General features: G+C 40.3%; 6 protein-coding genes across 18 annotated transcripts in view; 2 read left to right on the top strand and 4 right to left on the bottom strand.

Moving 5' to 3' along the window:
- Positions 1-3,102: 3,102 nt before the first annotated feature.
- On the bottom strand, positions 3,103-47,243 carry LOC125883916 (endophilin-A1-like). The gene is made up of 9 exons (XM_049568552.1): positions 46,952-47,243; positions 13,532-13,600; positions 13,331-13,403; positions 13,101-13,244; positions 11,997-12,130; positions 11,745-11,903; positions 9,718-9,821; positions 9,486-9,616; positions 3,103-8,926 (listed from the first exon to the last, which is right to left on the bottom strand). Exons 1-9 carry the CDS (start codon positions 46,994-46,996, stop codon positions 8,730-8,732), a joined length of 1,056 nt encoding a protein of 351 aa, XP_049424509.1. The 5' UTR covers positions 46,997-47,243; the 3' UTR covers positions 3,103-8,729.
- Positions 47,244-51,635: 4,392 nt separating this feature from the next.
- On the bottom strand, positions 51,636-57,056 carry LOC125883822 (basement membrane-specific heparan sulfate proteoglycan core protein-like). 2 transcript variants are annotated; one of them, XM_049568404.1, is made up of 6 exons: positions 56,995-57,056; positions 55,850-55,891; positions 53,759-54,016; positions 53,241-53,489; positions 52,098-52,241; positions 51,636-52,021 (listed from the first exon to the last, which is right to left on the bottom strand). In XM_049568404.1, exons 1-6 carry the CDS (start codon positions 57,023-57,025, stop codon positions 51,966-51,968), a joined length of 780 nt encoding a protein of 259 aa, XP_049424361.1. In that variant the 5' UTR covers positions 57,026-57,056; the 3' UTR covers positions 51,636-51,965. The 2 variants fall into 2 exon arrangements, with proteins under 2 accessions (XP_049424361.1, XP_049424362.1); XM_049568405.1 differs by having other exon boundaries at positions 52,098-52,235.
- A 6,648-nt stretch (positions 57,057-63,704) lies between these two features.
- On the top strand, positions 63,705-69,410 carry LOC125884411 (V-set domain-containing T-cell activation inhibitor 1-like). The gene is made up of 6 exons (XM_049569346.1): positions 63,705-63,808; positions 63,977-64,312; positions 65,647-65,922; positions 68,008-68,124; positions 68,207-68,245; positions 68,387-69,410. Exons 1-6 carry the CDS (start codon positions 63,739-63,741, stop codon positions 68,566-68,568), a joined length of 1,020 nt encoding a protein of 339 aa, XP_049425303.1. The 5' UTR covers positions 63,705-63,738; the 3' UTR covers positions 68,569-69,410.
- Positions 69,411-72,612: 3,202 nt separating this feature from the next.
- On the bottom strand, positions 72,613-88,648 carry LOC125884183 (myelin-oligodendrocyte glycoprotein-like). The gene is made up of 6 exons (XM_049569028.1): positions 88,637-88,648; positions 79,674-79,864; positions 77,647-78,024; positions 77,414-77,488; positions 77,162-77,274; positions 72,613-77,063 (listed from the first exon to the last, which is right to left on the bottom strand). Exons 2-6 carry the CDS (start codon positions 79,765-79,767, stop codon positions 77,019-77,021), a joined length of 705 nt encoding a protein of 234 aa, XP_049424985.1. The 5' UTR covers positions 79,768-79,864; positions 88,637-88,648; the 3' UTR covers positions 72,613-77,018.
- On the top strand, positions 81,020-91,138 carry LOC125884181 (uncharacterized). 6 transcript variants are annotated; one of them, XR_007448658.1, is made up of 6 exons: positions 81,020-82,289; positions 83,268-83,525; positions 84,549-84,794; positions 84,930-85,052; positions 88,418-90,648; positions 90,773-91,138. XR_007448658.1 is itself a non-coding variant. In XM_049569021.1 (6 exons), the coding sequence occupies exons 1-6, from the start codon at positions 82,259-82,261 to the stop codon at positions 90,823-90,825; spliced, it is 783 nt and encodes a 260-aa protein (XP_049424978.1). In that variant the 5' UTR covers positions 81,020-82,258; the 3' UTR covers positions 90,826-91,114. The 6 variants fall into 6 exon arrangements, 3 of the variants coding, with proteins under 3 accessions (XP_049424978.1, XP_049424977.1, XP_049424980.1); XR_007448657.1 differs by having other exon boundaries at positions 88,418-90,544; positions 90,773-91,135; XR_007448659.1 differs by having other exon boundaries at positions 88,398-90,544; positions 90,773-91,135.
- An 8,931-nt stretch (positions 91,139-100,069) lies between these two features.
- LOC125884165 (gastrula zinc finger protein XlCGF57.1-like) overlaps positions 100,070-112,221 on the bottom strand; it is an 85,996-nt gene continuing 73,844 nt past the window's right edge. For 5 of the 7 annotated variants that reach the window (XM_049568993.1, XM_049568994.1, XM_049568995.1 and 2 more), the window contains one exon: positions 100,070-101,877. In XM_049568993.1, the coding sequence (XP_049424950.1) occupies positions 100,079-101,877 (1,799 nt within the window). In that variant the 3' untranslated portion in view covers positions 100,070-100,078. Of the gene's footprint in view, positions 101,878-109,004; positions 109,241-112,221 lie in introns of all 7 variants that reach the window. The other 2 variants (XM_049568996.1, XM_049568998.1) reach the window with 2 other exon arrangements.

Raw genomic sequence — 112,221 nt, 5'->3', positions numbered from 1 at the left:
TCTCACCTTCGCGCTTGATTTAGCGCGAAAAGTCTTAATCTGCCACTGTGGAGATATAAAATTGGAGTATTTGTGGAGTGCCTGAACGCACCATATATTGATTTGTAAAAGGAGGGAAACGGCAGCAGGGGGAACACACATATATCCACCGCGCCTCCAGCGGCCATTTTGGCTCATCACACGAACAAAAACAGTTGATGGCTGCGTTCAATAACATCCAAGTGTTCAGACTAAAGAGCCCCGCAGCTACTGACACAGTTTAGGTAGTATTCCGTACTTATTATATCCTTATGTAATATTTGATTTTCATCCAAAAAAACAACATTACATGTACAAACAAACTAAGAAACATACTCGTTCCACATACATAAAGAAAAACAAGAAAAAAATAAAAATAAATGAATAGTTTGAGTCTCCCAAAGTGAAACTTACGGCCCAGGGGCCAGAACCGGCCCACCAAAGGGTCCAGTCCAGCCCTTTAGATGACTTTGCACAGCTAAAGTTGATGCACATGTGACGGCTGAGATTTAAACAGTGAGCAGCATGTGGCCCCTGAGCTAAAATGAGTTTGCCACCCCTGATCTGGAGAAACAGAGAGCACTGGTAGCCTTCCATTCCCTTAGAATAATCCACATTGCTGCTAACATGCGAACCATCAGGGACTTCTGTGCAGTAACTGGCAGAGCAAGAGAAGCTTCGGAACAGCCAAACAGGGCGAGCAGCAGGTCAAGATCAGTCCAAATGTCCAGAGAGATCCTGTCAAAAGGAACAATCTTAGGACAAAACCAGGAAGTATGACTGAGAGTACCTTTTGTGAAGTAACATCTGTCACAGATAGCAGATACATTAGGACATATTTTGTCAATCTTTTCTTTGGAATGATGTAATGTATGCAGATTTAAAATGGTTTGAAGAAACAACAGTCACATTAGAAAACAAGGACACAGATTATAAGACAAGATGTTTAGAGCCAAGATGTTGTTTCATCAAAACAAAAAAAAAGCTCAGTGAAAGATGCACAATGATTATTTATGGACAGATGTGCGATGGTTGTCAGACCTTTATCCTTCCACAAACTAAAGGCTTGGTCAGACTGTGATGGGGTAAAATTATGACTAAAACAAATAGGAGAATATGCAGAGAATTTAGGAGCTTGAAGAACACTTGTGATGTGCTTTAACAATTTGACAAAACTATCTTCAGACTGATGCACTGGATAATCCATGGTGGAAGACAACAGAGCTGAAAGAGAACCGTTTCTCATAACATGTGAGTCCAGGTGCAGCCACTTGGGGGCATCAGAGTGCTCACATGACTGAGGAAACTGATCTTGCCAATGAATTAAATGCAAAATAACAGTGTTGTTGTTTTTTACCAGTTCAAATCACCTTCCGTCCGTTTGTTCTGGAGAGGAAGATTCCAAGTAAAAACCTCTTTAATGTCTGCATCTCAAGTTATCAGAGACAAAAGGTGAGCACACATTAGCAGGTGATGGGTCAACGGACCGCCTCAGACATGCATAACAGCATAGGAGAAACACTGATCCGTAACATGACACTGCTTTCTTAAGTGTGTTTACCGGTTTAATCACGTGGGCCATTTGTTTTTGGGAGGAGGAGACCTTAGCGGATAATTTGGCTCCCTGTAAAAACCTGAACGATAAACACTTAATAAATTCTAACTGGGAGAAGTTTCAGCTGGTTAAAATCTGCAATCTTCTCCACTAGATGCCACTAAATCTGAGCATCACAGAGTGTTGTTCCTGTGGGCTACAGCAACACTAAACCCCTGAGCTTGCCTGAGAAGGACTAAATGCACAAAGCTGCTGTTTTTAAATATCCCATGGAGAGAGACTCTCACTGCAGCCTGTTGTATTTTGTTCTGAAAATGTCGGCGTGCAGCCTCGTTCTGTGGACGATAAACGAGGAGCAGGAGCAGAATGCAGTGAGTGCTGGACGGAGCAGTGAGTGACAACAACCCCGCCCACATTTAAGAGGACTGTTTGCAGTGGAAACGCTAGGGTCTGGGTACCATGTCTGAAGGGTTACTGTTGGTTCCAAAGGTACCATACCGAAAGTGTTTGGTGCAAACAGAGCTTCAGTCTTACACACTGTTCCTTTAAGTATTAAGTCACTGTACATGCTTGCTAAATATAGAGTTCATGTGAGGTGCGATCTACCGATGAAGGACAGATTGGAGTCTGGTTGTCTGCAGTGTCATCATAGTGTTAATTCTTTATTGTCATTACATTGTAGATCATCTTCACGACAAGCAGTTATACATACAGTGGTCTTAGATTATATCACCGTCCAATACGAGGAGAGCAACAGTTAGAGTTAGTATCACAGCTAGGTTTTTCCACTGACCACGCCCCCCCCACCCCCAAATATCCCCTTGTCACCCCCTCCTCCACATCATACACCAATGTATTGACAATCGTCAAATACGCCACAGGTGCCGAACCAATAAATAGGACACAGGAATAAATAAATAAATACATACATTACATAAATAAATAAATAGCAACGAGGTGTGTGTATATACTCACATACACACGTGTAGCTCACCAGAAGACACCAGGTTCCATAGGCATAGGGGGCTATTTTACAGCCACAAGGCATACAGTATAATGTCACACAGCCACAGGCCAGACCAAGGCCACGTTAGCAACCTGCAGACTGCAAAGCAGCTACGACAGCAGGAGAAATCCCATTGGTTCAGTTAAATCTTGGTGGGTGGGGCCTAAAGAAAGGCGCAAAAGTTAGCTAAACTAGCTAAACAGATAACTCAATAAGATACCTGACGAATGAGAATTGCTTTTTTATGTTAACAAATTATTTTATCTCTTGAATGTTCATTTAAGTTTTTAACCTCAAGACAGATGCAGGCCAGCTGTAACTTACTTGTAAATCACATTTTTTTGATTTTTTTTTTAAATCTCAATTTTACACTAGTGGATTTCAATTCAACACACACTGAGTTTTTTTTTATTTGTGGGATTTATTTGTGTATTTGCAGATCTGTTTTATATTTGCAAAATATTTTTGTGAGTTGATTTGTCTGAGCTGTTTTATATTTACAGTTTACACATTTACACAAGGGTTGTCGATGTGCTCACGCGAATAATACTGAGACAAATCTACCTCCATACCTTCGAAAGTTTAGCTAAACCAGTTGGAATATTTCTATTTTCAGAGCTGCTTTACTTCTGAGGAAAGTCTGGACGGCTGAAGCTTCAGTCTGCAGGTTTGGTTTGGATTTATTTTGCTTGATCTGACAATCTGAGAGCAATGCTGAAATTAAAACCGAGGCAGGTAACGTGGCCGAGGTCCAACTCTCATCAAGGTGAAAAGGGAAAATGGAGCGTAACACTGTACAAGTCCCTCATTGAGGTTAGAATACATGTCGCCATAGAGGGCAAATCAGCACAAAAGAAAAAGAGAAAATACAAATAAAAGAGGAGAAGACCAGAAAAAAAACTGTTTGGAGAAGGTGCAAAATAAATAAACACATTAAATTCAAAAGGCCTTAAAGCACTTTGTAATCGGAGAGGAGTGCTATACAAATATAGCTCAAGCAAGTCAAAAGATAAAAAATAAATACTGAACAACAGAAAATAAGGAGTATCAGTTCACACAGGCTCCAGCAGGACAAATATCTCCCCATTCTGTTTTGTTTTCTTGTTATTTTTTTGGAAAACCATCTCAAACAGCCGTAAAGACGTAAAGCAGTTCAGTTGCATGCAGCTCACAGACTTTCCACAGGCGGACTCAAGAAAATCAAGTTTCAGACTTGGAACAAACAGACAAAGAAAATCAAAAGTAAAAACACTGAACACAGTTGTGCTCCAAACCCCCGTCTTTTACAACAACCTGGAACAGTTAGAGAGAAGCCGGCATGTGGCAGAAAGCGAGTAAGTTACCGAGTGTTAGTTTGATTGTGTTGTTGCTGTCACATACTGTGTGCTTTGGCAATGCAAGAGATGTCTAAGTGGTGCAGCTCCAGAGATAAATCCACAGTTTTCCCTCAGAGCCATCTCTTCCTTTTATTAAAACATTAGATTTTATTGTTAGATCATCATTATTGCCTTTGTATTCAATAATTATTGACTGCTGATAGATTATATTTAATCTACGGTTAAAAATGCAGTTTTTTTGTTTTTCTTTGTTATTATTTGTGTCGAAACACCATTATAGCTTTCAAGAGGAACTCTGAAACTTGCCCATGCTCAAACATATTTTCTTCTCTGCGGCAAACCTGATAAATTATTACTGTCGTCAGCTAACTTGTGAAAAACCGGCACGATCAGCCTATTTTATGGCTATTGGATAATGGACTGTCTCGACTTGCTGTAATGCAATGTTCAGAATACACCTTCCGAACACAAAATAAGAACTATCTGTACATCTTTAAACACCAAAAGGTTCTTAATAAATTCTATGAATACTTTGATACCTCATACCCATATGCTGAAAGTGAGATGAGATGTCTTGTTTTGAAACAAGCTACATTTTTCTCCAGTGTGCATCACGCAGTGGTGGATTTTGGGTTTGGAAAAAAGTGACAACATACCAAGTAAAATCAGGGGGTTAATTTTTGAATTAAAACAAAGCGTCATTATCACTGACATAAGTAAATATTAGGTTTTGGTTGAAGCAAAGTTTGGTCCGGTCCATGCTCATAAAGCCCTTGCTAACAGAAATTAGCATGGCTGTTATTGTGATACATCACAGTAATACTTAAATATATGTCAGCGATTTTTCACAGTAAGGAAAAGGAAGAAAATGTGACAAAAATTATGCAAAGCACAACCATTTTACATATAAACCGTCCTTTAGACGATGGATGCCAAATTAATTTTAAATATGTGACATTTCTCTGTATTTTAACAGACTCTTACATTTAGGATGAGATATTCAGGCACTAAATACTTTTACTTTTAAGTATTCTGCTCAACACTGCATCACCAAAACACAAGTACGGGAATGTGAAGCGAAATGCTGGTTAGCCGCATCTGGCACATTAGCATTAGCCGTGCTAGCACACACTCCTGCCGTTGTTTGACGAATTAATAAATAATGCCTGAACAGAAAAACCCTAGGCTTTTTAATTTAACAACACAGTCTACGTGTTAAATATCAAATATAATATTCATTAAATGTCAGTTTTTATTTTTAGAAATGTTAGCATGGTAAATGAGAACAAACATCAAGGTGATTAGCTTTAGCTTCCTGTGTACACCAGAGCAGAGAAGTTCTGAGTACGGCAGACCTCCAGTCTTTGACACTATTCAGATGTTTTATGTACAATGGAGTCGATATAAACCCAGCACCACTCTGAATGTCCTCTCATCAAGTCATGAATGTAATACAAAGTTCTTAAGTCCTTTGTTTGATTTTAACAGACCAACAAAACATAAGTACGGAAGAATACAATTAAACAGATCTCTTAACATTGCTGGAACATTTCCATTGACTCAAATGGAGTCATCTCTCTTAATTGTAAGACTTGTCGGCTTGTCTTGTAGCTACCAACAGTTGACAACTGCCAAAGCTTCAAGGTTCAACATGAGACAAAAAACAGTAACATCCAAATGTTAAAAATGTTCTGCTGCTATCAAAGGTAAAACACGAGCTGATGGTTTCCACTGCCATTAAAAGGTCAATCTGATTAATGTGAAATCAGTGATAAATAGTTGAATTACGAGACAGCCTTTCACAATAAATGACCTTTTTCACAAGGTCTTTCTCAGAGTATTATTAGTACTATTTAATACTGCCTTATGATGAACACTTCTGAGACATACAAACGTGTACAGTAGGTAGCTCTTCAGTTACAGCCACCAAGGAAGTCCTGCTTTTCTCTGTATGTGACGCTTCCTCCAGGGAACTAGCATGGCTAACAGGAAACACCAATACCAACTGCTAAACTGTTTAGAATATTCTTGTCTTAAGGGTTCTACGATGTTCTGATTATGCCTGAAAATATGAGAACACTCCAGGATGTAAACAAATTATAGAAATATTCTTATACACTTCAAAATGTTACCAAGGAACTGTTAAGTTCAAAAGTTTCTTAAGTATAACAGGGCGTTCTTGAACGCTGTCGAGACTCTGGAGTGACAAAACATTTCTAGATCATTGTGTGGGCAAGAACGCTGTCAAGGTTCTTGAATGTTTCCATTACTGCTGACTATATGAGAACACTCCAGGATGTTTACAGAGTCTAGAAACATTCGTATACAGTTCAAAATTTCACCAGGGACCTATATACCTCAAAAGTTAAATGTAATGCAATGTTCTTTAACGTTATCGAGATTCCAGAATGATAAAACATTTCTATATCATTCTAGCGAGAAGAACGCTGTCGAGGATCTAGAATGTTCTGATTACGCCGCAACATATATGAACAGTCCAGGATGTTTATGAGATCTAGAGACATTCATATACAGATCAAAATGTCACCAAGAAACTATAAAGTTCAAAAGTTTCTTGAAGGTAACAGGGTGCTCAAGAACATTATCAAGATTCCAGAATGATGAATCATTTCTAGATCATTCTGAGGGCGAGAACGCTGCCAAGTTTTGACGCTCGAAAATGTTCATGAAGTCCAGAAACATTCTTATTTAGTTCAAAAGTTTCTTGAATGTTATCAAGATTCTGCAGTGATAACACATTTCTAGATTATTCCGAGGGCAAATATTTTGTCAAGGTTCTAAAATGTTCCCTAAGGTCAAGTTACCGTTGTTGTAGTCTCAATATACAGACTCTACATTCAGTGAAGGTAGAGTCTGTAGGCAAACCCCGGAGATCTTGCCTCCGGAAGAAGAGCGGAAGAGCCCTGGTTTCTGGTTGTAGGCTGTTTGTAGACTGCGTGATATTGACCAATCACGTTTGAGCCGGCTGCAGTTGTTGCCAGGTTAAACGGTCCGTGCGGTGAACTAACGAGGCGGAACATAATTGGCATCACTGCAAACTCTGAATCCATTGCAATGGTTCAGCATATTTACTTAATAAACGGAAGTCGGAAACGAAAATTCGCCTCCTCCGCCCAAATCAAACCGGAATGCCAAAAAATCGGGGGTCTGCCCCCAGAGGCTGTATCGCCATCTGCTGGAAGTCAGACGCTGAATACAGCCGATGGGTTCCGAGAATGCCATTGTTGAAATACTCAGGTTGAAGAATTTTACAAAGACCCAGATAATGTTCTGCGAAGTGTAGAATGTTGCTGAGATTCTAGAATTTGAAAGATGCTAAGAGCCGTCTGAAGGTTCTCGAATTTTGTCAGCATTCTGGAATTTAATGTCTTATTAATGTAATATTAATGACATTCTGTTTTCTTAAGGGGCCACTGAGCAGCAGCCTTCCTCCAGATAACTGCAGAAAGAGGACTAAAACTGGTGATTTTAGAACGGCTACCACTGATCACACAGTCCTGCATGCAAGAGCCACACATAAGACAAGTTAACAAGCATTTACTCCCCACAGTACACACAAAACACCGTGAATGGGTGACTGAGAGCAGTACACGGAGAAAAAACAAGTATCTTTTCCTCTATGTATACTGGAGGAACCAACCTGGTGAAAAAGTTATGTTCAATACAACTGGCCTGTCCTGGATTGTGTTAACATGTCGCTGCTGTCTGGTAAATCATGAGAGAGAGCTTTCCTTTTCAGCTCTGGAGCTGACAAGTTTAATGATGTGTTGAATGACTCCTCCGATCCTCACACCTTTAAAACCTTATCTGATAAATGGCTTTCAGAACAAGTGATCAAGTATTCTCTTTTTCATTCTGGAAAAATCTACTTATTGCAGTTATACGGCTTTGTTGCAAAGGTACTCTCCCGAAAACTACATCTCATGTAGCGTCTTACCACTCAAATTTCTGATTTGGCTGGTTCATGCATACAGCCACTGAGCTGAGACTCTGTGCAGACTCTGAGGAAGGCAGAGTATGTTACAAGAGTACGAGAGATACTTAAACAAAAGTAGAAGGGTCTGGTGACCTAATGTAGCTCTGGAACATGGGTTAGAGGCCTGCATACAGTATGGAGCCATGCTGAAAGGCAGTGCTAGCCAAGGAGGGAAGAGAGAAAGAAAGAAAGACAGAAAGTGGGAAAGACTGTGACAGTTGCTGAGAAATCTAGGGCTGAAGAAGAGCACAGGAAGGCAAGTCAAGGTAGAAAAGACAGAAGTACTCTGAGAGAAAAACAGCAAGAAACTTAAGAAGAGAAGAAGAAGAAGACAGCATCACAAAAAAAGCTGTCAAGCAGGACTTTGTGCTGGCTCGGTCATAATAGAGTAAGAACAGGTCGAAACGCACATACAGACACATACATGCACGTACATTTACACCGTGCCTTAAGTCTCCAAAGCCTCATTGGTTTCCAGTGTTGCCCGGCTGAGCGGAGCACGACTGAGTGAGCGCTGTAAAAGATCATCATCTCTTCGTCCTCTCGTCCCTCTCAATCCCTCTCTTCTACCTCTCTTCTGCATCTCTCACGCTAAAATCCTCCTCCCCCTTTCTTCTTCACTGTCCTACTGCCTCGTCTCATCCACCCTGTCTTCGTCTCAGTCATTTCAGTCCGTTTTGTGAAAGCAGAATCGCACAGAAGCACAGAAGAAGAAGTAGAAGGAGGGCGTGGTTTGTTTTTTTTATGCAAATACAGGCTGTTTTCAGGGGTGTCTGGATTGGTCGAAGGGGTTAAGGGCCAGATCACTGGCGGGACCTAATGAGGGAGCGGCACCAGGATATCCACGTAGTTGATGGGGAAGAAGCCCGACTGGCCGTTGATCATGCCCTCGTACCAGTTGTCATCGATCTGATTGGTCAAGGTGATGACATCGCCCTCTTTGAAGCCCAGCTCGCCTTCGTTCTCTGGTTCGAAATCGTAGAGCGCTCGGCAGCAGGGCTGGTCCATGGGGGCTGTGGGGGGACAGACACAAACAGCATAAGAATTGTGAATGGAGTGCGACGACCTCTAGTGGTCATATGAGCTGAGCTGACACGTTTCAAGCCCTTTGTGGGCAGTGGTGCCCCCCAGAAATTTGTCATAGGGGTGGCCAGAGGGGGTGACTAAAAATCTTGAAGTGGCTCACCAAACCCAAAAGCCATGACTGAATTTCAAGAATTTGATTATGATGTTGAAGTACATGTCATATGTCAATATCCTCCTGAGACTCTGCGTCCCCATATGAGGACATCACATTGTGGGTTTACTGCACCTTATACTTCATTCTGCTTAACGTAGACCTGTTGTCCTCGTTCGTGGACTCTTCTGGGGCAAAAAACACACATCGACACAGCTCTAATGGTAAATACAGACTTGCTGTGATTATGTCTGCCTGATTCTAGCAGAAGGCTGTTTGACTAAAAAGCAGATGTGATGAGTCTAAAAGTCAACAACCGTTGTAGAAATAAGACAAATGTCTCTGATGTGGTCAAACTCTCATTCTCCCACCCAGACTGCTCTCCCACCCTGTACCTGGTGATCTTCCTGGCGATTTGGCCGAGTGTATCCCTCCGTTGTGGCTCTCGCTGGGGGGCAGCAGCTCCAGGGTCATTCGGGGTTTCGGAGTATACTCCTTCCTCGGTTTATTGGACACCTCTTTTATCCTGGGTAAAGGCCAGACACGGTTTAAAAAGAGGTTCGTCTCACCACGTGAATCTTCTTTTATTGGGTTATTTTTATCACAGGTGGGCAGAGGGATCAATACCTGTCCTCCATCTTACTGGAGAGCTGTTGGAGGATTTCGGCAGAGCGAGTGTGGTACTCCAACTGAGCCTGAACCAATGCTGCCAGCTGGCTCACCTGCTCTATCTGCAACACACACACACACACACACACACACACACACGCATATTTTTTTTTTTACTGCAGCACATCCTGTTCTGTGCCCATGCTGGGCCGGGGTCTGCTGCAACACAGCACGGCACGGCGCAGGATCGCTGCCCTTTGTTTTCCAGTAGTTGTAACCATAGCAACAGAAAAAACAATGTCAACCACAATCATCACAGTGAATATTTGATTATATTGAGTCATTTTCTAATATGATTTCCACGTTTGTTGTTTTCATGATTCAATGCGGTTTAAAAATGATGTTTCCCCTCAGGGAATTAATCCGATTAGATTTCTGTTTGCACTTGATTTTTTGTCATTGTTTTTCCAAATCAATTAGCTGTTTCTTCTGCAGTAAACGTCCACTGTCATCACTCATTGGAGCAGAGACATTTACTGGACTTTCAACGCAGTTTAATGTTGGCGTCATTGGACAAAAATCTCATAATAAACTTTGAGCATGGTACAATTGTGGTTTGAGGAAAAACTAGACTTCTGCACCTCCTCTTGGCTCCGTTTTCAGGCTTCAGAAAATCTATCCTATGATGGGAGATGGGAGCCAATCACACATCATTTCAGAGAGAGAGCGTTCCTGTTGGCTGTTCTACAAATGCAGATGATTCCTTCAGATGGTGAAAGCCTGACTCAGTGGCGGAGAATCCTGTGGAAAAAGTTGTTGTCCCAGCATTGGACACAGCTGCCTACACTGCAGAGCAACTCTTTGAACCCAGCAGTAGATATGGTCTGCCAGAACCTACATTGGTACTTTTGCTTATTGTGATGTCATTTGTTAGAGTATCTTCAAATGCGTCACATCCCTAAACTCTATACATCCTAACCTAAAATGTTACACAAGTCAATAAACCGTACTAATTTATAAAAGTATTGACACTGTGTCATGACAAAAACAATCCAAAAGATTTTTAAAATGAGGAACATAAACAAAATATTTCTAAACACCCCATACGTTATTTGAACTATGTACATTAGTATTTGAAATATGCTCATTTTTATGAGCAGAGCTCAAAGGCCTAGTGATGGTTTCATCGTTCATTTGGGGTTTGCACCACACGTGACGTTGTGCAATGGTGTCACTACGAGCATTAACATGACGACATGGCAGACAGAAGTCTTTGCTTTCTGCTGCTAAAAGACTGAATGCTTTAGCTATTATGGTTCTTATTTTAAATCTGTTTAAACAGGATCATGCCAACAATGATCTCTCGTGGCCGTCCACGTGTTTAAAGGTCCATTTTTAAAGGGCTAACATTAAGTCTGACAATAAACGATGAAAACACGTGTCAATATTGGCGAAGCCTCTTAAAGATAGAGAGAAAATGTTGCTTATACTTTAGCCTTCTGCTAACCAGAGCTAAAGGCTCACGGCTGTGGCTTTATATGGCTAACATTAGCTAGAGCCATGAATCACAGTAGGTTCTCCGCCTCACTCCCTGCCACTACAGACCACCCCACTGGGAGGAGAGTGGGCAGCAGCTCTGGAAACACACCCTGAGTCAGCGGCTGCAGCAACCTGAATCCAACCAGCGCAAACTCCCCACTGGATCAGCAAACTTTCTGTTGCTGCCGACACGAAGGTTAGACCCGGTGCTGCCTCTGGCCATCAGCGCATTTTGACACCCGGCGCTAGGGGGTTTGAGCTGGTAGAATTCAAGCCACCCAAGCTTCCAAGCTTCTGCCCACTCAACTCCCAGAGAAGTGGGCCACAGCAGCTGGCTAGCTAATTCTTGTCTTATTTGTGGTCAAATGAACAGAGAACAGTGAAATCAGATCATGTGGGCGATATGCCCACGGGTGTCTGGTGGGAGGGGCTTAGGACAGAAAATAATTGGCAGATCAATCGATGATGAAAACATAAATTAAAATGAAACATGAGAGCACCCTTACATCGCTCTCCAGCAGGTTAAACATGCTCTGCTCTGCGATCTCTTTACTCTCGTCGAACTTCTCCAGCGCCTGTTTGATTTCATCGTCCTGGACTTTCCCCTGACGCTTCTTCTTGTAGTCAAAGTCCAGGCGGCGGCCCTCCATCTTCTTCAGATGGTGCTGCGGTGGAGGGGAAACAAGGCAGGAGAGGAAAATGAAAATCAATTCAAAGGACATGTCCGATTCATTAAGATAAACAGGTGTTTTATTCACCTGTATCTCTTTGAGGTCTTTGTCGTGGAGGTTCTGCAGCGGGTCGATGAAGTTCTGTTTGACCTCCATGTCCAGAGCGTCCTTTACCTCCCCGAGCTCCTTCATCGCCTCGCTGGCATCGATCAGCGCTAAACCTGGAAGGCAGGGATGAAGAGAATGGGACAGAGTAAAAAACACATACTAATTTTTTCATAGACATCTTTACATGACTTCTGCTTGGGTCAGCTTGAAACTCTTGTATGGAAGACTAAAGATGCCATTATGAGATGAAATAAATAAAAACAGAAATGAATGTAGACAGAAACAATAAATTAAGACATGATTAAAATAAAGTTCTATTAAAAGTGCCACCATTGTATGGAGGACTAATAATACCATTATAATGAAGGGGAAATAAATAGAAATATAAAATGAGCTTAAACAGAAAAGAATAAATAAAGAAATGATGAAAAATTATTCTGTGCACAATTGAAGTATGGAGGACTACAGATGCCATTGTAATGAAGATGAAATAAATAGAAACAGAAATAAATGTACACAGAAAAGAATAAATTTGAAATTTATTCATTAAAAATCAAATTATCAGATGACAAAATGAGTAAAAACAGAAATAAACGTAGATAGAAAAGAATTAATTAGTCAGTTTTAAAACAAAATTTCGTTTTGTGTGCCACTTCTGTATGGAGGACTAAAGATGCCATTATAATGAAGAAGAAATAGTAAAAACTGAAATAAATGTAAACAGAAAAGAACAAATTAGTAAATTAGGAAAATTAATGAATACAAAAACAGGTATTTTATCAAGTAAATATATTGTATTCATTTATGTTCTATTTCCGTGCATATATATTAATTTCTATTTAATTTTTTTCATTATTATCATTATTATTATTATTATTATCATTTTACTCAGTCATGTATCTATTTATGTGTTATAATGGCAGCTTTGTTCCCTCCTGAGGTTGGGCAGGAGCTACAAATTAAAAAAAGAAAAAAGGCAAATCACTGTATTTCTGTTGTAATAAGTTGCAGTAATAAACCAGTTGTACTAACAGTCCTCTGCAGACATCTTACCACCATAAATTTATGCACCCTCCCACTTACCAAAGCTTGACTCCTCCCCTAACTCCCGTCCAAACTTCAACATGGCATCTCCGAGGACAGACTCAGCCTGAGGGTAACCGGGTCCCTTGTCCTGGCCGCGGATCTTTGACATGGTGTTGATCATACTCAGCTTGGCTCTGGATGCTGCGGGGTGGCGAGGGTCACATCATGAGTCACAGGTGTGTTGTTTCAGGCTGCATGTTGTGTCAGTTTCACTGTGCGTTTCCTACCTGGGTTAGGTTGGAGGTACTCTGTGGTTTTGGTCATGATGTCCAACACTGCTCTGCTGGTGACGTCCACCTTCTGCAGGACCAAAAAAATCAGGAGTATTGTGAGAGACAAGCACACAAACCTGCTGAGGAGATGATTGGTTAATTGGTGACTCTAAATTGTCCGTAGGTGTGAATGTGAGTGTGAATGAATAAATCTACCTTTTCCATTTCTTTGAAGTCATCATCTAGCTTGGTTCCTTCCGCCCCTCCAACCTTCTCACTGACTTTCTGTAAACAGGAAACACAAAGAAAAACAAAGACTGCTTCAAAGTCGTTGATGAGAGCAAACTTTGATTCCTGCTTCGACATGAAAGCAAGCGTAGAGCTGCTGAAGAGGAGGAAAGGCAGAGAGAGATGGTAGCAGCTGAGGACAGAGTGGTGACATTGGCTTCATAGACGACAAAATGAACGATGGAAAACGAGGAGTGTTTGGTGTGACCTTTAATTCCTCTGTGTTATTGTTCATGCTCCGCGTGGAGTCTCTGCCAGCCTTGTCCTCCTCCTATAATAAAAAACTCTTTCAACAAGTGCGATCCTTTAATGGCTTTCACATTAAAAGCCAGTGAAGAGTTCATGGAGACATTATCTGAATCTGCATTCAGCGTTCAAACTCATCAGACGTCTCAATGAACCGAAACATTGGTTTGGCTCAGTTTGTCATCGTTTCTTATGAATTAATGATTTTTTTTTTATTTTACTGCTGCAGATGTTTAAGGTTGTGCTCATTTTAATCCTTGCATATACTGTTGTGTAGTTTAACCTACAGCAACGCATCATATTCCATCAGATCATCACATGTCTGTAGCGTCTTTGTCCTGCTGGGTCTGTCACTGTGACCGCAGGAAGAGCAGCAGAGTGACACCTCTTGTTTTCTAATCGCCTCAGGTTGCAGAAGAAAGGAGGAGGGGCAAGGAGGAGAGTGGGATTTTCCACAATCGTGACTCACATCACCCACCCACGCATTAGTGGACACACACACACACACTAATGCAGCATATATAGTATATACCCATAACTGCATTCATCTGAGGTACATAGAGCGCCAACAGGAGAGATCTGCAGAGACGGAGAAATTCACACAAAAATGTTCACTATATAAAGTAGCTGTGAGAACAACACACTGTACATTCTGCTGCTATTACTACTACTACTAATTATAATAATAATAACTAGTCCATACTCATTGGTAGCTTTGTCACCTTCTACCTATGCCAGTCCTCAATGCCTATGTGCAGTTTCACATAGATTGACCACGTCAGTGAGGAGAAAAACGTGGGACAGACAGAATGACTGACTGACAGTTTCCGTGATTATGCACAGCATACCATACCATGACTTAGTCAAACCAAAAATTACAAAAAAACCCTCAACATTGGTCCACAGGGGGAGCCACAGCGATCGGTTGCATTTTAGCCATTTTGAAGCATTTTTCTGTTGTTATAGCGCCACCCAGTTGCCAATTAGAGTTAAATTTCTCCAGTCACCTTGAGGCGTCCTGTTCTACATATCTACCAAGTTTAGTAAAAATCCATATGGCGGTTAGGCCTAGATAAGAAATGAGCTCTCTAGCGCCCCCATTTTGTTTGATGGGGTCAATAATGGAGGGGTCCCCTCAGATTATGTGTGGTCATATGCCTACAAAGTTGCGTGGTGATGGGTGAAACCCTTGAGATGTTCTACACCTTTATGTGATGAGCCACGCCCTCCGCAATATTCATTGCCTTATAGAAGCTCAGTTTTAGGAAGTTTTCCAACTTTTGCCAAGAGGGAACTTTAGATATTGGTCCCTAGATTATGTTCATCCAGTTTCATGCAGATCGCTCAAACTTCCTAGGAAGAGATCCATTTGAAGTGTTTTTCAAAAAATTCAAAATGGCGGAAAATGTATATAAGCGGAAGTTATGGGTTCTTGAGGCAAATGTGTTCCTCATGAGGAGAGGCATCTCTGTGCAAAGTTTCATGTCTCTACGACATACGGGGCATGAGATATGCCCATTCAAAGTTTGACATTTCAATGGGTTGCTATAGCGCCCCCCTTTGGCCAATTGATGTAATATTGCTTCATTGGCATCCTCCCATGACCTTCTACCACTGTGCCAAATTTCACATGGATTGACCAAGTCAGTGAGGAGAAAAACATGGAACAGACACACACACACACAGAGTTTTCATCATTACATAGTAAGATATAGTGAGATAACAATATTAATGAATATTAAGTTGGCAAATGAACATATAAAACATACTTTAAAAACAGAATACTATTTCCGATGCAAGCGTAAAACGCTGCCAGAAAATCTCTGTTTCTGCCGCTTTCTCCTTCTTCTCCACTACATTTTACTTGAAAATATTTACTCCACTACATGTATCTAAAATAAAACTAGAGGCAAGAGAAAAAAGATAGGAGAAAAATTTTGTCAAATGCACAAAAAAATTTCAGCACTCAACTGCTCCAGGTCTCACAATCATGCTTCAGTATTAATGTCACATGTGATAATCTATCAGTCCCAGTGGGAACATTTTCTGCAAAATGAGCACTTTTGATAGTTTCAGTAAATTCAGGTCATCATCTTAGTCTTGAACTCCGGCCTTGCACTTGCAAATGAGTAGTTTTATGTATTAGTTTAATTAGTTTAATTTAAGTAGCTGAATATTTCTGTCACTGCTCTCACATTCAAGCTCATGCAAACATATCAAAATGACATGCAGTTTGTTGACTGGGCTGCTAAAGCTGCGTGTGTGTGTGTGTGTGTGTGTGTGTGTGTGTGTGTGTGTGTGTGTGTGTGTGTGTGTGAAGCAGATGTCACACGTCTTCCTCATCAAACTAACAAACCATGCAAACATAAAGGTAGAAACGTATAACCGCTGACACACCTGAGCACCTCATGCCTGTGTGCATGAGTGTGTGTGTGTGTGTGTGTGTTACAGAGGACATGATTTAATCAAAGAGAGACAGATGGATGTGTGTGTGCGCGTGTGTCTGTGTGTGTCTGTGTGTGTGTGTGTGTGTGTGTGTGAGAGAGAGAGAGAGAGAGAGAGAGAGAGAGAGGCAAAAACAGTGATAAAAAAAGTGCATTATGAAATATAAAAACAATACAAAACCATAGCAGGAAAGAAAGTGAGAAGGACAGACAGATGAGGAGGAAGATGCAGTTGCCATGGAGACAGGGATCTGACTGGGTCCTCTCATGTTTCCAAGAACCACACACACACACACACACACACACACACACACACACACACACACACACACACCAGCGGTCGTCCACTTGTCTGTAAGGAACACTCAGTCTGGTTGCGGAGAGGTGTACTGACACACTGTTGCGTAACTCTCTCAGCACTGTCAGTATCTTCCACCGTCTCACTGTCTCTTCACGCTGTATTTAGCATCAGCTTATTTTTGTTTGACCGGCTTTTAACATTCAGGAGCAGCGCTGACATTTATTACACTTCCCATGATGTCCAATCTAAGGCTCCTGCACTTTCTGAGAAGTACCCACATGCTTGAATACACTTATTGTGAGGTGCTCTGGAAAAAAGCATCAGCTAAATAAATGTAATGTACAGCATGATCTCACAGAGCTGTTAACACCGCGGTACATGGTGGGGGCAGCTAATGTGTTAAAGTTATGTGACAGCACCATGGAAACAATGCTAATGGAAAATAACAAATTCTCTGGTTCTTCAACATCACACCATGGGCGGTGATTAAAGATCTTATGACCACATCGATAATTGATACTCAATTCGCTGCCTGCAAGAGTGCTGGGTGGCCCACTGACTATTTCAATTGATTCACAACAGGATGTTTTTGTCCTTTTGATGTAAATAAGGTGTCAGAGTGCATGACAGCATCAATATAGAGTTTGTTTATCAAGAAAAAGTGCCAGGGGAGGATCAGCCTGGACTCCTGGCAGAGGTCCGGGCTAATTATTCACATATTAAATACAATATTTATTCATTTAATGGCCCCTGGCCTTCTGTCATGATGCAAAAGTGGCCCCTGGGCAAAGCAAGCTGCGTATACCTGCCATAGGTTCGAAAAGAGCAAGAAAGTTTGTGTTGGAAAGATGTCAAACAAACACCGGACTTTCACCCAGGAGAGTCGTATTTGTGTCTCTTATGGATCTAAAAGTAATCGCTGACATCTTTTATCTTCACATCCTATATGTAATAACGTTTATGATGCAATTTCGTCCCATCCGTAATGAACTTTGTTATTTTAACCGAAAACACAATCTAAATCTAAAGCTAACTAAGTAGTTTTGGGGCCTAAATCTAACCGTGCGATCTTGTGCGTAACAAACATAGTTATTTTTAATGGAAACATGATGTTTTTCTAAACATAACAAAGTTGTTTAGGCCTAAACCCAACCGTGCCAGCCTGTACGTAACAGACATAGTTATTTCTAATGGAAGCAAAATCTTTTTCTAAACCCTACCAAGTAATTTTGGTGCCTATAAAGTTAACCGTGTTGCCAGCATGTAATTTAACACATTACCTGCCACCACACGTAGAGCAGTGTTGAGAGGTCGTGGTCATGTCATGTCCTCGTGTCTGTGAAATCACGTCGGTAATGTCATAATCCAGTTTAGTTCATACAAAGTTACAAAAACATGACGGGTTTAACAATTAAGCTAAGGACAGCTATGTTAGCAGCTAAATGCTACCTAGCTAGCTTTCTGTTTTTCAGTCCATGTAGTGCTAAACTTGGAAGATTTAAAATAAAATCTTTGCCTGTCAACAAAGTTGTTTTGAAACAAATCTACAGCCGTGCTTGTCATCCAGTGATGCATGCATGCTAACATGCTGACAGTGACAATGCTAACATGCTAATGTTTATCAGCTATAATGCTAACCATGTTCACTGCTTTAGTTTAGCATCTGGGGATGTTACAGATAGCTAACTGTTGCTACGTCAGTTAGCAATGGGTTGCACCTTAACCTGTTTTATGCTAGCTTACATTTGTTTACATCTAGCTAATCTGCTCCATCAAAAGTATGCCGAATTAGCCATTAGCAGGTCCTGTTTGCGATGTATCCACAGATGTACAGACAGCTACAAACGTGAGGATTCTCAGACAAGTTCTCTATAACTAAAGTTCCTTCACTATGATTTCTCAGCGGACATAGGGACATTTACTTTATTATCATTATTATTATTCATAATTACACACTCGAGAAGCTAAAGTCATACTCAGTCTAAAAAACACATATGTATTATGTCTCTGTGTTCATTCAGGGGATACAAACAGGAAATACAATGTTGCTATGTCAACCACAACTTCAATCTGTTTGTTTTAATAGCCTATATTTGTTTACCATTTAGTACTGGCACCATTAGAAGTATGCTGAACTAGCTAGTAGCCTCCCCTGGTTGTACTGTAGCTACTCATGGAGATACAGATAAGTATCATTAGAGTACTTTGATGCAGAAGAAAACCTAAAAACGTGATGATTCTTGGGCAACGTCTGAAGATAAAAGATGATTATTTTTTTCCTATAGTTTCTAAGCAGATATATGGACATTTATTCTGAATGGACATCAGCGGACAAGAGGTCACACTGAATCTAAAAGTGTGTATATTATGTGTTTGTGTTCAGATTTGACTCAGGTACATATTTTCCTTGCAGGCCTAGTTTTAGTTGTATTTTCCCTTCCCACAGAAAAGTTTGCAAAAGCATTAAAGTTTTGGTGGCAGTTATCACAGGAAAAAAACAAAAAAGGGACCCATGGGTGCTGGCAGTGTAAGTCATTTCACACCCACCAACCCGCCTAAATGCACACACACACAGAAAGTAGAGCTAACCACCTTTCAGACCAGTGAGGCAGTAACAAACCCCATCTGCTCTGCATCGCTCTCCTCCTCCACAGTTGCCTGTTAGCACTTTCTCTCTTTTGTTTTGGCGACTCCTACTTCTTCAGCTATATTTTCTCCAACCTCCTCCATCTCTTGCTCACTTGTCTTCAATCCTTCCTTCCATCTCTCATCTCTCTTTGTGCATTTTACATCAAGGCCCATTTTGTGCTGAATAATTCCCGATGAGTTCTACAGAAAAATAACTGCAAGCTCGTCACTACAGGTGGCTGACAGCGAGCAGGTCAAAAGTCAGAGGTCATGGTGTCCTGACAGCAGATGGAGTAGATATCCATCCTCCTATCCAGCTGACATTAATCCTGTGTGAAAGAGAATTAGCCAATCAGGGGTTAGAAATAAGAACCAGGGAGGAGAGCTTTGGCAGCCGGAGTCGGCTCATCTATCAGTCTGAACGGCTGCCAAAACACTCAGACGCCATCTTGGACTGTAGATAGATAAAAGGCTGGATTTATGGCCAGCTCAGGCTATTTATCCAGAATGTAATATGCTCAAACCAATTTCATTATTCCATTAATATTTATAAAACTGAAAAATGTTTTAGTGGCATGAAAATGAATAGTTTAAGGGAGGACTATTATGCTCATTTTGAGTGTCACACTTGTATTTTGGGTTTCTACTGGAACACATTTGCATGCTTTATTGTTAAAAAAAAAAACACTTTATTTTCCTCATACTGTCTGAACTGAAATACCACATCTGTCTGAAACACTCCATTTCAGTGCCTGTTTTTTTTTTTAAGCCCTTCTTCATGAAAAAGCCCAGTCTGCTCTGATTGGTCAGTGTCTCCAGGTTTCTACAGTGAAAAATCACCAATAAAAGCTTAGAAACACAACTGGACACGTTTCAGCAGGAATATGATCCAAAATCAGGAAAATAACAACATTTGCAACCATGACTACATGTTTCCCTGAAATTAGCATGTAGCCACACAGCAGTGTATTATTGTACTAGCAGCAACAAAGTATAGCGGCACTTTCTACTGTGAAGAATCACAAATAAAAGCTTCAAAACAAAACCCAACATGTACCAGCAGGAATATGACCTGAACTGGGGAGACATTTTTCACATCGGGAACCAAAATTCCATGTTTCCCTGACATTAGCATGTAGCTACATGTATGTTAGCGATGTACTACCTGCCAGGGAATGACTGTAAAGAAGAATAACAGCACTTTCAACCATAAGAAATCACCAATTGAAGCTTCCTTTGAATATGATCCAAAAGGGGGAGAAAAGTTTCAACATCTGCAACCAAAATGACGTTTCCCTGACATTAGCATGTAGCTGTTAGCAGTGTGCCAAGAAATGACTGTCAAGAAGAATAGCAGCACTTTCTACCATGCACCGACAAAAGCTTCTAAACACAGCCAGACATGTTCCAATAGGAATATGATCTGAAATCGGGGACAAAGTTTCAACATCGGTAACCAAAATTCCATGTTTCCCTGATGTTAGCATGTAGCTACATGTATGTTAGCAGTGTACTGGCAGCCGAGGAAATACTGTAAAGAAGAATAACAGCACTTTCTACCATGCAAAATCACCAATAAAAGCTTCTTTTGGCAGGAATATGATCCAAAACCGAGGAGAAGTTAACAATATCAGCAACCAAGTTTGCATGTTTTTCTAGCATTAGCATGTAGCTACATGTAGCTGGGAAAGAACTGTAACAGCGACACTTTCTACCATGCAAAATTACCAATAAAGGTACTAAACACAACCGTACGTGTCAGCAGGAATATGATCTAAAATGTGCAACATGAGCAACCAAGTTTGCATGTTTTCCTAACCTTAGCAGGTAGCTAAATGTCTATTAGCAGTACACTTGTAGCCAGGGAATGACTGCAACAGTGACTAGTGGCACTTTTTACTGTGAAAAATCACCAATAAAAGCTTCTAAACATAATTGGACACATGATCCGCAATATGACCTGAAATTGGTGAGAAATCAATAATGTTATGTTTCCCTGACATTAGCATGTAGCTACATGTAGCAGTGTAGACTATGTAATGTAAAGACTTGCACTAGTGTGCCTGAGGCAAATGACCATATTAGGAAATCCATCACAATCCGACATCAGCTTGTCACTAAAGTATAAAAAAAGTGTTGTAAACAGAGTATTGAGAGCAGTCTGAAGCCTGAGGTTTTGGCTTACTATTTGAAACTCTAACCATGTTAAATATCAACATCCAACATTACATTATATGACAGAAAATAACAAAAAGCATAATGCCCCCTCTGAAGCTTCTTAGCCAGAAATTATCATAAGTTTCAAGCGCGTTAAGTTAGAAATTCTTAGTTTGCGGTTCATATTTCCTACTTTTGGTGCGTTCGAGTGCTCAAACAGAAACGCTGCAGCACTTCAAAGTCTTAAAAAAAGAATAAATTCATATGAAGCTAAACAGAAGCCGTAGGGTAGGGTAGTATGTGGACAGACTTTTACACATATTTTCGTGTACTTTGGTTTTTCCAGGTTTGTGCTGGGCATAGTAGTTTCAATGGGAGTGGTAAGTTACAGCTTACAATAACTGTGTGTCCATCCACCTGCTTTTATGCACATTTTTAATCTGTGTATAAAAAACATGACATTTATGGAAAAAAATTGAAACAGTTGCAACAACAAAAAAAATATGCCTGGCTGCAGCGGAAAAGTGATAAAATGTGATAAAGTGCAACATAAACAGTCTTTGAACATAAAGTTACAAGGATATGTCCAATGTCTGACGTTCAAAATGATCAGTCAGTTGTGTTTTTCAGAACAGGAAGTCTGAATTTCTTAGTTTTCAATATGTCTGGACAAAGTGAAAGAAAGGAGGAGCTCCCTCTTCCTCTTCCTTTAGGAGACTTTAACTTGTAAAAGCTGACTTTTCTGACTGTTTATTTTGAGAAAGCAGAATCAACATATTGTGGGAAAGAGGTGGAGAAGCTCAGCTGTCAGTGATGCTGCTGTTGCTTGTTGGTTTCATCACCTGCTGTGTGAGAGCTGAATTTAATCAAGACAAACCAGGGAGGATCCACAGGGCTGCAGAGACCTGATGTCCTGTGCAGCTTTAACACGATTCAGAACCTCCAACAATAACATTTGCTTCCCAGCCGGCGAGGATTTTATAACATAAAGTGTCAAACGTTTGTCTCTGAGCCAGGTTTCTGCACATGGTCCATTTATTTTAACAGCGGCGGGGAGGGTTATATCATCAGATGCAGAGGATTGGTAAATGTTGAGGAAAACGACGCAAGCTTTCGTCGACAGAGAAACACAACATCTATTATTTCTTACTGCTTCATATATTTGAGGAATTACGATTCCTCAAATCATCACAAGTTTCTCATCAGTGAGAAAATATGAGACGCAGCAGCCATTTAATTACCACAGAGAGAGGGGGAGGTTTAACCCGGCAGTAAATCACAGTGAAACACAGAAAGCCAAAAAAGGAGAAGACGGTGATAGTTTTAATGACATGTAGCGCTACAAATCAGCTTGAAGAGATGAAAATACATTTACAGAGACAGACAGGTTTTGAGCACTACTTATTGTTATTTTGTTTTGTTTTTTGCCGGGCAGCTGAGATAGCAGGAATGGGCCAAAATTGGTAAAGCTGCTGTTCCACCAAAGAAAAGACTCAAAACAGCTACAGAGATGCAAAATGACTTTAAAGAGACTGAAAGCAACTACAAACAGACTCAAAACAACGACCAAAAGACTGAAAATGACCACAAAAATAGACAAAATGATCTCAGAGATGCAAAATGACCAAAAAAGAGATTCAAAACGACACCAAAGAGACAGAAAGCGACTACAAAGAGATGCAATACACCTGCAAAGAGACAAAAAGACTCACAGAAACCAGAAAAAGGCAAAAACAACTATACAAATTACTACAAAGAGATGCAAAGCAACTGTAAAGAAACTCAAAATAAATACGGAGATGCAAAATGGCTTCAAGGAGACAAAAAGCGACTACAAAGACACTTAAAATGACCACATAGAGAGACAAAATGATTTTAAAGAGATGCAAAATGCCTACAAAGGACTTGAATGGTGTCATAGAAACAGAAAACAACCACAGGGAGATGCAAAACGACAACAAAGAGATTTAAATAGACTTCAAAGACACAAAAAGCAACTACAAACAGACTCAAAACACCTACAAAGAGACTCAAAATAACCACCAAGAGATGCAAAATTACTTCAAGGAGACAAAAAGCAACTACAAAGAAACTTAAAATGACCACAGAGAGAGTCAAAACGATGTCAGAGAGACAGAAAACAACCACAGGGGGATGCAAAACGACAACAAAGAGATTAAAATAGACTTCAAAGACACAGAGAGCAACTACAAAGAGACTTAAAACATGAAAGAGATGTGTAATGACTACAAAGAGACTCAAAACAACCACAAAAAGAGGTTTAGAAACTATGACGTGTGTCTTCGTCTTATGGAGGAGAGGTGGTGCATGGGGCCCCTATTCATGTCTGTGCCCGGGGCCCATTGTTTTATAATCTGTCCATGCTGACGGGAAGTTGAGGAGGAAAGGAGACGAGCGGGGAGTTCTCCATCCAGGGGCTTTTTTTTTTTTTTTTTTTTTTTTAAAAATACCACAGATAAGTTAATGTCCATACAGTTTAATGCTGCACCCTCATGTCCAGAGTCAATCGCCTGTTCTTAGCTGGATCTCCTGCTTTTTAAAAAAAACCTGCATATACAGGCTTTTTGTTGGCAAAGCGTCTGTTTGTTCCTGAGCAGGCAGGGCGCAGCGGCTTTTTGCTGCAAACCAGTGACACCTTTTAATCTGCATTAATTCACTCCCACAGGTCTCCCGATCCAGGTGAGATATTAACACCCGGAGGAAATGAGGCCTGTAATTGGGATTTCAGATGCATCGCTTGCTTTTTGAACCACAGAATCACTGATTCTGGTCCAGATTTTTTAACCTCTTGTGCCATTTTGTAGTGAAAACGCCTAAAATGACATACCCAAATTAAAATGACTGTAGCGTCTGAACCACTCTGACTACATGCATGCATGAGGTCTTGCCAGAAAGAAAACTCCCTGAAGTTTCTTGTGAAAGTGTCAGAGACACTCTAGGTGATACGGAGACAGAGTAATGGGCCTCTGAAGTCAGTAAAAAGTTGAAGATTTTGCCTAAGATAAAATAAAAAATGTATTTCAGGATGAATAACTGTCTGTGGCTTCATCTGAGCAGGTAAATGACACTGTGGGGCTGTAGGCACACCATCAATGAACATTTGTTTCAAATTTGTAGAAGATTGCTCAAAGTATGACCATTCTACAGTGTTTTTTCCATGAAAAGATCCACACGGAGCTCCAAATGACAAGATAGCTACGTGCCTGCTAACAGCTCCACATAAGATCGTGAGTAATCCTTTAACTTTTCCTGTCGAAAAACAGCACAACATGACTTGTCACCACTCATCGTGATTTTGGACTATGTGTGTTTAGGCTGCTCTGGTGCAAAATACATAGTAAATAAAGAAAAACGATGTTATTTTTGAAAAGTCGAGAGCCTCCTGAATCCAGCAGTACCAAACATCACATGGTTTGATGACGTAGTGCACCTGGGAGATACCATTTAACAAAGGGGGGGGGGGGGGGGGGGGAGGACGCCAGCGTCCTGGCAGAGTTAGAGAGGTTTAAAGTTGTAACTAGATTTGCTTCTAACATTTTGACTCGTCTCTCCTGAGCTACTGCAGTCACTTAAATAAAGGAATCTGTTCATCACAACAGTTCATCACATGACTTCAGATGCACGTTAAGATCTTCTGTCTTCTGTTTTAGGGACATACTAGTCCATATCCACTGAGTGCACAGTTGCCAATGTACAGTGTCACATGGTGTGTGTTTGGGATACAGGTCATAGGAAACTGCAGATTAAATAGTCAACTGAACCCATTAAGAAGAGCAATGTGTTCAGACAGAGTGTTTGTGAATTTGATAGTACGATTCCTTTATTGAAAGTACAGTAGTACCATTGCCAATAGTGGGATAGTTAGTGGGCTAAAGCTGTACATTAGCAGTTGAGGTAGCACGTTGAAAGGCAGATAGTTAAAGTGTTTATATGTTGTATTGACTTAAAAGTGGGGCGCACTGCTAGTTCACATGGGATAGCCCTTGTTGCAGCAGCATACCATACCATGACTTAGTCATACCAAAAATTAGAAGAAAAAAACCTCAACATTGGTCCACAGGGGGAGCCACAGCGATCGGTCTCATTTTGAAGCATTTTTCTGTTCTTATAGCGCCACCCAGTTGCCAATTAGAGTTAAATTTCTCCAGTCACCTTGAGGCGTCCTGTTCTACATATCTACCAAGTTTAGTAAAAATCCATATGGCGGTTAGGCCTAGATAAGAAATGAGCTCTCTAGCGCCCCCATTTTGTTTGATGGGGTCAATAATGGAGGGGTCCTCTCAGATTATGTGTGCTCATATGCCTACAAAGTTGTGGTGATGGGTGAAACCCTTGAGATGTTATACACCTTTATGTGATGAGCCACGCCTCTGCAATATTCATTGCCTTATAGAAGCTCAGTTTTAGTAAGTTTTCCAACTTTTGCCAAGAGGGAACTTTAGATATTGCTCCCTAGATTATGTTCACCCAGTTTCATGCAGATCGCTCAAACTTCCTAGGAAGAGATCCATTTGAAGTGTTTTTCAAATAATTCAAAATGGCGGAAAATCTATATAAGCGGAAGTTATGGGTTCTTGAGGCAAATGTGTTCCTCATGAGGAGAGGCATCTCTGTGCAAAGTTTCATGTCTCTACGACATACGGGGCATGAGATATGCCCATTCAAAGTTTGACATTTCAATCAGTTGCTATAGCGCCCCCCTTTGGCCAATTGATGTAATATTGCTTCATTGGCATCCTCCCATGATCCTCTACCACTGTGCCAAATTTCACATGGATTGACCAAGTCAGTGAGGAGAAAAACGTGAAACAGACACACACACAGAGTTTTCATCATTACATAGTAAGGTAAATGTTTAACTGCATGTCAGCGTGTCCCCTTCTTTTCTCCCAGTGTAAAGCTACTTTAAAAAGCTTGCCGTGCTTTTACGACACCGACTCATCCTTCTTTTAAAGGCCCGAAACAGAAAAAAGAGACAGAGAGAAAGCATGAGACAGGAATGAAAGGGATGCAAGAAAAACACCAGAAGCATCAGCAATTCTTTTTGAGACAACAAAGCTTCAAGAGAGCGAGACTCCAGTCAGACGTCTGTTTAACCCTTAAGGGCAGGAGGACGCTTAGATGGGCAGAGTTTATCCTCCGGAGGTCCTCTGTGGACATTCAGCTCTGTTTGTTTCTGTTACCCAGCTCACAAAATCTGATCCTGAAATGTCTCTGAGCTGCGATGAGGATCTGCGCTGCCTTTGAGTGGATCAAACAGATTGATCTGAGAGTGAGTCTGAGACAAGACGGGAGAGATCGGATCAGGAGTCTGATGGCGGGGAGGACAAAGAGACAGAGGAGAGGAGGGGAGGGGAATCTAAGAGATAAAACAGGAGAAAAGATAATTAGAGGAAAAGGATGAGAGAACATTTGAAACAGAGGGAGGAGAGGGAAACAAAGAGTGTAAAGCTCTCTGGGTGTAAACAGCTCCATGTGTTGCATCACAATCGCTGCAGGTTTCTGCAGGTGCATATTAATTGTCGGGGAGGCGATGGTTAGATTCCTGCAGGAGGCCTCTGACCAGCTGCAGTGCAACACAAACACCAACACTCATGCATTATTAACAACAACAGCAGCAGCAGCAGAGGAAGAGGAAGAGGAAGAGGAAGTCGTCGCAGCTTCATTCAGAGGCACGGCTCACACTTGAAAGAAAGAAAGAAAGAAAGAAATGGCGGGCAGTGAGGAGGGCCGTTTCATTTCTTGTCAGCCCTTGAGCTGCTCCTCTGGGAGTCATTTTAATGCACAATCAATTCCTGATCAATAACTGGTCGATATGTGGCACAGATCCATAACTACTCCTGTTTATGAGGACGCACACTCTGGATCGATACAGCAGGGAGCGGAGAAGAGGCTGGAGGATGATACGTTTCCTTTGCAGTTAAATTAAAACCAGCTGTTTGGAATGTGTGTGTGGCCTCGTCTGCTGAGCTGCTCAGCGTGACGGGTGAAGACGCAACGTCTCGTGTCGTCGTGACATCGTGACATCATGACACTTCGCAATTATTACTGTAGCGAATGAGACCATGTGGACACAAACTGTCGCTGTCTGGATGCTAAAGGTGGGAATCACCAGGATACGATGTGATCATGATGCTCAGGTCACAACACAACATTATTGCGTGGGTTGTTGTTGTTTTTTGTGATGACAACCATAACAATATATTGTGATCTACTACCTCTTTCAAATGTACATTATGTCCTGATTTATCTAAAAGGATAAAATTGTCTGTCTATTCATTTTACTTTTACTGTATTCTATCTTTTTTGTCTAATTTTTTTTATGTTTTTTGATGTATTTTATGTTTTTTCAATTCCATTTCATCTGTTTTATTGTGTTTTGACTATTTCTGACTTTTACCTAGTATTTAATCTTTTTAAATTAAATTTTATCTATTTTATTGTATTCTATTTTGATGTCTTTTATCTGTTTTATTGTTTTTTTATCTTTATTTATTGTATTTTATAATTTTTTATTTAATTTTGTCTATTTTAGTGTATTCTGTTTGGTGGTATTCTATTGTCTTTAATCTTTATTTATTGTATTTGATCTTTTTAAAATTTAATTGTATCTATTTTACTGCATTCGATGTTGTTGTCTTTTATCTATTTTATTGTTTTTATCTGTACTTATTGCTTTTTTTATCAGTTTTATTGCATTTTATCTTTTTTCAGTTAAATGTATCTATTTTATTGTCTTTCATTTTTATTTCTTGTTTTTTTTTATCAGTTTTATTGTATTTTATCTACTTCACTGGCTTTTATGTATTGTCTTGTATTTTATCTATTCTTTTGTTTCTTAACAATTTTGCTATCTTGTTGTATTCTATTTGATCATCTCTTAAATTATCTTTTATATTTTATTGTATTTAAAGTCTTCTTAAAAATAGTATTTTATGTGTCCTACTGTCCTTGCAATCATTTGCAACTTTAATCTTTTTATTGCTTTATTGTGCAATTTTAATTATGTTTTATTGTATTTCTGTACACATATATCTATCCATGCATTCATTTAAAATAAAGTGTTTTTATTTCCTATGATGTATTTTATTATCTTTTTCCTTTTTTATTGTATTACATATATATTTCACTGCCTTTTATCTATTTCATTTATTCCTAGTCTTATTTCTTTTGTAGTTTTATTTCTTGTGTCCATTAGTCTCAAAAGTTTGTACTGTTTATACTTTATACCATGTTATTAACAGCTGTGAGCGTGTTAGCATGCTGACATCAGCATTTAGCTCTCACTGTCACATTTCATGAGCAGCCACTCTTCAAAATAAATTGCCCTTTTATGTCAGGGTTCATTAAGAATATCTCATCATCATCATCATCATCATCATTATAATAATACTATAACTCATATAACTCCGTGCCAGTGATGTTGCAGTGTCTCCAGATCTCTGCAGCACACGAGTACGTGAAACATTACAAAATAAGAGTCTTTCTTTAAACTGAGTGCATCTTGACACTGTTAACAGGCTTCGTAGTTTTTAATCGCGCCGTGTGTGTGTGTGTGTGTGTGTGTGTGTGTGTGTGTGTGTGTGTGTGTTGATGAGTTATATAACAGTGGTCACTTGCTACTACTGTAACACACACACACAGAAAGGATGTGACATTACACTCAGTGACTCAGTGGTGGGAGAGAGTGTGAAGAAACGGCGAGAAAGAGTGACAAAGAAGATAAATGGCAAAGGAGAGTTGAAGAAACTCAGAGTACAGCGTCTGTGACTCTCATATCTCTCCATTCATTTGTATTCACATCATAACGCCGACATAACGTACACCGCAGCAGCTCTGTTCATCAGTGTGGAGCTGCAGGTAGTCACAGACTGTGAAATGACCGTGTGCGTGTTTGACGGGGTTTGAGGGAATATTCCCGTCACGCTGGTGAAAATAACAGATGAGCTGCACCGTAATGTGCGACACAATGATATGGTTTCATAAACTAAACTGGAGCCTTCTGGGAAACTTCCCTCAGGGAGGAATAACCACAGATCACTTCTTAAAGGAATAATCTGCCACTTTTTCCTCTGAGTAAACTGGTTTTCTTCAGCCTCTTCACTGCTCATTACGTTGCTTTAAAAGAGGTGGAAATTAACATTCAGTTTATTATCACTTATGACAAAGGAAAGCTTCTCGTATTTAAGAAGCATGAAACCAGCAGACGTTTGGCTTTTTGCTTCAACAAATGACTAAAACGATTATTTAATTATCAGAATAGCTGCCAGTTAATTTTCTGTCAATCAGCTAATTGCTTAACTGACTAATCGCTGCAGCTCTAATTAGCAGAGCCTGGTTTAATGAATATACATGTCTCTCATGTCAAGTTGTCAGACTGTGTTTTAGGGCCAATGTCGGGAAAAAGCTGCTCTCTGAGATTAATGTCCCAAATTTACGAGAAGAAAATTGTGTTTTCTTGTTATGGAAACAAATGGCTTCACTTTGCAAGGCTGAACTGCATCACACAACAGACGCCACCGCAGTCATGCTTTCTTTCACACAACACTAATAAGACATAATATACAATTCACAATACAATACATAAATTCGTAACTTTATTCTTGTTTTTTTGTTTGTTGTTTGTTTAATAGTAAAATTGTGACTCTCAAATTTTTTTACTTTAAACTCAGAATTAAAAAAAACAATATGTCAAATCTGGGGCATTGGTAGCGTAGTGGATAGTGCCGGCAGCGCCCCGTGTACAGAGGCGATGCCTCGCTGCAGTGGTCGCAGGTTCAACTCCGGCTTGCGACCCTTTGCTGCATGTCGACCCCCACTCTCTCTCTCTCACCCCATTTCAATCTGTCCTGTCCATTAAAGGCAAAAAGCCCAAAAAACTAATCTTAAAAAAAAAAATACTAGCAAATTTATGACTTTATAATTTCAGAATATTCACTCTTTTTTATTGTAAATTGTAAATTTATGAATTTAATCTTGAAAATTAAATTCACAGTTGTGAAGGGGTTTTTTTCATTGAAAATTATGACTTTATGAATATCTGAGTTTTGAGTTTTAATCATAAATCACAAATTTCCGACTTAAAGCTTGGAAATTATGAAGATTTGTTTCAGCTTGTTAGGACCTATATTTGTAAAATTGTGACTCTTGATTCTTGATTTTTTTGTGCTCGCAAATTTATGACGTAGACGTAGAATTTATCAGTTTCTTGTTTCGCATAACTGTAAATTTATGACTTTAATTTTGGAAAATTGTGAGTGTTTTTTTTCCTACAATGGCCTATTAGGACCTTTGCAAGAAACATTGTGACTCTCGTAAATTTTTGTGTTTAAACTCAGAGAAATTCTGTTTTTTTTTTACACAAATTTATGACTTTATAATCTCAGAATATTCATGTTTTTTATTGTAAATTGTAAATTTATGTTTGTGACTTTAATCTTAGAGAATTTCGTAGAGGTTTTTTTTCTTGCAAAATTATGACCTTATAATCTCGGAGAATGTTTGAGTTTTAATGAGTTTGAGTTTTAATCATAAATCGTAAATTTTCTACTTTAATCTTGGAAATTATGAGGATTTGTTTCGGCCTGTTAGGACCTACATGTAAAATTGTGACTCTCACAAATTTATGACTTTATTATCTTTTGAGTATATTCAAGTTGGGTTGTTTTTATGTAAACTGTTGTTTTTTTTCATTTATGACTTTAATTTTGGAAAATTATGAGTGTTTCTTTTCCTACAATGACCTATTAGGACCACAATAAAACTGTGACTCACATAAATTTGTGACTTTAATCCCAGAGAAATTTTGTTCTCACAAATTTTTGAGTTTTAATCTCATAGAATATTCAAGGTTTTTCTTATCTTAAATCAGAAATGTATTACTTCCATCTATGAAATTGTGACTTTTGTAGATTTAGGACTTTAATTTCAGAGAAATTTTGATTTTGTCCACACAAATTTCTGACTTTATAATCTCAGAGAATGCTCAGTTTTTTTCTTTCTCTCTCTCTTTTTGAAATCGTAAGTCATAAATTTATTACTTTAATCTTGGAAACTGTGACTTTTTATTTATTTATTTTTATCTGCAATGGCCTATGCTATAAGTAAAACTCTGACTCTTGTAGATCTAGGACGTTAATGTCTGAGAAATTCCTTGTATATTTCATATAACTTTATCGTAACTGTACATTTATAGTGCCTACAATCTCTTACATAATTCTTTTAAATGCCTGCTCACAGGCGCGGCATCTGGATATATTTATTACATTTAAAACATACTTCTGTTCTTATTTATCTAAAAACATTTACAAAACCAAAAACATTACTCACACTGACCATTTAAAATGAAGGAGCTGAGACGCTGTGTGAGCGCTCAGCCCTCAAACACTCGACCACATTAGAAGACGCCTCCATTCAGAATATGAGGGAGCTGCTGGAGCCCTGCAGGGTGGCCACGGCGTTCTAGCTCTTTAGAGAGCCGCTCAGGATTGATGAGGCAATAAAATCGCCCAGCAAAGAGACACATACTGTTACAGCAGGCAGCTGTAATATAGACAATTACTGTGAATTGGGTTTCTGAGGGTTGGAAAGAGCAGCAGAGGGAGAGATGGTGTGGGAGTGGAGGCTATGAGAAAGAGACAGATTGATGGTGATAACATTAGTATGCATGGACGCCCGGCAATGTGTTTACTATATACGTCTCAATATATGTGACAGAAAACACAAACATGTTTATGAGGACGGAGAAAAACAAAGATAAAGAATGGAAGAAAGAAAAATAAATCTGTGGCTTCGTCTCTTCTGCCGAGGATCGATTTTCTTGTTCTAGAAGATGAATAGTTTACAACCACTGCAAACAGTTTGTTCTCAGGCCATACACACACACACACACACACTGCGACCTCTCTGATATCTTACAGGCGTCCAGGCTATCGCTGTTGTCAATGTGTCACTTTAGCTGCCAGAGAGTGCTTTTATTTTGAAAGGGGAGCAGAAGGTCGGAGCTTTGGGAGGAGAACCATTAACATGCAGAGGGAGCTCCCGTTTTCTGTGCAGATGTAAATAAAGCTGACCTGAAACAACACAAACGTCCTTAACGTCCTTCCTCAAGACATTTTGAGCATCAAACACTTTATTTCCTGCATTTTGGTGATTTTTTTGCACCATTTTCTGCATCATCTATGGTGGAAATGTCTGGGACTGACACGAGTGCCCAGTTTGGTCTCCAAAATAGCTGAAATCCGGTGCTTGAGCAGTGATTTGTGGCATCAGAAACCAACAAAAAAGGCATCCTTTAACATCTGCATGATACGCAGCCGGTTGCCATTATAGCTTAGCAGGGCCTGGCGACATCAGGGGGAAACAAGACGGAACAAGGACGAAAGTTAAGGTGGCGGGAATCCGACTGGGGCAGCTGGGAGGGGTGGTGGATGTGTCCAATACACACTGACTTTCACCTGAGAGAGCGGTGTCCGCATCCCTAAACCTAACCACGTGTTTTTGCTGTCAAAGGAAAAAAACATCAATTTGCAGTCGTACCTTCGTAGTGCTTTTATTTTGAAAGACACTGTATGTAAACTGTAAATTTCCTGTGAAAACAGAAGTGTATTTTGAAAGAACACAATGCATGTAACAGGCAGAACTTGACACGGTGTCCCAGAACGTCAACAACCAACACACCCAGGGTACCTTGCACGTCGTATGTGGATGTGGAAAGTCCATGACCAAATGCCGATATGTGACGAGGTCGGAGTGAGAATGTGTTGCAGCGCCACAATGAGGCGTGTAGACGGGGGAAGCACTTCCTCATGATATCACTAATCCTTCAGTTTATTCTGCCTGCTGCTTCGCTATTGGCTTTTCTTGGCAAGACCCGCCCTACTCCGCCTCTGATTCGCCCATAGAACGGTGGACAGTAGAGAAGTAGACACAACAAGGGCGGAGAGAAGAGCTGAGAGACAGAGGACAGTATGAAGAAGGAGAGGGGACAGACTGATGTCACGAGTAATTTGCAGGACATGTTCATACGACTTTAGCTCAATGATAATTAGCTATACTTAGCTAGTGTGCCACAACAGCTGCGTTATGATAGCTCCGTCCCATGAAGCATAACACTGCAGCATTTATTACCATGATGTTGTAACGTAGGATCAGACGATGTCTACTGAAGTGGCCTATGATGATGATGTCTGCAGCGATGTCCTGAAAATGCACGTTAGCACAAACTGGACCCAACGTGCACACTGCCAACTTTTTGCAGGACAGCAGCACAACTGTCCAGACGGAGGACAGAGACAATGAGAACTGAGCACTGCGGCACTCTGCAAGGTGTGTGTTATTTGAGAGACAGAGAGAGGGGAAGAGAAGGACTGCAATGTCTCATAACTTACTCAGACTGCTGCTTGGTCACTTTGACCTCAGAGTCTTCAGTCCTAGTGAACCTTTGAGTGAAATTTAGAGAAATTCCTTCACTAATAATGTTCTCTTTCTGTGTTCGTTTTCTCGTCCGTTTTTCCTTATTTCTTTGCAATTTGCAGGACAATTCTTGTCAAATTGCTCGTTGCCTTTGCTCCTATGTTTTCAGAGAAACCAAACCAATTTGCTGAGTTTTAAAAAGTTTAAATGCTTGTGAGACATGTCTTAACGCACCACAACAACATTAATGACGATCCAGGTTTCAAAGGGTTAAGCTAGTCTCAGTTCAGTGAAAGAGAGAAACTGGGATTGAGAAGGTGTACAGTTGCATTCCTTGACATTTAGTGAGTTTATATCATGTTCCCAATAATTGATTTTAAGCATTTTGTGATTCTAAACTGACAAACTTTTAACCCGACTAAAATAAAATCACATTTTGTCTGATGCATCACGATGGAAAAACCAAGCGGTGGTGCCGTATACACCAAAAGTTGAGATGAACTGTAATGCACACATGTACACGACATCATTTGAGTCATTGCCAATATAAAGAATATTGCAACCTGATTATGGCCACACTGCTCAGCCTCACTCTCCCACATCCAACACTCATGGCTCCGCCCCCCGCTGTTTAAACCGACCAGTTGGCGTGTTTCTGCCTCAGTGAACAAAAACTAAAATCTTCCAGCTCTCATTGATTTTTGTGAGGGAGGGTGTGAACTCCTTCATTGCCTGAAGGCTGCAGCTACATCCCCAACACAACAAGCAGCTGATGGTGAGGAGGTCAGAGGTCAAAGGTCACAGAGGAGCAGGGACGACAGCATCCGATAAACACGCCTGAAACCAAAAGGTGAGAACACAGGAAGCTCCGGCTCTCCCTGTGCTCCTCCGCCACGTGCAAAGACCTCAAGGTTGATCAATTATTGAGTGAGCGGACCAGAGCACAGTGTGTGTGTGTGTGTGTGCGTGTGTGTGTATCACGCCTGCTTTCTCTTCACATGTGTGTGGTTGCCACGACAACATGGCGGCGAGGGTTTGGTGTGTTTGATCAGGAACAGAGAGATACAGGCTGATTCAGAGTCTTCATTAACACTTCCACAATAATCCCAAACTGAAGCATTAATGGCACTACTTTATATCCTTGTTTCTGCTTTGATTGATTTCATTATCATTAGGCTGACCCCTAAAAGTCGACCAAACGTTAGTCAACGAGAAAGGTCATTAGTCGGCAAGATTTCAATCGTCGCTTAGTTGCAGAAAAAAAGTGTGAAACTCTATCAGGAGCTGCGCCTTGTCAAAATAAATCTATATGACTGGACCATGTGTGAATTTAATTTGAAAGGACAGACACAGGAAGTGTATTTCTCTGTAATGTAGCACAGTGTTAACACTATCTTTAATTACATTCTCCTCATTTGTCCTCTCTCTCTGCTTAATCTGTTCATCCACAGCATATATGCAGTACATTAGTACAGTATAAGTATTCGCCTGGGTGTGTATATTTATGTTGCTGCACCTTGTTTACCACCTTGCTTTTTTATTGTTATACTTTCTAATGATTTATTTTGCACAGCTCTGTTTTTTATTGTTTGTACTTTTGCTTCATTAATCTGTCTTTATTTCCTTGTGGAGCACACTGTAACATTTGTTTTGAAAAGTGCTATATAAATCAAATGTATCATCTTCTACTATTTCTGTCTTCTTTCTAGCTTCTCCTTTATTTCCTCTCCCCTCCTTCGGTCATCGTCTTTTTCAGTTCTATTTTAGTTCTACCTATTTCTCTCCCTCTCTTTTCTCCCTCTATGAATGATCCAATAAAAGCCAGTATTTAAAAAGCGCTCTCAAAAATCATCTCTAAAATGTCCATGTCAACACAAACAGAGGCCAGTCCATATAAAAAGCCTAAAAAATAAACAGAGGTGAAAGCAGCTGCACTCTGACCACTCATACTGTTTGGTGATTTCACTCTATTGTTCCCACACTTATAACTGCATACATAAAATCATCAGAGTCATATCAGACTCTCTTATGTTGATGAACCTAAGATTGATGTCAACATGGACAAGACGTTCTCAAAGTGAGAGTTAGCAAGCGTTATGTTGCCTCACAGTTCTGTGTAAAAGGTACGATCGTGGGATGGGGGACCGAGCTGTCTCGCTTTTAAGCCGGCAGTGGACATAGAAACAGTGACAAAACCACGTTTGTGTAAAAAGCGCAGCCAGAGGAACGGGATCGTGGGAGGCACGGGTGTAATGTTTTGACCAAGTCTTATGTGTGTGACCCACAGCAGAAGATCTAAAAAGCAGCTGGTAGCAGCTAGCAGCTAACTCAAAGAAGATGAACAGCAGCCGAAAGTATCCGCAAATTCAGACATTCAAACACTGAGGCCCAGGAGCTCCTTATCATCTGAGCAGAGGATATCATCAGCTGCCATATAACGGAGACGGTAAATGATTGTTATTGACATGTTTTGCTATTGTTATTGCGTGTAAAGTGCTGGAGGCTGATGCTGTTGTGTCACATGCCATGCCGGTCACGCCTCTTTCTGTTGCGCAATGCTGGCATGCTGTTTAAAATCACACACTGAAGCAACATGATGTCATTGTTGTTTGGTACTGGGTTAAAATGCAAAGGCACTGTAAAGAATGGACTTCATAGTGAGAAACATAAGGCAGGCTAATGATCTGGTGTTGTCAACATAACAACATAATGACCTTGATATCACAATAACAAAGCAAAAACCTAAAACATCAGGAAATAATTTGATTACACAGAAAACAATAAAATGTGCCCCGCAGACTGTAGACCTCTGCAAATGAGGTGCATTGAACCTAATCGTCCACTAATCGGAAGATCTACAGTTCCATCCCTGGCTCCTCCAGTTGAGTAGTAGGTGGCACATGCACGGTAGCCTCAGTCTCATGTGTGCGAGCTAGCCAAAGACTAAAAAGGCTCAAAACAAGTGCAGTCAGTTTACCATTTAGTTTGTGTTCAGACTACTAAAAAGCAACCAAGACATTTAGAAAATGGTGGAACGAAACAAATCGGTAATATATTAAAAACAATTCCCCGTCCACATGTCTCAATGATGTCACCGGCCTCACAGACCACTGCCTTCTACTGTATGCCACTGCCTTCATTTAAAGGTACGGTATTACAAACTCCTCCACCGTCACCTAGTTGGTTGTCGTGTGAAATTTTTGACTCCACCCTCTAGTGCCATCTAGTGGATGTGTTGTGGTGGCAAAAAGGCCTAGTAACACTTGACTCTTAAGGTCAAATTAGAAGCAAAACATGTTTACTAAAATTGAGCAAATCCCAATGGTTTCACTCTGGGGAGAAGTCTTAGAGCAGAGTGACTTGGCAAACATTGTGATGGAGAAACATTGTGATGGGGAAACACTGTGATGGAGAAACATTGCTATGGAGAAACATTGTGATGGGGAAACATTGTGATGGAGAAACACTGTGATGGAGATACATTGTGATGGGGAAACACTGTAATGGGGAAACACTGTAATGGAGAAACACTGTGATGGGGAAATACATGTCGCTGACAGAACAAATTGTGGTAGAACGCCAAGTATTAAAATGAAGATAAGCGCGAGTTCTGGAAACGGCAGGAAATCTCTCTCACACACACACACACACACACACACACACATAAAGTTCGGTATTATGTTTATCTGAGGAGGAGTATAAGAATGTTCAGTGAACTGCTCTATGGAGCTGTCTCATTGTGGCCGTGTTTGAAGCTGTACATTGTGTCTGCAGTAAGCCCGCTCAGGCTGTAAGATCGTCCCCGAGTCAAACAAGTCTTTTTTCAACAGTGTAGGAGCCAATTAAGTTTTTCACTCAGCAGACGTGAATTGTATTTAACATTTACATACACTGGGTGGTACTGCATTGATATTTTTAGTATCAGGGTATAAAGGTAAGAACAACATTGTTGCCATCAGGTGTTGAAGCTGCACCAACAACATGAGCTCCTCGGAGGAGGTAAAGAGGTCAACATGGACGTTTTTGCATCCACAACAAAATAAAACAGGAGCAGAATACAGGAAGTCCTCTTCCTAAAATATGACGAAATATTGAGCCATTATTTGAGAAGTTTACTGTATTTCTGCCCTCAGTCATGCTCCCCCTTATACTGTCTCCCCCTGATGTACATTTCATCATTGATCTCTCTCTCTCTCTCTCATGTTTTATTCAGCCAGGTGAGACCGAGGTGTCCCGTTTCCTGCCTGCTGGCAGCGGTGGCAGCGGCAGCCATCTTGGTCGAGGGCACCCTGACTTTGGCTTCACACTGCCATCACTTGCTCAGCTCTGGTTTTCATCATCCATCTGTGAAAACACGAGAGCCACATGTATGAAAACACACACACACACACACACACACACACACACACACACACACACACACACACACGCTGAGATGTGTCCTACATTCAGGTCTCAGCGGACGGGAAGTCAGCATTCAAATCAAGTTTTAATGTTCCCTCAGATCCTCACACCTGATTGGCTGAGTCACCATCAACAGCCAATAAGCACACACCTGAGACCACAGGCGCAATCAGCCCTGATCAGAAAGCGAGAGCGCTCACTCCCACCGACTTTCATCCTCCAGAATATTCCAAAAAAAGCAGCTGAGAGTGGAATTTTGACTGAAATAAATAAATGAAGAGGCTCTGTGAGAAGTGAAATATGTGGGTCAGTCCTGTTATATGCAGCAACATTTCTGTTCCCATGAAATACTTCCTCATATTTTCTTAAAAATGTGTCAAATATTTATAAAAAAAATGGCTTAAATGATTGATTAAGGTCTTCTTTATCACAAACATAGAATAATGCATTTAGATATATATATTTTTTAACTATACTGAGCTTTTTTTGGTACATGTGCTTGATTTGTTTTTCCTGTGCAACGTAATCAACTTCGACAACAACTAAAAGGCATAAAATCATAAAGTACTCAAATTATTTTAGAGGACATAATAACTGATTATATACTGCACATATATATGAGGAAGAACTGGACATTTTTAATTACCATTTTCATCATTTACTGTGTCACTGAAGTCATTTTTCACCCTGTTAGTTTGTAGTTTCTCGCCTGCAATTCCACTGAGACCATTTTCATGAAGTGACCCAATTTTTTGGGAGAACTCAAAGGACAAAGGAGAAAAGTAGGATAAGAAGAAACTTTTTTTTTTTTTAATGTTTTATGATGTTAACCTGTCACAACACGTTTTCACTCACATCTGCGTTACATAGCGACGCTTTGTCAGCGACACATCAAACTACAGCCCGATTTCCACTAAGCAGTGTGGTACGGTACAATTCGGTACGCTTTTTTTTACAATTCCTGTGGATGGTACCAATGGAACCATTGTGTACCATCCCCATGTTTGGTCCCCCCTCTGTTGGGGAACCTAGCACACAGATGTGCTACTAAAAGGTGGAGCTGTGAACACTGCAGTCTGATTGGTCAGTAGAGGACGGTCACTCTGCTCAGGGCTGAGTTGTGTCTGGTTTTGAGGCTCATGTAACCACTGTTCATACTGTGGAGAGTTTTATTAGTAAACTGTAACTATAAAATGAAAGGATGTTTTGCTGCCTCTCACAGCAGCTGGAGTCTGAGAAAAAATAACTTCATTCACTGGGCCGACTGCCGGAGACTTTTAAGGTGGTTTTTATATAACAGACACTTTTAGTAATGAGTGAATCTTCAAGTGTTATAAACTATACATTCATTTCAACTGGATGTAATCCTCAGCATCATGGAGCATCGTTCCTGTGGGCTCCGGCAACACTAAACCCCTGTCCTGGTGGATAAATACATTTAGCTGCAGCCCTGTCCACAGCAGTACACTGCTTAGCTTCAGTATTTGGTAGACCTGGTATATCAAAGATGAGAGCAAAGCAACAAAGTACATAAAATAAGCACAGCACAAACAGTGTGGTCCAGAAAGGTCTCACCACCATTTTAAACTATATGTCTTTAAACGTTACAGTTATGACTGAAAATGACGACAAAAATCAACAAGTTTGCCGATGATATACCTCTCTGCAACTGAAATCAGTTAACAGTGGGGCAATATGACCTCAGATAAATATCACGAGTAACTGAACATTTTATCAAGTAACGTTCAGTTTGTTTGTTTGTTTTGCCCTCATAGGTCACTGACGAGGTTTGAAATATGCACAATGGGATTTTCTTTCTAATGAAAGAGTGCATATCTTATCTTGTGATTTTAAAGTGTCGTCGTCATGAAAGCCAAAATGTGTCCAAACGACATACTTGGCATTTCTCTTTGGTACAGGCTGCTTAAGTTGTTTGAATTCTCCTCCATGTTGCTTCAAGGTTGTGGACCGGACGGGGCAGAGTCACCTAACTACACACAGTATAATTTTTTTAAGGGGACAAAATATGAAACCACACAGTGGGAAAGTAAGAACAGGAAAAAAACTGACATGGGCAAAATTACGTCAGTTAGAGGTTCTCAATGTTTGGTTTCAATTAATTGCCCAGCCCTGATTAACAGTTCTGGATCTGTTCTTGCTAGCACGACGTCATGGTGATTCGGTCTTAATACAGTATGTCCCTGACAGGTAAATAAGTGCTGTTCTTATATAATGCACGAAAACTCAATTTTTTTACACAAGAATGATCCGTTTTTTTTATTAGTAGTAAATTGTAAGTATAGTCAAATTTATTTTTTAACACACTTAAAGTTATGATCCATGAAAGTCTAGCCTTTCTGTTCATTGTTTGTTTACATGTTTGTTTGTTTGCGATTTTTAGCTCCACAGCGTCTCCTGTCACGACTGTCCAGCGTTTGTTATGTGACAGAATTTTAATGTGAAACTAAACGTCCAGGATTTGGAGGGAAATCTGCTGAAGCACAAAACAGGAAAAGGGCACTGAGGGTGGAGGAGGTTGAGAAGGAACCCCCCCCCCCCCCCGCATGATCTTATTGTTTTGTTGACATTACACCAACACGTGTCTTAAATTTATAATAATACACTCTGCCTTTAAATCCGCAGGGTTGTGACTTTCCTCAGTGGTTTTTTTTTCACACCGAGTGACATTTTTTGAACCTGCAATTACTCTGAAATGCAGGAAAGATGTTTTGTGTCAGCGCTGCATATAATCAGCTGTAATTATCCATCATCTCCCCTGAACAACATCCACCCTGTTGCCCCCGGTTACAGGTCCGTCTGATGTGTGTTTATGTGTGTGTTCCACTGTGCTCGGCTTTGCCATGAATAAACCATGATGATGAACTAGATCACAGCGGCCGGTGATAATCAACACCAGAGAGAGACGACAAACCAGGTTCAAATCACACTAACAGATTAGATTAGGATATTGATATAAATAGATGAATAGACTCTCTCCTGGTTTCCAGAGTTACCGCTCTGTGACGTCTCGTGCCACCCCTGCTCTTTCCGTTAACGTCTGCTGTTGATTCACAGATCTATTTTGGGCCTCGTTCCCCGCCTGCTTGCCATCACACTGTTGACATCTCACCTCGAAAAGACGCTGCCGCTGCAGATCAACCATGTGACTCCTGTGACAGGGAGTTTCTCATGTGACACAGATCGGCTGTTTTTAGCTCATTATTACAAAAGATCCATATGATTCACACCTGTCTCTGTATTAACAGATACAAGAGGTGATATTCTGGGATGGTCGATAGCGTGGTCATCACCTAGGAACCTGATCATCTCGATACAGTGCAACATTCTCCTTGGAAACCTTTGGTCCTGACATGTTCCATCCACCCAAACACCGTTACAGACCAAGTACCCCACTCGTGGCAACAAAACTTTCTTGATGGCAGTTGCGCCACATCATAAAAACTGCTCAGGAATGTGACAAAAACTCAAGGCGTCAACCTGGCCTCCAAATTCCCCAGATCCCAATCTGATGGAGCATCTGTGGAACATGGCAGTACCCCAGAGGCCCTGGTTCTGTGCCTCGACAGATCAGAGCAAACTCCGATCCATGGTGGATCCTCTGACTTGTAGAGGCATGAACACAGGACCTTTAAAGGAACCGTGGCGTTGGCGGTGAACCCTTTGAGTCCTGCAGGTTATGAGGTGGATTGATTGATTGGTTTGTAAAAGTAGGTGATAAGTGTTCGTCACAGTGACCCAAAGTGACCTTCGCACCGTTACCTTTGTCCAAACCTCAACATCATTAGAACAAGTACCTCCTGTTTGGACTTTTGTACAGCACTCGAGTAGTTTCCACCATGTGTTTGATGTCTGAGCCTTCAGGACGCTCTCTGTCTGCTGCTGCTGTACTTTTTTATTTGTATTTCCTGTTCTGTTCTGCTGCAGTGACCCAGTTTCCCCCTCAGGGATCAATAAACATCATCTCCTCTCTTTATCAGCATCGCTTCGTCTGACAAATGCAACAAATGTGCAGGCATTTGTCTCGCTGACAGTCGGGAGAAACGACAGACATGAAGGAAACGTTCTGCTCTGTGTCGATGTTGATCCGGTTTCTTTTTTACACGTTTTAATGAAGCGCTCAGGGTCACACTCCTGCTTCAGACTGTGAAATAAACAACATTTTCATTGATTTGGACTCTCACGCAGCACAGTGGAGGACAAAGCAGACTAAACGGTTGTTTTGTTGAACCATAATTGGATTTTTGATGCTGCTATATTTATCCCAAAAACAGTTTTTTTCATCACAACAGACTTCAAAACAAATATCTACATGTTACAAATGTACAAAACAAGAGTTGAGAGGTTGTACATTAGGGTAGCAGCACACGTTACAGTTTAAAAGTCGACATATTTACTGTGTAAAGGTGACACTGTTTCTAAATTTACAGTTTTGTACTGCATCTCTTTACTTATTGTCAGACAAACACAGACACTGATTAGTGCTGTCCTGAATACCATTTTTTGGGCTCCAAAGCTTCGACTCTTGAGACTTTTCAACGAGATCCATCTCTGCACTTTTTGTGACATAATAACAGCTAGTGACATTTTTTTTTATCATGGATAAATTATGAACCTAATGCTCATCATAACAGGGTCAGAATCTGAGACAATTCAGGACAAAGTGCCTTGAAAACAGAAGCGCAGCGACAGCACACTCGCTCCAACAAATCAACAAATAGATTTGAGATCCAGATGATTCGGTGTTTCTGTTACAGGTTAGACACAGCACTGAAGGAGCCACTCTCCTCCGGGCGAACAGTTAGTTCAATGTCTGCTTGGTTAGCACAAGCTAACACAGCAGCAGCTAACATCCAACACCGAGCCGTTAAACAGTCCCAACAAACTCACACCGGCACAGAAACTGCTGAACTCTGCCGTTAAAACCATTGTTAACTGGAAGGTAACGTTAGCCGTGCGATGCTGACAGTTAGCCCTGTCACTGTGTGTGTGCTGTCTAACTTTCACATGCACTCACGAGCACTCAGCAAGCTCTCATGATAAGCAGAGAGAAAGAGAATGTGGCCGAATACATAGTAAAAAAATTATACTACATTTTTTAACTAAAGAAAAGAAATAAGTGAAGTTCAATGTTGATATTGTGGCGGGCAATCACAAATAAATCAATGTATAGAAAACACTAAGATTTATTTATAATTAAAGTCCGACTCTTGTTGTTTAAAGGTGCGGACACACCAAACCGACATCAAAGATCTAGCGGCGATGAGAGCCAACTGTTGCGTCGTCTATGTCGCCTCATGTCGCCCTGTGTCAGTTGCATTTGAAAACACTACAAAGACTACATCCGACGGCCAAGTGGCACGTACATTCTGCGCCTGCGTGAGAGGAAATAACGCAAAAAGGGAAACCAAAAGTCAGAGGAATGCTTGAGATAAATAAAGTAGTGGAGTGACAGAGTGGTACATCCTGTCAGCCGAGGGGTTTCCTATCTGTGCAGCCGAGCACCGCAGCACCTCCACGGACTATTACATCCAGACGGTCCCGGTGTTTCCTCCGCAGGCTCCACTTCACTCAGCTGCCCGATAAACCTGCTGCTTCTTCCCACTTTAACCTGAATAACAAACCAGAGCTCGGTGCTCCGCTAGCCTCATAGCTAGCTCCGGTTTCAACATGCTCATTCAACACGCTTTGTCAATGGAGTCTGGCTTTGAAGAGTTCAGCCCCCTGTCAGACTGAGAGAATACAACTGGATAAATGAGACTTGGATTATACTGCGTAAGTTGTGTGAGAGTTTATGAACAGATGTTTTGATGTAGTCTTGCTGTAGTTAAACGTGGATCCTGTTGACCTCAATTCATCAAGACTTTTCTCCTTTTTTGGATTCTTCGTTCTCCGTGGAGACGTGTGACAATAAATAAAGTTCTCTTCACAAATGTAATGCCACATGGAGCGAGTCATTAGCTAGTTTCCACCAAACACGTCACGTCGTCAACTCATGAATTAAATAACGTTACAAGTTAACGTTCCACCATAAAATTTGCCGGCAGTCGACCAGGTGAATTATTTTTTTCTCTGACTCCAGCTGCTGTGAGAGGCAGCAAAACATCCTCTCATTTTATAGTTACAGTTTACTAATAAAACTCTCCACAGTATGAACAGTGATTACATGAGCCTCAAAACCAGTGCTCTTGTAGATAAAAGGGATTCCACGTCGAATTTACAGCAGACATGATGACAGGAGGAGGTGTAACGTGTTTTGGGTGGGGTCTGAGTGAACAGACGTCTGGTCCGTCTCATACAGCCACTGTCTGTCTGTCACATCAACCTGTCTCTGCCTTCATCTCACATTCAGACTCGACACCACCGAGCAGCAGCAGAGGGGCTAAAAGGTCAAAAGGATTCCTCGTTTTTTGTTCACGTCAGCTTCTATTATTCTGCCCTGAACAGAAAAGGTCATAAAACCCGGTCAGCATCCGCAGACACTTTACTCATTCTTCCCCTTCATCGTGATCGCTACAGAAGAAACATAAACTGAAAAACATCAGTCAGAAATACGAGGAAAAGTCAGATTGATGTGGGAGGGGTGACAAATGGATATATATCAGAAGATGGAGGGATATTTACAACAGGTACAGAGTGATGTCAATGAATAAAGATGTTCAGAGAGAAGAGATGGGGGGGGTGTAAAGAGGGGGAAAGGAGAGGGACAATGATGGAGGAACATCTGGAAGACTGGTGAAGGTAAAGGACGAAGGAGTGATTATAACATGAAGGATGACGATTGGTGGGTGATTTTCAATTTGGAAGGACAGAAAGGCAACATAAGAAGATGAAGGGGTGATAGAGGGATGTTTTGAGCAACAAGACAAAGGATGGAAGGGGTGATTTCAGGATAAAGGAAGATGGAGGACTGACCACACGGATGACAGAGATGAAAATGAGGGATGATGGAGTGATGTTAACAAGGTCGGGGTTTTGTGTTATGTTGATCATAGGGACATCAGTTTGGCTAATTTTGCTTTCGATAGCTTGACGCCCAATAATCGGTGACTAACTAGTTAATTTTAAGAAGAAAAATGCAAAATAATGTGACATACGAGAGACCTTTCTTTTTCGTCGATATGTAGTATGTTTTCTTTAGTGTATGATCACCTGAAAATAAGAATCATTATGTTTTTGTCACCTTAAAATGGGCAGAACGGACAATTTATTAGCTACAGTTAGTTCTTAATTAGTTAGTAATTAATTCTAGAGGTAGTGAGCTCACACTGACCTTTGACCTTCAACTACAAAATTCCAATCAGTTTATTCTTCAGTCCAAGTGGATGTTTGTGCCAAATTTAAAGAAATTCCCTGACAGTGCTCTTGAAATAATATAAAGAGACCATATTTGAGCGAGAGGCTGTCACTCAAAGCCCCCCCTCCCTTTTTAATTACGTATAAGTCTAAGCCTTCATAAAATATAAATGGGTGAGTTATATCAAAATTCAGCCCCACTACAGTTGTCATGATGGATAAATTAACTGTAGAGACCAAAACTGTTTTGTGTACGAGGCTGTAAACATGTTTATTTCTGCTTTAAACATTTCCCATTCAAACTGGCCTCTGGAGCCAGCCCCTAGTGGCCATTTGAGGAACTGCAGTTTTTGGTACTTCTGTGTTGGCCTCACTTGTCAGCCCTGATATCGTCTCCCTTCGATCGCAGGCCCCAGAATAAAACCAAATCGAAAACGTATCAAGACAGTGACAGACTTTGTGATATCAGCAGAAACTGTATTGCTGTCCAAAAAAATCAAAACAATTTGGTATCGTGATAAAACCTTTGATATAGGCTCCACAGAGGTGTATAAGAGGAGACGGAAAAGATGGAGGGATGGAGGAATATTTACAGAGTAACAAATGATGGAGGGATGACTTCAAGATAGACAAAGAGGGATGTAAAGACGATGTAGGGGTGTTCGGAGGGCATCATACGGGAGGACGAAGGACTGATGGAGGGATCAAACCGTGTTTAGAAGGACCACAGAAGGATGGAGGGGTGGAGGATGAAGGGACGTCTACAAAGGGAGAGGACGTGGAGGGACTGCTTATAAGATCAATGCATGGATGGAAAAAGAAGGAGGGATGTTCAGAGGCGTCACACCACAAGATGAAAGGATGACAGAGGGGTGTAAAGATGGACAGAAGGATGTAAAAGAGGATGGAGGGAATTCCCTGTTGCGTGTGGCAACAGCCAATCAGTTCTGAAGACACACACACACACACACTTTCAACTCATAGTCTGTTACGTAACATAACATCCTGACGTGTGTGTGTGTGTGTGTGTGTGTGTCTGTGTGTGTGTGTGGGGGGGGTATACCCTGCTTTTGAATGTACACCCACGAAAACACCGCGAGAAAAAAAACACACGTTGGGAGAAAAACATATTTATGATTTGCACACATTTTTGAAACATAAATATTTATCTATAATTACAATATACATGTTCTCCATATTTGACAACAATGGATAAAAAGCGGAATTAAACGCGATTTTTTTTGGATATGATCCTGATTCTACTGCTGCTTTACTGTCGCTAATGGACCACAGGAAACGCGTTTTATAGCGGCATCACTCCACCGCAGAATCAAACGCATAAACAAACAGCTGTGGTGATATAAGCTGTAAATAAATAAACAAACACACACGGAGATGAACACACAGGTTTGTTCTTACCTGGGTGGCTTTATGGAACTGCTTTTTCAACCCCGCGACAGACATCACTTCGGTTGAGGGGGGAAAACACACACAAATTAAAGCTGAATTAGATTTTAAAATATATTTGCAGGCTGGCGGGAGGAGATACGAGCAGGAAATGGCGGTAAATCCTTCGGTGAACGGTCAGCAGACGTCGGTATTGTCCGTTTATTTTGGTGAAATCGGTGGCGGAGACGGATGCCGATGATTAACCAGACCAAACCCAGCTGGACCTATTTTCAGTCTGAGAGAGAGACACAGAGAGAGACAGAGAGGGAGAGACAGAGATCGTCTAATGATGAGATGGATCACACGGGTCGTAAACTACACACATTTTAGTTTGGGCTGAATGTTATTAAAACTGACATCATTTTGTTTTGTTTGTTTGTTTGCTTTGCACATCTCTGCTAAAAATAAACAGCTGTTGTTTTTTTCTGGAACTTTTCGAGAACATTTGGTTATTATCCGTAACTGTCTCCCCTTCTGTTCCTGAGATATGACATTTAAAAATGGCCAGAAAAGTGTTTTATGCAGAACATTATGATGTCACACTGAAACTGACCTTTGACCTTTTAAATATGAAATGTCATCACTTCCAATCCGGTCACACTCCAGTCAAAATGCGGCGCTTGGGCAGTGACTTACGGCGTCACACACTGATGAAAAAGCCATCCTTTAACGTCAGCACGATACACGTCATACTTTAATGGCGCTCGGCAGTGTCGGGGGGAAACACAGCAGGTGAAGACCGGAAGTTAAGGTGACAAAGCCCCAACAGGACAGGAGCGGTGGTGGATGGATCCAGCAAACACCGACCTTTACAGGAGAGCAGTGTTTGCATCCCATAAGATTCTAAAGCCAAACTCTGTTTTCCCTAAACCTGTTTTTGTTGTCAAAGGCAAAAAAAGTAAATTCTCAATGTTGTACCAATGTAGTGCTTTTATTTTGAAAGAGACGGTATGTTAACATTACATTTCCTGTGAAAACAGAAGTGTATTTTGAAAGAAGACAATGCATGTGACAGGCAGAACTTGACACGGTGTCCCAGAACGTCAACAATCAACACACCCAAAGTACCTTGCACGTCATATGCGGATGTGGAAAGTCCATGACCAAACGTTGATATGTGACGAGGTCGGAGAGAGAATGTGTTGTCACTTCATTATTTTAAGTCTTGTCATACATAGCAAGAGTTAGTTCTTAATTAGTTAGTAATTAATTCTAGAGTTAGTGAGCTCACACTGACCTTTGACCTTCAACTACAAAATTCCAATCAGTTTATTCTTCAGTCCAAGTGGACGTTTGTGCCAAATCTGAAGAAATCCCCCTACAGTGTTCTTGAAATATGTTCACGAGAATGAGACAGATGCAAGGTCACAGTGACCTTTGACCACCAAAATCTAATCTGTTCATCTTCGAGTCCAAGTGGACGTTTGTGCCAAATCTGACGAAATCCCCTTACGGTGTTCTTGAGATATCGTGCTCACAAGGTCCAGTGTGTCAGATTTAGTGGGATTTGGTGGCATCTAGTGGTCAAGACTGCAGATTGCAACCAGCCCAAACTTCTCCCGGTTAGACTACCATTTTTTCAATTTCAGTTTCTTTTTGCTTTACTTTTTTGGAAGCCTAAATTCCCTGTCATTGGTGCTCCAGCAGTCATTCACTTGGTATAGCTGCCTTTAGAGGTGAATCCTAGTGCAGAGGCAGACGAAACCATTTTGCATGTTGAAGGGGTGAGAGGGGCCTCAGAGAGCTTCCACTATATGCTTTTTTTCCCTGTGCACAAAGTTCAGTTTTTCAACCAATTTATGTGATCATATTTTAATTAATCAGAAATAAAGGGGTTATGTTGGTAACCAGTCCCACTTTCACCCCACCATAATGCTCCTGGTCATGACAATTTAACAATATTAAATGTGAATTTTAGTGGATCTACTGCTCCTTGTTTTCCTCATATTCAGGCTGTGACATTAATGTTGGAATGGTATAACATGACTAGAATAGACGTAAAGAAAGACCGTACAATATATATATATATATAAATAAAAAATATAAAAACAAACTGAAGATAAATGTTATCTAATAATGTCAAGTCATAAAGTCTTTAGAAGATTATTGTAGTTCCCGGAGATACAGGCAGAGTGACAGCTCTTAAATGTTTTTTGTTCAAAAAACATTTAAAATATTCTTTCTGTTTCACCATTACAAGCGAACTGTGTGGTCATTTCCCTTTCTCCCTCTCTTTTCAGTTGTGTTACTATGGTAACAGTATGTTAATCTCTGCATTAAGATGTGTTTGAACAGACCATAATACTGGCCGAGCAGCGCCTGTGTCTCCATCTGTCAGACACAAACGATCTTCGGCAGGGAGGGCGCGTCACGTTCCGTGTGACGCTACCGCGTCGCCGTCCGCCACCCGCGAGCGTCCCCGCGTCGCACGGGGCATTCCGCCGCGCTCTCGTGCCGCTCTCAGAGAATAGCAGCGTGTTCACGTGACGGCACGAGACGGATCATCATGTGAATATGTGATGAGGGAGAGGAGAGTGGAGAGGCGTTCAGGGGTTTCAGCACCGCGGACAGCTCCGCGGGGGTGCATTCAATTGCAGCTGGGAAATAAGGGATTTCATATAAATAGGAGAATTCCATCAGAAACACAGAGAAATGACAAAATAATACAAGTTATATCTTTTAATTGGACTAAAACTGTTATACTTTTGTCCCATAATGCAACATGTGTCCACAGCCATGCCAGCTGCTCTGTGAGACTGTATTTAGACACAGCGCTAGGCCTGCTTTGAGCTAACGTCAGCGTGCTAACATGTTCACGTTGTTTACAGAGGCGTAGATTTCAGGGGGATGTAGGAGACACGTCCCCCTCAATATTCACAGCATGAGCATTTGTCCCGCTTTTATTTTGACAAAATTAAAGACACTTCCTCTTTAAATAAATGCAGAAATGACACAAACTGGTGCACAAAAAATCACCATAATGCAGCAGATTGAGTGTTTGATGCTCAAACTGTCCACAGGGAGGACCACCAACAACCTGTTTTACATGTGTCTCCTCCAGTGTTGAAATAAAACCTGCACCCTGCAGTGTTTAATTCATCCTGAGGGGGACATGAATGATGAACATTTCATGGTTGTAAACGTCCACAATCTCTTTAAGAACGAGAGATTAAAAACACTGAAAAGGATTTCATCAGAAAGGCAACACACTGGGATTTCCAAATGACTCTCACTGCTAGAGATGTCATTTATTTATTTATTACTGGGACCACAAAACCACTTTGTATCTAAATCTGATTCAGAGGTAATAAGTATGAATTTCAGGGTTCTCAAACATTTTTATTAAAAAAAATTCAAAACCTTTCCCACAACATTTTACCCCATTTCCACGACCTTATTCAGTAGTTTAAAACAAGTAGGCCTCGTCAGTCAAGAAGAAAAAAGATGTACAAGTATTTAACAAAATAAAACGAGATAAGAATAATCATGTTAATCTGACATTGTTGTGCTTTTATCAGAAATGTAGGACTCCCTCTCTGTAGAAGTCCACCAGGTCTCCAGCAGATGGTGAGCAGGGAGCCGCGGGGTGCCAACTGACTGTGTTTCTGTCGCCGCCTGCTGGCCAACTGAAGCTATGACAGCAATAAATGAAGGTAGAATGAAAGTAACCAGGGTGACTGCAGGTTATCAGACACTTAAATGAAATGCTTTGAAAATAATCCACAGACCTCGCTGTGAGCAGTTTCATGTAGGAACTATTTTCTTTCAATTGAACTACACCTACCAACCATATCACTGTTCAGAAGGAAGCGTGCATCTACTCATGGACAAGAGGTCCATGACAGCACGAGATGGAAACATATATGACGTCCTCCTTTGCTGAGCTGTAAGATTGGCTAGTGGTGAGCTTGTGGATGCAAGATTGCTTGGTGGGTGTAGTTAGGTCGAAAGAAAATAGTTCCTATATGAAACTGCTCACAACAAGGTCTGTGGATTATCCTGAGTAACCCGATCCTGATTTCTGGAAAAAGATATTGTTGAGTTTTTCAAATATATTTTTTTGGCACTTTGAGCTCCACAAGCAGAGTGCCATCTGGTTCCATTATACTGGAGCGAAGGCAGTCGTCTCGAGGGCCGATATCTCCAGCACCAAAACTATCTAGACCGACAAATTGCACTACAGGTAAGAGGAAACGTGTACTTGATTTGGGGTGGACTCTTAAGTTTGAGGAAAGCAGAGCGCTAAAAAAATATATCCAAATGAAAGATGGCAAAAAAAAAATAATAATAATAAAACAAATGCAAACCTCTGAAAATTCCTGTGCAGCATTATCCAAGTGTCTTGTGTCCAGGAATTTTTGGAAATTTTTTCAGATTCAACCCAACTGACAGAATAAATGCTGGTATTGTATGTTTCTGCAAACCACAGGATACATTACATGTGTACATTATGATGCACAGCAACACAAAAAACACTTGGTTATGGTGTGAAAAAGATCGTGTTTTGGATTAAACAACTTTACATGGCACTACTCCCACTGCAAAAGAGCAGTAGGTCACTGAACAACACCCACATTTGGCGCCTGTAAAGCCGCTGGAAACATAGTAATGGATCATTTGTGTCTCTGCTGTGCTGCTGTGTATACATGTGTGACAATGTGAACAAAAAACTGTTCACATGTAAAAAAAAAAAACCAGCAGTCTGCAAAGTCTCAAACCACCAAAACCACACGAGCAAGAAGCAGCTTCTCTTCCTCTGCAGGTGCTGTTATAGTTCTGTTTGATCCCCTGTGAGTGCACAGAGACATTCTCCCTTTTAAACCACATTATTGGCTTGAAGTTAGAGTCTCTAATGCTTTGGTTTGCTTTGGTTTGGTAAATATATATTCTTCTGTGAGTCAGGAACAAAAAAAAGTACACAAATAAAATGTAATACAGGCTTACATAGACATTATAATATTCAATATGTGTGCGGTCTGGTCCTTTATTCCACCTCCATGATGACATCATGTCGTCTGTCCTCTGCAACAAGCTGACCAGCTGCAACGTGGAGAAGAAACATGAAGAAGAAAGAAGAGATGCACAAATGCAGCAGTCAGTCGTTTTTGGTTCTCACCTCTTCTGTCTCTGTATATGAGTCCCAGTATGATGGTGGACAGCAGGTACGGAGTCCCTACGATGACATGACATACTAGTCTGGAAACAGACATCACTGGAGCATCAGGAGCATCGGGAGCATCAGGAGCTGCAGGGTCTGACACTGCAGTTTTAATTTATTGCACAAGTTAAATGCAACACAATGACAAATATGCACGTGTTCTCTCTGAGTTTAAAGGACTTTTTCACCCCCCCCCCCCCCTCCCAAATTATCATCTGTGGATCAATTACTCAGAAATGTGTTTTTTTTTTTTGTTTTTTTTTGCAGAACATGATGATGTCACAGTGAAGTTGACCTTTGACCTTTTGGATATAATATGTCATCACTTCATCATTCTATCCTGTTAGACATTTATGTGAAGTTTTGTCATAATTTGTGAATGAATTCTTGAGTTATGGAGCCAAAAACGAATTTGTGAGGTCAAACTGATGTTCGTCAGTGTGGACATTTGTGTCAAATTTAAGAAATTCTGTCAGGGAGTTCTTGAGATATTATAAGAATGAGACAGATGCAAGATCACACTGACCTTGAAATCCAGTTCATACTCGGGTACAAGTGAAGGTTTGTGCCAAATTTGAAGAAATTCCCTCTCAGTGATATCATGTTCACAAGAATGAGACAAACAAGGTCACAAAGACCTTGACCTTTGACCACTAAAATTTAATCATTTCATCACTGAGTCCAAGCAGACATCTGTGCCAAATTTGGGGAAATTCCCTTAAGGTGTTCTTGAGATGTCTCGTTCAAGAGAATGCAGCAGATGCACCCATTCTGACCTTGACCTTTGACCATGGAAATCCAGTTCAGTATTGAGTCCAAGTGAACATTTGTGCCAAATTTGAATTCTCTCAAAGGCCTTCTTGAGAGATTGTGCTCACGAGAATGAGACAGACAAGGTCACAGACACCTTTACCTTTGACTGCCAAAAACTAATCGGTTCATCGTTGAGTCCAAGTGGACGTTTGTGCCAAATTTGAAGAAATTCCCTGAAGGCGTTCTTGAGATATTGTGCTCACAAGAATGTGACAGACATTAAAAATAAATCTTTGAGCCTCAGTAGGAACAAATCTGTTTGTAAGCAGATCAGAATTACATCCTCACCTCTGACAGTCAGCCAGCTGTCTGCTGATCCTCCAGCTCCAGAGACGTTACATCTGTAGAGTCCTTCATCAGATGGAGAAACACTGTGGATGGTCATGTTTCCTGTGGAGCTGCTCCCGATGAAGACGCCATCTTTATAGAAATCAGCTGTGAGGTTGGCGGAGGAAGTCTTCCTGTTTGTACAGCTCAGAGTCACAGTGTCTCTCTCCATCACAGGAAGAGCAGGACTGTCAAGGATTACCGGACCAGCTGAGTGACAGAAACAAGCCAGTGTGAACAAACAAGACTGAAGTCCTTCACACACTCAGGCAGTTTTTTTAAGCTATTATTATGCACGTCAGTATATTTTTTACAACTGCCATTTTTGTCATGACCACTCACACACACAACACAAATATTACACTGTGAAAAAGGTAAATTATTTCCTTTTGAACCGAGTCAAACAGGTTCAGATGTTCAGGGATGTCTGTGCATACTCGGGCAAGTTTTTTCAACCAGATTTTACCATCAGTCCATACCTGTTACTGTGATGTGTACAGTCTGGCTTTGGTCCCCTGATTCAGACTCACACCAGTAGAGTCCAGTGTCTGACACGTACAGTGTGGTGATGGTGCAGGTGGAGCCGTTCAGAGTTCCCCAGCCGTACGGGCAGGACTCAGTTCCTCTGGTGGTTGTGTTCCTCCTCAGCCGACTGCCTCCAGCTGAGACGTCACAGCTCAGAGAGACACGCTCATACTGAAAGAACTGGGACCTGCTGGGAGTCATTTGTATGAAGACTGAAGGGGAAAAAAAATGAAACTAGAATTACTGCAGTTACAGTTTACATCCATGTCAGTGAGAACATGGAAGCTTCACACACAGAAGATCTAAACAATCAGCACAGTTTCAAGATCAGTGTCACCAACTCAGTCTCTGACCAAATGTCTCCCCTTCTGTTCCTGAGATATGACGTTTAATAATGACCAGAGAAGTGTTTTATGCAGAACATGATGATGTCACAGTGAAGGTGACCTTTGACCTTTTGCATATAAAATGTCATCATTTCGTCATTTTATCCTGTTAGACCTTTGTGTGAAGTTTTGCCATAATTAGCACATGAATTCTTAAGTTATGCCCCAAAAATATATTTTCTAAAATTCTGGTCAGTATATTCTTGAGTCCAAGTTGACGTTTGCGCCAAATTTGGAGAAATTCCCTCAACAGGTTCTTGGGATACCTCGTTCACAAGAATGTGATGGACATGGTCCATGGTCTTTGAACACCAAAATCTAATTAGTCCACTCTCAACATGGATGTTTGTGCCAAATTTAAAGCAATTCCCTCGAGGCACTCTGAAGATGTCACCTTCAGGAGAATGAGACAGAAGCAAGGTTACAGTGACCTCGACCTTTGGCCACCAAATTCTGATTAGTTCATTATTGAGTCCAAGAAGACGTTTGTGCCAAATTTAAAGAAATTGCCTCAAGGTGTTCTTTAGTTATCTCGCTCACGAGAAAGGGACGGACAGATGGACCAGAAAACATAATGTCTCCAGATATGTTTGTGTTATTAATTTTTTTAATTTGTTTTTTTGTTTTCTGATTTTTTGGATCACTGTACATTCATTTTGTTGATCTGTTTTGTAAAACACTTATTGCACGTCTGTTCGTCCTGGAAGAGGGATCCCTCCTTTCTACCATTTTTTTTACCCATTAAAAGGGATTTGTTTGTGGAGTTGTTCCTTTTCTGCTGTGAGGGTCCAAGGGCAGAGGGATGTCATATGCCGTAAAATCTTCTGAGGCAAATTGTGATTTGTGATATTGGGCTTTATCAATAAAATGTATTGAATTGAATGGCGGTTTCTCCAGCGCTGTTTGGTTGACTAACAAGAGATTGCTAGATTGCTAGCATAAGCATTAGAGAAAACATGGGAGAGATTCAGCCAGACATGTTTGAGCCTCACTCAGACCCAGACTCATACAAGGAGTCTGTTTTGAACCAAAATCAACAACTAGCAGACATTAAAATGATAAGTGTTTTTAGCATCTTGTTTGTTAGCCTGTTAGCTTGAGGGCTAACTGGCAGTGGCTGCCACCGTGGTGTCTGGGGTTGTGAAACGTACAGTAGCATCTGCTGCGATGGGGTTTTTGGAAGATGGCGGAAAGTCATCCAAAAACACTCTGCCATGATTGCTAACAAAATTTTCACAATGCTAATGCTAACACTGCTGCCTATACTGACAAGTCCGCTCTGCGCTAGAGGTTTCCTGTTTCTTTGGCGGTGTTGTGTTGAAGTTTAATCCCCCGTAGATAAGTGTTTCCCGTATTAGACAGTGCTTGGTGTTCATATTAGTGGCGTACCTAATCTGGCTCAAACTGCAGGAAGAATGTGAAAACACCTCTCTCGTGACAAACTTTGCACAGGTATAAGTCAGTAAGTCAAAGTCGGACATTTTAGGGAACATAAGCATTGCAAGAAGACATTCTTAAGTGGAGGGGGACCTTAACAGCAGCAGAAATACATGGGTTGGCAGTTTTTGTCAGAATCTTCAGGAAATAGAAATCTCACAGAAAATATATGAATCAAGTTTATACTAAGTGAATAATAAGTGCTCAGAAAGAGTTCATTACCTTCTTTATTGGTAGCCGATGAGGCGAATGTATGAAGCACACCTAAAAAACACACAGCAGAGAGAAAAGAGAAGATTCAAATAACACTTAATATTGACAGTGGTGTTATGTAACTAAGTACATTTACATAGTACTGCACTTAAGTATAAATTCAAGGTACTTTGACTTTACTTGAGTATTTCCATGTTATGCCACTTTATACTTTTACTCCACTCCATATCAGAGGTAAATATTGTTTATCAGATTACAGTTGTTCATCCCTTTGCTGTCCAGGAAAAAACACGTGTTGATTTTGAATGTTTAACCCCAGAAAAAATACATGGATATATTACATTTGTACATTGTTTTGTATTGAATATGATGAAACTAACATGTGGGTAAGGTTGAAGGACAAAAAGCATTTGGTTATGGTTAGGAAAAGATCATTCTTTAGCTTAAAACACCCACTTTTGGAGGCACAAACGCCGCTGGAAAAGCAGGGATGGGCTGATGAAAAACACCCTGTTTCAATGGCTCAAACACCGCTGGGAAACACTGAAATGTCACGCTAAAGACTCCCAGTTTTGGTAAAAAAAAAACACCAAGAGTCGGTGGCTGAAACGCAGCTGGGAAACTCTGCAATGTGTTGGTAAAAAAGAGTCAGCATATATATTACGTAACTTAAAAATGTTCAAATGATACATGTGAAATGTACAAATGTGACACAGTTGTGGTTTTGCAGAAACGTACACATTTTCCTCTGGAGACTGGTCTGGAATGTTTGTGATAAAGTGATGGATGCAATGAAAATTCTCCTCCTTCTTAAGCTGAATAAACTCTCTTAAAACCCTCTTGGATCAGCTGAAAGAATCATCGTCACAAACCTGAAAACAGGCTGTTTTTCTGACTTTTTGGAGAGCCGTGGTTCTCACAGGACAGCCACACAACAAACATATGATGATCTGACAGAATATGATCGCTATAGATTAAACTACCCAACAAGATATAAGGAATTGAAATGAGCTCAACCTTAAACATCTACAGCAGGAAAATGACACATACACATGAATGCAGCAGGAATATTAATCCACAAACATCAGTCTGTTGAGTCCAAGACTTTCTGATACTGTCAGTCAAAGCACAAACAAAAAGACATGGTTACTCACAAAAGCCGAGATAAAACACACCGATCTTCATCCTTTCTCACTGCTGACTGACAAATGGCGGACGTCTACGGGGTCTGCTCACCACTTCCTCTGTGGAGCTGTGAAAAAAACAAACCACCTTGACATGTGCGACACCCAACCTAACCCAGCGTCTGTGCCACTGCCACCTACACTTTGCAAAAACAACAAAAATGTTTGCAGCAATCTTTACGGGAAAACAGTCAAGCCGTGACCTCACTGAGCCATCAGTTTTGATCCATAATTATATTGTGTCTTGAATTTAAAACCCAACTGACTGATCCTCAAGTATTATTCATAGTGAGTGTTTTAACAGCAATTACAAAACTCTTCAGTGATGCTTTCAGTTACTTTGATTACTCCACGAGACGGAGCTTTGACACTTTGACTTGTCACAGGAGGAAAAGCACATGTGAAACTGATGACAATAACAATAGTCTCATTCCATTTGATGCCGTTTGATGTATCCTACATTCCACATCTAGAGACATGCAGTATCGTCTGTGGACCAAACTACTTCTCATCCTGTGTCCTTGCAAGTGTTACAGGCCGATGTGGTTTTGTCAGTTTTATCAGGTGTCCCAGTGCAACAGCATGTGTGCATCTAGATGGCTAACTACGACGGCATAGAGCAAAGCGAACCTGGAGTGCTTTGTGTTTACAACGCACAGGTTAAGTGAACTGTACTGTGGGTTTGAAGCAAACCCGAGTATGGTTCGCTTCAGAAGGGTCTGAGTTCTCTTGGAGACCCTGAGTCACTGCTCTGAGTCTGTTTGGAGGGCTGAAAAGGACACGCTTTTTCTTTAAACTTACAATCACTGACTTATTTCGCCACTTGGGGGCAGTAGAAAGAAGTTCAGAATCAGGTTTATCACCAAGTAGGCTTTAACATAAAAGGAACTTTCCCTTGCGTCTGGTGTAGAAACAAACAAACAAACAAACAAACAAAGCAAAACAAGTATTGCAAGAGTCAAAAACATAGCAGACAGTAGAAATGTACAAATGTACAGCAGTGCTGGAATTGAGAGGGATGGAACGTGCAAAATATTGAAATGAGAATGTGCAATAGTTCCCAGCATAAAGTGTGACACTGGCTGGAACAGAACAGACAGACACTCAAAAGCACAGCCTGCCTGTGTAACCTCATTGCAGCCCACAAGTTCCTCCCGTCCGATCAACCTGCTGGTCAGAGCGAGAGGCTTGAGCAAGCATCATGTGGCTGGTCTTAACCATAAACACATCGGCAGCCTCTTTGCCGCTGACAGATTTGTGAAAAAAAATAAATAAATAAATCCTCTGCTGTCATCTAAATTAACCCCTCCTAATTGGTCCATGCATACTTGCAAGAACTTAAACTAGAATTACCACATTGTGGTTGTATGCCTCTGCAAACCTGTCAAGTTGCAGTTACAGTTTACATCCATGTCAGTGAGAACATGGAAGCTTCACACACAGAAGATCTATACAATCAGCACAGTTTCAAGATCAGTGTCACCAACTCAGTCTCTGACCAAATGTCTCCCCTTCTGTTCCTGAGATATGACGTTTAATAATGACCAGAGAAGTGTTTGATGCAGAACATGATGATGTCACAGTGAAGCTGACCTTTGACCTTTTGGATATAAAATGTCATTACATCACAAAACATGTTCTGTGAGGTCGTAGTGACCTTTGACCACCAAATTGTAAGAGCCTGGTCTCACTCAGAAGTCATTGAAATCCGGCGCTTGGGCAGTGACTTGCGGCGTCAGAAACCAATGACAAAAGGTGTCCTTTAATGTCGGCATGATACGTGGCTGTTTGCTGTTATAGTTTAACACTGTCTGGTGGCGTCAGGAGGAAGTGCAGCAGGACAAGGATGAAAGTTAAGGCAACAAATGTCCTAATGGAGCAGGCGGGTGGGAGCTGTGGTGGATGGGTCCAACAAACACTGACTTTCACCCGAGGGAGCAGTGTAAGCGTCCCATGAGATACTGAAGCCAAACCCTGTTGTTTTTTCCTAAACCCACCAAGTGCTTTTGTTGAAAGAAAAAAAAGGCCAATTTGCAGTGTTGTACCAACGTAGCGCTTTTATTTTGAAAGAGACTGTATCTAAATGTTAAATTTCCTGTGAAAACTGAAGAATTTTCTGGAGCTTGTGTCTCAAACTATCACGTCGTATGTGGACGTGGGAAGTCCATGACCAAGCACGTCAACATGTGACGAGGTCAGAGTGAGAATGTGTTGATTCCAATCAGTTTATTCTTGAGTCCGAGTTTTTTGCCAAATTTGAGAAAACTTCTCAAGGCCCATTCAGGAGAATGAGACAGGTGGAAAATCACAGGGACCTTGACCTTTGACCAACAAAATCTATCAGTTCATTGTTAAGTCCAAGTGGACATTTGTGCCAAATCTGAAGAAATTCCCCCAAGGTGTTCATGAGAAATTGTATTCGCTAGAATGAGACGAACACATGTATAGGCAACCTGACTCCCACCATGGCTGTTCCTGATGGAGAGGTATAAATATCCTCTACTGTCATCTGAATCAACCCATCTTTCAGCATCTTACGGACACACACTGCCGCTGGGAGGAAGTGAACGAAAGAGAGGAAGGGACGTAGAGCACATTGCATTTTGGTATTTGGTGTTTTTGTGGTGACCAAGCCGGCTGAAGGGAATGGATTTCCGTTTTCCGTCCTGGCCAATCGATGAGCCAAGTTTTCTTCTACCTAATGCTTTTTTTCTTCCTGGTCAGTGCTCGTTTGGGGCAATACCTCCCCCGAACGAGCAGCTGTTGTAACTGCGTGATGTTCTCCAGGAGGTTTGGTCCACTTCCTCGCCCAATCGAACCGAGTCCCCTGGATTATCCTGGTGTGAATGTGCCCTAACTGAGGGGCTGTTTATACGACAACGATTTCAACTGAAAACGGTAAACTTAAGTTGCGTTTTGGCCGAACGTTTACACGACAGCAGCATTTTGGGTGCCTGAAAACGCAACGTTTTGAAAACGGGTTCCAGAGTGCAACTTTTTGGAAATGGCAGCATCTCTGTTGTCATGTAAACTTGCAATGTACAGTTCCTCTGAAAACGAGGCACGCCGATCGTCACAACAACAATGCCGAGCTCTGTTTGTGCTGCTCAGCCTGTTGATTTGAAGTGAAGTGTAGATCTGTTACTGTAGCAACTCCACCTCGTCGTCCATCCAGACAAAGTTATCTGTGCGTGCTTTCGCCATTGTGTCTTCTTTGTTTTGGTTTGTAATCACCGCGTTGTAGAGGAAGGCGCTTCAGCGCAGGCGCATGGCATCATGCCGTGGTGTTGCTTTGCAACTTTACACTGCCACCCAGTGGCCTGGCGTGCATACTACAGCATTTCCAGTAGATTTTGTGGCTCCGTGTGAACGGGGATCGTTTCAATAACATTGTCATATAAACATAGAAGTTTTTTAAACGCAAAGGACAGACTTTTCCGTTTTTACTGAGATCATTGTCATATAAATGGCCCCTGAGGGTGTGATGAGTCTGTCCAGGCCTGAGGGTCAGTCTCTGAAAGGCTCAGTAAAGAATGAACACTTGTACCACAAATTGTTTTGGAGTTTGATTTGGATCAGGACCAGTAGTCTGATTATATGCATATTTGTCTCGTGCGCCTTTTGGCACTTTATTTTTATCTTTGTATTTTAGTGTCCTGGCAGAACCCCTTTTAGTTTTCCTTTTGCTCTGGGACTCTCCCATTCCTGTCTCCCAACAGGACATCAAGTCAGAAACGTGTCCTTTGTCGTTCTTCTTTTCTGTTTACTCGGTGTGAAACTCAACACCGGCACAGGCCGGCCCACAGAAATGGCTAGGCCCAAACAATAAACACTAAAGATTAACACAATGTTTTTAACTGCTTTTAAATGGTATCATTTAACATCTGCAGAAATGTCTTGGCAGTGTGACAGCCCTGCTCAGTCATTACAGCATCAGTTTCCTGTCTCAGTTTCTCTCCTGTAAGTTCTCTCTGACTGCCTGGCCCCTCCCATGTCACTGAAACATAGGCTTCACCTACTGGAAACCTGTTTAGGCCAGGCGAGGTCAAGATGGCTCCCTTCCTCTCCCTCCAAGAAGGCAACTTTGTTGTGTTTGGTTACGATTGTGTTCACTATAACCTTGTTTCCCGCCACAGGAAGTTTAAGTTAACATCTACATTTTCCTTACATATACATATATTTTACGATACGCAAAAGTTCATCCTAGTAGTTGATTCCATTTTGTACTTTGGCTGTGTGGTTCACTCAGGAGGGGACTTGTAGGGGTCCTCACTTCAGCCACATTTTATCAGGGATATTTAAAGATTTTCTACAAGATGTGAGCATCTAGGAATTTTTTCACTTTGTTTCTTGCAGAGGATGTGGCGCTTTCAGGGAGTGTGTTCATACAGTATTTTAATTGGGTAACAATGGCTGTTCTCCCTGCTCAAACGTCGCGTCGAAGCCCTCAAACCTCAACTTCCAGAATGGTAGCATTGGTGTCAGTGTGACAACCGCACGTTTTAGTTGAGTTCATGGGTTGCAAAGCAGATTCAACAGTCTGAAGGTTGAAGAGATCATGTGAAATCAGTGGAAGTTTACTTTTCACACAACAGTCTCTGTAAATGTGTTCATAGTTGTGGCTCATACAACAAACATGTTGTCCAGATCAAAACTTAAATCTGATCATTTGGGGTCAAATCTTAAAATCCACAAGGGGTAAGTGATGAACATTCAAAAGACTATGAGGACTTCATTTCAGATGGCATTTAGCATGCACAACAAAACATAAAAATCTAAAACTTCCAAAATGGGTTCTTCAGTAGGCATGGTGCGTTGTGGTCTGGCTCTGAGACAAGCACACATGAGGGAATAACCAAAAGAAATGTTTTCTATTTAACAAAGGTTGAATCAGTTTAACAAATGGTAACAAAATACAAAGTCTACCAAATGAAACTGACAGGAAAAGGTACTGCCAGGCTAACTAAAGTAATACTTAAGGGCCCATCCCAATACCCCCCCCTTACCCCTACCCCTAGATTTGTGCGTTCCCACAAAAGGGTAAGGGTGTCCCATTTCTTTTTTGCGTGTAGCGGTAGGGGGAATAATGAGGGGTGGTGGGTATGAAACTAGCCCTTTGGAGCGAGGGATTTCAGATGCTGACTTGCCAGCGAGGGGTAGACGTCGCCATGGCTACCAGCGAGCAAGAGATGGGGGAAAAAGTTCACACATTGCTAACGTTACGGTCGTCAGGTTGCTTGTTAGCTAGCTAGCTAGCTCGCACTATCTGGCGTCTGTCATCTGGATTTTTCACATTACAATTACACACTAGCTAGTATAACTGTGCTGCCTCGTAATGTTAGCTGGTTAGCTAGGTAGCTAGTTAGCAGAAGTCCCCTGTCGAACAAAGCATGATGAATACAGCAAACGCGACGACCGGTAGGATAAACTCAGCTGGAGACTCCATTGTAGATGCCGGTTGGAGATGGCTCGCAGCTTCCTATTTAAAATAGTTACGTATGCGTGAACATAACGAACGCGGTGACGTAGTGAGTGGTGTCCCGATTCCTAGGGAAAGATTTCAACCCCTACCCGTTGCTTCATTTCAAGGGCCAAGGGCTAAGGGGTAGTGGACAAGGGGAGGTATTGGGATTGGACCTAACTAATGTATGCAGCAAATCAAAAGTCCAACGTGGGAACAAGGTGGTGCCAGGGCAGAGGGAGCCGGCAGACTACCAGGATGGGATGATTATACAATAGCCAGCTGCCTCCAACCTCCAATTCCTTGATGGCGACCTGCTCTAACCAACAGGAACCAGCAACAGTGCTAGACACACCCGACATAGCAACAACACACACACACACACACACACACACACACACACACACACAAGCCTTGGCAGAGGCCAAAAAACAAGTTTGATCTCACAGCTGACAAAACAGGCACAAGAAATTATGGAGCTGCATTATGGGAAGCGCAGTGTTTTTGGAGCTTGACACATACAGATTAATGAATGTCTTAGCGTAACGTCTTAGCTGTCCTGTATGACAGTATCAGTCTCCTGCCTCCTTCTACATTTTCCTCACACCCATCACTCTTACCTCTCACTGATTGCTGTGTACATACATCATAGTTTTGCCTCTGTTGAGTTATCATTCATAAATTTTCTGTTGTATGTAAATGGTTGCTGTGTGGAATTGTACTGTGTGTGCCTGCTGATACACATCTGCCCAGACCGCAGCATGGTTACATAAACATAATCTTCACTTCTTATCTGCTTCATTCATTGCCCTCTCTGTGTCAACACAGAGAAAAAGCTTTTTCTTTGTTTGTCAGATCAATTAGGCTACTCAACTACAAATGAATAACGAATGTCTTCACAGTGTGAAGATTTGACTCTCAATACTATTTAGCATGCACGTATGAAAAGGAAACCATGTCAGCCTCTTCCTTATTTGTGTGACCAAATAGTCAACTGTACAACAAAGGGGAAGGCACATGGTTCACATACCATGCAAACCACAACTTTAACTACCTATGCTTGTAATGCTGACACACTGGTCTAATAATCTGCAAATCACTCACAGATAATGAGACACAAAACAGCCACATGATGCCACATGCTGATGAATGACGAGACAAGCAGATGTGCAGATAGTTAAGTGGAGCCTGAGAGACTTTGAATCAGTGATCGGTTTCATCCATCACTCACTCACACACGACACAGAAGCAGGATGACCTTGAGAGGACTGCGTGCTCGGGCCACACTCTTCTTGCTCACAACTTTGCTTTCTGCTATCAAAGGTAAGCATGACGAGTGTTTGTTTCACAAGTTCTTTGCAGCTTCCATACATCTGTGGACGTCCAATACAACATCAATGAAATACTTTGAAATCAAGTAACCTCTTTAACTTTTAGAAGTAGCTGTTATTAAGGTAGAAATGTATCTACTTGTTTATTTGCTCTTTCTAGGTGAGCCTCAGTTACTCGGATCATCGGAGCCGGTCATAGGGTTAGTTGGTCATCATGTCATCCTGCCGTGTAGTGTGCAACCTGCAAGGAGTGTTACTGAGAAGACAGTGGAGTGGACAAGATTAGACGTGAAGTCCAAGTTTGTCCATGTTTTCCGTCAGGGGCGGGAGTTGTATGACGAGCAAAACCCATCCTTCCGACAACGGACAAGTTTGTTCCTACATGAAGTGAAGAACGGCAATGTGTCATTAAAACTGAGTGATCTTAAACTCTCTGACGAAGGGAACTACACATGCAAACTGGTGCCCTCAAATCTGGAAACTTCCATCGAAGTGGGTAAGCCTGCAGAATGGCTCTACATTTTCTGTGTGACCAATGTGTTTAATCAACTGAGTGTAGTAGCTGGCTGGATTTCATTTCATTTCCCCTTTTGCACTTTGAGCGACCTTCTTTTTGTGCACAGATGTCTTAAATAAACAGACTATTTTATACATGGATTTCAGCCTGTGGTTTGTGGCTGTCCAGCCCAGTTGCATTGGTGTTGGTGCAATTATGACATACTACACGTTTTAATGAGGCCTGAAGGGCTGAAATGTTTTGTTTTTGTGTCAATTTGTAAAAAAATTTCAGGAATGTTTTCATGAATTCCCATCAGCTAGTGCGTCATACATACATGAAACTTTTTGCCAATGATTGGATGTTGTGTGCAAATGCTGCCAAAGAAATATCACCCCAGTTTTGTAAAGGCCATGCCCCTGACACTGTAAGTCCGATTGAATTGAAATTTGACACAAAAGTCTAGCTCAATGTGCTCTACAAAAAAACCTATGCATAATTAAAGTTGCGCAGCTAGATTTTCAGCCTTTTGAAATTTTTGAAAATTACATATTTGTCATCTCCTCCTAAATTGTGGGTTTGTTTTACACCAAAGCTTCTGTGAATCATTGTTGGACATAGCTTATCAAAAATAATAAAAAGCCTGCTTATATTTCGTTGCATTTTGAAAATGTTGACCAATGAACTTCAGAAGGGGCGTGGCTCACTACATAAACACAACTAAATCCACAACCACTGAGCCAATCGTCACAAAATTTGCTATATACTGTGCACCCACATTAATACTTGAAACAAACCCCTGTAAGTTACATTTAAATCAGTCATAAATCAATAAATAAACTGGCGTGGCCTCACACAAATCAGACTATAATTTAGAAATTGTTTATCCAATCATTACAAAACTCCCAAGTTATGTTTCATAATGATGTTGAGCCACTTGAATAAAATTATTTTGAAATGACTCATTGAATCACTGAAATCCATCAATAGGGGGCACCACCACTTCCAAACAAGTGCATTGACCTTGTGCAAAATTCAGCCAGAAATCGATGACAGCTTGTTCAAACATCACCAAATCAGATGGATATATTTAATTAAGCCACTGAATCTTGTCCCAAAAATGTTTCTGCAACTGACCAATAGGAAGCCACCATGTTGTTAAAGGAGAGCGCGGCCTGGCAACGATTTGAACGTAAATGAATGAGTGTCTGTCCGATCATCATAAAACCTGTTTGTTATCTTTAATGCAGGTGTCAGAAACTTGATCCTTTGCAGCCTGCAAGTTTTAACGGCCCATGTTGGCTCAAACCCCGAAATTGTTTTGTATTCCTCAGTTATAGGTGCTGTTTCTGAGCCAAAAATCTCTGCTGTGGAGGGCACTAGTGATGTTCTTCAGTGTGATGCCCTGAACTGGTTCCCAAAGCCTGAGATGGAGTGGAGCGACGGGAAGGGAAACATCATCCCTCATCACGACGACAACACAGAGTACAATGAATACTACTCTGTCTCCAGCAAAATCACAGTGAAGATGATGGTCAACAACACTTTCACCTGTACAGTTCGACAACAGAGCATCAGACAATCCAGGCAGACAAGTTACACTGTTCCCTGCAAGTCCTCCTTAGTTTATTTCATGATCAGACAACTCCAGCAGCCTCAGCTGAACTTAGCACTAACAGCATGCTAATCAATAACACAACACAAGCTGCTTTCTGTTAACATACTTACAAGCTCCTATTAACATGTATAAACATTACTCAACATAACATTATAGCATGCTAACATAGCGCTGCTTATGGCTGTAGACTATGGCAATCAGGTTATTTAGCGTCATTTCAACTGTTATTCTTTACTGAAAATTCATAGTATTAACTAACGTAACTTAGGAATAATTAACTATTTTCAAACATATATACATTGTTTAGAAATAAATCACTGATTTTGCTTCACCAGGACTTAAAGCTGTGTCAACAGCAAAAATCCCATCAACAATCAACTGTGGAGAAACATACATAATATATGAATTGCACTAACAGGATTAACAACAGTGGCGTGCACAGACTTTTTGAAGAGCAGGGGCGAAAAGAAAAAAAAAGGGGCACTTTAGTGCGTGTTTTGGCTCCCAAGAGGGCACTTTAGCGTGCATTTTGGGCTCCCAAGAGGGCACTTTAGCGTGCATTTTGGGCTCCCAAGAGGGCACTTTAGCACACGTTTGGGCTCCCAAGAGGGCACTTTAGCACACGTTTGGGCTCCCAAGAGGGCACTTTAGCACACGTTTTGGTTCCCAGGAAGGCACTTTAGCACACGTTTGGGCTCCCAAGAGGGCATTTTAGCACGCGTTTGGACTCCCAAGAGGGCACTTTAGCATGCATTTGGCTCCCAAGAGGGCACTTTAGCACACGTTTGGGCTCCCAAAAGGGCACTTTAGCACGCATTTGGGCTCCCAAGAGGGCACTTTAGCATGCATCATGGCTCCCAAGAGGGCACTTTAGCATGCGTTTGGGCTCCCAAGAGGGCACTTTAGCGTGTATTTGGGCTCCCAAGAGGGCACTTTAGCACACGTTTGGGCTCCCAAGAGGGCACTTTAGCACGCGTTTGGACTCCCAAGAGGGCACTTTAGCACGCATTATGGCTCCCAAGAGGGCACTTTAGCATGCGTTTGGGCTCCCAAGAGGGCACTTTAGCGTGCATTTGGGCTCCCAAGAGGGCACTTTAGCACACGTTTGGGCTCCCAAGAGGGCCCTTTAGCGCGCGTTTTGGTTCCCAGGAGGGCACTTTAGCACGCATTATGGCTCCCAAGAGGGCACTTTAGCATGCGTTTGGGCTCCCAAGAGGGCACTTTAGCATGCATCATGGCTCCCAGGAGGGCACTTTAGCACACGTTTGGGCTCCCAAGAGGGCACTTTAGCACGCGTTTGGACTCCCAAGAGGGCACTTTAGCATGCATCATGGCTCCCAGGAGGGCACTTTAGCATGCGTTTGGGCTCCCAAGAGGGCACTTTAGCATGCGTTTTGGCTCCCAAGAGGGCACTTTAGCATGCGTTTGGGCTCCCAAGAGGGCACTTTAGCATGCGTTTGGACTCCCAAGAGGGCACTTTAGCATGCATCATGGCTCCCAAGAGGGCACTTTAGCATGCGTTTGGGCTCCCAAGAGGGCACTTTAGCACGCGTTTGGGCTCCCAAGAGGGCACTTTAGCACGCATTATGGCTCCCAAGAGGGCACTTTAGCATGCGTTTGGGCTCCCAAGAGGGCATTTTAGCATGCATTTGGGCTCCCAAGAGGGCACTTTAGCACGCATTATGGCTCCCAAGAGGGCACTTTAGCATGCGTTTGGGCTCCCAAGAGGGCACTTTAGCGTGTATTTGGGCTCCCAAGAGGGCACTTTAGCACACGTTTGGGCTCCCAAGAGGGCCCTTTAGCACGCATTTGGACTCCCAAGAGGGCACTTTAGCACGCATTATGGCTCCCAAGAGGGCACTTTAGCATGCATTTGGGCTCCCAAGAGGGCACCTTAGCACTCGTTTTGGCTCCCAAGAGGGCACTTTAGCACGCGTTTTGGCTCCCAAGAGGGCACTTTAGCACGCATTTTTCAACAATTGGGCCCCCCCTGTGCACACCACTGATTAACAAGATCGATTATAAAGCAAACCACTTTAATCCATCCTCTGATCTGTTTCTTTTCTTTCTTTTCCAGATGTCTACACAGAATTATTTGCACTGAAAAATTCAAAGGATGCACTGATCGGGTTTTTCATATTTAGTTTGATGTTTATTCTCGCACTGATTTTGGCGATTGTGTTGTACATGAACGGTAAGTCATTCAGCTTTTTTACGAGACAAATGTCACCACAAACATAATTATTTTGTTGTTAATGCATCTATCCGTACTGCAGGATCAACACGTCACTGTGTGAGAAGGACTATCGGCATTGGTAATTCATTTAGATTCATTTATCTTTAACTGAATTTCGTCACCTGTGTGTGTGACAGTGGTTGCTACAGAATATCACACTTAAGAGTAATACCCCATGAATACAGCATACAATCTGACACCAACCACTCTTCTTTCTCAGATGACGTTGATGGGTCCACTAGGGAGCAAGAAAAATGTCTGCAGTGTGAAAATGAGCGTCTGGAAAAGGAAGTTAGTCGCCTCACAGCAGAACTTGGAAGGTGCCAGCGAGAAAATGAGCACCTGGAAAAGGAAGTTAGTCGCCTCACAGCAGAACTTGGAAGTCGCCAGCGAGAAAATTAGGACCTGAGAAGAAAGCTGACGTGACACTGAATGTCAGAGGCCTAAATCAAATGTTTACTTTGCTCTGTGAGGATGTCCAACCAGGAATTTAGATGAATTCTTGATTGGTCTTCATCATGTCAACAGCCAATGCCAATGTAGTCTGTCCATCATGTCTCCAGACTTAAGTATTAAATATTTAAGCAGTTATTTGATGGATTGTGACGAAATGTGGTTCAGACATTTACATCCCCCTCACGATGAATAGTACCATCTGTGGTGAGCCTCTGACTGTCCTCTGGCACCACCATATGGTTAGCATTGATGGTTTTGTAAAGGTAGACCACACACTGAACTGCCATTCCTTGAACCTTTTTCTGCAAATCAAGAGCGCCATCTAGTGTGCTCTGAAAGTAAAGACAAGGGTTCGTGAGGCTTCAGTTGGCCGACACTAGCAATGAGGGAAATCAGATGACTCCCCAAGGGGAAGCTCTTTGTCTGGTATTTTGGTTTATGACCAAATCCCTACAAAGCTAATGACATCCCCATCTCCATTCCCAAATGATAGCATGCCACATTAAAGACTGCTTACAAAATATAAAGCCTTTTCCACCAGTGTGATGGAAAAACAGATCCTCTGAGTCATTGTAAGGAGAAACTTCCTTGACAGGATCAGGCTTAGTATCTCAAAAAATGATGTAGTATTTCAAAAGAATGACTTAGTATGTTTAGCTAATTAAAGGCTTTCTCCAAATACTGAGTTAGCTTCTCAAAATAATGACAAACTTTCTCAGAATGACTCAGTATCACATGGTGGTTGTTGTTGGATGATTCTGTCAATAAAAAGGAATATTAAGACAAAACGTTACAGCTCTGCATATTGTTAAACAATAATTATGATAAGAATAATATTAGGAAATTAGGTTATCATATAAGTCACGTCATTAATGCATCCACTATGCCATCACTCTTTTTTCTTCTTAACAAAAAGTCAAGAATCTTAAAACAATAAACACAAAACAACCTGTTAACTTTAAATAATACAGACAGGATTAACAAAATAAGTTATTATAAAGGTGAAAAGCACATGTGCTCTCTTTGTTCTGCCCGGCATGTTTGGAGGGAAAAAGAGAGTCACAGACCTGAAGGGTGGAGTTATATAGTCTTGGAGAGAGCGGTCTAATCAGGAGTGCAGGTGGGGTGGAGACTTGTGATTTAACATAGTATCTTAAAAAAAAAGTTCTCAAACAAATGACTCAGTATCTCAAAATAATGACAGACTTTCTCAAAAAAAAAGAAACCCCTCAAAATCATGAATTATTATTTCAAAAATAATAAGTTATCTCAAAATAATAAGTTAGTGTCTTAAAAAAAGAGTAAAATAACGAATAACTAACTCAAATATAACGAGAACATTTTTTAAATTACTGTTTTAACATCTTAAATAATGAATCAATCTAAAAAGAATAAATTAGTATTTCAAAAATATTATTTTATCTCAAATTGATAAGTTAGTATCTTTAAAAAAATGAGAAACATTCTCAAAATAATGAATAACTAACTCAAATATAATGAGAACATTTTTTAAATTACTGTTTTAACATCTTAAATAATGAATCAATCTAAAAAGAATAAATTAGTATTTCAAAAATAATAAGTTTTCTCAAAGTTATGAGTTGGTATCTTTAAGAAAATGAGAAAAAATTAACTCAAAGTAGTTACTCAAAAATAATGCCAAAATTTCTCAAAAATAATGTTTTAACATCTTAAATAATGAACCAATCTCGAAATATATATATTAAATAGTGACTTAGTATGTCAAAGTAATGAAATTGGCCTCCACTGTTTAGCAAATCATGTGGTGACACATGTTCCTGTATCTCTCCTTTTTTCCTTTAAAAATACTTTCATTTATGAAATCTGAAATCAGATGATTGTGGATTTGTTCGTGTCTACTCTGAATGGCATTTCAGGGTTAAAAAAAATGAAAAGCTAGGTTAGTGTCGCTTGTGTAACACTAGAGGGAGCCACACAACAGGACAAATGCACAAGTTGCGACTTGGGAGAAATGAGTGAGTGAACCTTTTTTGTTTGTCAGACTTTGTCAGTTCAGAAATAAACATCTAAGCAACATGCTCATAAGATTATATTTCATACAGATTCATTTTTGGAGCAAAACAAAAGTTAGAAGTAAAATCACGCCATTCCAAATGAGAAACCTGTTTGTGATTCTCATTCTGATTAAATACCAGACATTCTCATTTTCATTTCACATTCTTCCCTCTGATATTCCATTTTATGCTCATCTAATTCTCTGGCTAACTTTTCATGCATGGTCTTCTTGATTGTTTCCTGCTGAGATGTGGTGGCAGCAGCCTCACTTACGGATGGTACAGCAGATTTGGAGGGGAGTACACACTCACTGTGCACTGACTCTTCCAACCTGTTCAGATTTCTTTCCTCTGAAAAATGAACACTGTTAGAAGCACAAATGAACTCCTGTGATCCTCAGAATAAAAACAGAATAAAGACTGACAGACAGTGGAATATTCTGTATTTTAAAGGAAAACTCAAGACCTACCTTTTTTGCCTGGCTTTTAATTGAACTGCATTTTGTTTTATTTTTAGTTCATTTTATTTTATTTCAGTTTTAGTCAATTTTATTTTATTTAGATTTAGTCAATTATATTTTATTTTATTTCATTTTTAGTTCATTTTACTTCATTTTATTTTTAGTTCATTTTACTTAATTTTATTTTTAGTTCATTTTATTTTATTTTTAGTTCATTTTATTTAAGTTCATTGTATTTTAATTTATTTATATTTAATTCATTTTTAGTTAATTTTATTTCATTTTATTTTATTTCATTTTCAGTTCATTTTAGTGCATTTTATTTTAGTTCATTTTATTTCAATTTTAAATAATTTTATTTCATTTTATTTTTGGTTCATTTTATTTCATTTCATCTCATTTTTAAATCATATTAGTTAATTTAATTTTATCTTATTTTATTTCATTTTTAGTCCATTTTATTTTATTTTGTTTTTATTATTATTGTGTCTTTATTTTTTATGTTGGTTTTTTTTTGTTTGTTTGTTTGTTAGCTATTTTGTTATTTATTTCAACTTATTTATCTACTTATTTATTGATGGATCGAAATTTGTTTTCTATTCGGAGTTTTCACCTGCCTCTGGTGTTTCCCCGCTTATGATAGCGTTTCCTCAGTTCCCATTTTTCATGAGTGCTGTTATAATTTTAGTCCTTACCATTACAGTCTTTGCTTTATGTGTGTGTGTGTGTGTGTGTGTGTGTGATCATTGTCTGGTATACCACCATTTTTCTTCCTCTCAGAGAGCTCCTAGCGTAGCTTTCAAACTTCTGGTAAGGAGTCCTAGCTTAGGAGTGATTTAGGACATTTCTCAGAGCAACTCTGAGCAAAGACAGGACATTTTCATCTTAGTGAGGAGGTGTGGTCGACCCTGATGCTAGGTGTGATGCAGTTTTTTAACAGGTGTGATTGGTTGTCACAGACACGCCCTTCTGTGAGCGTGTAAGGTGTGGACACACAGTGGAAAAGAAATGACCTGCTGACTGTGTCACTGTTAGTATGATCCCTCTGCTGATAGAGGCTGTTAAAGTCATCACTGCTGCATTTTTCTGCATGTCTTAGTGTTGTGATCATTTTATTTAAAGCCATGTAATGTTCTAGTCCCTGTTTCTAAAGCCGGCCCCCAGTCTTCTTTCGTATGAAGTCAAGATGCAACAATTCACAGATCTGTTTTGGCTCCAACACCTTGAACGCCAGACAAAGGTCAGCTGAGAGATAAGCTGCCCTGATGGCTGTCACTCAAAGACACTTCACAAGGGTGAACACGGCGTCTTGAACTTATCATTACGGCCAACATTTTTAAAGTCAGCCGTTGAGCTGACCTCAACAAGGCCAGGTCAGAGTGTGGTATCTCTTAACTGACAAACAAATGCAGACAGACAGATAGGAGGGTGTGACACTGAACTCCACCTTCATGCAAAGCGAGAGCAGAAAGATTAAAGACAACACACTGTAGTTATTTTAGAAATATAGTTTATTCGGTCTCTTGTACCCTGTGTTCACTTAAACATTGAAGCATACAATACTTTGATGTAAAAACTCTAAATACTGCACTGCATCGTAATATCCCTGAAACAGTAACATTTAATCCGCTTTTTTTCTTCAGATTTTAATTCAGTGCTTAAACACATTAACATAGCAGAGGTCAGTCTTATAAACTGATTCAAAGTGCAAGAGGTACAGAAAAACACATCCAAACTTTTTTGGACATTTTTTTTTTTAAATATTGGACATAACAGTGCAACAATGAACACATAGTACTATAGTGAGAGCTCGGTGCCCTGCTCAAAGGCACGTTCACAGTAGATGTCAACAGCATGGAGATCGCTTCAACTTCAGCTGAGCTATTTCTTAATCTTAAAGAATCATGTGTGCCAGAAAATTGCCGTTTGAAGTCTATCATTTCATCATTTTTCAATTTAGGACACACCCGGTCACACACCCTCACTGTGGGCTCACATTCAGTCACACTGACACATGAAACAAGGCGGGGTGACCTCAAATCAGTTATTATTCAAACATAAATTAATAAACGTCAGACACACCACCCTCTTTTAAATCACACTGATTATGTTCACATGCACAATATATTTCAGTTTTTGCCCTTTTTCCAAAAAAGACAACATACCGACTAATGAAAATGAATATCAAACTAAAATTTACATTTACATGCAGCCGTGCGCACTCTGATTAACGTGTCACAACAAGTCGTTTATCACACCAAAATATGGAAAAGTGGAACGGCTGTCACTTGTGCCAGAATTTGGCCAGAAATAAAAACCCTAATTCTTTATATCGACATGGAATATTGCTGTTTAAATTTGAAATAACAGCTGAATATTAGTGTGCATGTAAACATAGCCACTGTTGTAACACTATTAACTGTGATTTATAATCAGTCTAATTGATTGGGTTGCACCAGATATTCAGTGATTTGCTAAATCAAGTTGCACCATTAAACGTCTTAGCTCAGGAAAGAATTTGGCAATGTGTTGATCAATTGCTTGGAAATGCCAGACAACTTAGCACAACCTCGGAAAATAACAGTTTCACAGGCGCAACAGATTAATCTTTTTTTATTCTGTGTATTACTTTGGTTTAGCTTATGTTGGCATATACGAAGAAATAAAGTACATGTGTTTCAGAGTTTGCTGCATTCATACACTATAACATGAGAGGAAATTATCTGATGATGCTAACAGGGTTGCCGCGGTCATAGACAGCATCAGCAATCTTGTTTTAAAAGTTGCAGAGTTGGTAAAACCCTTAAAATGTTTTGGAAAAGTCCTGGAATTTTGTTGTATGTAATAAATTTTTTACAGTAATCATCCGTGGATAACCTTTCATGTTAAGAAACAAAAGTGTACCTTACAGTTCTGGTCATGTGATACATTCTGAATGGTCATGGAAATGCCATAAAGGGTCCTTGGAAAGTCATGGAAAACTTACAAAATTCTGTCCATGACAATGAGTCGGACTCTTTCCTAAGCAGACATTTTTACGATTTTGGTCCTAAAAAATACAAAGTGCCGCACATGAGAGATGCTGCCTGGCTGACAGCGAGTCAGGAGACAGGCATGGAATATAAGAAAATGGAATATGCACAGATAACATCATGCTTTAGAGAGGTAGTTCTGCAAAAAAAAAAAAATTTGTGTGCGTCACATCAGGCACTGCCCACGCTCATCATGAATATCGCCTCGTTAGATGACGATCAGTCGCCCACATTTGCTCATGTGTCAGTGTTTCCCATACATTCATTTATCTGTGGCGGTGCGCCACGAATAAATTATCTCCGCCACATATAGATTTTTCTGCTTTTGGCGCTACCTGTTCGACCTCGCTCATAAACACATTATAATGGGACTCAGTGTCTGTGAATGTAGCTTGTCGTTACAATTCCGGTGCAATAGGTGGCGGTATGCATCCTAAAGACGCACTTAACGCAGCTGGTCCGCCAGAAGAAGAAGAAGCAGACGTAGTAGCAGAGCGGATCCAAAGACCTCTCGGTACAAATATGTGGGCAAACAAGTCCAAAAGTGGTCCGAACAACTCTAACTCATCATGTTATATTAGCTGTTTTATTAGCCTGTGTCTGTATTAACATAGGTGGAAGCTCAACATGTGCAGAGACATTAACTCACGCTGTTAGTAATGTTAACTGCAGCGCGAGTCCCGTAGCAGCTCACCCGCGTTAATCAATTACAGCGGCTCCACCGGCAACGGGAGCGGCGTGACAACCCCCGTCTGTCGCGCGACAACTCTCTATTTTACGCGGCTCTTGTATTTTTGTCGCGCTACGCTCCCCTACGCGACCCTCCAGCAGATAAAAACTATATGAAATGGTGTGCTAAACGAGCACAATGTGTTTTTAAATGAATAAACCATTATCAGAGGTGATATGTGATGATTTTTTTTCCATGCATTTACCCATGTTTATCCGTGACATTGTGTAAATGTCCGTGGCGGACATTTGAAAGCGAGTAGATGACAAACAGTACAGTAAACTTGTAGATAACTCAAATATATGTAATAACTTAGGTGGAAAATGCTTTAACATTTCATGCAGCCTACATGCAGCCTCTCGGCTTGGCAAACAGTAAACAACCCCGCTGGCTTCTCTACGTGTCGCTTCCGTACGCAGTCAGTGGAGCCCAAACGAATACGCTGCGACGCTACGCTGACGTGACGTAGGTTTGCAGCCAGTGGAGCCCGGCCGTGTGGTTCTGCTCGTTAGTAATTAACTCTGACGTTGGATGCCCCCCCCAGGACCACACCACCACAAATAGATTCCTGTCCTGTGGGAAACACTGTGTGTTAACCTTATTCTTAACTCAGGTAAGATATTAGCAAGCTAACGTTACACCTGGAGATTAGTGGTTGCAGGGCGGAGCAATATTGGCTATAAATGATATCACAATATTTTTAGGCTAAATCATGATACACAGTGTATATCGTGATATTTTGAAATTCATCTTTACTATCGTAGACAACTAAAATGAAGTGCTGAAGTGCTAAATAACATATTGGTACAATAGATTTAAATAAAGTAGCTAGTGTTACATAATAACATTAAAGTACTGTTATAAAAATAATTCAAGTAAAGTAAGTAAAGCGGCACCTCGTCTCTGGTAGGAAGCGTTGATGTTTTTGATGTGAACTTGAAGGTTCTGGTCAACAGTTGTTGTTAGCAGTTGGAGTTAAGTTAAACCGTGAGGATGTATTCAATGTGAGCAGGAAGTAAACTAACAGTTCTCAAGTTTATACATTCATATTTGCAAGTTGCACTGGTGCTCCATGGTCGCAAAATGCCACTACATATTTGCAGTCTGGAGCCCGGAAGATTCAAAAACATGCGTCTCAACTGCTCAAACTATTGTTAAACAAATTAGGTTAAGCTGTTACTGTAGTGGCTTTAACACTGATAGTTTACTTCCTGCTCACAGTGAATAAACTAACAGCTCTCCAGTTCATGCATTAATAGTATTTGCAAGTTGCACGGGTGCTCCATGGTCGCAAAATGCCACTAAATAGTTGCGGTCTGGAGCCCAGCAGATACATAAACACACACCTTGCTTGCTCACACTATCGCCCAGAAAAGAGTGGTCTGGATGGGCGGTGGTGTGTGTGTGTGACGCATCATTTTTGTGATAGACGTACTTTGTAAGGTGCAAACTGTTTTTATTTAGTGACTAGGCTAAGTTACAAACAACTGGTGCAACCAGCTCGTAGCAAAATGTCATGGAGGTTACTACAATGTCATGGAGGTTACTACAACAACAGGCCTAAAAAAGTCTGTTTGCGAATGAAGTATTTCACTCACAATTATCCTCCTTTGGAAGGGCAGACGATGACGAAACAAACTTGTCGTCATCCTTTCCATCCGTCATGGCTGTCTTTGAGGTCAGGTGAAATGCCATAGCTATCATCTTCACGAAAAGATAGTCCAAAAAAAGTATTGCTGGCCTAAGTCTGGCTTCTTTCTTTTAACAGAAAACAAAAGTCTTCAGTCACAGCGATCCTGTCGCTGATCGTGATGAGTCCAAAATAGATTTCAAGGTTTTGGCACAGTTCTTCTGCGGGCTGGACTTCTTTTGACCAAACATGCTCAGGAAGATTTCATCAGGTGTTGCTTTTGAATTCGCCTGTTTTCACAGGGATCGGATTCCTCCAGCGAATCATACAGTCGTCAAAGGCCATTGACGGTCACCTTCAAATCAGACTGTGCATTCTGTCCCGATGATAATCTGTATCCATCAAGGAGATCTCTCTGCTGCTGGTCCCATCAGATATGCTGCTGATTTAAATCCTCGCTCTGATCTCCATTAACAAATACCTCAAACGTGTCTTTGAGCAAGGCACCTAGGCTGGAAGGGCTATGGTTGAGGCCATGTCATACTTTGTATGCTGGAGGGACAAGAAACACAAGTTTAATATTAATAATAAAACCTAAAAAAGTCTGGTATGATTTACACAACAAGAGGCAACAATATATTGTAACTTACATTTTGTTTTTCACGCCTGTGTTTCAATAAATATCCAACGACTCCACTGCCCAGGATCAGCGAGACGCAGGCGACCCCCATAGAGATCCACAAACCATGATTGCTCCGACCACCTGAGGTGAAAAAAAAAAAAGCAGTCAGCAACTGGAATACAGCAGATAGATGAATATGAGCAGGATACAGCGTCTTCTTTAACGCAAAGCAATAATAAAGCTGACGAGAGAATTTAAACGTTTGGGACCATTTTCTCACCTTTAACATCCGTCTCATTTGGATCTGGAGTCTGGGGATGCAGCGGTGTCTCTGTTGTTGTAACAGATTTTGGGACTGAAAAAAGAAAAGATACGTGATGATTTACAGCACAATATTAAAGAGAAAACAATGACAGGTTGCATAAGTTGTTGACAAAACAATTCTTAAATCCCTCCATTGATTTTGATGAAACAAGAGTCTACACTTAAAAACATCTACACAAAGTTACTCACCAACAGTAAGGTAAATAACTGACTCCTTCACTCTGCTTTTTAACTTGGGGATGAAACATCTGTATCTGCCCGCATCTGCGAGCGTCACGTTCATGATCTTCAGCGAAATGTTTCCCTCTCTCAGCTCGTCAGTGAACAGAGCCGTCCTCCTGAGGTACGACTGGATCTTCATGTCCGGGACTTCTTGTCGGTCCCTGTAAAGGTGCACGTACTCGACCCGGCTCAGCGGATCCAAGGGGTCCGGCTTGAGGTCGGGCTTCGACCATTCTACCGTCAGACGCTGCACGTTGAATTTGGGCTCCAGGTGGCACGGCAGGATGACATCATCGCCCAGAACAGCAACGATTGGCTCAAGGGATCCAATCACCTGAGGCTGAGCTGGAAATCACAGAGGGGAAATTTAAACCTTCTGAAAAGAGTTTGAAACTTGCAGTAGCAGCAGTGTTGTGTCAAGACCAAATTTCCAGGACCAGTATAATGTAATGTGTGTTTTACAACAGCAGTGCTAATAAGGAAGCTGGAATTTTGAAACTCAGGCTGCAACTAACAAGTATTTCCATCATGGGGTCTGGAGAATAGTTAAAATGCCAATTACAATACAAGTGCCACACGAGCTGATTTAATGTAAGTTAGGTCTCATTATTTAACATAATTAATAATAATTATTTCTGATAGCTATTTTGATACTTCGAACTACAGGTTCCTGATGATTGGTGACCTGTTACAAGGTCTGGTCCCAACACAGAGAATGGAATACAATACTGTATATTAGATCAAGTTATTGGGTGTCTATTACTTCATGTAAGTAATTGTCCACATCACCCCGTGCTTTCTCCTTGTTTGAAGGAGCTACATCACATCCCGTTGGAAATTACGTTGTGGAAAAAAAGGCAAAAAAGTTCAAATATTTTAACTTTGAATTGTAATGCTATCTACCATTACCATTGCTGGTATTCTCTGCCAGCCTCACCTTATGTTACCCTCCTGCTCTGGTCCACTAAAATGGCATCTGGTTTGCCCTCTACCTGGTCCCATGTGAACGCAGCTGGCCTAAAATATTTGTAAGCACGGTTTAAGCATAGATTTGTGCGTAGCCTATGCATTGTGTGTGAATGAGGTACAATTAGAGTCTTATAATCCCAGACAACAGATTAACAGTCTCGCTTATCAGAGGCATGAATTGTCGAATGAGTGCCAAAATTTGAACTTTGAAAAACAACATCCTGCCGCCATCTGTTACGTCACATTATTTAAATCTGTATCTCCATGACCAAACAGATGGACTGATATCAGTCATCTCAGAAGATAGTTTGACTGATCAAGGTTGTCACGCTCATCCAGGAAATTGTTTCATGACTTTGTCTGGAGTCATTATATGTCAACCCCACCTCGGGGACAGTGGGCTCCTGGGTTGATTTCCCTCTGTGAGTCATTTATTGAGTGGGCCACCTTGCCCAGTAATCACGAGGTATGTCCTGAGTCATATCAGCAAAGCACGTGCAAATATTTCAAGAATTACACAGCAAAAAAAAGAAGGATTTTAACCCTGAGAATATCATGACAGAGACTAACAGGGTGTGTAAAAAAAAAAATAAAAAAATTAGGAATTAAGTGCTCCTTTCCTGTTCAACCTGAGGCTATATTCAAAATTATTATAATGTAAATGTAAAAATCTGAAATAACACAAAGAGGTGACATAAGACAGAGAGACATAAGTCTGGCTATTTTTTTATTTTTTGCTCTACTGAAGCAAAACCACATGAGTAACTGATCAAATATTCATTTTAGAGCAGCCAGAAGTTTGTTAAACTAACGTTAGTTACGATTGTAACCGTTTTATAAAAGTTACAGAAAAGCCACACTGAATATAACGAGTCAGTTCAATTCACCCGACAGTTTATGGGTAAGACTGTCATCACAAGTCTCAACGGGTGTAGCGTGAAGCTAACAGCTACTGCTCCGGCTGAGCTATGAATGAATGACAAAGTTAGCTAACTAGCTTAAAGTAGCGAAACACATAAACTTACAATCAACGTCCGTCCGGGCTGCCGTAGTGAAGAGTACCAAGAAAGTCAAGAGAGGAACAGTGAAGCCGAGCATGAAGTCTGTGATGTGAACCATTAGAAGACCCGGGAGAAAGACTGAGGACTGCGGGCTGTGGTGCTCTCCGGCTGTGGTGCTCTCCGTCTGGTGCTCACTGAGTGACTGTGGTGTGGGACTGTGTGCGGGCATGTCAAAACATGTCGGTTAGTTACGTCTATGAAGTTACGCCTCCTACGTCATCACGTTTCACTATGTAAGGGCTTTTCCAATACAAACCACACAGACTGGTTTCCCTGGTTACATTGTTTTCTCTTTTTTTCTTCCGTCAAGTAACACCGAACTTTACGGAATTTTCTGGGTCTTTCTGTGAACATTCAGAACAGAAAATTAAAATTGCCGTTCCAGCTTTCACAGTTACATCAGCCAGCAGAATTTTATTTGACTTCCAGCTCCTAGAAGAGCAATGACTCACCGAGCGACTTTTTATAAGGCTATGACTTACTGTTTATTTATACATGTATGATTCATGTAAAGTTCCCTTATTTTTCTTATTAAATGGTGAAATACCTGCTGTGTCACGGCCAACAGATCCCAGAGCCCACAGTGTTTGTTTTTTATTTTAAAGATATTTTTATTTTAGGCTATTTACAGTCAAAAAAGGCACTTCATATGACATCTGAATACATATTACTTTGTTAAAATAACTGAGCTAACTACAGGACAGAAATAGATAATAATGAAAGACACAAAAAATAAATACAATTAAAATTTAATTTAATTAAAACAATATACAAGTGGTCATTCTTAAAGACACAGGGCCTTTCTGATTTTACAGCATATTTTACATATTTTTGTACAAGATTGTCTCATTTAGAAATGCAGGAAGTACATAAGTAAAAAAAATTGAATAAAACATTTTGCCAAAGTAATTAAACTTTACAGCTTTGTGATTCAGAATCATCCTATTTTGATCAATATCAGTCAACCAATATTGAAAAAAAGTCCCAAAAGCCCCAAAGTTTTTATTTTTTAGTGAACAATTTAAATGTACAAAACTTCAAGGTATACAATAACAATCAGCACACTGGTGACACTACATAAGAGTATATCAAATATTTCAGGGACAGTTATATATATTAAATAAAAAGTAAATCAGTACAAAGAGATGGTTAAGGAAAAAATACAAAAGCTCCAAAGTACACCCAGCTGCACTCCAATGCAGCATGTGAATGTGTCACACCAATATCCGTCCCCTGAAACACAATGTCAGGTAGGAACCATAGTGACTCTCTCACGTGAGGAGACACAAAATAGCAACTTAAAGGTCCACATTAAATATATAGGAATAAAATATTAGTTCAAGTGCTGTTAATGATGAATAATTACTTTATGTAATAATACAAATTAATTCTGTTAGTCCAAAATAAAAATGTAGCATTGTTCCTGTAAAGATATCCATGTTTCCACACAAACCAGCGTGGTGGCCTAATCATAAAGCACCCAAAAATACAATACAATAAAACCACTGACAGGTGGCGTGAATAACATTGATCACCATGTTACAGTGTAATGTTCTGCAGGGAAAACTTTGGTCCAGGTGGATGCCACTTGACATGCACGGCCCACCCAAACACCGCTGTGCACCAAGTACACCCCATCATAGCAATGCAGGCAGCAATGATCCTACAAGAACTGTTTAGGAATGGCCCGAGGAATGTGACAGAGACGTCGACCTGGCCTCAGAATTCCCCACATCCCAATCTGATTGATCACCAATCTCAATCAAAACTGTGGGCCCCCTTTAGATCTGACCTGCCTCTGACCCGTTGAGTCATACAGGATGTCTGGGGGTGTCCTGTGGTGTTTGGCACTGGGGTTGTGGATCCTTTGAGCCCTGCAGGTTGTGAAGTGGGGTACCAGTATGTCCCACAGGTGCTTGATCAAATTGAGATGTGGAGACCTTGGAGGCCAGGGCAGTGCCTTGAGCTCTTTGTCATGTTCCTTGGGCCCTTTCTGAGCAGTTTTTGCGGTGTGACACGAAGCATTATTGGGGGGGACACTACCATCAAGGGAGTGTCATTGCCATGAGGAGTGACGCGCTTGGTCTGCACTTGGTCTGGGTGGAACGTGTCAGGTCATTACGTAATAGTGAGTGAAAGTCAACGACGGGAAGTGAAAGGGGGAAGTGGTCCTAATGATACACAGCATGGCTCGACTCGGTCATGGTGATCCTCTCATCACGTTTGATTAGTAGTTCCACTTCCCTTAAGCCCTTCGTGTCATTTTGTGTCGTGTCGTGTCGTGTCGTGTCATATCGTATCGTGTCATGTCTTGTCGGTCTGTGTCTTCTGAAATGTTGCACACTAGTTGATTTACAGGTTGTTTAAAACAACAAATAAAAACACATTCCAGGTTGTCAGAAGAGTAAAAGGAGGCCAGGGACAGTCTTTTTGACATTTGAGGTGTTAGGGGAGTTGACATAATAACAGGATGCTGTGGCCTCGATGGTACACACTCCAGTTTTAGGTGTGATACAGCCCCCGAGTCTGTCAGTCTGCAGTCAAGCATCATGGCGATAACAACTCTGTGCGCTGTCGTGGGTGAGTACTTAATGTGTGTTACTTCTAAAATTTTTACCGCATCTTGTTTCTGAACAAAATCAGTGTTAGTATCTGAATGTTAAATTGAAAATTTTACATTTTCAATGACTGCACTGTATTTAAGTACTTGAAACTCAGGCAGTTGATACTTTTCTCAGACATATCTATTTGTGACTCGCCAAGAAGCACTGAGATATGAGCAACTTAGGAGCCGTGCCGTTAACCTTGATTATATTTTTAGCATTATGCAAATTTTGGATGTTTGTTTCTTAATGGTTTTATATTTACACTCTCTCTTACACTGCACCGTAGCTGCTGCAACAGTCTCCCTCGGGGTAAATAAAGTTCTTCTTATCTTAATACTACATTATTTTATTTTATTAGTGTAAAAATACTTTCCTACTAATGACCAAGTAAATACTAAATGATTACACTTGTGTTAACATGAAGCATACACAAGTTGATCAGGAAACAAAAACTCACCACAGCCGCAAAAAAACAGATATTTATCTTTAAGCAGTGATGACGATGCAGCTTCATCTTTAAAATTGGCAGCTACTTTTTTTAATGTTTTTTTTGTGGGCGACATGTGAAGCTTTGTGTCTCCTGCAGCTGCAGATGCTATCAGCTTTATATTGTAGCGTTGCATTCTAGACAAACAGAAAAGGCTCATTTGCTATTCTCGACAATACACTTAAAAGAATGTTACATTTTTCCCATTGACCCCAACAGTGAATGCAGCAGAGAGTTTCATTGCTGTTGTTGTTATTGACGGCTGCAGAGAAACCTCACACAGTGTTCTAAATAACATCCGCAATGAAACAAGGAAACAAGAAAACGTGAAGGTGGCGAGCTTGCCGAGCGTCCACACATCAGCCACGTTTTCCTGCTCCACTTCAGGAAGAATCTAACGTTTTCTGTTGAGATGCTCTGACAATAAACATCTCAGTTAACCCTTTATCTGTCTGTTTCGTGCAGCCGCTCTGAGAGTCCTTCCCGACAGATCCCAGTTCTTCCAGTACGAGTCCGTCTCTCTGAGCTGTGAGCAGCAGGGAAACTCTTCTGACTGGACAGTTAAGAGGAACACAACTGTAAACCGAGAGCGTTCTGGAACTTGGAATAATATGAATGAGTCCCACTGCTTCATTGATGTCCTTTACCCATTAGACACAGGAGTGTACTGGTGTGAGTCTGCAGCAGGAGAGTGCAGCAACACCGTCAACATCTTTGTGACTGGTGGGTTTAAACAAAAAGACAAGCTGGGGCTCTTTAGAGGAGATAAAACAGTCTCCTCGGGATATCTTCCAGTGAGACACTGGACATACAGAGGTTTAGGTCATCGACTGTGCGTTCAGATGTCTTCAACAGCTTCGACTACCTCTGATTCTGCATCCATGTGTCCATATGAATCTGTAGGAGACGAGATAAGACTTTGATATCAGATGCATTCTGGTTTCCATTCGTAGTTTGAGTAGTATTGACCACTCATGTTTGAGCAGGCTTTGGTTGCATGCAGGTAAACAGTCCTTGTGGAGACCCCCAGAACCCCCAAAACAAAGCGAATTTGAGTTTCGTAGGATAGCAAAGGCATGACCTGCCCCACTCTCCCTCTGACTGGCTAGTACTCATTACCTTCGTTGGTTGAATTGGTACGGTTCAGGCGAGAGGAGTGAGTTTGGTTAGGGTTAGGGTGAGGATGTCAGGGTAAGCCAATCAGAGGCAGACTAATGCAGTGTGGGGCAAGTCAAGCCTTTGCTATCCTAGAAAAAGCAAATTTGCACCCCCAAGCCTCCAGGAACGGAGCCAGGCCTTGACGTTAATTTCAACAGGTGGCCAAACCATGTAATTGTTTTCCATAGACTTACATTGTGTAGCTGATATAGCTGAATCCAGAGTTATTTCCTATTGCCATCTATTATGTGTGTGAGGATGAGACAGAGCGGTTAAGAGGCAGAGTTAAAGGAAACGCTAGAGCGCCTGATCAGGGTAGTTTTATACCTGGTTATCAAATCTTTTGTGGCTTCATGCACCACTGAACAACTTTCTGAGGAATAAATGTGGCCTCAGTATCCAGTTCTCCTTACGTATCAAACGTTGACCCCAGAGGCTAAACTGTCATCAGAGTGACAGGGCAATGTGTTCGGAGATCAGGTGCATGTAGAAGGAGGAAACACATTGGTCTGACTGCTGTTGTTCTGTCCTCTTCAAACGATCATGTGCAGACATCACTAATGACGTTTCTGTCTTTCTGTCACTCAGCTGGTTCAGTGATCTTGGACAGCCCAGTCCTTCCTGTGATGGTGGGAGATGCCGTGACTCTGAGCTGCAGAGCAAAGACGACTTTCCCCAATCTCACAGCTGACTTCTATAAAGATGGCGTCTTCATCAGGAGCAGCTCTACAGGAAACATGACCATCCACAGTGTTTCTCTGTTTGATGAAGGATTCTATAAGTGCGGAATCTCTGGAGCTGGAGAATCACCAGACAGCTGGCTGACTGTCAGAGGTGAGAGCAAAATGTTGCTCAAAGTCAGCATGGGCTCAGAGATTTACGCAACTTAGCACAAAACCTGCCACCCACGCAAACTGAACTATTAGTTTGTTTGCATTGAGGCCAACCTGTGGTATTTCTGTTTCGAAGGAAGCCGTCCTGAGCTGCCTGACTCCCCTATCACACACATTATACTTCCTGTGGTGGGTGCCTGCCTCTCGCTGGTCTCGCTGGTCTGTGTGATGCTGCTGTGCCTCTGGAGGAACCACAAAGGTTAGCCTGTTTTCATGTCAATAAAATGACATTTTGCATCCTGTCGAGGAGGTCGTACACCGAAAGTGCTGAGCGCAGAAGTTTATTCTTGAACTTGGAAACGGTGGTGTGCATTAAAAACATTAATCTTAAGGTCCACGAACAAGATACACCTTTTCGCTGATTTTAAACTGAGCTACCTCCATGACGACTTAACAGAGTCATTTTGCTGATGAAGGCCACATAAAGCTACAGGCTGGACCTGGAAGATGTTTGCGTGTCAGTAGTTTGAATAGTTGCTTTTCAATGGCAGCAAGTGTGTCCACCCACGTAACACTGACCTCAGTGCTGAAGCTAAAGCAAACATACTTTGAAGTCTTACTATTCATTTTAAATAGAGCAGTTAAATATTTTGAGTTTAAATGATGTCAGTAGGTGGAGTAATGTTCGTCACGCTGCTTTCCATCTCATGTTTGGTTTGCAACACTGAGTTTTTGGAACCAAACATGTTTATAGGACACCCTTTTCGTCCTGTAATGGCCAGTTCAGACCGAAGATTTGTGACGAGACAAGCTGAAACAGGCAACTACTAGCTGTGCGCCGCTCTGCAACGTTCTAAAAACCTGCCAGTTCACACCAATGCAACTAGATGAGATGGTGTATCATCTCCATGCAACAACTCTCTGTACTTCAGTTCCAATTTGCAGCTTTTCAGGTTTGTTTTGTGGGTGAACATAATTTGTAGCTTGTTAAAATATGAATGAGGATAGTGGTAGTGAGATACTGGCTACAGCTGCATTTGTAGTAGTGATGAAACGGTAAAAATTATAAACAAAACGAGCATCAGATGGACTGTGTTCATAATAAATATGCCACAATAACATAAACAGGCAAAGCCAATTAACCTTTTGAAATGTGAGCAAACTGATTTCTTTTAAAAGTACGGGAAGAAGGCAATGAGCAACGAAAGAAGAAAGGCCCTAAAAAATTAGCAAGAAATGAGTAAAAAGAGAAAATTAAATGCAAGAAAGAAAAAAGGTTAAAAACAAAGGAAATGACCTGGAAAGAGTGCTGAAGAAATACAATAATTATGTAATATAATTTTAAAATGTAATAATTATAAATATAGTTTTTCCATTCTTTTTTTTTTTTTTTTTTTCAATTTGTGGGACATTTCTTACCAAGTTGCTCATTGCCCTTTTTCACATATTTTTGAAAGAAATTGCTCCAATTTTCTCAACATTCAAAGGTTTAAATACTTGTGAAAGGCGTCTTAAAGCAGCACAAGAAAAGTGATAACACTCCAGGTTTCAAGTCAATGTCAATGTATGTGTGAGTTGGGGGGGGGGGGGCACATACTGTACAGCAAGCAGCAGCAGCAAAACTGAGAGCCACAGCCAGTAAACACGCCATCTATGGTCATTTTGACTTGACTTCACTACAAGCTGATTGGCTGGAGAAACAGGCGACATGCTTTACATTCTCAAACCAGTTGCTGGCAGTTAGATGAGCTGAGCTGCAGATGACACCATCAGCCGGCTAAGCTCAGACCAGCCACTTCACACCTCTGCAACTCTGCAACTGCTTAAAACACATCCTACACAACCAATAAATCAGAATCTGATGATTCAAAATGTAAAATATTAAAGTTTCCATCATCATGTCTATGGAGCAGCTACAGACTTTCTAACCTACGACTCCAACTTGAGTTTTAGCACTCTAGTTTTTGGATTTCAGAGTTTATGATGTGTACTAATATTCTTGGACTGTCTTAGACCTTAGGAAGAACATGTTATAATTTTAGTTAAGTTCTGAGGGTAACTTCATGCCTAATAGATGCTGATAATTAAACTACCCTTTAAATTAAAGCAGTGTGGCTGGTAGCCACCAACAATCTCCATTCACTGTTCACTATTTGTTTCCTTAAAGCCTCCCTCCAGTGTATTTTGGCATTCTTATGATATTCCATATTACTCTGAGTCATGTCCTGACAATGTTGGCGAGTCACATTGTTTGCCAAAAAATTTTTTGACATAAAATTTTATGTTCAAAGTTGAAAATAAAAGGTTGTTGCGAACACACAAAGATGACGTATCGCTATAACAAAATCTACAAATCATACTCCATCCCCAAAGCTTGTGCAGGTGCACTGTCATAAACACCATACACATAATAAGCAAGCTAGTCAACTTATCTTACAATTTACCACGACTGTAGCATGATAGCTTTAGTTATATCTCTCTGTGTAGTTGTCCTTATTTAGTGTGTTGTTTATTTTGATCATGGCATTTGTAGCCTATGTGTGGTGAACGGCAGCAATCAACACAATACCACATCACACTGGCACAACTAGCACAACACACGTGGCTATGTGCACCACAGGGTGGATATACAGTATATATTACTGAGGTCCACCATCTGAAGTACAGAGTTTGGTGTTGGTGCTGAGTTGAGGCGAGTGCGGCCGATGCTGATGAACGGTAAACCTCCTAAACATCCCATAACTCCATTTCAAACAGCAGACCTCGGCAGCAGCCAAAATGGTGCCTAGTCATCACAACAGACAGCAGGAAGAAACAGTACAGACAAGAGAAAGAGCGAGTGAATAGAACACAGACACAGAAGGTCACAGTTGTTGTGCTGGTTGTTGTCTCATTTGTGCTCTGAGAAACAGTTAATGTGCCATATTGTTGTTTTCCAAACTACTGTAGCTGCAGTCTGGTTGCTAAAATAACAGATTAACATTATGTTTGACTACAGGAAGTTTACAGGTCCTTAAAAGTCTTAAAATTAGATTCAATAGGTTTTAAATATTTTGTCACATTACTGTGAAAATTTCTCCAGCCTGACAGACCCAATGACAGTTTATATATTTTTGTTTAGAGGTATATGTACATGGATTGTTTGAAAACTTACAGATTATTAAAGGTTGCAATATTTTGGGTATGTAAATGTATATTGTTTTTATTCATCAGCAAATGACGGCATGTTTCAGGCTATTTGACGATGACCATAGACAGGGTTGGAATTAAAAGCATTTGTCCACCTGCCACTGTGGCTGGTGGAATCCAAAATCTAACAGCAACTCAGCAACTTTTCTGGCTGGTGAGTGAAGCAAATCTTTTTTCACCAGCATTTTGCTGATGTTGCTAATTTACTTCCCTGAAAGATAATATCAAGGTTTTCATACACAACATCATGCTATTCCATGATGGCTGAGAGAAATTATCTGTTTCTGTCTGTGGTGAAATCAGAACAGTTTGTCCACATCTTTGATTTATTGAACCAGAAATAGGTTTTCAGGTTTTCTCATTTTAGTAGTAATTACGTAAAATAAGTGGATACAAAACTGTTGGTATGTCACAGTGACAGGTGTTGCGCTGCAGGTAAAGTCGACCCTGATGTCCCCTACACTGATGTCACCATCACACAGGAAGTGCAGCCAAACAGGATCAGAGGTAAACACACAATAACCACACTCAGATACATTCTCATCTACCTGTTCCCAAAAATAATTACAAAAAACTACAAAATTACTCTTAAATAATCGTATAAGATTTAAACTGTAAGACTTCAGCTCTTCTACTGTAAAACAGTCAACTTACCCGTGTCTTTGTGTCTATGTGTCTGTGTGTGTGTGTGTTTGAGTATCAGCGACTGCAACATGACTCATTTCTTCCACTGTGTCATGTGTTATGTTACGCCCATCAGGCTCATGTGTGTTTGTTAATGTCTGCCTGAAACGGAAGTTCTGCCCTCTCACGCATTTTTTTCCTGCGCTCTCATTGGTCCAACTTGATGTCATAAAAACTATCACCAAGGTTACCAGACAAAACACTTGGCACCAGATCGCGGCTCCACCCTGAACTGCATCACCACAGAGACTCACCTACTATTATTAGACTGACTGAGTTTCTATTTTTAACTTTTATTGATCTGAAGTGACATCATCAATATGATAAAACCATGAGGAAAAACAAAAACATTGACATAGAAGGATAAATATTATGGTTATAAAACAAACAATTAATACTTTATGACTGTAGAAAGTAACTAAGATATATTTAGTCAAGTCTGTGTGTTACTTCTACATGCACAGTTCTGTTTTTATTTTCAATCAATCAATCAATCAATCAATCTTTATTTTAAACTCAGAAATAGGTCCATATAAAATATATATTATATTTATATATATTTTATTGTTTGATTCCAGAGCCGGTTCAGACCTCTATGGGGCCCTAGGCAAAATTCTGCAAAGGGGCCCTCCTCACTGAATTCAACAGCACCTGACACCGCAGTGCTTCCACTCATCCCCCCTTTAAACATATTGCACTGTCACCACGACGCCACCTGTTGGTCTAACTAAGAATAAAATCAGAACAAATTAGAACAAATCAAATCAAATTTAATGTGTAAACAAACAATCTAAGTAATCTAAATCAAAGTAACAGCGTCTACACACACAAGAGCACAAAGACTGAAGGTCAATAGATAGATGGACACATTTACACATCACATATAGTCATAATAGAAAAGGATGTGTATTGATACAACCTACATAGTTAGCTCACCATTAAAAGTGTCCCTTTCCCTCCCACTCTCTCACACAGAGAGGGAAGTTACCTGACTGCTGCTCCCGAAGCTCATTGTCATGCAGTTTCTTTTTCCTCTTTTCATATCCAGAAGGGAAACTGCGCTTCATCGTGGCCTGTCCCTTTTGTGCGCTGGGAATGCGGAGAGACACACGCGCGCTGCGGACGGTCACCTCGTCTTTTTTTTTTTTTTCTCCCCGCGTCAACGTTGCCGAGGTAACGGGGCCTCCATTGGTTTGCGAGGCCCTACGCAACGCGCGTAGTGTGCGTATTGGGTGAACCGGTACTGTTTGATTCTAATCTAATAGATTATTCTTAATATTTTATTTTACTTTATCCCAGTTTATCTCTCTGGCAGTCATACAGATAGTTACTAATTATGTTGCAGTTGTTGTGAATCCACTGATTGAATTAATAACAGTTCATTTAAAATTTTATATAAAAACATTAACTTTATATGACGCATTGTTACAATTTAAACTATCCTTTTTATTTTTAGTTTCTATTTTTTGTTTTGTGCCTGCACATATTGTTATCTGGTTTCTTTCACAGTCACTTGAGTTATGGACAAACGTTTTATTTTCTCTTTGAAAATAACCTGATACTGTTCTTCTAAAACACTCCTTTGTTCTCTGTTTACTGGTAGTATCAATACGTCACACAGCTGAAACACATTGGACCACCTGGTTCATGTTGTGAAACCGTCACGGTTATGTTTAGGAAACAAAACTTCTTGTTGACATCACATGGAAATTACGTTATGCTACAACACTTTTGTTTTTAGATGCGACATGAACTACAGTGTTCTGCATGACAGTAGGTTAAAGTCTTATTTCATCTGGCCTGTCCACATCCTGCCACTCGCTCTACACAGACTCTCTCTCTGCTCTCAGCGTCAGATATGGCAGAGGGATTTACCAGGTGCGTGTCTTTAAAAGTTAAAGGGTGCCTCTGGCGTCGATAAAGCACACAGAGGATCATGACAATGCCTCTGTATTTGACAACCTGGAAATGAGAGCATGCTGGTACTGTTCTTTGGTGATAAAGGCCTCAGCTTACATGTGACATATGTTACAGTGTCTCTATTATTTTGTCCACCTAATCAGTGCTGTGCCTGGCATGTTAAAAGTTTTTGTCTTTCCTTGACAGATGTGGAGGCTGCACCGACCTTCTACTCAACAGTGAAACCTGGAAACACCTGACAGGAAACAGCAGCCGTGATGGGGAAATGTATATTTACACTTGGATTTAACAGGAGAAATGTTCTGTGTGCTTTTACAGACATTTTCTGACCAGCCTGCCTGAAAACTGTCCATGTTTTCAGCACAGGCGTAGACGCCGCATTGACTGTCAGACCATTGCAGCAATACATCAGTGTTGCCACCATATTGAGAGGTTAACACTTGCCTGTAAACAAATGAATGCAATGTGGAGAGCGCATTCTTTTTCTGAATAAAAAGCACTGTAACGTTTCTCAACAGGTTTCAATGAGTTGTTTTTTATATTCACGCATTTAAGTTGGAAAAAAGTTTTGTCTCCTGTTAATTATAATCTCAATATTAAGGCTAAATTCTGCCTGACACTAGAGGAGTGTGCATTAGGCCAGTTAGATCCAATCACAGGGTCCAGATTTCTCCTTCGTCATTAATTCAAGGTCCACACAGTTTAATACATTCAGGTACTGGTTTGGCCATGTTGTTGAGCTAGTTTCAGCTGGTTGCAATCTGCAATTCTCACCACTAAATCCCCCTAAATATGACACACTGAACCCTTAAGTTAAACTTTGAATGCAGGACTTTTACTCATAATAGAGTATATTCACATTAGTATTAGTATTAGTACTTTTACTGACATATAAAATCTGATGCCTTTTCCACCACTGTTTATTTCTAACATATCTGTCATGGTATTTCCCTTCTACTCATACAGTCTTGTGCTCAGTTCATATGTCCCCAGTCAAGGGGAACCTTGACATAACATGCTGTGACTCCCCACTCTTCCCACTACCAAGGACGGCCAGTTACACAGTATTTCAGACAATGACACAAGCAGTTTGCTTGACTTCAGAGTTGAGCAGTACCCAAAAAATATACTCATGGACCTTAAACGTCCCTAACAGAAACAAATGTGAAACACGAGACAAAAACTCCTAACATACGAAACAAGAGAAAAAAGCATGGCAATGCCAAAAACACTCTAAAGAATTAAACTGCAAACCAAAACTCGATTCATCTACTCAAATCTGATCAAAATACTTTCCTAAATAACAACGTTATCAACAACTCACACCAGTTAACAACATCAAAAGTTTTTTGCCTGCAGGTACTCACAAACAAAATGTTGCGGGGTTCTTTTTCAAAACTCCTCAAAACTGGGAAAGCACAGGTGAAGTCACAGTGCAGACAGACAAAAAAAAAACCTCTTCAAATTACAAGATGTCACCAAAAAGAGAGTGCTTCAATAACTCGTGACAAAGAGGTCAAGGCATCAAGCTGGCCTCCAAAGTCCCCAGATCCTAATCCGATCGAACATCGACTGGGCATGCCGGTACCTTTCCTCACAACCCACAAGACTAAAAGGATCCTTCAACAACGCCTTGGTGCCAGACAACACAGGACACCCCAAGAGGTCCTGTCTCTATGCCTCAACAGGGCAGATGCCGCATCAGAGATCGGACTTGGCTCTGACCCGTCAAGGATTGGACAAAGGACCTCCGAGGCGCTGGTTTGTCCCACAGATGCTTGATTAGATTGGGATCTGTGGAATGTGAAAGCAAAGTCGATGTCTTGAGCTCTTTGTCATGCTCCTTGGGCAAAAATAAACACCTAACCATTTTGGTGCTGCCCCTTTGAGTGGCGCCCTTGGTGCTTCCTTTTTTGCCTCGAGGAAGATCGAAAAAAGAAGACAAAAAGTCCAAAGAGCCGAGGGGAACTGCTGAGTGCAGTTAATTATTAGTGTTGAAGTGCTTCTGAAGCCTATTTTAAGCAAAACAAAGACTCTGTGTAATGTGAACTATTCATAGATGATGAAACCGGTATTTCCTCATAACATACACTTCACTTCTCATTGGACAATCTTTTCACTATTTAAGACCCGCTTTAGAACTAAACTTAGTCTTTTAAATGCTTTTAAAATAAAGATTAGATGTCACATAGAGGGATAAAAGACTTCCACTTTTCAGACAAGTTTAACCCAGATATTCAGACATCCTGTGACCGCCACATCCCCAAATCAACATCTGTTTTGTAAACTTTGAAAGCGACTTGGGATCTTCTAACATGACACCATCACAGCAGCATACCATTAAAAGGCAGCTTATTATTTCCTTGAAAAATCCCTGAAAACTTTACCAGAAAGTTTGTCTCGTTGTCTCAAGTGAGCTGACAGAATGAACAGAAAATGTACACTGGGGGAAATAACAGTAAACACAGGTTGGAATCTAACCTGGGCCGCTGCGACAACATCTTTGTACATGGGGCGGCTGCTCTATCCACTAAGTCACCCACGCCCCATTTGTCCGATACTTTTGGTTCACAACAAAAAGACTGTAGAACTAATAACAGTCTGAGGTTTCATCCAAGATTAACTCTACTCTACAAGACAGAGCCTCAACATCAGGTAGTAATACCGTTGTTGCCTTCAAGAGAAACTTCGGTACGTTTGAATCTGGACTTCATTTTCCGAAGTTTTTGTGTCGATGTGCAGCGAATGCAGTTTCGTCAGGTCTCTACATGGAAAATCAAACATAGATTTCGTCTTAGCTGTAATTATCAAGATCTACAATAAACTTGTCATCATCAGGTTTTCGTCTCATTCTTGTCCGACAACCTGGCCAGCCGCCCCCAAACACTTTTCAGAAATTAAAATTCAATCCGGGTCAATCAGGGATCTGCACTGTAGTTGACAACGTAAGCAGCTAATCAGGGACTGTGCTGTATTTGATTATGTCAAATGTAGGCCGCAGCTTGCAGAAACAGTAACGGCAGGTCCTGATGCAACAAGTGTTAATTCTAACTTGGGCAAGTAACAGCACTAAGCACTAAGCACTAAGTGAAGTTATTGCAGAAACAGAGTCAATAACAGAGTTTCTCTGAGGGAAATATGTTTCGCTGTTCTTCCAACTGGATTTGGCTGAAGTTTGTTTATCAGCTGTGTCCGTGATAAAGAAGATGAATGAATATCATATTCTACATATAAGATTTTTATACCAAAAATAATATATAGTTTCAATATCAATTCAATATCAGAAGTTTCAATATTTCAATTACTAACTGTAATTTAATGACATATTATTTCTCAGTAACTGTGACTAATTGCAGTTACGTTTATTTTGTAATTTATTATGTAACTCTGTTCCATGTAACTTGTTACTGTGCAGCACAGGTTGTACTTTAGGACATCAAGGCTCACTGAAACTGTTTGAATGGTGACATCTGCTGGACGATCTTTGATACTGCATTAGTAAAGAAAGAATATGAGTTGACCTGCTGAAATATATAACCTTTATTTATTCTTGAGAGACATTGAGGTTACCCTCATTTTAAATGCCATCAAGTTGACAAGCCATTAAAATATTGACAGTGATTACAGACAGTCATTTGAAACAATTACAACTAGAAACACAGTTATCTATGATTAAGGTCCTAAACTCTGTGAGTGAAGGGAGTGTGTCTAATTTCATTTCAATTCAGCTGAACAGGTCATGTAAGTGCTTGAGTTCCACTCCAACAAACTTGCAATATACAGTGGTAATTTGCCTAGAAAGGCCTTAAAAATATATAGAAGCCAGTGCCTCTTGCGCCTTTCCTCAAGAGAGGGCCAAACAACTTTTTCATACAGAACACAGTGGTGAGTATCATATTTATCACCAGTAATAAGGGCTGAATGATAGACCGATTCCAGACCCTTCAAAGTTGAGGCAGCAGCATGCCTATAGATAATATCACCATAATCCATAACAGACATAAACACTGCTTCAATTATTACTCTTCTTGAGAGCACTGGGAAACAAGATTTGTTTCTGTACAGAAAACCAATTTTTTGTCGCAACTTTAAAATAAGTTCATTAATGTGATATTTGAATGAGAAATCCTCATCTAGCCAGATGCCAAGATATTTGTACTCTGTGACTCTCTTGATTTCTGAGCCAGTTTTGGTTTATAAATGCACACTCTTGAAATCAATGTTTTTGGCTCGGGTAAACACGTCTTATTTGCATTAAGAAGTAGTTTATGTTTGCAAGTTATTGATGGCTGTATGAACAGAATCCGCAGTACAATATAAAATTGTGTCATGTGCATGAAAATGGGCATGACAACCAATTAAAGAAGGAATAATATCATTAATATAGACAGTAAAAAGCAATGGACCCAAAACAGACCCTTGAGGTACACCCCCACTAACTGACAAAAAAATCAGATTTTGTATGGCCAAGCTTAACACATTGACGCCTGTCAGTCAAGTAGCTCTGAAACCATGCACATGCATTTTCATCCAACCCCATTGCATCTAATTTTCTCAAGAGCAAGCGATGACTGCTATATGCCTGAGTCCTGAAACAGACAATATGAATTATCCATTAAATTTTCTTCTGCAGAAAGTTTTGTTTTCTTGTAACAAAGTTGGTTGAGGTTATGATTCCTTGTGCTACAAGCGCCTGAGGGTTTATTGGCTCAGTGGCTAACATTATTAGCACAAGCCTATGGCATTTTACATGGTATACACTAGCCTAGCAACTAGCGGGGATTTCCTCTGCTCATATGAAGCCAGGATAAATCACACACAAGACTTAAATGCTATATTGTGGAGGCTTTATTGCCTTCTCAATGTATTGTTCCTTATCTTTGAAATACAAGTTATTAAAAGCTTTGTTTCCACTGAGGGAAATGGGTTCGGCTTACCACAATAACTAGGAGGTCTGCGTCGCCACGAGATGTAGTTTCATTTCTGGAAAGGTGCACGTCAGGATATGGCGCAAGTTAAGCGGGATTTGTAGTTCTCCGTCATTACGTGAAATCCGAAATCATGTCAAAATGACAAAAGCTCTCATCTGCTGAGAGGAGTGCAAAGAAAGAGCATGAATATAGAGGTCATGGGTCATGGCGTGTTCAATGTAACCTCGTAAAATGTAGCTCTTGGTGAGTAACTTGAATAAATCCACCTGTTTGAAGGAGAAATGAGTTGATGTTTTCACAGCACGAAAAGTTTTTCATGTGAAAGAAGGTCATGTTGAAGGTTGTTTCATACATGTGTGTGATTGAATTTGTGCGTATTCAAAGATAGTGTAATGAGGGACTGAATGATTTAAAACTGTTCATTTATTTATTTTTACAGTGTGTTTCCCTGGCACACAAGAAGAATAAATAACAACAACAAACTTGTCTGGGGCAGCAAATAAGCTAGGATCGCCACTTATTTCATATCATATGAAGCAGCCCACGTCTTTTATAGTTCTGATCATTTTAATCTTTCAAATGAACATTCTCGTTGCTGAATGGGGAAACCCAGAGTTGACTGAACAAGTTGGTAACAAGCACCGTGATACCGGTTATCTAAACGGCCAAACTTCCCCTTGCTGTCAGACAGCCCTTTACAATTGTAAACTGATGCGGTTACATGATGCTCTCCTAAAAGCAACCAGACCACTGACAGAATCAGTCATTTTCCCTCACAGAACACAATGAGTCACTGGTCTTCCGCTGCCCTTCAATTGGACAGTTAGTTTGTGTTGTTGTGTGACAAGGCTTATCACCAGCCTATCATGTTTTCGTTATAATGGGCGGCAGAATTGGAGTGGAAAAAGCCTTAGCTCCTCCTCTGCATGCAGCTCTACTCCTGGAGAGTACCCCTCCTTTCCTCCTATCTCTTGAACAGTGTTGGCTGGCTTTTCATTTGTCTGAGGAAACATGACTTCAGGCGCCTTTTCCAGATCTGACTTTTAGTTTTGAGTCACACAATACAAATACACTCTCAGCACATTTAATGAAACATTTGATGATGTACATGTGTGATCTAACACAGATGTTGTTGCCACTTGTAACACTTTCTTTTAACTTTAAATCTATCCTGCTTCCTTGTTAATAACAATCATAATAACAATAACAATACTAATAATAACAATAATTATAATAACAATAATAATGATAATAATGAACATGATTTAAAGAGATAAACACCTATGTATACATCTGCATTCATTGAAAAGGACAAAGACAAAAGGACCTACAATAACAAAACACAACAGAAAAGAACCAACTAATATTGAACATAAATAAATATAGAAAACAAAAAAATAGAGAAATAAATAATCAATAACAGTATCCTGTGAACACCTAGTGACTGTCACACCCCCACTTCATCCCTGTATCCCATGAAAACATATTCTTTGTATTTTGTTTTAGACTGCTGCATGTTTGGACATTGTTTTAACTTATCACCCATACTGTTCCAAAGTCTTACCCCACCGAACGAAATGCAAAATCTTTTCTTGTTTGTACGGATTCTGTTAATTTTCAAGTTGTATTTTCCTCTTAATTGATAACCCCCCTCTCGATCTCTAAACAATGTCTGTACATTTTGTGGTAGAAGGTTATTATTCACTTTGTACATGATTTGTGCTGTTTTGAATTTCACTATGTCTGTAAATTTTAGTGAGTGAGTATGATCTTGATAGCCGACATTATGAATGACCCGTATTGCCCTTTTTTGAAGAATAGTTAGTGAAATGATTGAACTCATATAGTTATTGCCCCAGATCTCTGCACAGTAATTAAATTATGGTAAGACAATGGAACAGTATAGGATGTGGAGTGACTTATGATCCAGAACCTGTTTTGCTTTGTTTAAAACTGAAATGCTTCTTGATAGTTTGGTTTGTATATGTATGATGTGTGGTTTCCAACTGATTTTCTCATCTATTATCACCCCAAGGAATTTATTTCCATGAACCCTTTCAATCTGCACCCCATCTATCTGTATTTGTACTTGTTCGTTAATCCTGCGATTCCCAAATAACATTATTTTTGTTTTATTTAAGGTTAATGATAATTTGTTTCTGTCAATCCATATTTTCAATTTGCTCATTTCTTTAGTGACTTCGTCCAGTACTTCTTTTAAATTCTCCCCAGAACCGAAAATATTCGTGTCATCAGCAAACAACACCAGCTTCAATACCTGTGACTCCCTACAAATATCATTGATATACAATATAAATAGTTTAGGGCCCAACACTGACCCCTGGGGGACACCGCAAACAATGTCCAAACATGAGGAACAAACATCACCCAGCATAACAAACTGCTGTCTCTTCTGTAGATAGCTCTTAATCCAGTCTGACATAATACCTATGATGCCATATCGTTCCAGCTTTTTCAGTAATAGATTATGGTTGATTGCGTCAAAGGCTTTCTTGATATCAATAAATATTCCAATTGCATTTTTCTTTTGCTCAACAGTGTTTGTGATTTCTTCAATTGCTTCTATTATTGCTAGTGATGTTGACCTGTTTGGGCTGAAACCATACTGACTGTCAGAGAGAAATTTGTGTTTTACTATGAATGTATCCAGTCTATTATTGAAGAGTTTTTCTGGTATTTTGGAAAATTGTGGAAGTAAGGAGATAGGTCTGTAGTTGGTGAAATGATGTTTGTTCCCAGTTTTGTACAGTGGAATGACTTTGGCTATTTTCATTTTGTTTGGAAATTAACCAGTTTGAAATGATAAATTACAGATGTATGTTAATGGTTTTGAACTCCTTTCAATGACCTCTTTCACTATTGTCATATCAGTGTCATTATAATCAGTTGACTTTTAGTTTTTACATTTTTCAACAATGTCCAATATTTCCTTCTCTTCCACCACTTTGAGAAACATTGAGTTGGGATTCCGTTCTATCAATATATTCATATTGTTTCCAACTGTCCCTGGATCTGAGATTTTTTCTGCAAGGTCGGGTCCCACATTTACAAAAAAATTATTTAGATTGCCAGCCACATCACTTCTATTACAAATTACATTATCCTTATCCATAAAGTACTCTGGATAGTCTATTTGTTTAGAACTACTTCTTATAATGCTGTTTAATATACCCCACATTCCTTTAATATTGTTTTTGTCATTGTCTAATATTTTCCTATAATAATCTTTCTTGCTTGTCCTTATAATATGAGTTAACTTTTTTCTTTTATATCTATTTTCTGCCTCTTTAGTTCTCAGTCTTATGAATTCTCTGTGTAGTGTATTTTTCTATTTGCAGGCGTTTTGCAATCCCTTTGTGATCCACGGACAGTTGCTATATTTCTGTTTTCTTGTATATTCTTTAATTGGACAGCTTTTGCCATATAATTGCTTAAAACCCCTCAAAAATACTTCATATGCATTGTCCACATTGTTTTCTTGGTATACTGCCTCCCAATGTTGTGCCAGTAATTCATTCCTGAATGTGTTTATTGATTCCCCTGACCTCATTCTCCTGTACTCCATTTGCTTGACTGTCTTTTTGTGTTCCTGTGATTGTAATCATAGATAATAAAAACAGGTAGATGATCACTGATGTCATTAATTAGAATACCACTTATTGTTTTGTCTTTAATGTCATTAGTGTATATGTTGTCTATCAAAGTAGCACAATTGAATGTAATTCTGGTGGGTCTGGTGATTTTTGAAAATAGACTCAAACTGTACATTGTATTAATAAATGAATCTGTTGTTTTATGCATATGTGGATTTAATATATCAATGTTGAAAACACCACGTATGAAAACAACTTTTTTGCTTTGTTTTGAAAACATACCCTCTATCCATTCTCTGAAAATGTCAATATTTGTACCTGGTGTCCTGTATATGCAGCTAACTGCAATATTTTTATTCTTTTCTTCACATATTTCAATGGTTATACATTCTAGTAGGCTGTCAACCACAGTTGTCATACTTTCAATTACTTTGTAGTTCGGGTTTTTATCCACATATATGGCAACTCCTCCCCCACCTTTGTTTTTCCTGTTTATATTCCTTAATTCATAACCTTCCAGTTCAAAGTCCATTCTTTTTTCAGTATTGATCCAAGTTTCCCATATTGTAATTATGCTAAATGGATGTGAAAATGTCTGTAAATATTCTTTAATGTTATTGAAGTTGGCATAGAGGCTTCTGCTGTTGAAATGGATAATTGATAATTAAATATGAGTTTGAGTTTGATGAGGCTGTTACAGGACTGACCAATAACACACTGATAGTTTCTGAGTTGTTTTGGTCAAGTGAACGTTTGATGACAAACACTGCAGTGAAAGGTTTTTCTCCTGTGTGAGTTTTCATGTGTTGGTGCAACTGTCCAGTGTGTGTGTGTAAAAGATTTCATACAAACACGTAAGCTGAAAGGTCAATCTCTTATTTGAGTTCTCCTGTGTTTTTTAAGTCTTATTCCATATTTTAAAAAAATGTACAAACTGAGCAGCTGAATCACTTTCCTGTATCATGAGTTCTCATGTGTGTATATAAATTTCCACTCTGTCTAAATGATTTCCCACAAACTGCACAGCTAAATGGTTTCTCTCCTGTATGGCAGGTCATGTGTGCCTTAAGGACTCCACTGTTACCAAATCTTTTCCCACACACAGAGCAGCTAAATGGTTTTTCTCCTGAATGAGATCTCATGTGTATCTTTAGACTTCCACTGTGAGCAAATCTTTTCTCACACTCAGAGCAGCCAAATGGCTTCTCTCCTGTATGAGATCTCATGTGTTTTTTCAGATTTCCACTTTGACCAAATCCTCTTCCACACTCAGAGCAGCTGAATGGTTTCTCTCCTGTGTGATATCTCATGTGGTCCTTCAGATGTTCACTTCGACGAAATCTTTTCTCACACTCAGAGCAGCTAAATAGTTTCTCTCCTGTGTGCGATTTCACATGCTTCTTCAGATGTGCACTTTGACTGAAACTTTTCCCACATTCAGAGCAGCGAAATGGTTTTTCTCCTGTATGAACTTTCATGTGTTTCTTCAGATCTCCACCTTGACCAAATGTTTTACTACACATGGAACAGCTAAATGGTTTCTCCCCTGTATGAGATCTCATGTGGACCTTGAGATTTTCACTATGACCAAATCGTTTCCCACACTCAGGGCAGCTAAATGGTCTCTCTCCTGTATGAGATCTAATATGTCTTTTCAGATTTCCATTTTGAGCAAATCGTTTCCCACATTCAGAGCAGCTAAATGGTTTCTCCCCAGTATGAGATCTCATGTGTTTTCTACGATCATCACTGTGGCAAAATCTTTTCCCACACTCGGAGCAGCTGTATGGTTTTTCTCCTGTATGGGATTTCCTGTGTCTCTTTAGATGTCCACTTTGACCAAATACTTTCCCACACTCAGAGCAGCTAAATGGTTTCTCCCCTGTATGAGATCTCATGTGTTTTCTAAGATCTCCACTGTGGCCAAATCTTTTCCCACACTCAGAGCAGCTGTATGGTTTTTCTCCTGTATGAGATTTCCTGTGTCTCTTCAGATCTCCACTTTGACCAAATACTTCCCCACACTCAGAGCAGCTAAAGGGTTTCTCACTTACAATCAAATCACTCACAGGGACTTCATCATTTTTCAGAGAGTTTAAACCTGACTGAGATTCTCTGGTCTCCGTCCAATCATCACTGTCATCAGTCTCTGGTTCTAAATGTGTATCTGGATCTGGTTTCTCTTTATCATCTTCACTTTTCACAGGGACAGGAGTGGATATAAACTTGGTGATATCAATCTCCTCCAGCCCTTGAAGCTGCTCTCCCTCCTGACTGATCCAGAGTTCCTCCTGTTCCTCTTTAATGTGTGGAGGCTCTGGGTCCTCCTGGTCCACACTGGAGCTCTCAGGTTCAGAGGACTCTCCAGTCTTGTCATCAGTCTCTGGTTGTAAATGTGTATCTGGATCTGAGTTCCTGGCTGGTTCTGCTCCTCCACAGTCCTCTCCCTCTGCTTCTGTTTCCATCTGTTCAGTGTGTCTTTGATGAAGCTGTGAGGACTGAGGTTTCTCTTCATCATCTTCACTCTTCACAGGGACAGGAGTGGATGTGAACTTGGTGATATCATCCTCCTCCAGCCCTTGAAGCTGCTCTCCCTCCTGACTGATCCAGAGTTCCTCCTGTTCCTCTTTAATGTGTGGAGGCTCTGGGTCCCCCTGGTCCACACTGGAGCTCCGCTCCTGCTGCTCAGGAGGAACCTCTTCTTTAACCACCAACAGCTGCTGGACGTCTGCAGGACATTGGCCAGCTGCAACATTAACATGATGAACACATTAATGCTTCAATAATTACATTCTTGAAACATACACTTTGATGGAGTGAAACATGATACAGATATGATCTACTTCTGCGTTTCAAAATAAGGTGTTACAACGGATAAATACACGGATAAATATATATATAGATATATAGATTATATAGATAATATAAAAAAACGGATAAATATTTATTGGATCCTCATCACAGAAGTAAACACTAGGGCTGTAGTCTCTTGTTCAACTAGTCGATTATTTGGTCGCTATGTTCTCGTCCGACCAAATTCTCATTAGTCGAATAATCGCCATGTTACTTTCATAAGGAGAAAAGTGCTACATCAACAGCATTTTCAGGACTAATTCATTATTTCCTGCGGCGGGGGGTGTTTTCAAAACACCCCCTTTGTTGACAGAAAGTTGGATTCACCCACGCTCAGCCTCACGGTGACGCAGACCTCCTGTCAGTTTTTGTATACCGACACCTTTTCCCTCAGTGGAAACGAGGGTTGTATCTACTTGTATTTCACAGATAAAAAACAATAAATTGTGAAGACCGTAAAGCCTTCACTAAAACAGCATCTTAAGTCGTGTGTGATTTATCCTGGCTTCATATGAGCAGTGGAAATCTACGCTCGTCGCAAGGCTAATTTATACAATGTAAAATGCCATAGGCTGGCGCTAATAACGTTAGCATGTTGTATTTGCTTGGAAAAAGTGTTTAGTATAAGACAGTTGTTTTGTCGGTGAACCTTGTGAGTCGTAAAGGAGACAAATTATGTACCGTTACCTTTGTTAGATGCTGCTGTTGTCCCTGGCTTCATATGAGAAGAGGAAAAGATCGCTAGACACTAGGCTAATTCATACAATGTAAAACGCCATGGACTTGTGCTAATAATGTTAGCATGTTGTTTTAGTGGGGGAAATGAGTCCAGATAAAGACAAGTGTTTGTCTGTGAATGCTGCGAGTTATAGTGAAGCTGATTTGTGTACTTGTGTTTGAAACTGTCTCTATTAAGCCATGTTTAATGTGTGTTTTGAATCAACTATATAAATAAAGTTTGATTTGAACTAAACTTTACAGCACTTACCACAGTACTCCACTGCCAACTAGTGTTTTGGAGGTGTAACTGCAGAGTGACACAGACACACCACCGCAGAGGTAAAAAAATAACGTGCAGATTTTTTTCCCCACGACTAGTTGATTAATTGAAGCTTATGTGTGACTTTCGTCGACCAAGATTTTCTTTGGTTGACTACAGCCCTAGTAAACATGCTACCTGTGTCCCTTATAAATTAGGAAATCCCAATTAAATGTTAAAGAGCCTGTCTTTTATAAATATCCAAAGCTACCGAAGCTGAGGGTTGAAAACAGCGTCCAGTCGTTTCCGTTGTCGCTCGTTCTCCTCTTTTGATCGACAAAGTTCCTCCTCGTACTCTGCTATCGTTCTTTCAACCAGCCCAAATATCTCTTCAGCAGCTGCAGTTAGTCGTTAAAATAAATATCCAAAGAAAAAAAACATACTGTATGAAAGCCCGAAGGAAAAATAGCTAACTAAATCAGAGAAGCTAATGACACCAGAAAAGCTAACCACAGCAGCAGCAGCAGCAGTAGGAAGCAGCGTATGTATCCACCTAAAATCTCTGCAATCCAAATTCAATTCTTCATCCTGACAAAAGGAGGGTACATCATTCTTCTCTGAGGAACCAAATCTGGCTGTTGTTGCATGATTCAACAGTTTGGATTCTCCTGACTTCAGGCTTTCAGGCCTTGTAGGCCTCAAGCCAAACACATTCAGCTGGAAATCAAGAATCCCCACATCTTGATGGTAAACCGTGTGAATTACTGCTACAACCACACACTAAACACTGAAACTAACCAGCTGAGAAAAGGGGATGCCTCCGAAAAAGCAACCAGATGAAGATTATGTTTCACTCATGGTGGTGCATGAACTTCTGGAACAACAAAAGACATTCTACAAAGACTTGATGTGCCAACAAGAAAATCGCTTCAAAGACTTTGTCCAGATGATTCTGGACTCGTCAAACAAGCGACTGGATGATTTGACAAGAGAAGTGCAGGATTTAAAAACAAGCCTTCAATTTACTCAGGATGAGGTGGATGGGCTAAAACAAACACAGGCCCAAACATCTGAACATCTTCAATCCTTCAAGGCTGACCTCACGTCACTGCAGGGGACTGCTCTCAATGTATCTAACAAAATGGATTATATTGAGAATCATTCAAGACGAAACAACATCATCATAGATGGCCTTGATGAATCTCCTAATGAAAAATGGACTGAGACTGAAAATAAAATTAGGAGCCTTCTTTCAGAAAAGATGAAGATAGATCACCGTCAGATTGAAATTGAATGTGCTCATCGTTCAGGAAAACCTGCCTCAATGAGTAATAAACCCCGACCAATTACAGTGAAGCTCCTAAGGCATAAGGACAAACTTTCTATTCTGGCCAAAGCAAAAACCCTTTAAGGGTCTAACATCTACATAAATGAGGACTTCTCTGATACTGTTCAACAGAAGAGGAGAGAACTTCTACCAGAGATGAAAGCTGCACGGGAGAGGTGACATAGCCTACCTAAGATATGACAAGCTAATCGTGCACCCACCATCCCGCAAGCCAAGAAGAAATGAGATGACGACATAAGGTGTCCAGCCTTAGATGGCTGATTGGTAAAATGGTACTGTTTTTGTTTTTTTTTGTTTACTTTTAATATCATATGACTAAACATGAACAGTGTTCACAGTGTCAAAGGCATATGAATTTGAGCATTTACAGTGCACTTTGCAAAAATGGGTTTCATATTAAATGTACGCCTGTATCTAAAAAATCAACTGGCATATGGACATCTTGGATCTGTAAAGACTGAGTAATTCTTTTTCCTTTTCATACACTTGAGGATGATGATTTTGCCTCCTACCTGCTAGACAGACATGACTCAAAACTCATAGACATTGATAATATGATGTTTAACCCATTTGATTTAAATCATAAAAATGAATCTTGTCATGATTCAAATTTTGATCCTGATATAAATTTTTTCTCAACACACTCTAATCTAGGTCAATGTCACTACTATAGAGAAAGTCAATTTAAGCCGTATATTAAATCACTTTCAACAAAGTCAATTTTTTTTCATTACTGCATCTTAATGCTTGTAGCTTACCAAAAAATTATGACCAGATTGTGCATTATTTATCACTCTTAGAACATGACTTTTCAGTAGTTGTTTTAACAGAAACGTGGCTTACTGAGGAAACTAAGGATTTATATGGAATGTTATCGTATAATTCTATTCATGCTGTTAGGGAACATAAAATCGGAGGTGGTGTTGTAGTTTTTATACATAAAAAACATCCCTTAAACCTGATAAAATTGATATAGAATCTGTGTTTATTGAAATTTCATGCTATAACAATGGGAAAATTGTGATTGTAGGTGGTATATATAGACCTCCAGACACAGACATAAATAGTTTTAATGTTAGTTTGAACAATACCTTGGAGCAAATAAATAAGGAGGGGAAAACATGTTATATTCTTGGGGACTTTAATATCAACCTTTTTAGGGCTGAAAATCATTCTCCTACAGAAGATTTTTTGAATAATTTATATGCAAATTATTTCTATCCAACCATCAGTAAACCAACAAGAGTGACAAATAAATCTGCATCCTTGATTGATAATATATTGACAAATTCCATTCAAAATATGACAAATTCAGGAATATTATATACAGATATCTCTGATCATTTTCCAGTCTTCCAACTTACTACGATTGGTGGAACCAAAAGTTCAAGTTGTTACAGAAATGTATAGAAAATTTAATGTAAGTAACAAACGTAAATTTAAGGATATGTTGGAGAAGATATCTTTTGAAGATGTATATATGGAGAATGACGCAAATTTAGCCTACAACTTATTCATGAAATCATTTAATTCTGCATTCTTTAAAAGTTTTCCATTAGTAACTTCCTTTAAAAGATTGGACAAAGATAATAACAATGGTTGGTTTACTACTGGTTTGAAAAAATCAGCTAAAATAAAAACAAACTTTATAAAAAATATATTTTATGTCCTACACCCCTTAATCTAGCAAATTATAAGCTATTTAAAAATAAATATAATCATCTTCTTAGAATGGCAAAAAAGAGTTTTTTCAGTGATCAATTTAAGAATTCTGCAAGTAATATCAAGGCCACATGGAAAATTATAAATCAATTACTACAAAAGAAAAAAACATCAACAAATTTTCCTCCTAGTTTTTCTCATGGGAAAACATCCATTACAAATCCATTTGATATTGCTTGCAAATTCAATGAGTTTTTTGTAAATGTGGGAGTCTCTATTTCAGAGAAGACTGGGAATACAAACGAAAGTCCAACTGATTACATAAGAGGTTGTTTTCCATCAGTTTGCCATTTTGAACCTCCAGATAACAAAGAGATAAATGATGTTATAATAGACTTAAATAATTCTGCAGCAGGTCATGACGGAATTACTGCATCCCTTGTTAAAGAGGTGAAAGAACTAACTCTGAAACCATTATTACATATTTTTGCGGTATCCATGGAAACTGGTGTTATTCCCTCTGATCTCAAGATTGCAAAGGTTATTCCAATTTTTAAGTCAGGTGATCCAGGGTTGTTTTTTTTACTAATTACCGTCCCATTTCAGTTCTTCCTTGCTTTTCCAAAATTTAAAAAAAACTGGTATATAAACGTATTCTTAAACACTTAAACACATATAAAATACTGTTTGAACACCAATATGGATTCCGTAAAAATCATTCTGCCCATATGGCCCTCTTACACCTAGTTGACAAGATTTATACTGCTTTAGAGAAGAAAGAGTTTACATGTGGTATTTTTCTGGATCTTTCAAAAGCATTTGATGCTGTCAATCATGACATTTTACTTACAAAAATGCATAGATATGGATTTCATGGCCATGTTCTGAAGTGGCTTAGTAATTATGTACATAATAGACTGCAATATGTCAGCTTAAATGGTATAGAGTCTGAGAGGCATATGATACAATGTGGGGTTCCACAAGGTTCCATTTTAGGACCATTATTGTTTCTTATATACATTAATGATCTTGCAGCAGTATCAAACACTTTATGTCCAATATTATTTGCAGATGCAGATGAATTTACTTATTTCCAATAAAAAAATTTCTGCACTTATGACTGAAGTAAACAATGGCCTTCATGCATTTTCAAAATGGTTTCAAATTAATAAATTGGCATTAAATGTGAAAAAATCTCATTTTATGATATTTACAGGGAAAATGAAATATAATTTGGATTCAGTGAAAGTGCATATTGATGGCGAAGTAATGATTAAAGTTTCATCAACAAGATTCCTAGGGATATTAATTGATGAGAAACTTACTTGGAAAGAGCATATTAGTTTTGTTTCCAACAAGGTCACAAAATCTCTGGGGATTATTAGAAAAATTAGCGCTTTCGTACATTCATCTTGTTTTTTAACATTATATTATAGTCTGGTATATCCATATCTCACCTACTGTAATATTGTATGGGCCAGTACTTTCCCCACATATCTTCATAAAATTCTACTGCTGCAAAAGCATTTTGTCAGAATGGCTACTTTTTCCAAGTCATGTGCCCCAACCGCTCGACTTTTTTTGAAATGTAATGAACTGGCTATTTTTGATTGAAATATTCTTCAAATATGTACATTTATTTTTAAATTGAAGTACATGGGTACAGACTTGCCACAAAGTTTCCAAACACTTTTCATTTGTAATTCTCAAGTCAATTATTATTCAACCAGACAAATCAATAACTTGTACCTACCAATGTATCATAAATCTCGAGGACAGTTTTCATTAAGATACCGTGGAGTCCAATTATGGAATACAAATTTGCATTTATTAACCGATTCTATGTCTCTATCTAGATATAAAATTAAACTCAAGGAAGCTTTGATGTCAAAGAGATTTGGTATTGTAGAAGCTTGACTGACTTATGTTTTCAACATGTGTGCTGTTTTGTGATTTTATGTTTTTTTCTCAATGTTTGAATTTAATATTAATTAGGTAGAAGATATTTTGTTGATGCTTCACACTGCATTGTTAGTATTATTACTGTTATTATTTTAATTTTATTTTAATTTTCCTAGGTGGGGTTTTTAGATAAGCCCGTAATGGGTTTCTACCTCACCTGCACATGTGATGTATTTGTTGCTTTTATATTTGAATTTTCTTTAAGAATGTGTTAATAATAAAACAAACAAACAAACAAACTACACCAGAGAAGCTAACGACACCACAGAAGCTAACGACACCTGAGAAGCTAACGACACCTGAGAAGCTAACGGCACCTGAGAAGCTAACGACACCTGAGAAGCTAACGACACCTGAGAAGCTAACGACACCTGAGAAGGTAACGGCACCTGAGAAGGTAACGACACCACAGAAGCTAGCGACACCTGAGAAGCTAACGGCACCAGAGAAGCTAACGACACCTGAGAAGGTAACGACACCTGAGAAGCTAACGACACCTGAGAAGCTAACGGCACCAGAGAAGCTAACGGCACCAGAGAAGCTAATGACACCAGAGAAGCTAACGGCACCAGAGAAGCTAACGACACCTGAGAAGGTAACGACACCGGAGAAGCTAACGACACCTGAGAAGCTAACGGCACCAGAGAAGCTAACGGCACCACAGAAGCTAACGGCACCAGAGAAGCTAACGACACCACAGAAGCTAACGGCACCACAGAAGCTAACGGCACCAGAGAAGCTAACGGCACCAGAGAAGCTAACGACACCACAGAAGCTAACGGCACCACAGAAGCTAACGACACCAGAGAAGCTAACAACACCAGAGAAGCTAACGACACCAGAGAAGCTAACGACACCAGAGAAGCTAATGACACCAGAGAAGCTAACGGCACCAGAGAAGCTAACGGCACCAGAGAAGCTAACGGCACCAGAGAAGCTAACGACACCAGAGAAGCTAATGACACCAGAGAAGCTAACGCGGCGTATAATCGTCGACAGACTGAATATTTATTGAACAAACCTGCAGTTATATTATTAATAATGAACTTGTAATGTTTAATGAACAAACCTGCTCTGTGTAACCGAAGCTGAGGGTTGAAAACAGCGTCCAGTAGTTTCCGTTGTCGCTCGCTCTCCTCTTTTGATCGACAAAGTTCCTCCTCGTACTCTGCTATCGTTCTTTCAACCAGCCCAAATATCTCTTCAGCAGCCGCAGTTAGTCGCTGCTTCACCAACGCTCTCAGCATTTGGACTTTAGACATGTTCACACTTTAAAAACACAACAAAGACACTCTGCTAACACACCTATCTATCAGACGCCATTTTGCTCAAACAATGTGACGTTCTTCTTCTTCTTTTTGTTTAACGGCGGTTGGCATCCAGCTCATTGGTGCATTACCGCCACCTTCTGTTCCGGAGTGTGGACCAAACAGTAGACTTACATTCTTATTCTTTTACCTGACCAGATAAAAAAAAAAAACAACAACAAAAAAAAACAATATTACACACACACACACACACACACACACACACACACACATATATATATATATATATATATATATATATATATATATATATATATATATACAGTACAGGCCAAAAGTTTGGACACACCTTCTCATTCAATGCGTTTACTTTATTTTCATGACTATTTACATTGTAGATTCTCACTGAAGGCATCAAAACTATGAATGAACACATGTGGAGTTATGTACTTAACAAAAAAAGGTGAAATAACTGAAAACATGTTTTATATTCTAGTTTCTTCAAAATAGCCACCCTTTGCTCTGATTACTGCTTTGCACACTCTTGGCATTCTCTCCATGAGCTTCAAGAGGTAGTCACCTGAAATGGTTTTCCAACAGTCTTGAAGGAGTTCCCAGAGGTGTTTAGCACTTGTTGGCCCCTTTGCCTTCACTCTGCGGTCCAGCTCACCCCAAACCATCTCGATTGGGTTCAGGTCCGGTGACTGTGGAGGCCAGGTCATCTGCCGCAGCACTCCATCACTCTCCTTCTTGGTCAAATAGCCCTTACACAGCCTGGAGGTGTGTTTGGGGTCATTGTCCTGTTGAAAAATAAATGATCGTCCAACTAAACCGGATGGGATGGCATGTCGCTGCAGGATGCTGTGGTAGCCATGCTGGTTCAGTGTGCCTTCAATTTTGAATAAATCCCCAACAGTGTCACCAGCAAAACACCCCCACACCATCACACCTCCTCCTCCATGCTTCACAGTGGGAACCAGGCATGTGGAATCCATCCGCTTCACCTTTTCTGCGCCTCACAAAGACACGGCGGTTGGAACCAAAGATCTCAAATTTGGACTCATCAGACCAAAGCACAGATTTCCACTGGTCTAATGTCCATTCCTTGTGTTTCTTGGCCCAAACAAATCTCTTCTGCTTGTTGCCTCTCCTTAGCAGTGGTTTCCTAGCAGCTATTTGACCATGAAGGCCTGATTCGCGCAGTCTCCTCTTAACAGTTGTTCTAGAGATGGGTCTGCTGCTAGAACTCTGTGTGGCATTCATCTGGTCTCTGATCTGAGCTGCTGTTAACTTGCCATTTCTGAGGCTGGTGACTCGGATGAACTTATCCTCAGAAGCAGAGGTGACTCTTGGTCTTCCTTTCCTGGGTCGGTCCTCATGTGTGCCAGTTTCGTTGTAGCGCTTGATGGTTTTTGCGACTCCACTTGGGGACACATTTAAAGTTTTTGCAATTTTCCGGACTGACTGACCTTCATTTCTTAAAGTAATGATGGCCACTCATTTTTCTTTAGTTAGCTGATTGGTTCTTGCCATAATATGAATTTTAACAGTTGTCCAATAGGGCTGTCGGCTGTGTATTAACCTGACTTCTGCACAACACAGCTGATGGTCCCAACCCCATTGATAAAGCAAGAAATTCCACTAATTAACCCTGATAAGGCACACCTGTGAAGTGGAAACCATTTCAGGTGACTACCTCTTGAAGCTCATGGAGAGAATGCCAAGAGTGTGCAAAGCAGTAATCAGAGCAAAGGGTGGCTATTTTGAAGAAACTAGAATATAAAACATGTTTTCAGTTATTTCACCTTTTTTTGTTAAGTACATAACTCCACATGTGTTCATTCATAGTTTTGATGCCTTCAGTGAGAATCTACAATGTAAATAGTCATGAAAATAAAGAAAACACATTGAATGAGAAGGTGTGTCCAAACTTTTGGCCTGTACTGTAAATAAACACCCTTATCCTACTATAAACTCCCCACACCCATGTCAGCAACAGCAACCCTATTCTTCTACCCCCCCTGCTTATCCATCAGATTCTATAATAAACACCTCTGTCCCTTAGGAAAGCTATCAGTACCCTAACCTGTGCTCTCTCACCCATACTCAGTAACCCCTTTAATGTAAATTCCTGCACCCCCAAGTCCTTCAGCCTATTCCTCATCACCTCTCTCTGCATCTCATACCTCCTACACCTCAGAAATACATGCTCCACTGACTCCTCCTCCTGACACCCTTCACACAGGCCTGTCTGGTGCTTCCCTATCAGTTTCAATGTTTTATTCAATGCACTATGCCCCAACCTTAACCTTGTCAACACAGTCTCCTGTCTCCTGTGTCCACTGCTCATCCTTCCACCTCTAACACTCTTTTGGATTTGATAAAGATGCCTCCCTTTCTCCTCTCCATCCCACTTTTCTTGCCACATTAGATTGGTCTTTTCCCAGATTGCACATTTAACTTCTGCTTTGCTGATACTGAGCTGCATGTCTACATTTCCTTTCTTTAACGCCCTCTTAGCCAACTCATCCGCCCTCTCATTCCCCCTCACCCCTACATGCACTGGAATCCACAGAAACTTTACCTGACCTCCCTGATTGACTATTCTTGTCACTGACTGAAGGACTGAATGCAGTATATCTTGACAGCTGTTTGAATGGAAAGACCTTAAGCTTGCTGGTACTGAAGATGAATCTGAACATATCAACGTCTTATCCAGACCAGCTTTCTCCACCCACCGTAATGCAACCAGCACTGCCACCATTTCCACTGTGTACACTCCTAACTTATTAGATGTCCTTCTATTGATTCCAGTTCCTTTTGCCGGTACTGGCACCCCAAATCCTGTCACTTCTGTCTCAGGTTGTTTAGCACCATCTGTGTAAATCTGTGTAAAATCACTATATTCTTTAGTTACATGAAATCTGAATGCACTCACCAAACCAATTATGCCTTTTTCCTTCCTTTTAGTCTCTAACAAATACCAGTCAATCTCAGGCCACACAAGCATCCATGAAG

The sequence above is a fragment of the Epinephelus fuscoguttatus genome, linkage group LG23 (assembly GCF_011397635.1).
Source record: "Epinephelus fuscoguttatus linkage group LG23, E.fuscoguttatus.final_Chr_v1".
Lineage (NCBI taxonomy): Eukaryota > Metazoa > Chordata > Actinopteri > Perciformes > Serranidae > Epinephelus > Epinephelus fuscoguttatus.
Note: the sequence above shows the minus strand (reverse complement) of the source record. Positions and strands in the feature narration are given on the sequence as shown.

What these genes read in the sequence shown, in the direction of transcription:
- LOC125884181 (XM_049569020.1), top strand. Translation starts at nt 82,259, where the DNA reads ATGGCGATAACAACTCTGTGCGCTGTCGTGG. An exon ending in CGTCAACATCTTTGTGACTG is followed by an intron (nt 83,526 to 84,548) that starts GTGGGTTTAAAC and finishes TCTGTCACTCAG; the next exon opens with CTGGTTCAGTGATCTTGGAC. An exon ending in CCTCTGGAGGAACCACAAAG is followed by an intron (nt 85,053 to 88,397) that starts GTTAGCCTGTTT and finishes GGTATGTCACAG; the next exon opens with TGACAGGTGTTGCGCTGCAG.
- LOC125883822 (XM_049568404.1), bottom strand. Translation starts at nt 57,025, where the DNA reads ATGAAGATCGGTGTGTTTTATCTCGGCTTTT. An exon ending in CAGCTGGCTGACTGTCAGAG is followed by an intron (nt 52,242 to 53,240) that starts GTGAGGATGTAA and finishes TTAAAACTGCAG; the next exon opens with TGTCAGACCCTGCAGCTCCT. An exon ending in CATATACAGAGACAGAAGAG is followed by an intron (nt 52,022 to 52,097) that starts GTGAGAACCAAA and finishes TCCACGTTGCAG; the next exon opens with CTGGTCAGCTTGTTGCAGAG.
- LOC125883916 (XM_049568552.1), bottom strand. Translation starts at nt 46,996, where the DNA reads ATGTCTGTCGCGGGGTTGAAAAAGCAGTTCCATAAAGCCACCCAG. An exon ending in AGTTCCATAAAGCCACCCAG is followed by an intron (nt 13,601 to 46,951) that starts GTAAGAACAAAC and finishes TCCTGTTTACAG; the next exon opens with AAAGTCAGTGAGAAGGTTGG. An exon ending in ACTTCAAAGAAATGGAAAAG is followed by an intron (nt 13,404 to 13,531) that starts GTAGATTTATTC and finishes TTGGTCCTGCAG; the next exon opens with AAGGTGGACGTCACCAGCAG.
- LOC125884183 (XM_049569028.1), bottom strand. Translation starts at nt 79,767, where the DNA reads ATGGTTCACATCACAGACTTCATGCTCGGCTTCACTGTTCCTCTCTTG. An exon ending in AGTTATTTACCTTACTGTTG is followed by an intron (nt 77,489 to 77,646) that starts GTGAGTAACTTT and finishes TTCTTTTTTCAG; the next exon opens with TCCCAAAATCTGTTACAACA. An exon ending in ACAGGCGTGAAAAACAAAAT is followed by an intron (nt 77,064 to 77,161) that starts GTAAGTTACAAT and finishes TTGTCCCTCCAG; the next exon opens with CATACAAAGTATGACATGGC.
- LOC125884411 (XM_049569346.1), top strand. Translation starts at nt 63,739, where the DNA reads ATGACCTTGAGAGGACTGCGTGCTCGGGCCACACTCTTCTTGCTCACA. An exon ending in TTTGCTTTCTGCTATCAAAG is followed by an intron (nt 63,809 to 63,976) that starts GTAAGCATGACG and finishes TGCTCTTTCTAG; the next exon opens with GTGAGCCTCAGTTACTCGGA. An exon ending in GAGAAGGACTATCGGCATTG is followed by an intron (nt 68,246 to 68,386) that starts GTAATTCATTTA and finishes CTTCTTTCTCAG; the next exon opens with ATGACGTTGATGGGTCCACT.